The following is a 144,179-nucleotide window of genomic DNA, read 5'->3' as shown; positions in this document are numbered from 1 at the left end:
TTAGGCAATATCTATAAGGTTTGATTAAAGGACACCTTGTGAAAATTCTGGTTGTTTTTGTTTATTGTAGAATATATTTCCCTTTTGAAATCATTCTAAGTGTGAAGGGTATATTAGTCCATTTTCCATTACCACAACAAAATACTTGAAGCAGATTGCTTATGAGGAAAAAAGGTTTACTTAGCTCACAACTTTAGAGGCTGAAAGTTCATGATCAAGCAGCTCGAGGTTCAGTCTCAGGTGAAGATTTCATGGAAGATGGTGTCACGATGCAGGAGTGCACGTAAGAAGGAGAGATCACACCACAAGACAGGAAGTCGAAGAGCAATCTAGGGGCCAAGCTCAGGGTTTTATTAACAATTCCTGCTTGTGAGATCTAACTCAGTGGTTCCATGAGAGCTATGTTAGTCCCTTCCAAAAGTGCACTCCCAGTGACCCAAGGACCTCCCAGTAATCCCTCCTCAAAGGTCCCACCATCTCTCACATCACCACCGTGGACCCCACATCCAAACTGTAGCAATCAAAGGGTAAATAACACACACCAAGGTGTACACTTCTGTGCTCAAGTATAACTTTAAAAAAGGAAATGTAGCCCTTTTTCTGAATACTAAACTGACAAAAGATAAAATACAATTTAGAGACATACTATGAATAGACACAAATTGGCATGTTTTCTAATCTCAATCATTTAAAATTATTGATCATCTAAAATAGTCTCAGATATAATTTGTAAGCTGGTATACCCTCTTCATAGTTACTACCTTCTGGAATGAGTTTTATTTTAATAGGTCTTCAGAAGTCATTTTATTTCCTTGGCTGCTTGAATTTCCTTTTTTACTTAAATCCTAGTGCGGACCCTATTTCTGTGTGTCACTGTAGCAGAGCTAGTCTGGAGGTCTGCTAAAGAAAAATGAATTTTCCTATTTCTGTGACTCCTGACTGAAATTTCCCTTCCCCAAAACAAAATGGCACCTCACAGAGGCAGAGACTATGGAACATTAGAGCAATACTTTTAGACATGGTATAGCTCGTATCTTTTATATCCAATGATAAATGAGAAAAAAAGAGATTGGGAGATCACCACTGAGAGAGAACTCAAGAGTTCTGAACTCCCAGCTTAATGAATCTTTTCTGTTTTTATCTTTGACTCCACTTGCTAAGCATTTCTGTCTTCTTTCCAACTCAACTCTCAGTAGCTTCTTCCCTCTCACATAAGTGTCACTGAGAGGATTCTGTTAAAGCAGCCATCTTGGCACATTTGGTTTTACCGAGATAGCAGGCATCCAAATAAATGTCTATTGCAATATTTACTGAAATGGCAACTATAATTTAAACAAGTGTTAAAGAATGCAAGAAGGGATATCTATGTTTGTGTCTGTGTTTTACCATAGTCTACTCCTCACTGAAAATTCTGAATGTGGTACCTTTGGATAGTTTAAAAAAATTAAGGTTCCTATTTTGACTAATCTTATACTAACTAATCTTCAGAAGTCTAATATCTTTTTCATGTTACAAAAATGAAAATGTTTCTTATTAAAACCCTCCTTCTCTGACAAACACAAAATTTGGATAATTGATTTTTTTTCTGTCGAATCTCTTTTTGTAAAACCTCCTCCCATTCCAACTTTAGTTATCATTTAGGATGGGTTAAATATAGGGATCATTTAAGGTTTAATGTTACTGACAGATGACTGATGGCCTTTCATTAACTCCACTCTTCTGGAATAGTGCTTCTATGATTGCCTTTCTTGTATTTCAGAGAATTTCTTTTCATTTTGACTTTTAGTCCTGCTAACCTGAGTCATACTCATCCAGGTCAGTCATGTCAACAATTCAATGAATTCCAAATTATAGCTAGAAGTCAGATTGAAGAAGCATTAACTGAAGGAAATGTCCCTTAGAGCAGAGGTAGTATAGGGAAAATGAGACAAAAAGCCACAGTTCTATTCCAGTACAAGCCCCAAGAACCTCCTTGACTGAAATTCTATCCTGTTGTTCTGACCATATTGTAGATCATTTGGTTAGGGAAATAAAAACTTTAAAGTACACATAAAGCTGTATTTTTGAAGGCTTCTCTGATGTCTAATAGCTTAACATGCTGTTTTTCTGTAAGTTTAGGGGTTTCTCTGGGTTAAATTTTTATTGATTATTTTCAGTGTTTCTATGATTCCTAAAGCAATGTATTGTAAATACTCACAGTTTATGCTAAAAAGCATAAAATAAGTCACTTGAATTTCTATCACCCAGAGATAACAACTGGTAATATTTTGCATATTATATAAATGCATACAAGAAAATAATTGTACTATACTGTAATAATGCTATTTTCATCCAAGTATCTTTAAATATCAAAACTATCATGGTGTTCTACTTTATGAACATGGCCCAATATTATTAATTTGTATCCATTTTAGGTAGTTTCCAATATGAAGCTGTTCTAAGTAATATTGCAGTCACTATCTTTATATATCATCACTCAATTGCCTAATGCTTCCTTAGGTTAATTTCTATATGTTGCAATTCTGGATCAAAGGGAATATACATTTTAAGAATTTGGATATATTTTGCCAAATGTGTTGTGCCAATTTAGTCTCCTGTAAAAAGGCACCCTTTTCATCACACTGTACTCCAAACCAATGAGATTTAGCATTTTTAAAACATCTTTTAATGTGAAGAAGGAGAAGGGAATCTTGCTATCTCAGTTTGTTTAAATATTGGTAAGGTTGAACATCTTATGTTGTTTTGGGGTAGCTCTTTATTAGAGAGCAGAAGAAAACTTAAATACAAATTGGGTCTAAAATTGATTTTATTTAACTAAAATAATCAGGACAGTGAATTCAGTCTTTGGGACTAACAAATTAATTAAAATTAGGAAACCATTTACTGCTTAATCTCTTATGGTAATGGGTGATCATTATTGAGTACTTGTTTATGCACTTATTGAAGTCAATCTTCATAACAACATTGTGCAGTAGGTACTATTATTTTACTATTTTTGTCAATGAGAAGATTAGAAACAAAGAAGATAAGTGCATCAGTCCATTTTCTAGTACTATAATAAAATACCCAAGGTTGAGTACTTTATAAGGAAAAGGTTTGTTTGGCTCACAATTCTGAAGGCTCAAAGCCATGACACTGGTATTAGCTTTGCCCTGGTGAAGGCCTCCTGGAGATGACATCACAATGACAAGAGTGCATGTAGAAGAGTCAGGAAACCAGGAGACAGACTGTGAGGCCACAAGAACTAACTACATTAATCTCTTCTGAGCCTCCAATGACTATGGACTTTCTACAAGGTCCCAGTTCTTAAAAATCCCACCACTTCCTAAACATTGCCACATTGGGGACCAAAGTTACAACATATGAACTCTTGTGGGAAAACACATTCAAACCATAGTGAAACCATAGCAATAAATAACCTACCAAGTAGGTGATAGAACTAGAATTTGAATTCAGGTATTATCTCAAGAACTCATGTTCTGTGTTATTCTGATATTTTATATTCACACATACCCAGGATATCTTTGCAGAAGATTGTTAATAGTGTGCTCCTGTATACTACGTGTTATTAATAAATATGATTAGTATAAAAATGAAACTAATAAGCTTCCGAGAAAACTGTTTTAAATTATTTTGATTTAAAATTTTGATGTATGTATAGATAAAACAGATAGTCTACATTTGGGGATGAGCACCACCCAAGTCTTAGAAATAGAAATCTAAATGCCCATAAATTTAGATAGCTTAGAAGAAATGTTTACTTTGTAAGTTTCCCAGAAAACAAAGTTCTTTGTTTTCTTTCACTGACTTCCCTCCTACCCACTAATGAGCTAGTTTTCTTTTTCTAAACATAAATTTTCAAGCTGAATTGCTATTTCTTAATATTTAAAAAGTATACCCCAGGCTACAAGGTTGGATGTGAATATATAAAACAAGTATGTTTTAAAAAATATTTACATGCCTAAGCTAATTTGTGTGTTATCCGTAAGTAATAGAAAAGCTGCTACCATGAGTGACAGGGAAAGCCAGGATGAAAAATTACTTGAGATCAGCTTATGGTAATGAGGATTAAAAACATGAAAATCATGGTGTTGATGTAGAAGACCAATCAACCAACAAATGCCAGGAAATGCTAATTATTTGCCCTCAACTAGAACAAAGTAATAGACTAGAGTTCCATCGGGCAAAGGCCTCCTTATCTTTGACAAGATGAAGCTGTTCACTTCATGTCATTCAGGCCTCACTGAGTGTTTTAAGTGCTTCCTACCCTCACAGAAATCAATCTTTTCTTTAGGTTTAGGAGACTTTGATCTCACCTTCTGCCTGACCTTGTAGGGATTAGAATTTGATGTCAGTACTGTATAAAGAGGCTCTGGTCTATCTGTGCATTTTCTAAGTCTGATTTACAGATTTGTGGAAGGAAGCCAGTGGTATTCTTTGAGTACCGAGCAGTAAGATATTTGACCTACATGTCAGGGCATCTTAATTTACATATGAGGTCACCCAGGACACAGAGAGGAGGTCTGCATTCAATAAGCAACACAGTCTCTTGGAACACTGGCAGGGACTCCAGACATGATAATGCTTTTGTTCCTTTTCCCTCTTCCTTCTAACTTCTTAAACACTTAATGGTAAAACGCTTGGCCACAGTAATGTGATAAAAATAACTATAGCAAAATCCAAAATAAACCAACCAAACAAAATGGCAACAGCACTGATGTTAGGACCCTATCTTCCTGGGCCCAGGCAAGTTGCAAGGACTAACATTTAAAAAATTTGTTTCCTACAAGATGTACATTTCAATTAAAAGATAGGCACTTTATACAAATTCACTTCCAAGCTCTTAATTACTTTTCAATTTTTCTACTATATGACTAGTTACAGTAAAATTTAGTCATTTATTCCTCTTATTGTACAGTTCAAGAATTTCTTTTTCAGTCTTATTATGAAGTAGTTTATTTGTTTTTCTTTTACTGTTGTGATGAGATGGACACATAGAAGCTGTATTATATTCAACATTGTCATCTTTCCAGAGGACCAATAGCAGCAATAACCAACAATTTTACACACACACAGATACACACACACACAGAGTGTACTGAGTGCTTTATGTATATTTCAGACGCCCTCTTTAATGCAATTAATGGGGTGCAAATAATTCAAAATGATAGAAAAGCATCACTGAATGGTTAGGTTAGCCAGTTAGGAATTTCTTGAGACAAATCTTTTTTTTTCTGGATATTTATTGATTCCTGTAATGATTCTGAGTTCTGAAAGCCTGGCCATGACTTCTAAAACAGTATGCCTAATTCTAGGCATCTCCTACTTCAGTGGGACCCATTTCTTCCACACAGTCCTAGAATATAAGGTTAGTAGAATTCTGGGATGTGGGTTGGGCAGAGAATGGGAGTAACTCAGGTTACACACGAATGTGCATTATCATGGAGAGCTTTACTGCAGGAATAATTTCTAGCATTAATTCAGTATAATCCTAGGGTAAACAATATTATTTCCATCATCATTTTTAGATCAGGCAACTGAGTCTTTGGAAGTGAAACAATTTGTCCATATAGCTAATGAGTAGAGGAAGTGGTATTCGAATGTAGGCAGCCTGACTCCCATGGACAAAACACATTATAGTTAGCCCTTGTATCCAGGGGTTCTGTATCTGTGGGTTCAACCAATTGCAGATGAAGAATTACTGCGAAAAAAACCAATCACTTCTGTTCTAAGCATGTACAAATGTTTCCCTCATCATTTCCCCTAATTAAACATAGTATAACAAGTTTTACATAGCATTTGTGTAGTATTAAGTAATGTAGACGTGATTTAAAATATACAAGAGTATGTACACAGGCTAAACGCAAATAGTATGAAATTCTACATAAGGGACTTGAACATTAGCAGATTTCTGGCATCCCCGGGGGTCTTGGAACCCATCTCCATGGATTCTGAGGGATGACTGCTTACTTCATTGTGGATTATTAGTCAGGACCAACTAACTCATGCTCTTCAAGTGTTTGATGATAGTGGAAGTATTTATTTTTGATGTAGGCAGCCACGACAACAAAAACGATTGGATCTCTGAGAGCAGAAGGAACAGAGAAAGAAGTGGCCACCTACCTAATATTCATACTGGAATGCAACTTCAGAAGGTCTATCTTCGTGGGGACTGACTCGGGGAGTCTGTAAAAGCCAATCTGCAATTGGAAAAGAGTCATGGACCTGTCATCTGTTAGACTGAAGTTCTGCAGAGTCAAATCCATCAATATCCCTGCAGTGTGACAGACCCAGCAAGGTTCCAGAATGCTAACCAGGTAATTACTGCTGTGCTATGGCTATTCTTGTTTCTTTTCTTTGCCTAAGAAACATAAATGAAATTAGCTTGCCATTCCCTTTATTTCTCATGTCCTCTCACTCTTAGGTTCTTTCTTTCTATTCGTTCCCTGCTGTTACAAGGATGAATAAAGCTATGTATCCCAAGACTTTCTGTTGACCTTTGGGACTTAAAAGTCTCCCACAAAGGAAAGAAAGCATCCCTGAAATAAATGCGGATTCATGAAATACCTCAGGCTTGTGAAGGAAACAAATGACTCTGGGTTCTTTTCAATTCACAGGACTCAGCAGGCAGAAAAGCAGCAATTTGAGATTTCGATGAGTCTGGGAGTCTCACAAGATAATGCAGAGGGTTGGCAGTCAAAGATACTAGTGAAGTATTAGTGTTGCAAGTTCAAAGTGTTCATGCTTCTCGGGGTTTGAGAAAATAGGGCAGCCACTAGCTTATTAACTTCAGGCTGTCAATGGAATTTCTTTTTAGTTTATCAATTTGGGGAGATTTTCCTTGTTTTGATTTGGCGAAGAGATATCACTGATTGTACACATTCATAAGGCATCCTAGAGATGAAAATGTCAAGCTATAAAGAAGAAGCAACACATCACAGAGCAAAGATCATCAGCCCAGAAGGAAGACAGACTTGCGTGGGAACTGCAGATAGAACAATTAATTCTATTTTCTTGGGAGAGTCATTTAATACCACTGTTGTACTCAAACCAGTATGGTACATTCCTTATTTGCTTTCCTCATCCACATGTGATGTCTTTTACCTGCCACACTTACAATTAAACCAGAGATAAATACAAAGTCCTCATTATTGCCCACAAGAATTTACCAGTCTCACTTTATTCTTGATTGATTCCCTTCTACCTTACTCTACTCCAGTTACACTGACTTCCTTGTTCTTTGCACAGGCCAAGCAGAGGTCCACCTCCAGGCTGTGGACTTGCCATTTCCACTGCTTGGAATTATTCCCTTGGCTTGCTTCACTGCATTCAGTTCTTAAGAGCAGACTTCCCTAAACTGGGTATCAAAACAGCAGCCTCTGTCATCCTCAATTCCCTTACTTTTCTTTATTTTTCTTCTCAGCTCTTATCTGCATTTTGATGCCATGTTGGTTTCCATGGTTGCCAGTCTCTCCCCACTACAGTGCAGATCCCATATAGGCACATGTCTCATCTAATTAGTTCACCATTCTATCCCCTATGCCTAGCACAGTGCCTGGTACACAACAAGCATATAATGGTTACTTACCAAATGTGTCTTATTTTCTCTCTTCAATGGGAGAAAAACCTCCTCATACTTTTTTGGGCATGTGTGGTTTGAGACAGGGGTTCACTATGTATAGGGCAGGCTTTAAAATCTATATATTCTAGGCTGGCCTCAAACTTGTGGCAATCTTCCTGCCTCAGCCTCCCTAGTGCTGGGATTGCAGGCATGTCCCACTGTGCCTGGCTTCCCTTGTGGTATTTTAACAAGTATAAATCATGCATTATGTAGAATCTCAAAAATCCCCTAGCACATTGTAGTAGAATCTGTCTCTGCTTCATCCTTTACCAATTCTATGTACTTTGGTGGACTTCCAGCTGCTAATGTGTTCTGCTTTGTGTTTGAAGGCTATCTCTGAATACTTGGGCAAAACACCCCATCCCAGAAACCTTCAGACAGTGATTCCAGGTGTTGGTGCTGGAGAGGCTTGTGTTTTGTGCACTTCCCAGAGCTCCCCTGTAGGATCACCCTCCAGCCCATTGCTGTGGTGGCCAGCTGCATACCCCTCTTTATTAGCTGCCTTGTTTTGTGTCTCTGACTAAACCGCATGGATTCATTGTCCCAGGATTTGCTTCTGGTGGATCCCAAATAAATGTTTAAAGAATGTCAATTATTAATTCCTAATGACTTTTTCCAGCCTAAAATTAGAAGCTTAACATGAAATTTAACATTTTAATATGAAAGTTCTGTATCTGCACAAACGTATTCTCTGTTAGCTTTTCATCACTGGGACAAAATACCCGAGAAAAACAACTTAAATGAGGAAAGGTTTATTTTGCCTCACAGTTTCAGAGGTTCCAGTCCATGGCCAGCTAGTTGCATTGCTTTCAGACTTGTGGCAAAGCTGAAAAGTCATGGTAGAAGGCATGGCAGAGGAAAGCTGCTCACCTCCTGGAAGCAGCAAAGCAGAGACAACAGAAACATGTGTTGGTTGGCTTCTTCCCTTTTCTGCTTCTGTTCCGTCTGGGCTTCCTCTTGCTTTGCTGTCCCACACGCCAGTCTTCTCTGGAAACAGCCTCACAGACACACTGGAAATATTCTTTTCTAATTCCCAGGTGTCTCAGTACAGTAAAGCTCATGATCAAGATTAACTGTCACATATCCCATTCTCTACATTTTAATAATTATTAAAAATAATAATGACGGTTTTTGACATTTAGTTTATTTTATAATATCTTACACTGCAGTCTTCACTGCTGTATGGCATATTTATTTTCTTATTCTCTTTCCCCAAAGATTAAGCCTGTTGATCATTTATATCTGAAACATCAGTTTGGTAAATGATTCTTAAACCTAGCCCTGTTTCAAAGCAGTCTACATATTTGAAGATGGGAATTTGTCATTGATATTTTGAAAAGATGTCCTCAAAAATCTGCCATAAAACTAACATGACAAACTCTGGTAAATCTTCCATAATTTCTCCAATTTTCTCAATTCAGTAAATTTCTTCAGAGTTATTTACATTTCTATATCATTATAGAATTTTATGTTGATCTTTAAAGTCTCCTCCTGTTTCATTAGCATTTCTTCATGGGTTCTCAGAGTTTCAAATTTAACAACTTTAAAAATACTTCTTTAGTCATTTAAACCCTAAGCCTTTGTAAATCAATAAATTACTGATTTCCAAGTATGTGAAGTGCATTTTAAAGTTAATTTATAATCATGTTAGCCCTCATTTAAAATATTAAGCATTAATATAATGTGGTATTGGAATGAGCAATCAACAGAGCAGATAGAACCCAGAAAGAAATCCATGGGATATTGAAAAAAGGTGCCCAGACAATGAAGCAGAGTGTTTTCAACCAATAATACAAGAACAATTGAATATCTGTGCTAAAAATTCTATGAACATTGATTCATAACTTCCACTAAATTAAAAAAACATAAAAATTGAGCCATAGAAGTAAATGTAATAGCTAAAACTAAGATTTCTAGAACAAAACATTGGAGAAATTTTTTTTTTTAAGAAAAATGTTTAAATTAGGTAAAAGTGTCATAGATACAGTACAAGTTAAAAGTATGACCCATAAACATGATAGGTAAATTGTACCTTGTTGAAATTTAAAATTTCTGCTTTTCAAAGGACATCATCAGGACAATCAAAATATAAGGTAGAGGGCTGGAGAGGTAACTCAGTGGTTGGGTTCATGTTTTGCATACATGAGGCCCTGGGTTCAATTCCCAGCATTACAAATTAACAAACCAACCAAAACCAAAACCAAAACCAAAAACCATGTTACATGCCAGCAAAAGATATTTACAGAATATTTGCAAAGGGTTTATCCAAAATATGTAATGAATTTTTATAACTTATCAAGACAAACTAATATAAAACTTGATCAAAGAACTATTCAGAAATAATTTCTTATGAATGGCTACTCTCTTTATTTACCTATCAGTATCAATATGGACATTTCTAAGTTAATCACTGTGATTTCAAGCAGCCTCCAGATATTTTCATACTCATCAATTAGCAGGATCACATCAAAAAATCAGGCTTAACTGGATAGTGGGCAAATATACTTAAGCAATTTGCATAAAAAGCTGTTTGTTAAAAGTGAAGGAAATAAATGTACAAATGAAGGTAGATCCTATGGAGATTCTCACTTGTAGCAGTTGATGATAGTTCATGGCAGGAAATGTAGTAAGTGATGTTTCTGCAGACAACATCTAGAAAAATTCAGAAAAGTAATAAACATCCTCTCTTTAAAAACATCAGAGAAATGTGGAGAGTACTTGGAGAAAAATAGGAGAGAAGAGACTCATTTAGAAGTGAGTGGAAAATGAGCTGTCAGTTTTCTCCTGGGGCACTTGACAATTTTAGGTGTAAGCTAATAAATGAGGCTTCATCCAAGTATAAGGCTGATTCTGGGAATAGAGAAGCTGATAAATCTTTTAAAGTTGGAGATTTTAGAAGCCTCAAATACTTGGTCACTCAGAAGTTGGGTGGAAAGTTTAAAAACTACAACAAACAAGCAAAAAACAACCTGACAGGCAGATTGAAATTTCTTGCAGTGCTTAAGAAACAAAGATCAACCAGGGGGATCCTGGAATTAAAGTAGACAAGGGAAGAACATCATTGTCACTAAGTATTTTTAAAAAATAATATTAAAACAATTTTCTAGTAGAAGGAAAGTGAACACAGACAAAAACATAGAAATATAAGAAGTTTGAGAATATCAAAAAAGAATAACACCTACTGAATGTAATAAAAATAATTATAATATTTATGTTGTTTAAAGTATGTTTAAAATCAAAAATACTTGAGAATAATAATAAAATATATAATAGTAATAAAAGGAGTACATTTTTTCTAAAGTACTATCGGGGTAAGTTGATTACAATAAATCAAAAAATACATACTGTAATCCTTACAGTAATCATTAAGAGAATAACAAGGCAACTTTTAAAATGTATTGATTAAAAGAAAAGAGAGATATTGAAAAGTGATTTATCTAAATGAAGGATAGGAAAAGAAAAATGTGATATAAAACATTTAAGAAACAGAAACAAACAGAAAAGTTATAGCCATAAAATCAGTTATCTTAATAATTACATTAAACTATGAATGATTCATACTTTAAGAAAATAATGAAGTTTATCAGAATAGGTTAAAAACCACAAAAACCTGATTATATGCCATTTACAGTTGGAATATTTTAATTTTAAATTTAAATTTTAAATCACAGAAGTGTCAAAAGAGAAAGAATGGGCTCAGGGATGTAAAGAGATGGAGTGTGTTAGTTTCATACTCACAATGAGTGAAAAAAACCCTATACAATCTGCAAGCTTACACCTTGCTTTGAAACTCTCAGGATGCTGAGATGGTAAGGTAAACAACTAACCTGAAATCTGGAGAGAAAGGACTTGGGAGCCTGCTTATTTGGTTAAATGCAGTGCTACAATAGTAAGGATTTAGCTAGTGTAGTTGATACATTGGCAAAGGCCAGCTGTACGCTGGTGAAAGTGCTGAAGGCACCTTGGAGCTTCATATATTGGGGGGAGGGGTCCTCAAACTCATTTGGAAGCCTTTGTGTACAAATCAAGCAGGCATTCACAGGGGAAGACCTAAGAGAATCTTGAGAATGCTGCCTTTCTGGTGTAGGGTTGGGACAAGAGCACCTACCACAGAAGGGGCTCAAAACTCTACCTAGCACCTTCTGCTCTATCTCCCCTATGGAACAACACCCTATAGGCCTATATTTGGGAGAAGAGGAGGATGTAAGGGTAATTTTTGTCACCATTAAGGTAAATGTAAAAATTTATTGGAAAGGGCAAAAAATATACCATTTATCCAGAGGGAAGAGTAAGAATATATACTGTCTCTAGCACTACCACTATAGGATGTGTAGCACATTTTAATGGCCATATTCTCCTAATTCAGTGCCTATATTAGACTAAAATTTAATCAGAAATTCATCAAATTCCATCCCTGTCCCCAGCCTTCCATTATGCTAACAACATTGAGTGAAGGCATCTGTGGATCACTGCTGGGAAAGCTGAAATATGCAGAATCTGTGGTACTGTGTACAGAGATCTAAAGCAGATATTGACACAAACTTACTGGCTAGATAGCTCCCAATGTAAACACAAGTTATCACTAGAGAAATTTGAAGCCTAGGGCACACTGAGAGTAAATAAAGCAACAATATACCTCAAACCCAATCCAATTTCTGGATTGATATAAGACTGCATACAAAAGGCCTAACAGAAAGAAAGTTGTGGCCATTTCCAAGGTTAAAACTGACTTCACTTGGTCTCTATTGTTCCATTCAAGATATCTGGATTTGAACAAAAAAGTTTGAATCATATTAAAAGATACACACACACACACACACACACACACACACACACTCCCAAGAGGCAAATCAGTCAATAGAATGAGATGTAGCTATAATAGAGAGGTTGAAATTATTTTACAGAGAATTTAAAATAACTATAATTAATAAGATAAAGGCTCAATGAAAAAGTTGGATAATGTATAAGAACACATTGGTAATTTTGGCCAACAGAAAGACACAATAAGGATCAACATGGAAGCTAGTCATGGTGAGGAATGCCTGTAATCCCAGTGCTCTTGTGAGCTGAGGCAGGAGGATTGCAAGTTAGAGCCCAGCCTGGGCAACTTAGTGACTTTTTAAGACCCCGTCTCAAACTGAAAAATAAAAAAGAACTGGTAATGTAGTTCAGTACCAAGGCCCTGGGTTCAATCTCCAGCACTACCAAAAACCAACCAACCAACCAACCAACAAGCAAAATCGACATGAAAATGATAGAAATGGAAACATAGTAACAGAAATGAAGATTGTCTTGTATAAACTTATCAGTAACTACAACAACGGAAAAAAAATCAGTAAACTTGAAACATAAATCAGTAGAAGTTACCCAAATTGACAAAAAGTAATATATGAAACACATACACACACACACACACACACACACACGCATGCACACAACAGCATTTAATGTCTGTGAGATAATATCAAATAATCTATATATTCATTATTAAATGCCAGAAGGAGAAAAGAGAAAGAATAAAAGGGAGAAACATTTGAAGAAATAATAGCTGAAATTTTCCAAATTTAATCACAAGCACTAAGAAAGATTCTTACAAAGGACATTTTCTAATTCAAAGGAGTCAACAGGGAAATCTCACAATTTTAAATCTGCATGTACCTAGCACATTGAATCTAGACCCATATCTTTCACCATGTACTAAACTAAAATCAAATTTGATCAAATAACTAAATGCTAAAACAGAGATACTTAACCTGCTGGAATATAAAATAAGTAAAACTCTTGAAGTCATAGATACAGGAAAGGGCTTTCTGAACAGAACCCCAGTTGAATAGGGAAAAGTACCAAAAATCAACAAATCAGATCATATCACATTTAAAAGCTTCTGCACAGCAAAAGAAAAATCCAACAAGGAAAAGAATGGGAAAAATTTGTAAGTTCTTCCTCAGACAGAGGACTAATATCTAAACTATATAAAGAACTCAAAAAATTAAAATAAAAGACTCAATCAAAAAGTGGGCAACTGAGGGCCAGGGATTTAGTTCAGTGGTTCTGGCGCCTGCCTCGCAAGTGCAGGGACCTGAGTTTGATCCCCAGTACCAAAAAAAAAAAAGTGGACAACTGAAATGAATAGATACTGTACAGAAGAAGAAATACAAATGGCCAATAAATACATGAAGAAACGGTCAACATCATCGGCCATTAGAGAAATGCAAATTGGGATAACACTGAGATTGCATCTTACTCAGAAAGAATGGCTACCATCAAGAAATCAAATAGTAACAAATGCTGGTAAGGCTGCTGGAGAAAAAGGAACCTTTTACATTGTTGGTGGGAATGTAAAATAGTACAGCTATGGGAATTAGTGTGGAGAGTCACCACAAAACTAAAACTAGAAATTTCATTTGACCCAGCTATTCTCCTTCTAGATATCTTCCCTAAAGAGTTAAATACATCATATTATGGTGATACATGCATTCTCATATTTATAACAGCACAATTCATAATAGCTAAATCTTGAAAGTGGCCTATCAATCGATGAATGGATAAAGAAAATGTGCTATTTACATGCAATGGAGTATTACTCAGCCATAAAGAAAGATAAACTTGAGTCATTTGTAGGAAAATGGATGCACCTTGAGACCATAATGCTTTTTGGTTTTTTGGGTTTTTTTGGTACCAGGGATCGAACTCGGGCCCTTGTGCTTGCGAGGCAAGCTGTGGAACCACTGAGCTAAATCCCCAGCCTGAGACCATAATAGTAAGTGAAATAGATAAGACACTCAAGATTAAAATCTCTTAAATAAGAAACCCAAAGTATAAATAAAGAGCAAAATAAAGGATAATAGGATAATAAGAATAGAATAGCGAGATATTTCTCAAATGATAAGAAGAATCAAGAGATGGAGAGAGAATCAACAATGGTAGAAAGGGCTCAAAAGGGGAGGGAAAGGGATTGGAAAAAAAGAATTAAGATTTATTATGTACGTGTACAAACTCACAAGAAATGTAAACATTGTGTACTGCAAGCATTTACTAAAAAGCATAAATTTAAAAAATCAACATATACCTAAACATGTACTATATTCCCATATATATCTTTTTCTATATATACATATATACAAATATAGAGAATATATGTATTTTCTGAGGAAAAATATATATATATTTAGTCCTGTTGGATGGCTAACAGCAATGGTTTGTCATATACTTAGAGATGACAGCTATAACATTTAGAATCATAAAAAATGTCTGAAAATTCAAAAGTTAACATTAAAAAAATAAAATATTTATATCCCTTTTACTATTGTTTATATGCCTTTTACTATTTTATATATATATATGCCTTTTAATATTTATTGCCTTTATAGGCAGTGCTTCAAAATCAACAATAATAAGATATACCTTTAAAATTATTTGTTCAGTGATTACGGTTTGAGTGCGTGATAAGCTTTTATTTTCGAAGCTTTTGCTATATTTAGGTATTACTTTAGTATTTTTGAACTGTAGCTCTCTGCACTCTTTCACTAATGTTGGGTTGAGGCTTGGAAATGAGAGTTTTTAAAAATATTGATTGATTGATTGATTGTGAAAGCCCTCTATGTAACTTCAACAGACACCACATTTGGAAACTTTTCTCCACTGTCATCCTCTCTGTGTTAGTCACCTTTCTCTCATTGCAGAGACAAAATATCCAACACCCAAAGTTAAAGGGGAAGGGTTTATTTGGCTTATAGTTTGTAGAGGTTTCAGTCCATAATTGGCTGGTTCCGAGGCACGGTGGCACATGACAAAGGGGAATCGCAAAGGAGAAACAGTTCATGGCGCCCACATGGTACCAAAGGCAGCAAGAGGACTTGACAGCATCTTTCAGCCCCTTTTATCTTATTTCAGACTACTTAGGGCAGGTAGCACTCACACCCTTAATCCTAGTGCCCTCAGGGCTAGCCGCATCGTGAATCAATCACACTCTAGATCCAGGCACCTCCGAAATAGAATGAGGCTTTGGGACGTCATCTAAACACAAGCTATTACATTCTCTCTCAACTCTGATAAACTCTCCTGTCTTAGGTTGGCATTGGCTATGAAAAAAAAAAAAAGCTAAACCCAGGCTCACTCATGTTCCTTTGAATTCGTCTGAGTGGCACCCAGGATGGTACTTTACTTCTGCCTATGCTATTCTTTTTTTTGGCATCAATAAATTTAGATGTGGCTTTCCACTGAAGGCAGGCACATGTCTTGAAAGGGTAAATACAGTATGTAAAACATCTGACATTTAATTTAAAAGATCATTAAATGAAGCTTCATTTCACCATGTCTTTGTGATTTCCACAATAATGAGGTCAAATACACCTTTGAGCACCTCTAGAGAAAGACCTTGGGAAGCCTCTTCCATTCAGGGGAAACCTTTATGTGAATCCACTCACAGCAGATGAGTTGAGAGTAAAGCAATTCTTTCAGTATTGATTTTTACAATCTGCTCATCAGTTTGTGTCTAAGGAAAATTTTCATTTAAATATTTAGAACAGTGATATTCAGATTATAGTGGGCATAAAAAGCACATAGGTAATAAGTGTTTCAAAAATGGAGATTCCTGACATCCCATCCTCAGAGATTTTGTATAAATAACATTGCATTGAGTCTCTAAAAATCCATATTTTTAAATAAATGTTTTCTATGCTCCTAACATGGCTGGGACTCTAGAATAACTCTTAAAAACCCTAGGTAAAAAGATCATTTTATGTGTTTATGGGTGCCCTGTAGCTGAAGACCTGTACAGACAATGAACATCAGTGTAGATACTAACAGAATATAGAGCTTGCTAAAATGTAAGAGGAAAAAACATCTAGTTTTGAAAATGAGCCTTCCTTTCACTGACTTTTTTTTTGTGTGTGTGGCAAATGACAACTTTTGAGAAATGACACATTGGAGGATAATCTGGGGCCAAGTATGATAGTAGTCATTAATATTCTGGCCACAAATGCAATTCATTTAGTAAATGCCAGGCTCTTTGAATTGAGAAGTGCCGAATGTAATTGCATTCTGTGCTAGGATGTGGCAATGGGCCCTGGGTGGTCATAAGCATCTCTCCCTTCAAGCGTTGGACAGAAACCCCGATGTGTGGCTCTGAAGTAGAGCAGCTTCGGTTTCCATCCTTCCATCCCATTTTCTTTAAAATTGCTCAGTAATATTCAGAATCAAGGAGGAAAGAATATTGTTTTCATCTTGTGGTTCTGGCTGAATGCAAAAATATTATTCGGCTGTTTAGAGGGCTAGTGTAAAAATGTAATCTCTCATATATATGCAACAACTGTTATGAAACAAGAAAGGGAAAGCGTGAAAGCAATTTGGTTATCACTATAGTGTTGTATTGCCTTTTGATTTTTTTCTCAGATTTAACTTTTTCTTTAATGATGAATCTTGGGACACATTGTTCATTGTATCTACCCAAGAAACACTTTTCCCATCAAATACATTTTCTTTTTTTACTTCATTTGTCAGTTAGCATTTGCTAAGTACAACGGGGAGTAGCATTATAGTCTTGGATAATAGAAGAAAAATTAAATGTGTTGAAACACTGTCTCATGATTTTTCTAGAAGAGTGAGACCTCATTGTCATGCATGAGCCGAATGGTTGACTTCTGATGGAGAACACAGGAGTGAGATTTTAGAAGATCCTATTGTGGGTTGTGGGAGCTGAAGCGAGCTACATAGGCCTCACTGTGCAGGCATTCTGCCTTTTGAATTTTGTTAAATTGTATTTCTCATTAGAGGCTCGGTGATAACACTTCCAACAAGCCAGAGGAAAAGTAGGTCTTGCTGCTGCTTAATTTGAGGAAATTGATTAAGATAAATTTAAGATTGTGCCCATCTTAGAGAAAAATGAAATAACTCATTATGAAAAGAATGGACTGCTTGCTATTATTCTCATAGGGAGCAAGTTAATGAACAAATTTATGAGCTGTTGAAATGCCAACTTCTTGGCATTTGCATTTTGCTCAGTGGTTCTAAAAGAAAAAAAATAACTCATGTTAAGAGGGGTGCGGATGTTGACAAAGAAAAGCAAGATCTTATTCATCTTGTTCATTGTTGTAATACTTAGTTGAGGACTAGTACATAATCAGTATGCAATACATATTTTTTTAAAAATATAAGCCTTGAGATGGGATCCTAGAGGGTTGAAATGGTATGAAAAAGTAGAGAATATGCAATTGCACAGAGATGGTTTCTGAGGCTGTATACGGCACATTCTGAGGCTGGCTTTCAGGAATCCACCTTGTGGGAATAATCAGCATGTATAAGCAGCAGGAGGCTGGAAATGTGTGAGGCCAGATTGCAGAGGTCTATGAAGGACAAACTTAAATGTGGACAATTTGTTCCTTAGGATTTAAAGTTGTTGATTGTTCCTAAGTTAAAGTGACCATAGTGGTATTTTAAGAAGAAAGCCCTAGGAGATGTACATAGTGACCAGGAGAGGGTTCACAAAGGAGTGGTGTCGGCTGGTCCAGGCATGATGTGTTTGTGGCAAATGGAAGAAATATGAAAATATGGGTCATATATTTAATCAATCAACCACAATTACTGGACAACTTCTGTGTTTTCTGCCTTATGTGGACTTAGAGACTGTGAAGAGGTTTTATTTTAATTGAGTCCTGCAACTGTCTTATAGCTACAGAGTGGATCTATTCAGGCCTGGCCTGCTAACTTTCGCCCCAAACCCATGTGCTCTGCCCCAGAGGTCTCATTCCTATTCTGGCTCATATCAAGGAAGCCATTTACTAGGAGCACTTTGATCCCAGTCTTGAGTCACCCCACAGGAGGGCCCTGAATTTCCCTATTGCCCACACCCCGCAGCCACTAGCCTCCATCCTTGGCTCCTAGAAGGCCCACCCAGCTTCAGTGTCTGGGGCCACTTTCTTCCAGTTGCCTTGAAGGGAGCTGTCATATAGAACAAGCTCCATTCAGAATTTCAAATTGGTTCTCTTTAACAATAACAATATTTAAACAACAATAAGAGCCAAAATTTTTTTTATAGAGAGAGTACTATGTGCCAGATTTTGCTCTAATGACGTCACATATATTTTTAAAATTAATTCTTATAACCACCTTATAAATTATCACTGTTTTAAGTTGGGGAAACTAAGTCACAGAGAGGTTATTCAGATGGCAGGTGGAACAAATGGGTTAACAGTAGCCAGCCATTCTGACTCCAGTTCAAAAGCCACATGAGTTACACTGATAGGTCAAAAAATTAAAGGAGTGGATTAAGAAAGATATCCTGGAGAAGGTGTTAAAATTTTCAGAAGGTGGAGGAAAGGACGAAAGAGGGCATTCTACATCAGGAAAAACTGTATACCCATGTTTCCAGAATCTAATGGGATTTCTCTCATTTTACTATCTTTTCATATGCTAGTTTCTATACCTGGAATGCATTCTCCCTCTCATTCTTTTGACTAAGTCCTTCTCATCGTGTAAAAGTTAGCTCAGACACCACTTGGCCTTGAAGGCTTCTTGGATGTAATACTCTTGTTTTATTGCTTTCTATTCACTCTGCTCTGACTTCTTAACATGGGGTAGATTGGTTGTAAAAAAATAAAGCCACCAATTTTCCATCAATATTTGATTCCAAGCACTTTCCCATGTGACCCTGTAGTCTCGTGAGGACTCTATTCCTTGAGCGTGGGCTGGCTTGTGACTTTCTCTGGTCAATAAAAAGTGGTGGGAATGATGTGTGCCAGACTTCAGCCTGGACCTCCAGGGATCTTGTGATGTTTTGTTCTCTATGATCCCTGCTTTTCCCTGGAGAACAATGCTGAGTTGTCTTGACAGAGGGGTAAGGAAACATGTGGCAGAGGGCTGATCCAGCTCCTAGAGATAGAGGCCCTGGCTGACCCACCTCCTGATCGCAGATGCATGAGCAAGCCCAGAAGAGAAATGTCAACCCTGGTCCAGATCAGCAAAATTGCAGTCAGCTGCAGATTCATAAGAAGCAAATGACTGTTGTTTTAAATTGCTGTTTTGAGATGTTGTATCAAACAGTATTCACTAACTGATACCAAAATTGATGCCCATATCCAATTCCTAAAATAATGTGCCATTAGCTTTTTGGATGAGTGGTAAGGAGAAACCATACAAATGATGGGTAAACTGTAAGCTAAGCCTAGAAAAAGGTTGAGGAAATTTTACAGGGGGCTAGAAAAGTGGCAACCCATGTGATACAGTAATGAAATGACTAACGAACTATTATATGTGATACTTTGGAGGGTGGAACAAGTCCCCATTGAACTTTTAAATCTGGCTCAGAGAGTCCCTAGGCACAATGTTAGAAGTTAAATTAGGTGCTGCTTGATGAATATGATAAGGTACAAAGTGGAAGATGAATTAAAAAAAAGAATAGGTTAGTTTGCAAAACATGACATTCAGAAAGTAAAAATACCTCTCATCTCTAGCTTCAAATACAAATCACATACAGGGTGTGCCAGAAAGACATGGCCTTGAGATAAAGTTGAATGTGTTGCCAGGTAAGCAATTTGTAGAATCTAAGCAAATGTATATATTGATCAATTAAAGTAAAAATGTATTTGATCAGTAGTAAGAAATTAATATGTAAGGAACATAGAAATCTTTGAGATATCTCTAAAATTTTAAACACATTCTTATTTTAGAAACTTATCTTCCATTTTTCCCCAGAATTGTCATCCTTTTTTCCTTTTTCCTCATTTACCATCCCTATTTCTTTTTGCTTACTCCTTACCTCTCAGTGACAGAAGCAAAATAACAATTTAAACATAATGACACTTATAACAGTTTCTAAACTATCTATTTAATGTAATAAATTCTATAGCATGAATTTTAAATGCAAATTATAATACTATAATATCTGGTAATTTTATTATTGAATAAATTTATAGAAGAAACTATAAATTAATTCCTAGACATTATTGTGATGCCAAACACTTTTTAAATTGGAAACTAAAGGCAAACCAATTTATCAGGTCTTCAGTGTCTCTTAATATCATGGGAGATTTTTCTTCCTTTTTTGAGGGGGGTAAGCAAAAGAATTTCTGAGTACTTGTGATTGTTTTCTTTTAACCAGTTGTGGAAGTGGGTATCATTTGAAGTCTTACTTTTTAGGGCCAGGGATTTAGTTCAGTGGTTCTGCTGCCTGCCTCACAAGCACAAGATCCTGAGTTTGATCCTTGATACCAAAAAAAAAAAGTTACTTGAAATCTTACCTTTTATACTTCTGCTCTCTACAAGTCAAAGGGTGGTGATATTTGTGTTAGCAAAATGAAAAGAGAAAAAATATTGCAACATTCTGTCTCCATTGTGAGCTCAACTCTTTATGAGTCAAATAAGGTCAAATTAAGACCTTTTTCTGTGTTATTTTAGAAACAGCTATTTACAGTCTCTACATTTTTTCATTGAGTAGTAACAATAACAACAACTTTAGACTTTTCTGAAAAATTCTTAAAACTTGGTTTCCTGCTGCAAAAAACAGAGGAAGGATATGACTCAGACTAGTTTACCAGGGTGGTATGGTGGTGAACAAGGCTGAAATCGTTGTGGAAAACATCAGTAAAAGAAGGAGCAGTGAAATATGAGCAGCAAAGCTCTCCTTTTGCTCTTTCATGTCTGAAAGTTCAGCAAAACTAGCCTCTAGTTCTGAGTCTCTGTGCTCTGGAAATTGTGAATGCTTTGTTTTGTTTTTCTGAGACAGGATCTCACTATATAGTTTAAACTGGACTTGAACTCACTATGTCACCTAGGCTGGGCTTGAACTCGAAGTGATCTTCCTGCCTCAGCCTCCCAAGTGCTGGGATTACAGGAGTGCACCACCACACCCAGAAAAGTGTCTGTTTTAGAAAAACATATTTCAGGAAGAAAAGAGGACCAAACAAAACCTACATGAAAAGAAGGAAATAAGAAGGATAAGACTAGAAATCAGTTAATACTAACCAAATAAAAAATTGAAAATATCTGCCTTGCAAGTTCAATGTCCTGCATTTGATCACTGGTAGCAGAGGAAAAAAAAAAAAAAGAGAGAGAGAGAGAAAAGTCAAGAAAGTTAAACATTAGTTTTTTGGAAGGATTAATAGATAAGCACCTACCAATATAGATCAAGAGAAATCTGAAATTATCCATATCAGGAAGAAAAATAGGATATAAGTAATATTCCTCCCAACATTTAAAAATAAAAAATAATATTATGACAATTTTATGTTGATAAAACTTATAACAGATGAAATGTGCAAATTTCTTGAAAAATTCTGAGATTAAAAAAAACTGTGTATTCTTCTAACCAATAAAGAAAATTCTGAAGCATTTTTATAGGTAAATTCTACCAAACAATGAAGAAAAGGAGCATCATTTTTACCTAAACTCTTGTATTAATTCTCAGTGTTGCCTTAAATGCTAAGAATACAAAGAGCAAGGCGAGTTAATTTGAATAGGGCGACAAACCTGCACATATAAGTACCATGAGATGTGCAGGGCACTGCTGCAGAAAGATAATGGTGATGTTTGGGCTGCATGTAGTTGGTTTGGTCTGGAGGAATCTAGACAGCTTTATTAGGAAGGCACTTTTGAACTGGGTCTCTGATGCTAGGTGGAAAAAACAAAAGACAGAAAACAAAGAGCAGGGCATTCTAGGAGGGGTGAGGGAGGAAATCCGGAGCAAAGGTTCATGTTGAGTGGGTACACATGGGAAGGTCAGGATGGGCAACCTGGGTTAACAGGCACAAGTGCATGAGGTGGGGCAGTGAGAAAAGGTGATCAGTGAGCCAGCTCCTGTCTTATTCCTCTCTTGGATTTTCTAGTTTCCTGCACTTGAGTCCATTGTTTTCTTTGCTCTATGCTGATTTGAGGTGAGGCACTTGGGTGGAGACATGGATGTAGTGAGCAGTAGAAGGAAGAGTATGGAATGAAGGTGGAGGAATTCTAAGAAGTAAGGAGAGAAAAGACAGGTTGGCCCTAGACCAATGTATGTTATCCTGCTGCCCCAGCGATGAGAATTACACTCTGGTGTTGATCTGAATCCCACTCCTCTATGCTCCAGTTCTTGTCACTGGGGTTTTGGTTTATTCTTCCTACTGACCTTATTTTTATGTCCAGTTTCCTGAGAACTAGAATAAAATCTGCTAAGATTAGGGCTCAAATGGATGGTTACTGGATGAATTTTGGGGATGATAACATCCAGGCCCCCAAATTGGAATAGAATACTTGTTCTTAATCCTGAAAGCACTGCAGGACAATAAGATGTGCTAGAGGAAACCAGGATAAAAGACATTAAAAGACAAAACTAGGTAATATATAATTATGCTGTTCTATTGCCAATATAAGCTTCAAAGCATGTGAAAATCATAGAGAACAACAAAGCCTTCTGAAGTCAGGGAGAGTTTCAAATGGGTGATTTTTATAAAAATCATGACCATCCAGGAAAGAACAAAGCATAAACAATTTCAATCTATAAAAAACACAGTTAAAAAACCCTAGGGAAAATACTGAGAGAAGAAAATATTGATTATTCATGTCACTTAGGCTTTATTGACAGGAAACCAAAACAACCAATCAATGGAGCTAGACAACCAGTTGACGCAATGTTAAAAGAAAGCATCAGCTTGGCTGCTTAACCAATTTTGTTGTTTGAGTTTAACAAAGCATTGAAAAATTGCTTATCTTCAGAAAATTGGGACAGGTTCGATAGTTATTGAAAGGGGTTGTTTTCATATAGTTTCAAAGTCTCAGAAGTAAGTCTAGAAGTAGGGCCAAAGACTTGGAATGCTCTCTGGGATTTTTTCCTTGATTAACCAGGCCAGACTTTTGTTGTGTTTTTGTCTGGGGCTATTTGGATGACATTCCTCTTATCACATATCAAGATTGTCTAATAGGTTACTACTGGGTGCTTACCAGATCTTTCAAATGCCTTCTATTTGAAATAATTTTCTCTTCCTCCCCAAGACAGAAACAAAAAGCCAACTGAAAATGTCAAAAATATTGAATATATCTGACGTTAGGAAATGCTTGTCCTCTTCCATTAGTTGGTGCTAAGCTCTGGTTCAAAATACTTTATTTATTGCCTGCAAACATTTTGTTGACTTAAGAAAACTTTGTTGATCTGAGAAAAAAACGTTCTTGGAATTCATTTGCATTTTCTGATAGAGAAACACTGTGGTAAAGGATTATGATTGGTTATTTTGAAAAATTGGACTTAATTTACCACCAAGTGTTCATCCAAAGACTACTATATATGAAGATATGATGTGGTTTATGGGAACGTTTAGGGATATTCCAACCTGAACATCAAGATATTAATAGAATTAATAGATGCTCCTTTCACAACATTGTTTCTGGCCAAATGAATTTGGAACATAAACTCTTACCTCTGCATCTTAGTGCATATTAGAATTTAAAAGTTTCTGGTAAGTCTCACAACAAAGAAATTTGCTTAATTTTGTTTTGCTTTACTGAGTATTAATTTTCTTATTTTTTTCTGACATGGAACCTCTTATTCTGGAGCATTCATCAAATCTCATGAGATAGTGGGGAATTTGGAGAAAAGGAACCGAATTAGCCTCATGGCCCTCTCTGTAACTATTAGGAAGTAGGAATGGAAGAAATGTCAGGACACATCATATATTAGACAAGTGCTGAACTGAAAATGGATATTATGTAAAATCTGGGAATAGAACAAGGATAACTGGCAGAAACAGATTCATGTAAATACTGAGCCAAAGTATTTTCACTCTCCTTTTCATCTCTGTTTCCTTGTTTTAATCTCTGTTACTACTCTTGAGCCTTAGGCACAGAGACACAATAGTCCCTTTTTCTCAAACTTATTAGTCGTTCTGCTCCTTGTTTTTTACCAGGTTCTTTGATGATTTGGGGTACTGTTTTTTACAACCTATGCTAAAAAGAAGGTTGGTTTACATTCCTATTCATCGTGTGTGATCAAGCAGCAATGAGTCAAAAGCTGACTAACAAATATAGAGGAGATAAGTTTGGGGATAGATTTCCTGTGCCTTTGGTGGATATTCAGCCAGAAATCTGTCCAAATTTGAAGACTGTCCTCATCGTGGATAAAAGGCCAGAGAATTGGCTCCATTACAAGATTAGGTTAGTTATTGCAAAAGTCAATCAGATTATTAAATTCTAAGGGGGTGTTAGTCAAAGAAATGGTCTGGTGGGTATAACACCACTCCTGGACCCTGGGACATATTGAATAGAGCAAAGAATCTGAAGTGCACAGTAAGGTATTGGCATCTCTCAGAATTAACAGAGTGAAGAAGTTTCTCCAGGAGCAGTAGTAGCTAAGATTAATTCTTTTCCAATTTTGGACTTCACAGTTAACTTTAGGGAAAAATTTGATTGCAAGGATGTTTTCCTGCTGTGCAGGTACTTGCAGGCATGGAGGAGAGTGGTATCTCAACTCCTAATGGAATTCAAAGCTAAGTAGGGTTATACTGCACAAATATTTTGAAAATGTAAAAAATGCTGGGTGTGGTAGCAAATGCCTGTAATTCTACTACTCAGGAGACTGAAGCAGAAAGATCATGAATTTGAGGCCAGCCTAGGCTATGCAGCAAGACCTTGTTTTAAAAAGAAAAGAGTAAAAAACATATGAACACACTCTGAATGCCACTAATATAGTATTCATAGAAAATCAGGAGTGTTTCATACCTGTAATCCTACTTAGTTTAAGAATATAATAAAAGACATGGGTTTCCCCCAAAGCTTGGTTCTCATATTTTTTCTTTTCTTCAAAGGCCCTTCTGGTAGGCATCTCAGCAGGATCCCAGTTCTTGAAATTCACTCATTCTAAGAGGGAAGACAGTTTTAAACAGACACCTGCCGTATAGGGCTCTAGTAGACACCTGCACTTTGCATGATGGTGACAGAGTCTGTCCTAGTTTGGGGAAGAGCAAGATAGATTTGGGGTATTTAGAAAAAGTTCTCAAGAGGAAGGGATGCTTGAGCTAGGCTTTGTAGAAGAGCAGTTTCATGTTGCATGGGGGACAGGAGTGAACAGAAGAGACAGAGGAAGACATTCTGGGTAGAGAACACAATGTGAACAGAAACACAGAAGTAGGAAACCCAGTTGTCTATAAGGCCATGGCACAGAAAGTGAATGGAACTGAGGGTCAGGCAGTGCATTAATTTCCTAATTCTCACAAAACTAAGTACTATGGGGCTTAAATGCCACAAATTTATTATCCTATATTTCAGTGGCTCTAAAGTTGGACACTGGTCTCACTGGACTAAACATCAAGGCGTGGCAGGATTGCATACTTTTCCAAAGTTTCTGAGGGAGAATGTGTTTCGTTGTGTTTTCCAGCTTCTGGGGGATGTTCACATTCCTTGAATAGCACCTCTCTTCTGTCTTCAAAGTCAGCAGCATAGCTTCTCTGTGACCCTATTTCTGTTGTACATTTCTTTCTCCGACTAAAGCTGAGAATGGTTCCCCACTTTTAATGAATCATGTGGTCAGCTTGGGTTTATCTGGATAATCTAACATCATCTTCTGTTTCCATGTCTCTATGCTTAATCATATTTGAAAAATCCTTTTGCTATGAAAGGTGACACATTCTTGGCTCTTGGGACTAGGTTGGGGGCTCTTTGGGGAGTCATTATCTGGCCTATCTTAGGCAGGAATTGCCTTGGTGAGGTAGGCACAGACTTGTGACCTGCCATTCCCAGAAGGAAGCTCCTGACTTCTCTTTTCTAGTTTGGATGGACTTCCTGGCCTTGCTCTTCTTTTTTAGGGCTGGTGCCAGTCTCTGGTCTCTGTATCTTTGAGAGAGACAGAGGGAGAGTGAGGCGAGAACAGAGAGAGAGAGAGAGAGGGAGAGAGAGAGAGATTGAGGACTATTTGCTTTTCATGTCTCTGGGTGGCATCCTTGACCCCGCACAGTTTAACCCCGTTTCAACAGTAATTTAAAAGCTATTTGCCTCCTCCTCACTAGGTACCAGAGGAACACACTAACATAAAGGGCTGTGACTCCCTGCATTCTGCCAAAGTGTTTCTGGCAGCTAGCACCATCCTTTCTTTTACATTTATGTACACGTTAAAAAAGACACGGCAGACTTTACCTACAGTCCATTCGACTGGTCTAATCATCTGAGTTTATATAAATCAAATTGTCCCAAATCAGCTCTTCAAATTATCTTATTCTGTATCTTACAGAGGAAATCATTGAGAAAGTCCAATATTTCTCAAGCTTTTTGTCTGCTTTCCAGTCTACTCTATATTTGATCTTCTCGGTAACAGCTCCCATTAAAATAAGCAATTCTTAAAGAAACATAACCCATAGGGCCAGGAATTTAGCTCAGTGGTTCTGCCACCTGCCTTGCAAGCGCAAGGACCCGAGTTTGATCCCCGGTACCAAAAAAAAAAAAAAAAGAAGAAACATAACCCACCATTTGAAAGTAGGTAATTTCCATAATTTTATGAATTAGAAAACTAACACCATGGGTGACACATGACTTACTAACCCACATAGCTACTTAGCTACTTAGCCAAAAATCCGGGATTTGACACCAATAGCACTTCTGTCTATACTTTTAAGCTTTAGATTTTATGGTACTTACCTTCAAATCTCTCAGGTTTCCTAATTATTCTTTTGTTAAAAGCAAAAAAAAAATTTTTTGAATTTCAGTCTCTTGGCTTATTGGGCTTAATCTTGTGTTGTAGAATCCTTATGATTGTTGCCAGAAAAGTAACATTCAAGGACTGAACATTGACACGAAGTCTTTGTGCTCCACACCACTCTTTCCTGACAAGCAGAAATTGTCTTTGTTGGTTTATATTTCATTTTAAAAATCTGGCTCTTTTTTATTTTTCTTATGTGCCTCACACTCCCCTCATTTCCTCTCTACTTCATGCTGTCTTTCCTTTACTAGTATCCCACACTGCACATGCCTCCTCTTTTCCTCCTGGGTCTAATCCTAACAAAGGGCAGATACAAATAGCAGCAGCAGTGGATGCTGATTTAGTTGCTTGGCTACGTTTGTGCTTGGGTCTTCTCTGAGTCTTCCCTCCAGATGCTTAATTTCCCTCCTCCTTGCACAAATTTTTTCTGCTCTGCAGAAAATGTACTCAATTCTATCCATATCACAGTTTTCTGTCAGCCCAGGCAGGGACCTAAAAGGGATGGCTATATTGAGCATTTATGTAGCACCTTTTCCCTTCGCAACTGAAAACCTTCCATGGGGTGAGACTTGGTATCTTTATTACACTGCTAATGAGAAATGGAGGTGGGGAGTAGGAGGAGAATGATACTAGAATGTGGTCAGAAGATACATTATTGGTTATACTTTACAGATGGGGCAACCAGAGTATAGATTAGGTCTGTGCAACTATTTCCCTTTATCATTTGGAGCCTTAGGGGGAAGTCATAATGTTGTAGAATTGATCAGTAGATTGGCTTGCCAAAAAAATCAATCTAAACCTCTAGCAAAGACACTGGAAGCAGCGATTTTTCTTAGCCTACTGATGAGAAAGTCTTAGTATTTAGGCAGGTCCAGCTGTTACAGAACATACCGTGATTTCTTAGTGAAAGGCACTGTGTGTGACTACAATCTCCTGGCTTCACACCCATTCTTCCTCCTGAGTCTCCATAAGCCTCAATTTTCTCATCTGTGGAATAGAAATAGGAACACATGACTTTCAAGGTGGTTTTCAGGTTTAAGTGATGAAAAAGGGTTTAACATTTCTCAAAGATAATGGGAAAGATCCAAGAAGTGTAAGAAATTTAAAACAGAAGAGAGAAGGGATAATTTAGAAAGCAAGATCCTTTCCTGATAAAGCTTGTCAGAAGACAGGTAGTGGGAAACCTCTGTTAGCAAGAAGGGAGCCTCTTCCATAGCAGCAGGAGCCAAGATGGAAGAATGGCTACATATGTGTAAAAAATGCGGTGGCAGGAAGTTGTCAGGTGGTCCTCTCAAATAATCCCTATTTTCTTTGGGAAGTGGGAGTTGATATCATCTTCCTTGAGAATCAGGGACTGTGATGAAGTTCAAGGACTGAGGATAGGAGAGAAAGTACAAGGAATATTCACCCCAGAGAACAGGAGAGAGAGCTGATGAAAACACGCAGAACTTCTTGGCAGTGTTTTGTGTTCTGTTAAGGATGCTGGCCATGAACACATAGTGTGGACACTTTTCCCTTTTGCACCATTTGTTGCAGTGATGCTTGGGAATATTTGTTGACAGTTGTATTCACTGAGAGAGGTACATAGATGAGATGAAAGGATAATGGGGCAAAGCAACTGAGGAAATTGATAAGTGGGTGAAGAAACAGAACATTGAACATAAGTGAGTTAGAGAAGGAGGTGAAGGAAGGAAGATAGATATTGTGAGACAGTGGAACAAATGAGAAATTATAAGGGCAATCAAATGAATTCCAAGAGCTGATTTAGTAGCAATGGTTGAATGAGCCACCTAGAAGAATAACAATTGTGGGTGTCTGAATTCTTGATTTTGAAGGTAGAACAAATGTTATGTGGAACAACGATGTCCACAGAAAAGCAATGAAAACACAAGACCAAAGTTTGGAGTGGAGGAGAAAATCATTGCAGATGATGGAGAGTTCAAGGAAGTAAGCAGCCAGGAAGTTGGATATTAAAATAGGTAGTGAAATCACATAGGATGCTGATGTTAAGAACTGGGTATAAAGACCAGGATTTGGTAGATAATAATACCAAAGAGGAGTTGAGGAATGTAGAGCCAAAAGTCTAAGGGTCAATGGGGCAAGGTGAGTGAGCAATAGTCTGGAAATGCTGTGAAACAAGAAGGACATTACCTCTGCCTCCAGACTTGTGGGTGGTATGTGATGGAGCAGATTCTCCTTGAGAATGCTGCATAAGAAGTCATGTCTTCAGGACAGCCAGCATACTACAAATTGAGGGCAATAATACCCATACTTTAGAGTCATGAAAATTCAGTGAGATAGCGTACATTGAAATGCCTGCCATATATAAAATATTGAAATGCAATATATAAAACTTTGTTTTGTTTTTGAGACAGGGTCTCACTGTATAGTTTAGGCTGGCCTTGAACTCGCAGTGATCCTCCTGCCTCAGCCACCTGAGTGCTGGGATTACAGGTGTGCGCCACCACACTCTGCTCAATATATAAAATATTGAAATGCCTGCCATCTATAAAGTGAGGGTTTAGAAGTTTAAAAAGAATATAATAATATGCAGTGTACTAGATATTATGCTAAGTGAAATCTGTGTATTATAACATTTAATCTTAATAGTCAGAAAGGGTAAGGTTCTATTATTATCTCCAATTTTAAGCAAAGAAGTTAGGCTTTGGAGGGGTCAACTACTTCACACAGGTCTTTCAACTCAAAAGTGCCAAATGTGAGCCCATACAGACTGGTGATCAGAGCTCCTAATTTTAAACACTATTATGTATTATTTTTGCTCATTTTGTTTACAAAATAACATAACAGATTACTCATATGAATGAACTCAAGGTATGAGTTTATTTTGAAATAATTTAAACCTAAATTGAGTATGGCTCTGAGTAAGGCAAAATTTTGTGGTAAATGTGAAAATTCTCAAAGGTATAGTATTGAAGCTATTTTTAGCATGAAAATCCCATCACTTTCATACTCTGCTTGTAGGATCAGGAAGGGAGATTAAGGCTAGTCAATAACTTTATTGAATTTGGTGTGTCAAGTCATGTATACTAGGCTAATTTGGTCTGTTTTATCTTAATTGATGATGACTATGAAATAATAATATGAGTCAGAGAAAAGATGGAAATAAATTTGGAGTAAATGCAGTTAATAGTAGGAGTAGGTGGAAATAGAAGGAAGTAGGTTGGGTAGATGTGAAATGTCAGGAAGGAGGGCCAGTGTGTGAAAACTGGGGCCCCGGCCACCTGCATCTCTTTGATGTAGATGGAAAGAGAGAAGGTGGAGGGGCCAGATGTTGTTACATTCCTCCCAGATCTTGCAATAGGAGAACTGTCCCTTGAACTAAGCAGTGCATTTAGTCTTTGGGGGAACACATGTCCAGAACATAATTTAGAGTCCAGAATTTCCAAAAACTCTGGATTCTTTTATAAGAGGAAAATGGGGGCAGTAGAAATGACCAAATCTCAAGAACCTTCAACTGTCCTCGAGAGCTTCATTCAGACTTCCTAATCCTCATCTACAGCACATGTGACATTCTGAGTAACCCTGAACATTCTCATATTTTCCTTCTTTGAGAAACAAACATCTCTGGTACCTCAAAGTATCCTTCTGTAATTCTGACATCTGAATAGCACTATTGCCCATGGCCATGGGCACTATGTGAATATGTAAAGGGAACACAAAGATTCGGGTTTAAAACAATACCATTCCTGGTCATTTATGAGGCTGAAGTGATGGTGAACATTACTCTCCATTTTAATTAGACAAGAGGTGAGGTGACCATGAGATGAGACTGAGTGAATATTAATATCCTTTCCCTTAGCTATGTCTTAGTTTTTGAAGAATACTTTGTATTAACACTGAAGGGAATAAAGCAGAACCTTAGTTGACTCCCAACCCTCAGGACCCTACACTGTTTTCCTTGCCAAGTTTGATAAAATAACAAGGGTATTATGTAAAGGTGCTATTTTTCCAAATTATGGGAACAAATGACAAGTCTAGATTTGTTCAGTAGCTGGTGGGAGTGTTTTGAGTAAGGATTTTTAATATGACATTTGGAGCCAGAGTTTCAGGGAAATTGCTCTGAAGTACGCTGTGAAAACTTCTAGGCAGCCACATCTTTCCTTTCCAGTACTTCAGTCTCCAAAGTGCTTGGTTCTGAGAATCCTTAGCAAAAGACGCTTCCTGGCAGGCACTCAGATGTTTGGTTTGTTTTGATTCTACAGTGATCCCAGGAATGATAATAGGCATGTTTCCATGCAGACCACACGATAAAAAGTTGACTATGGTAAATCCAGTCTCATGAGGTAGCTAAAAAATAAAATATATACCTACTGGAAAATTCAATGTTTCTATAGCCAACTCTGCTAGGTTCGCAGAGGAGACCTTTCTGGAAAGCTTTACAACAACCCTGCCTATTTTGATTAGGGTGGCAATTTCTGGCTCTTTCTGGTATGGTTGTCAGTTTTTCCATGAAAGATTTTGGCTTTCTGAAACACAAACATCTGTTGTGTTTCAAATCCCTTCGAGTCTTGCTGATGGCGTGCATGCTCTGTACTGCATCTTTGCCTAACTATTTGGTGTGAAATTCCAAGTTTTGTAAGTCTAGTCTTTCCCGCATGATCTTGTACATCTGTTTCCAGATCCAGGAAATCCTTGGACAGAAAGCAGATCTACTTTCTGGGATGTGGGGAGCCTTATAGGACAGAGTAAGAGATTCCTGGCGTGTAAACTGGAACAAGTATCAATTGTTCCATTTCCTTTTGAAAAATGTTAATCTCAGCACTACTGACCAGATGTACTTTTGTTAGTACCCAGCATTATGATTAGGAATCCAAAAGAAGAGCTTGTTTTTGTCAGGAGGCTTAGAGTTTGGTCCATTCTGCCAATTAGTATATGACCTTGTGTAAACATTTACTCTCCATGAGAAATGGTTTCCCCTTGAGTAAAATGAAATAGTTGGATGTATTGGAATCTAAGTGCCTCCTAGCTTTAACAATTCAGAAAATTCCAGAGAAAATAAAAATGTTTTGTTGTAGCTTTCACTGTAGTACCCCAGGAAACCAGTAGATGGCAAACTCGCATTACAGTCGAAATTGATACCAAGCAGGATAGTGGTAATCTCAGTGGTGATGAAGATTGTCCAAGTTGGTACACAGTCGTAGTCATTTTAAAAATACTGTCTTAACCGGCAGTTCCATCCACTCCTAGGAAAAGATTCCCTACTTCAACTGGCTGGGGACTCAACACTGTTGAGGATCTTATGAACTGTGCTTTGAAAGGCAATATACCCATTGGAGCAAACCATCCATTTCTTCCCTCACTCACACATTGATTAATTTATCCAATAACTATTTGTCATACATCATACCTGGTCCTGGGCTCAGCAGTACGGATACTGAGATAAAAAGTCCCTGTACTTCTCAGGAAGCCCATGCTCCCTGGGCACAAGCTAAGCCTTTGGATGAGAAGGTGTCTTGTGGTGACGATCTACAGAGAAGTGCGTATTAGACTGCAGCACAGGTTCTGAACGCAGGAATAATGGGAATACATTAACTGGTGCAATACTAGATGGGTGAGAATGAGTGAGAATTTTCTTAGCAAGCAGGAAATTAACAGGCAGAAGAAATACCTTATGCAAAGCTGTATAGGCAGGAGATGGCAAAGGGCAATCTGGGAGCTGACAGTAGCCAGGATGACTGTGGCACTGAAACAGGCAGAGTGTGATGTGAGCTGGGGAGGAGACTACATCTATGATCCCTCTAGGTCAAGGAAAGGAGGACATTTTCCCACAGAACTCTGGTTTCTCCCTATGATGCTGTTAACAAGGGTGATTTTATCAGTTGAGTTAGCTGACATCTTGTTGAGTAATAAGGCCTGGTCTAAAAATAAAAGAGAGAACAAGCTCACCGGGAAGCTGATGTGATGCTTCTCCTCACCTACCGGGAAGATTGTGGTCAACACTCCTTTAACAAAAGACAGGTTAACCCTTTCTGGAATCAGGATTTTCAAGGGAGAAGGTAGGGAGTATGTTTTTTTAGGTTTTATGGCTTATTTTGGGGAGAAGGGTTCAAGCTTCTGACCTGCCTAAGAGAGAAGAAATTCTAATTTATATGACTCATTTTGTGGGAGAAAGAGAGGTAGGAGACAAGAGGGCAGTAAAAGGTCAGAGAGACTCTGCTCTTAAGGACCTTCCAGGGTCCTTCAGTTCAGAGTACTCAGCATGCCAAGGTGCCATACTTTGGAATATTATGTTCTGAACCTCATCAAAATGGAAGAAAAGAGCATAGAACTCTGATAATCAATACGAGCTTGGATTAATTTGCATCAGGAATATTCATTGTGTTTCTGGGATAAATCAATCTATTCTTTGATGACCAACACTCAACTTGTTATGGTGGCATTTCAACCTCTCTCTTGTCTGTGTATCGTTTGATTTATTCTCCTTAACATTAATCATGTACCATTTGAGTTGCTACCTCCAGTGCAAGAATTTGCAACACTGCTCATTGCTCACCAAATCAACCGTGGAGCTTGGCTTGAGAGATCTGTGCTGCCCCTTTTCCTACAAGTCCCTCACCATCTTGACTCCACACCAATTATTTGGTTTTCCCTGAAAAGTTCAACTCCTCAATAATATGGTCACTTAGTAAATGACACTGTGAATTAGCTCCCTGAGTGTTTCTACATAGTAGGGGGAACAAATAACACACCAATATGGATTTTTTTGGCCATAAAACCAAGACAGGTATTAGATTTTAAAGATTTATAGGCTGAAGACAGGCAAATTAGGTCTGTGATATGCTGTATATCTTGGTGAGCCCACAATGATGAGGATGGTCAAAGTTATATGTATGAACTCACATGACCAGTCCAAACACACTGTCCCTTCTCCAGTTTTGTTTTGAATGTCCAGAATAGCAAATACTGTGTACCTAGGCATTTTCTCTAAAGCTTGCAAAATCCAAAATCAATGACTCTTTCTCACTGCCTTTATGGGGAGCTAAGCACCTTTACATAGTGCAGTTCTGTGTGTGAGAAACCAGAGATGCTTCAGGGCTACTGGAGATTTTTCGTTTAGCATGTAGCAATGCACACCATGATGGGGAGAGAAAGACTAAGAAAAAAAATCAAGAACTATTTATTTTCAGGCCCTTGCTGTAGTTTCGCAGAATACAGTGGTCAGCCGTTTATTTTTATCCACCTCTTTCTTTGACTTAACTATATATCTCACTGTAGGTTATTATAAATATAATGAGGATCTATTTGGGAAGCAGAGCCCAGAGTCCTAGACAGTTTTATTAGTATTCATAAATATTTATGTTTCAGATATAATTGTATTATATTTTATATTCTCCACATAAAATTCATGAGACTACTTATTTCATCATCTCAGCCATGGCCTCACCTTGAGGCAGCAAAAACAAATCAGAGATGATAAAAATAAGGACCTGTCAGTAGATTGGAAGGATTGCTTCAAATAGAGCCCGTTTTGACTAAAACAACGGTGCTTGGAGCCAGCCTGACCCTTTAGTGATTCCTTCCCTACCACACTTCACACTTTCCCTTCCTGAAATGGTTACCCAGAGACAAGTAAGGATGGTACCGACAGTTAAGAAAATGCCTGTTTTGGGGAAGAGACGTGACAGATGACCTTTCCATGCATGATACATAACAAACATGGCCCAAAGTTAAGTACAATTCACAGTGCATTCTCTTTCTTCTCTACTCCAAAACCAAAATTATATATACTGTAAATGATAGAAAAATGAGCTATTAGCAAACCAACACATAAAGTAGTAGGAAAAAAAATCTCTGATACAGCTCATATTGTTGAAATCAGGTCATAGTCTCCATAGGCCCAAGGGAAGATTCCAGAAAAGGAGCTTACACAGCTACTCTGACTGTCTGAAGAATAGTGAACTCCATAGCTTGTATTGCTACTGGAATGCTGATGGGAAAGAGAAGTAGTTACACAGGGCAGCTTCTTAAAATGTAGAAATGAAGATGAAGGCACTTTCCCCAGAGAACTGTGATCATCAAGATAATGGAATTTCCTCTGCCTATATCAAGGTGCCCATGGCTAGACAAAATGAGGGCACGTGTAGCAACTTGATGACTTTGGAGGGGGATATTTGAGGAATGAAATATTTCTACATTTTATTCCACCGAGGCTAACAGAAAGACATTAAGTCTGACAGAGCTAGGAAAGACATTTTAAGAAGTCTCCCTCAGTTTCCAAGTAAGTGAACCAAACTCAGAGAGGTTGAAGGTTATAGGACAATTGTTACACAACTTTGCTGGGCCAATGGCTTGAATCCATTTCTAATTGCCTTTGAGGTCCAATTTCTTCTAGCTTGCATATTAAAGTGAGAAAGAAAAGCAAGATGAATAAAGAAACAACAATGTAGTTGCACACCCAGGAATGCCTTAGCTTACCGAAATGGATACTTTCAGGAAAGTTCATTCCCCTGAGAAGAAACAGTAAATGATAGCCTCAGATTACCCTTGGCTAAAAGATGAAATGGAGGGGCTGGGGATTTAGCTCAGTGGTGCCGCCACCTGCCTCGCAAGCGCAAGTTCCTGAGTTTGATTCCCGGTACCAAAAAAAAAAAAGATGAAATGGATACTGAGTCTTTGGTGTGACTTGTTGAATGCAGTCCTTTCTCTAAGAGAGTCCACAGTGTGGAATCTGTTCCCTTTGTTTATCTGCTTTTCACACACACACACACACACACACACACACACACATTCACACACATTTCTGGATCCTGCTAGAATTCTCTACCCTTACCTGATCTGATCTTTTGGGTAAAATGAAAAATTATTTTCACAGGAAATAGATATCCTTATCCTTTGTCCTTAAAGGCCAGGTGTCTTTTGGGCCAGCAAATTTGTAGCAAAATCTAGTCTGTTAAACCTATCTAAGTCATGATGCTGAGGGGCCTAAAAGGCATTCCCAGAGCCAATCTTCCCTACTTAGCCATCCTACCCTCCAAGTATGTCTGACAGCAAAACGGAAAGAGCACTTGAAAAGCAGAACTTGAGTCTCAGTTGTATGATCTTGGGCTTTCAGTTTTAAGAGCCTCATTGTAAAGTAGGTTTAAATCCCTATTCTGTGTCTCGCAGAGTAGTGTGATCCAGATGTGGAAAAGCATATGAAAGTGCTTGATAAACTTAAAGATCATTGGAAATTCAGTGCTTTGTCAACAGCTTCTAAGAGTGACACTGTAGTGGAACTGAAAGCCACACAGAGAATTCTTAAATATTCTCTTAACTCATCACACAGATAGCCTCTTCCTATTGCTGTTACTAACCCAAAAACAGGATGTAGTTTAGAAAGGAACCAAATTTTTTCTCATTATTGGGAAACTATACAAGTTTGTTCTTATAGTATTTTTCCAGAAGTTATTGGTCTGGCATCCCAGAACTTTACTGTAGTCTCATTAATTTTCTTGGTGATTCCTTGAAACTTCATTTGACATCTTTACTTTTTTTTTTACCTCCTATGTATAACAGAAAATTGTTTTTTCTACGGCCTTTTGCGTCAAGAGTACCACAATGCAGTGGCTGAATGTTCTGAATGCATTTCCTGTCTTGCACCTAGCATTTCCTTTCTTTTCACACATTTACCCTAGAAATTCACATCTTTGCTTTCTCACCCTTTTGACATCCTGACAGATGGTATAATTTACATAGTAAATTAAAGCTTTTCTGCTGTTTCCCTCCACTGGATGACATCCAAGCAAAGCCAGGCGCCTGCCCTTTCTCACCTGTGACATTTATGTCAGGAGCCCCACCAACAATCCTCTGCCTCCTTCCAGACCCAGTTTAGGCTTGGCTATATTGAAATACAAATCAGATCAGGTCATCATCATTGGGGAAACATTTGAGCTGCCAATTCAGTCTGTGCAAAAAGACTCGGGAAACAAGTATTTTGAGACAATTGAAAATATCAAAAAACATTAAAATTTTAGATAAATGGGAGCAATGTGTTTGTCCAATAAATGTTAGATGAGATGTGGTTAAATGTAACTAGTAACCAAGTAAAAGTTGTTGCAAGTTGTCTCCTATCTTTTGTTATTTTGACCAGTGTTCTTGAGATTATAATTTAATTTTTGGGGGGTCAAAAGTATGAACTGAATAGCTAAACATATTGCATAATAAAAACTTTATAGAGGAACTAAAAATTCTTATATATTACAAACTAGGAAGAATATGCAGTGGTATTTATTTCCGTTTCCCATTCTTATTGAGGAAATGATAGCTAAGGAAATAATTTTTCATTATTTCTCTCCTCAACTTTTTGTTTCAAAACATTTCAGATCTAAAGAAATATTTTGAAAGATACAATAAACTACTTTCTATCTTTCACCTAGATCTATCGATTGTTAAGCACTGATTTATGTCCTTTATCTCTTTAAATCTACCCTTTTCCTAGCAAAATAAGTTATAAACATCATACTTTGCTCAATATACCTTAAATTTTTAAGAATATATTCCTTCCACCATATTATTATATTCAAGAAACTTAAGTGATAAAATTTTGAAATACTCAGACTGTAAATATACAGTACAATCAGTTTTGACAAATACATATAATGTAATCCATGCATCTATCAAAACAAAGGACATTTACCTCACCCAGAAGACATACCCTTTCCCACTCAGTCCTATTCACTCCCAGAACAACTTCTGATCTGATTTCTATCAATTTATATAAGTTGGAGTCAGAGAGTATGTACATTTCAGTTTAAATATTTTCTCTTATATTTTTAGATTCTTCCATGTTATGGACTATACCAGTAGTTCACTCCTTTTTGTTGCTGATTAGTATACTAACTAAATATAGGTCAATTTGTGTTTCATCTCATCTAGGACATCTTGAGTTTTGTTTATTCTGAAAATTCTTGAAAAAAGATTTTTGAACATGTTGATACAATAATATTGCCTAGTATACAATTCATATTCAAATTATCCCAAATGATCTCCAAGTGTCTTTTCTTCAATTCGAGAATCAAATCAAGGACCACACATTACATTCAGCTATGCTTGCTCCTTGAACCCCTTTCACTGAAAACAACCCTTTTTAAAAATTTTCTATTATAACTTTTAAATGATGAGAATATTATTTTATAGAATGTCACCTATCCTGGACTAGTTCATTATTTCTTCACAATTAGGGTGAATGTAAACCATCGTGTCAAAAACACAAAATGGATGATAGTGAAAGTCAGCCTCTAAAGTGTCCTTATGATCTTAGTCTTCCAGGTGCTGTGCCATGTGTAATCTTTTCACATGTTAAATCAGGGCCAGCCAAAGTGACCAATAGAATACTGTGGATGTAATGATGTGTTCTTTCTAAACCTAAGTTACAAAGGTATTGTGATTTCTGCTTCAGTTCTTGTTTAAATAGTGTCAGGGGAGGCCAGCTATTATTTATAAAGATACTTAGCCAGCCTTGGGTAGAGGCTCAGATAGGGAAGAATCAACTTTCCAGCATTAAATAGCCAGTCATGTAGCATTGTGGAAGTGGATAATCTTTTCCCAGTCAAGCTTTCAGATTATTCTCCCAGCTGACATCTGATAGTAACTGTATGAGAGACCTCAGGTAGAACTTCCTAGCCAAAACCTTTCTTTTCTGAATACCTTGCCAACAAAAAATGTGAGAAGTAATACATGATAACTGTTTTAAAATACTTGGTTCTTGAGAGTGTCTATTATATAGCATTATATAACTAATAAAAATAACATATTTCCCACTGAATGACACCAGGCATCATATTCCATTACTGCTAGTGCTTAGTTTTCTTATTTGGTTAGGCTAGAATCTGCCATTTCTCTACAGTCTAGAGGTACATTCAGTGACTACACTGATGCTTCAAAGCAGAGATTTTTCTAATTCAATCATAAATTTTACATTTGCTATCTGGCATTCTTCTATAAAGGAAAAAATATTCTCCACACTTTGCCCTTCTTTTTCCCCCCAGTATCACTATGGATTCATGGACTAATTTCATTCCATTACTATAATCTCATCTCCTATTTTTTTTCAATTTGTTTAAATTTGGCCATTGGGAGCCTTTCAAGTTATGTCCTGAGATATCTAAACATGCATAGTTACACTGGTCTTTAAGCATTTGGGGGGAATAATCTTAGGTCTAGTACAGGCTAGATTTTGACAGCACTGAGGTTTCTGTTTCCTACTTCAGGTCCCTTGTTAATAATTAGAGAACTCATTTGATAAATACTGATTGAGTACTTTTCAACACAGGGGATTTTTCTAGAACTAGAGATATAGGGCTAGACACACATGCAAATAAAAGAGAAGACAAAAATAGAGTTTACATTTTAAAGAAAAGAGTCTCAAATTTTGCTAATGTAATTTTTCAAATTGTTCCAAAGACCAAGCTTTCATTTCCCACTTCTCTAGAATTTTATTTTCTACTTTTAATAATATAGCCTGCTTGTTTTTCTCGTAATGATGGCTACTCGTTGCCTATTTCACCCTGTCATTCTGTCTTTCTCATTTCCAGAATTCTTAGACTACATTTTGGTAGTTATGTCTTCTTTCTGTGATCAGGAGAGGAGATGAGTTCTTTCTGTGGCAAGGAGAGGAGTATTTTGAAACTCTTGTGCACAGAAAGTCATTTCAACCTTAGAATCCTGCTGACAATAACTTCTATATTCTGCAGTTCCATGACTGTCTCCTGTCTGCCTCCAGTAAAGGCCTCCTAGAGGCAGTCTTTTGGGATTATTGTCTAATCAAATTATTCTGATAGTATGTGGCCTGCATAAATACCTACAATTATACAAAGCACATGGTAAAACCACAGACAATGCCTATTGAATGAGATTTAATAAACTGTTGGGTTGATTTGACTGAATTGACTAGCTATATTTGTGGCTTGCTTGTTTAGTGTTATACAGAACTTTGTATTTTATGTTGAAGCTGAACAATACTGCCCATGGTCATTGGAGACTTGTTTCCTGTATGGAAACTTCTAATTGTAAGCAACAAAGACTATCAATTCATCTTTTTTTTTTAAACTTTTTTTTTGTGTGTGTGTGGTACCGGGATCAAACTCAGGTCCTTGTGCTTGCACAACAGGCAGTGAAACCACTGAGCTAAATCCCCAGCCCAATTCATCTTTTGTTATTTTCAAGAGTTTCATATAATACCGTCTTTCAACATTATACTAGTGTTTATCAATTAAAGGTAATTTTGCCCCTAAGGTACAGTGGCAATATCTGGAGATATTTTCAGCAACATGAGTGGCAGGGGTGCTATTGGTATCTACGGATTAGAGGCCAAGGATACTGCATAATACAGTGCACAAGACATTCCCCCAACAAAGATATGAGTAGTCCTAAAAGTCAGGGCTGACATTAGGTAATTGTTTTTGGCACATACAATCTAAGTCATTCTGTAATAGTAATAATACACTGTAATCCATAGTGCAATGGAGGATTGGTAAGTGATACCTATACATAGCCCTTGTGCAACATAAGCAACCCTATCTGCAACCCTGTGGTAGCAGAATCAAATTTCAGGAGCAAATTAACAAGTCACTGACAGAACTTGGTTTTACAAAAATTATCTAGAAATACTGTGATATTTGCTGATTTCTAAATGGCTTTTAAGGGAATTCTTCTTGTGACTAATGTTCATTTTTCACTCTTTTTTGAGTAGAGAAGGAGAGAAATGGCCCAGAAAACCCAGCAAAAACAAACAAACAAACAAAACAAAAAACTGCTTTTATTTTCTCCTTTCTTTACAAAGCCTTTGTTTTCTTTGCCTGGCTGTGACTAACAGTCCTCACCTGTGGGTTATAGTGCACTAACTCCATTCCTCATGAGCTGCCACCCCCACTCTGTTTAGACCCCTGCTTCAGCTGGCTGCCCTTGTCAGCTGCCTCCACAGCCAGCAAGCCGGTGAGGTCACACAAGCTGTGGTGGCAGAGATTACACCAGCCTTTTGCATTCGGCCTGGAGTCCCATGGGGCATTCAATCCTCTCTCCTGTGGTGCCTTTGTGGGCCTTCCCCTAACAAATGCCTACTTATTCTTTCTCAAAGCCCATGGAGTGTCAGAGGCTAAGACTGAGCCCTCCTTTGCATTCCTGGGGCCCACTGGCATGGCCTCAGGAATCCTGCAGCTGTGGCATGAATGGGACCATTAGATGGTTTAGCTGAAGGCTTAAGTGGTGTTGGATGGCACAGAATCCTCCCATTTAACAGCACCGTCAAATTTTCAGCCAGACTCAAACTAATGCTCCTTGGAAAAATCAGTTCTTGTCTGAGCTCCCCACTTTGTGACTCTTTGGTAAGAGAGCAGTGGGGAACTCAATTCTGCTCCACAGCCCTGGGTGTAGGACGTTGTGCTCGGTAAATATGAGTTAAACTGAACAATGGAAGTCAAAGTACCAAAATGAAGCCATATAGATGGATTGATTTTGGATGAGAGCAAAAAAATCTTTTCCCTCTATCCCTCTTAAGGCCTCCTGCTGCGGCTCTGTAAATCAGATTGACAAAAGACAGATTCACAGGAGCAAAATAAACAGAGGTTTATCAACAAGAGCATTGCACATATCCATGGAGTGCTATAATGAGTAACTCAAAGGGGCGGTTAGAATTTGGGCTTATATCACATCTTAACAAGAGAACATGGCACTTTTGAAGTGACAAGACAGAGGAAAAGGACTTTGAGCTTCTAGGGGCAGTAAACTGTGGCACAGACAAATAAATGGGGGAACACAGGTTGATAAGGACTATTTTTAGCAAGGTTTATTATGCAAATCCCTCTGGTGCCATCTGTTTCTGAACTGATAGGGGTCTAGAGTTGTCTCCAGTGATTAACTTCTGTCTTTTCTGGTTGAGAAAGGGAAGGGGGACATTGTTACAAATTTATGTTCTGCATTTTGGCAGACAGCTTCTTTTATATCTTTTTTTTTTTTTTTTTTTTTTTTTTTACTTGAATTCAGCTCAAAAAAATCCTTAGGTCAAGTGGAATATTTTGGGGGATTAACGTATACCACTACCCTTCAGCACTATGTTTGTCTTGGTCCCTATCCCAACCTTTAGGCCTCATCTTCAGAGAGCAGTGTTTCCTGAAAAAACAATTTTTCAGTAAGGGAAATATGTGTTTCTTTACAGTCAAAGAAATCCCAGTCTTAACACCAGGCACTCTGTTTCCACATCCCCAAGCTTATTTCCACAGGGCCCATGAACTTTTCAATGTAAAAAAATAGTGTGCTTAGACATCAGAGGAAGCCCAAAAGCCTTAGGTTCTGGAGTCTTCTACCACTGGCCTCTAACCTCTAATCTGCAAACTGATCACTTCTGACTAGAACTGTACTCAGACTCCTTGAACCCTTTCCCTTCAACTCACCATATCTTTTGCCACTGGGTCTTATCACATCCTATTCCCTCTAATGTTCCTTTTGCTTTCTTTGTGAAGCTGACTCCTACTTAGGATGCATTTAGCTTAACCCAGTAAATCTCAAAGTTTTCTGCACATTAGAATCACCTACAAGATATTTTCATACACTGTTCCAGTTAAACCAGTCTCTTTTTTTCTCACAAAATTATTAAAAGCTTTATTTATGATCAGAATCATTCAGCAAAAAGCAAAAGCCATTGAGCCTGAAAAAGGAACTAAGCTGCTATCTAAATGCACTCAGAACCTCTGACACCTCGTCACTGAGCTGCCCTGCCTTGGCCAGCGCTGCAACAGTGGCTCCACACACAGCAATTACACTAACAGCAGCACGAAGTCACCCTTCACACTTGCCCCGAGGGAAGCAAGGACACTGGGGAAGGGGTAGACTCTGCCAGGAAGTGTATTTCAATACTGCATGGGTCATGAGCAGCCTGAACCTTTCCCCTCAATTTTCATAGTTGCAGATTGACGTAGTAACTGTCACTGAGCAAATCCAGAATGCATGACGAAGAGATCAGGTGGTTGTAAAGTCCTGATCAATGCTCTTGATTTGTCCTTAAGGAGCTCTCATGATTTTTCTTTGTCTAAGGGTAGCTCCAGCATTCCTGAGCACCTGAAGCAAAGGTAAAGCAGCTAGCAGTGTTCCAAATACTCAATCACCGTGGAGATGGACTTCTGGTCCGTCGTCCCAACAGCACAAGTAAGATTCATGAAGCTGAGGAATTTCTTGAGCATCTCTGTCATTATGGAGAAGCCTCCTTCTGTCAGGTATTCCCGCACAGTGGTGACCTTGATTGGGCTTTCCTGGCAGAGAGAGCTGAGAAGCAGCACTGTGTAGGAGGCCATGATGCAGTCCTCCATGTGCTTGCCAGCATGCTGCAGGACTTTATTGAGGCCAAGTTCTTCATCGTCCTCCTCCTATTTGTGTTTCTCTTCTGCACTGTCTTCTCAGTTGACACCCACTGTATCTCCTCACTGGTCTCTTGCCACTCTCTGCTCTTATCATGCTGAGTGGTGGGTGCATCTTTGATCAACTCATCTGTTTTCTGCCAACTGGGCTGTTCGCTCTCATTCAAGGAATAGCTGCACTAAAGCCTGCATGTCATGAACTTGCTAGCTACCCTTAAGCTATTGTTTCCCTCTCCACTGCAGAAGGAAGAATCAAAGGAACAGGATGTTTCCATGTTGATGAGTCAGTGCCGGTTTGGAGAGCTGTACTCCACTAGATTTATCAGTAGACCCAAGCCCAGAACCTGAAGGTCAAATCTCTGCTCCTGTGGTAGGTGCTTCTGGACCTGCAGCACACAGTTCATGGCTGTGCCAATGAGGCCATCCAGCTCCCTTGTTTTGGTGCTGCTCCACTCATTGTTGTTAGTGGGGTTGAGCAACACCCCATTGATGGCCCACGTGCAGTCCTCCACTGCCTTGCCCACAATGATTTTAATGTGAAGTAAGTTTGAGAAACAGTAGTTTAGGAATGTGGTTCTCAAATTTTAATGCTTATAGATATCGCCTGCTGATCTTGATATAGATTCTGACTTAGTATATCTGGGATGAGACTCACAATTCTCTATTTCTAACAAACTCTCAGGTGAGACCCATGTTGGGATTCTGCTGGCCTGCAGACCCTACTTGTAGTAGCAAAGTCTGAGACTACAAATTCCTTTGAGGCACAATAGAAGAAATAAAGATAGGTAGAAAGGAGGCAAAGAAAATCTTACTTTTAAAATTGCACGTTAAAGACCAATTTGAGCTTCAGGATATAATCAAAGTTACCCAGAGTTACAACTGTCTCTCCCTTCCAGGCTACTCCTAAATTCCTGTCTTAAAAATTACAACAAACTAGGCCTGTGCCTTTCTTCTCTATAAAGGGACTTTCACTTGCAAATTGAGCCCTGACCTTTTCTCCCTTCACTATAGAGTCACAAATCTTACAGACTTCCACACCCTAAAACACATAAATATCCCCAGTCCCAGACCATAACATACCTCTCTTGACAATAAGCACTCTATTTTCTCTGAATGTGTACTTCTTTAACCTTGACTAATAAACATTTCTATGTCTTTCACTGACCAATTCTGAAAATACTTTTTCTGTGATAAAAGTCAGGGAACTTCCAACATATTCCATGAGGTGAGTTGAGATCCACATATCCTCTTTGGGAAAGCCCCCCTATCTGGTGTCTCTCAGACAGCGATTCTGTCAGCATGGTCCCCTGACTGGCATCAGTATTACCTGGGAACTTATAAGAAATGAAATCCCAGGCCTCAACCAAGTCAGAATCTCTAGGGCGAGGGCATAGAGAAGTGGTGGCCAACCTATGGCACATGTGCTACAGCAGGCTGTTTGTGTCATTGAAAGCTCTAAAAGGTTCACTATCACTGGCCTAGAGTTTGTGTTTTAATCCATTTATGCTGGAGATTGAAACTTTGGGTTTTTACATGAAATTCATATTACCTGGAAAAATTCAAGGAACAAGAATTCGAAGAGAACACATTTCATTATATTCCACTGCTACCTGTGGTCCAAAAATAGACCACTAGGCACTGAACGGTTAGCAAGTCCTCGAGCTGATTCCATGTACACTTGAGGCAGGAGATTGGGGCATGGCTAATCGGCTTAGCAAGTGGATGTCACCTGTTAATTGCCAAGATCCAGGACACACACACAGAACACAGTTTCTGAGCCCTGCACCTGGGACCCATCAGAAAGTACTACCTTCAATTCTTCTGATGTGAAATCAAGCAGGCTTTTGACAGGATGACCTAGATCTGACATCAGCCTGAAGAATGAGGCATACAAACGACCCCCACCATTGTCCTCGTGGCCTCGGTGAACTCTCTCAGTGGCCCACTCTCTGGAGTGCATACTTCTTTTCCTACCTTTTGTAAATATAAAACCTCACTATCTTTTCACATGTTTTGTCCAATTCTTTCCAGGTCTGAGGACCTAGAAAGAGTCTACCGAATCCCAGAATCTGGTAACACACTTGCAATTGAGAACTGCTACTCTAGAAAGTGTTCCTGCAGAGAACACCAACAGGATCTTTAAAATGGCAAGCTTCCTCCAATGATTAGGAAGACTACAAGATGGAAATAAAGATTTTGTTCCTTACAGATCCTGTAGGGTACAGTACATCTGGAGGCCACACGAAGAGGTGAGAGAGAGAGACAAGGCCACGGGCCAGCATCTTGATTGGACTCAGGGCATTATCCAAGCAGGTTTCTTTCTGGGAGTTTTAATTGGTGGCTTCAAAGCAAGCAGACAAGAGTTCCAGGGGCTTTTGTTGTGACTGAGTAGTTGTCACTGCAGTGTCTCTGTGCAGTCCATGCAGGGTGTGGGTTAGTGCAGCCAGTCAGGTAGGACTGTGTACAGGTAGCTGTCCTGAAGGGATGTGGTTACCAAGAGGCAGTTGCTTAAGGGAGATATATATGGATCAACTTCTTTGAGGAACTGGAGGGAGGTAGGGAACTGGAAACTGTCTTAAGGTTGACTGGGCCCTGCTTCTGGTATGAGAAAGCCCACTGGATATTTGAAGTCAATGCTGAGGCAACAAAAATTTATAATTCACCACATTCTGAGAACCCAAGGCTCAGTTGATTTCTCTCCAGTCTCCTCTGTGTCTCCAAAGCATCTGATGTTTCCTTCTGCTGCAGCACATTTTATACATCCTCTTTAGCTCTCTGCTCACACCTATATCCCAAACCCGAGGGAAAAGCCTGTGATGGCTGGGTCCATGGGTTTCCCACCACCTACCAAAGCAATTGGCACCAGATACGTACTCAGTAAGCACTTGCTGAAGGTATTAAAGAAAGGAAGAGATTTCAGCTACATCTTGTTGTGTCATTGAGCAGGTAGTTTTCTCTGTAGCCAGCATAAAGATTGGAGAAGAAAGAGGGAATAAGGATATAAAATGCCATTGAAGTCACCTAGTGTCTGGACTCTGTCCTACAGTGTGGCCTTTAGAAGACCAGGTCTTCTAAAGATTGAAGACTGATTCTAAAGATTGAAGGTTGATTGATTGAAGATTGAAGATTGATTTCTCTCTCCAGCAAAACTACAAATAGCAGTGTAATACCTTTCTGTGAACAGGGCCTAGCACAAGTCAAATAGGAGAAGGGGAGAACAATTGTTTTCTGCAGAATTACCAGGCAGAAGTTTCTTTGTTTCGTGCTGCAACACACTGAAAACAGAGTAATTCAGTTCCCATCATACTCAACTCTCCCAGGTTTTCTCCCTTACCTGACATTCTCCCAGATTACCCCTCAACAGCAGTATCTCCATCCCTTCCAAGGAAGAGAGGTAAAGGTGTGCCAATGGGGAGGTCCTTGCTTTAGTTTTGTGTTTTAGTTTTTTTTTTTCAGTAAGATAAATGGAGAGTGACTCTTGCCATTTCAGAGCTAACAGCATGTATCAGGCATTATCCTAGAAAATTCATTGGTTGGTATAAACCTGCTCCTAATCTACCAGAAAAGGCAAAGTGGGCAACTGCAATTCTCCCTGAATTATAAAATCCAAAGATTGGGTAATTCTCAATCCCAACCGCATATTAAAGCCACCCCCTGAGAATTCTAACAAAAGCAATGCTCAGCCCAACCCTAGGCAGGTGAAATCATACTCTGAGACTAGTGCCTGGGTATCTGTATGGTTAAAATGTCCCACATGATTCTAATGCACAGCTTACCGAACCATTGATATAGTGTTAAGACTGAGTAGGGGCTTGGAAACATTCAGACCCAAAATCCAGACAATGGTTACAATGAGTGAATTAGATCTCTATAGAGAGTAACACCAAATCACCAAACATTACAATATACAGTGGCCAAAAAGTTGCAAAAAAGAAGCAAAGAATGACACAAATTATGAAGTGCAACTCCCAAGTTATATATTAAATATTGTTTATGCATAGGTAGCAGTCTAAAGTGGATTAGGAGACGTGGATTCATTTTTATAGGCTGTTGCTTCTGAGGTAGGGGAAGGACTATGAAGGGAGATAAACAGGCTAAAGATGAATCCCTCTTAATGTGTCATGCAGTATTTCTTGATGGTCAAAACAAACACTCCACAATGTTACTAGCAGTGGTCTCTTCTGACTAGGGGATATGTACATATTTATATTCTTTGGTGCTTTTCTATTTTTAGACACTTTTTCAAACAAAAATTATCATTTCAAAAGTAACAACCTAATGCCTAGGTTTTTCTAAATGAGAATTATGAGACCTGAAAGCATAAATGACATGATGACCACATCAAGGGCACAGCCCTGTCATTAAACTCTGCTGAGTCACTAACTACCCGTTGCCTTCCCAGCACTTCTTTAATCCCCTCTGTCTGAGGTTCACAGTTTAGCTACTCAGCAGCCCTCAGCTCCGTGGCTGCAAGATGCTTTCTCTGCCTTGGCTTCATGGCAGTGTGGGAGTGACACAGCACAGCATGCTCCTGCAGGCAGGCGCAGGCTCCTGTGCATCTGGCATGACCCTGGCTGGCTCCTGAGCTTCTCTCTGTAGAGCGGGTGCTGGGGTGGGTGTTCCAGTGCAGGCACCTTGCAGGGGAGGCAATTTGTCTGCTTGTATCCAAGCTGAAAAGCCCCCCTGAAGGCAGCAACTCAGACACAAAATGGGATGAGTGTACTTCTCTGCAGAGCCTGCAGCTGGATTATTGACTGGGACAAGAAAGGCGTTGAAATGAAATAGGGAAACCAAAGAGATCTGCTCTTTTGATTCATTCTCTTCCAGGATTTTGTAGGCTCCAGATGGCTGTGGTCCAAAGCAAAAAATATCTCCCTGTGATCCTGTCTAAAATTTTAGGGAGTCAGCCACATAAATCATTTTTTAAAAAAATGAAATATGAGAACATAGCAGCATGTGCTGGTTTCTTCCCTTTCCGTGTTCTGATGTGGCTGGCTCACCCGTCAGTGAACTGTTTGAATGAGCTGCGTTTTTCCTCCTTTCTACCAAGCTTTGGTGGAAAAGTAAGCCAGTGCATGAGAGCAGTTGAGGAGCCATATTTAGGAAGTAGGAGCAGAGTACCCAATTAGGCCAGGCAATCAGAACCTTTAATGGATGAATCACTGTCAAAGCATAGCAGGGGTGTTTGATAACCTCTGCTTATTGTGAGTAGAAACCACAAGGTGAAAAGAGACAGGGATGGATGAGCTATGTTTCTTATCCCTCTTTGCCTTTGAAGAGTTTGACAATACTCAGTACACCTAGGGGAGGGTGCCTTTGAGGGCCTAGCAGCATTCTGGTTTAAGGAAAGAGGAGAGCTGCATAATTATGAAAGAAAAATCAGAAATTGGAGGCTGGGCTGCATATTTCATGCAGGAAATGAAAGCACGGAAGTCCCATGAAGGGAAAAAGGGAAGACACCCCATTATCCAATATCTCTAGAGGAGGAGCTGAAGGCAACAAAATGGGATAAGATCTCTACACAAGATCTTTCAACAGAAAATAAGGAGAAAGGGGAATCTGTGGGCTGTTAAATCAGTCTCTTTCACGGTGTTGCCAGCTCAAGAAATCAACGTGACATCACTGTATTCGTGGTATGTTGCTATGGAGGGATTTTTTTTTTTTTTTTTAATGCCTGGAAACAGAAGGCCACTGACTTTTTCTTTTTTCTTTTTCATTAAATTCTTTTATTGGTACATTGTAGGTATACAACACAATTACATTTCTCATTGGGAATTGTACCTTTACATAATCCACCTTGGTTCTTATTTTTTCTCCATTCCTAGCCCTCCCTTCATGCCCTCCACCATCCCTATTTACAAAGACTTTATTTCCATTTTTTCCATCTCTCATCATTTTTCCTTTCCCTTCTTTCCTTTCCCCTGCTTTTCCCACTAACCCTAGCCCTTTGGACCTTTTCTTCCTATTTTGCATTATCGATTACTCATTCTAATCATTGGTACATTTTAGGTATACAATATAATGACATTCATCATTGGAAATTTGCACCTTTACATAGTCTCTCTTGGTTCTTATTTTTCACCCTTGCCCAGCACTCCCTTCAACCCCTCCATTCCTCCCTATTTACAAAGATTTTGTTCCTATTTTTCCATTTTCTCATATTAATCCCATTCCCTTCTATCCTTTCCCCAGCCCTCCCATTTCCTTCCCCTTTGCCCCTTTTCTTCCCATTTCACATTACCTATTACACATTTAGTCTTTATTTACGCTTTCAGTTTCTCACACCAGAGAAACGATTTGGTATTTATACATGTGTGTCCTATTTATTTCACTTAAGAGTATGGCCTCAATGTGCATCCACTTAGCTATAAATGTCTCTAGTTTCTCATTTTTTATGGCTGAGTAGTACTCCATTTTATAAAAAAACCACATTTTCTTTATCCAGTCTCCAGTGGATGGGCATTTGGGTTGTTTCCAAGTTTTAGCTTTTACAAACTGTGCTGCTATGAACATGGGCGCACATATATCACTGTGGTATGATTCTTTGAATTCTTTGGGGAAGATCCCCAGCAGTGGAATAGCAGGGTCAAATGGGACTTGCAGTCCTAGTTCTTTGAGGTATCTCCATACTGATTTCCACAGTGGTTGCACCAGTCTACACTCCCACCAGCAGTGGAGCAGGGTTCCTCTTTCCCCACAGCCCCGCCAGCATTTGTTATTGGTTGATTTCATGATAGCAGCCATTCTTTCTGGAGTGAAGTGGAATCTCAGTGTTGTTTTCATCTGCATCTCTCAAATGACCAGTGATGTTGAACATTTTTTCATGTATTTATTTGCTATTTCTACTTCTTTGTGTGAGAAATGTCTGTTCATTTCAGATGCCCATTTTCAGATTGGGTCTTTAAATTTGGGAGGTCTGATCTTTTGAAGTTCTTTATAGATTCGAGATAGTAGACCTTTGTCTGAGGAAGAGCAGGTGAAGATTTTTTCCCACATTGTGGGTTGTCTCTTCACACTGCTGGTGGTTTCTTTTGCTGTGCAGAAGCGTTTTAATAAGAAGAGATCCCACTAGTTGATTGTTTGTGCTAGTTCATGGGCAACTGAGGTTTTGTTCATAAAATCTTTTCCTACACCCATGTCTTCAAGGGTTCTACCTAACCTCTGTTCCAACTGGTTAGGAGTTTCTATTTTAATATTTAGATCTTTAATCCATTTTGATTTTAGTGTAGTTCATGGTGAGAGATATAGGTCTAGTTTTAATCTTTGGCAAGTTGAAGCCCAATTTTTCCAGCACCATTTATTAAAGAGGCTATCTTTCCTCCAGTGAGGGTGTTTGGCTCCTTTATCGAAGATGAGTTGGCTGAGTGTGTCTGGTGTTGTTTCTGCATCTTCTAATCTGTTCCACTGGTCCTCAGGTCTGTTTCTTTGCTGTTACCATGCTGTTTTTATCACAGAAGCTTTGTAGTATAGTTACAGGTTGGGGATTGTGATACCTCTTGCCTTGTCTCTGTTACCTAGAATTGCTTTTGCTATTCTGGGTCTCTTCTTGTTCCAAATGAATTTTTGGATTGTTTGCTCAAGGTCCATGAAGTATGATGCTGGGATCTCAATTGGAATTGCATTGAATCTATATAGCAGTTTTGGAAGTATGGCCATTTTCACTATAGTAATCCTTCCTACCTAGGAGCATGGGATGTCTGTCCATTTTCTGATATCATCTTCAATCTCTCTTTTCAGAGTGCCATAGTTTTCAGAGAAGAGGTCTTTGATTTCTTTGTTAGGTTGATTCCTAGGTATTTCAGTTTTTTGGATGCTATTGTGAAAGGAATTATTTGCCCTATTTCCCTCTCAGTGAGTCTGTCATTTGTGTAGAGGAAAGCTATTGATTTTTGTGTGTTGACCTTGTAACCAGCTACTTGACTGAATTTGGTTATTAAGTCTAGAAGACTTTTGGTGGAGTTCTTGGGGTCTTCTATATAGAGTATCATATCATCTGCAAATAATGACAATTTGACTTCTTCATTTCCTATCTTTATTCCTTTTATTTCTTTCTCTTGTCTAATTGCCATGGCTAATGTTTCCAGAACTATATTGAACAAGAGTGGTGTTAGTGGACATCCTTGTCTTGTTCCTGATTTTAGTGGGAAGGATTTCAGTTTTTGACCATTTAGTATGATATTGGCTGTTGGATTTTCATAGATGGCTTCTATCAGTTTGAGGTAGAGACCATCTATTCCAATTTTTTGTAGGGTTTTTATCATAAATGCATGTTGGATTTTGTCAAATGCTTTTTCTGTGTCTATGGAGATAATCATATGGTTTTTGTCCTTGGCTCTATTGATATAGTGTATGACATTGATTGATTTTCATATATTGAACCATCCCTGCATCCCTGGGATGAATCCCACTTGATCAGGGTGTATGATCTTCTTGATGATCTTCTGCATTCTGTTTGCCAGTATCTTATTAAGGATTTTTACATCTATGTTCATTAGTGGTATTGGCGTATAGTTCTCCTTTTTGGTTGGGTCTTTCTCTGCTTTGGGGATCAAGGTGATGCTTGCTTCCAGGAATGAATTTGGGAGTATTGCTTCCCTTTCAATTTCATTGAAGAGTTTAAACAGTAGTGGCAGTAGTTCCTCTGTAAATGTCTTGTAGAATTCAGCAGTGAAGCCATCAGGGCCCGGGCTTTTCTTAGTTGATAAGAATTTAATTACATTTTCAATTTCATTGGTTGACATTGGGTTGTTCAGAATTTCTGGGTCTTCTTCATTCAACTTTGGTAATTCATATATATCTAGGAATCTGTCCATTTCTTCTGTGTTGTCCATCTTATTGGCATATAGGTTCTGGAAGTAGGAATTGATGATCTTCTGTATTTCTGCTGGGTCTGTTGTAATTTCACCCTTTTCCTTCCTAATTGCATGGATTTGGACCTTTTCTTTCCTTTTTCTGACAAGGTTGGATAAGGGTTTATCAATTTTGTTGATTCTTTTGAAGAACCAACTCTTGGCTTCATTGATTTTTTGTATCGTTCTCTTCGTGTCCACTGCATTGATTTCTCCTCTGATCTTTATAATTTCCTCCCTTGTATGAGCTCTGGGGTTATCTTGTTCTTCTTTTTCTTGAAGGTTGAGGATCAGCATCAGGTTGTTTAATTGGGCTCATTATGTTTTCCTAATATGTGTATTCACCGCTATGAATTTCCCTCATAAGACTGCTTTCATTGTGTCCCATAGATTCCGATATGTTTTATTGTCATTGTCATTTAATTGAAGGAACTGTCTGATTTCTTCTTTAATTTCCTCTGTGACCTATTGTTTATTCCGAAGTGTGTTGTTCAATTTCCATGTGTTTATGAAATTTTTTGAGTTTCTTTTGCTATGGATCTCCAATTTCATCACACTATGGTCTGATAATATACAGGGCAAAACTTCAATTCCTTTGCACTTACTTTAACATGTTCTATGTGTGAGTACATGGTCTATTTTGGAGAATGACCCATGTGCAGCTGAGAAGAATGTGTATTCTGATTTTGTGGGGTGGAAGACTCTGTAAACATCTGTTAAATTCATTTGTTCAAGAGTTTGATTGAGTTCTAGTATTTCATTACTTATTTTTAGTCTAGTTGCTCTATCTATTTGTGACAATGGGGTGTTGAGGTCCCCCACTACTATTGTATTAGTGCATGTATGACTTTTCATGTCCATTAGTATTTGTTTTATATAGTTGGGTGCACTAGTGTTTGGTGCATAGATATTTATGATTGTCATCTCTTCCTCTTGGATTCTTCCCTTTACAAGGATATAGTGTCCTTCTTCATCTCTCTTAATCAGTATTGGTCGGAAATCTACTTGGTCTGCCAAGAGGATAGCTACTCCTGCTTTTTTTTGGGTTCCTGTCTCATGGAGTATTGTTTTCCACCCTTTAACTTTCAGTCTATGAGTTTCCTTTTGAATGAAGTGTGTTTCCTGTATGCAGCATATTGTTGGATTTTGCTTCTTGACCCATTCTGCCAGTCTATTTCTTTTGATTGTTGAATTGAGACCATTAACATTGATGGTTATAACTGAAATGTATTGACTTGTCATTGCCATGACTTTTTGTTTTTGTTGGGTTCTCCCCCTTTACATTTAATTTCTTGTCATGCCAGATGGGTTCATTCTGCTTTGCTTCCTGGGGTTGTGATCCTCAATGTCTGTTCCTAGGATATTATGTAAAATTCTTTGGAGTGCTGGTTTGGTATTCATGAAGTTCCTAAGGTGCTCTTTGTCATGAAAGTATCTTATTTCTCTGTCCATTTTGAAAGATAGTTTTGTAGGGTACATCAATCTGGGTTGGAGGCTGTTTTCTTTTAGGGTTTGGAATATGTCACTCCAAGCTGTTCTTGCCTTGATGGTTTGTGTTGAGAAGTCTGCTGTGATTCTGTTGGGCTTTCCTTTGTATGTGATTTGTTTCTTTTCTCTGACTGCTTGGAGAACTTTGTTCTTCTTTTGAGTTTCTGGAATCTTAAAAATTATATGCCTATGTGTAGATTTTTTTTGATCCAGGCTATTTGGAGTCCTATATGCCTCACTTATCTGTATGTCAAGCTCTTTTCCCCTGCTTGGGAAGTTTTCTGCCATTATTTCTGTGAAGAGATTTTTTTTGTCGTCTGCACTCTGTCCTGTTTCTTCTTTGACTCGAATCAGTCTTATGTTATTCTTCTTTGCATCGTCTAGCAGCTGCTGGATTGATTTCTCATGTTCCCTTATAATTTTGAAGCAATTTTTCTCTTCCTAGTCACTAATTCCAATCTTATCTTCTATATCTGAAATTCTGTCCTCACATTGGCTCATTCTGCTGTGTAGACTTTCAGTGGAGTTTTTCATGTCCTGGAAATCTATTTGCATCTGTTTTATGGATTCCCTTTGTTTCTTATGTTGGGATTCCATCATGTTCCTGAGCTCCTCTCTAGATTTATTAATCATGTCTTGCACTAGGGTCACAGTTTCTCCTGTTATCTGAGAAATTATTTCTGATTTCATTTTTCCCAGATCCTGTTTTGTTGCCAGTTGAGTGGGTCCAGGTGGTTGAGTATCAGAGTGTTCCATCTCATTTCCCTTTGGGGTTGCTGTAGGTGATCTGGAAGTCTGGTTTTGAGACTTATTTACGTGTTTTCTCATTTCAACTGGGGGGGGAGGGGCGGCTGTTGGCACCTGCATGGATTACCTCCTCTGAGCTGGGAGAGGTGGGACTGGCTGGGAGCAGTGGTAGGGATGGTTTTCCAAAAGCCCTTTCCTGTGGGTTGGGAGCAGTGGGAAGGATGGTTGCTGGGAAGCCCCTTCCTCTGGTCCAGGAGCAGTGGGATGGTGGCTCAGAAGCCCCTACCTCTGTGCCAGGAGTGGTGGGAGGGATGGTGGCTGGGAAGCCCCTTCCTCTGGATCAGGAGTAGTGGGATGGTGGCTCAGAAGCCCCTACCTCTGGGACGGGAGCAGTGGGACTCAGTACCGTGGTCTGGTGGTCTGGTGTCCTCTGCATCTTTGTAGTGTGGAAGCAGGTGGCTTTACAGAGGAGCGGGGGTGGGGTTCCAGTGGATTGTTGCTGGGGTGCCACCACTGACTTTTTGTACTGTGGGAACATTAAATAGAGCTCAGTTTGCTAGTTACCTCTAGTGGATTGGTAGTGTCTACTGGATCACTCAGGAAGGGTTTTAAGGTCAGGCTTTAGGAACTGTGCTTGATGGATTAGTGATGGCTGTCTTGGATGTGGAAGGGTAAATGCAGTCTGTGTTTATCCTATTTTTCATATCTGCTTTGGGATGCTTTTCTTTTTGTAGTTACATCATCACTACTGTTATCACTGTAATAACCTATCCATTAGATGCTCAGTATTTTAGACTTTGCTGCTAAAAAGTCTTCAACCTAAAAGAGAAGGCAAGACAGATCAGCAATAATTTTCTTCCAGGTCCTATGGAATTGGCCAAGTTTATGATTCAAGAGGCATTGAAATACTTTTCCAACATCTTGCTTCAGTTAACACAATGCCTACAAAATTTATGCCAGTGAGAACAGACTTTTATTTTTAGGCTCATCTTCCCAAAATTAAGCAATCAGAAATTTGCAGTTATATGGCTAAAATAAATGTTCAGTGACTAAGACTCCTTTCAAGGGCCTGACGTAAGTAGCTTTGAGCATAAATCCAGTTATTCAATAGGTCCTTGGGCATTTCAGATGGTGGTGACAGTTAGGGTAAAATGAATAAAGAAGAGTAGCTGGGAGGAGAATTCTTCTGCCTGTGGGAAGAAGGATATGCCCAGAAAGGATGACTCATGCCTTGAATCCAGATAAAGAACTGAGTGAAAGGATGGGAAAGGGATAGTGGAGAGAGTAAGAAATAATGGAGGAAGGACTCTTATTCTTCTTTTAGGGAGTCCCAACTCAACATCAGTGTGAAATATTCAATTTTCTGTACTGGTGGGCTAAATAATATCCTCCCAAAGAAATCCAGGTCCTAATCCATGGTCCCTGTACATGGTAAAAAAGGGACGTTGAAAATGTGACTAAGTTTCTTCAGCTGGTGAAAATATCCTGGATTACCTGAGTGGAACCAAAGTGATCACAGGGGTCCTTACATGGGAGAGGGAGGAAGGGCAGACAGCATGTGTTGTTTAGAATGAGCTTTACACTTGGAATTCAATCACTTCAGCAGTGTTTGACTTGTGGAAAATTTTATCCATGTTAAAAGAAGTCCAAGCAAGGGTCCAGCCTTAATCTTTCTATATATAGTGGTGCCAGTTTCCCAACAGAGGAATGTCAAATGTCCTAAATTGGAAAAATCTTAAAAGTAGGAAATTCCAAAAATGTAATCCTTGTGAGATATGTTTGGCATGATAAGGTATCCTAAGACCTGAAGTTTTATTTATTTATTTTTTATTATTTAAGGGGCTAAGATCAAAACCAAGGCCTTATGCATGGTAGGCAAATACTTTATGACTGAGCCATACCCTCAGCCACTTACAGTTTTAAATACTTCCCCCCACCCCTCTGTGTCAGTTATCATGAAAACTATCAGCCCTCTATTGCATTGAAGGAATGAATTATTTAGTTGGATATATAGATTCAAAACATCTATATTTTTTGAAACTAGTAAAAATAAAATAAATTGAAAACTCTTTTTAGAGAACTAATCTGTAGATTCCATGAGGCCAAGACCAGAGCCCATTTGTAATCGCTCATATGTCCTACTAACTACAACTGTCCACCAGGTACAGAATGGACCTTTGAGCAAGGGAGCTCCAGTGAATAAATGAATGAGCTGAAGACTAAATCTTTGATGATGGTTATTCACTACATGAATGTCCCAAAGGAAAACAACACATGCAGAAAATTCTAGAGGCTATTGTTAATTTATCTTGCAAGTATACATAATAGTCATTGAGATGAAAAAAACAAAAGATTTTCTTGCATGTAGAGCCTTGGTGTAATTATAGAAGAATTTAGTTCTCTCCTTTATCCTTGTTTAAGTTGAAAAAAAATTGTATAAGGAATACAATTTACATTTATTATCAGAAAGAAATATTTTTTTTTCAAAAGAGTATCCCAGAGAATATGGTTAGATGGCTAAAGTTAGATGACTTTTAGGGGAGGGGCTGGCTTTGGCAGCCAGAAGTAGGCATTAACCTCATGAGTTTAGTAGATCACTGATCCTTGGCTTTCTCACAGGAAAGTGGGTCCTGGAAAGAGCCGGAAGACATGGTTCAGTGTTATAATAAGAAACAATATCTTGCAATCAGACCTTGAGTCTGCTCATTACTAGTTGTTTAATCATAAACAAGTTACTTAATTTTCCTCATTGTCAATGTTCTATTAGTAAAATGGGTTACTCTTTTAGGAAATCCTTAGAGGACTGTTTGGGGGTTAAGTGAGATACAATTGTAAAGAATTTAGCACGTTGCTTAACACACTGAAAGTACTCAATATGTGCCAGTCCTTAACGTCTTTTATTATGAATAAAATGAACATTCTCAGCCTCCATGCTGACATTTCCTGCTGATCTGCAAACTGATTTTTCAGTGCACACAAATGGAGGGCACTGGGAATTCCTGGATTTCTTCCTAGCAATAATTAGAAATGACAGAGTGATTAGGGGATAGAGGACATAATTAACCTCTCTGGCTCTCCATACTCTTCTATAACATGAGAGGCTAGAATTAGAAGGCTTTTCAGATACTCTCCTGCTCTTATGTGTTAAGTTTATAAGACATATTTCTGCACTGGAAACCTTTATTTGATTAAACTTCATTTAAATTTCTTAAAATTCATTCTTTGCTAAACTACAATCTATTCCCTCCTACAATCTACAATCTATTGGGCCCTGATGAATATCTGGAAACATAGTAAGAAAGATTCTGATAGCTGGCTAATTGTCCTTGTATTCTGTATTCCAGGCTGGATTATATTTTGTGTTGTTGTTGTTACTTAGAAAAATGAAATTTCAGGGGAATGGGGAAAAAGTAAGAACCAAGATACATCATGTAAAGGTACAAGATCCTAATGATTGTAACTGTATTATATACCTAAAATATACCAATAAACTTAATGGAAAAAAAATCTATGGCTAAAAAAAGAAAAATGAAATTATGTATGTCTTAGAAATGGACTAGAGCATGAAAAGGGCCAAGAATTAAAAAGCCCATGCATTGTTAAAGAGAGTCAACCATTTGGTGGTGAGCAATGACTAACTTTGTGATGGAGAAAATGAAGATTGTACCTGACTAAAATAAAAAGTGACTTTTTGTTTAATAAATGTCTGCCCCATGGCTGCCTAGGGCTACCAATTATGGTGCCACCTTGTCTAACCTCTCACTCTGTCCCTATTTCTTTCCTCATGAAAATGTACCTGCCCAATGTTTCATCCCCCCAGGGCCTTTCTTCTGGTTGCTATGGTAACAGCTGGCTAATCCAAGCTAAACGTGGCCTTTCTGCCTTTGAAAGCAAGGGGGACTTCAGGAGACAATCTTGTCCTCGAATTGAAATGACACTAATGGGGGGATCTCAAACTATGATTTAAGATAGATATTTGAAACAAGCAATTTTTGATGCTGCTCAAATTACAGCTCAGAAGCAGTCCTCCTGCCTACCTATGTATAGAGCCAAACTGGTTCCTTTTTATCCTAGTTCTTTCTTTACTAAACATCTATGTCTATCTGCTGTGATCATAGTGACCTGCTGGCTGTGGTTTGTCCTATGGAGAACTGCTGAGTGCTGTAACTGTACAGGTGATATTCAAAATCAATCAAGCAGCAACTTTTCCTAGATTTTCACGAATATAGGAAGAAATGACACTGGATAAACAACAAAACAACCATTAGAAATCTCTTATCATGTGTTCTGTTAATTTTCTTACACCCAAGTTAGGTATTGTCAAACCACCAATGCCCTAGAGCTGTGTTATGCTGGAGATGCTAAATTGAAAAAGGAAAACATTTCCACATTAAGGAGGAAAAGAGCTCTGGGTGTGGAATTATTACAAGACAAAGTAGCCTTTGGCAAAATGCTGCAATATCTCATCAGTCTTATATGCTGCTTATCCTGGTTCTGAGATTTTCCATCTTAAGTATCCAGAACTCCAAACTCTGTCTCCCTCTCCTCAGCCCTATTTACAAGTTGGAATGCAACAAAAAAGGTATATTATTAACAAGTGTTTAAAATATTAACCAACCCCACAAGTGTTTAAATTCTGGCATGAAATAAAGAATAGAATGTTAAGAGTAGAAGCAAGAGTGAGTGTGAGGGAACTGAAGAAGCAGATGATTCTATGGCCCAGTAATCTAGGATGACTCCCATCTGCACTTCTGCTTTTGGATAATTTACTTAAACCTTCTAAACCACAGTTTTCTCCTCTATTAGAGGATCATAAGGGATCATAAAAGAAAAGACAAAGCTGGTGAAATAAGGTGGTAAAAGCAGATTTTAATCAAGAACTATTGCAGTAGGGATAAAGAGACCTCAGTATAGAATTGGGCTGAATTTTAAAAGCATTTAAATGAGAATTTATAGCCAAGAAGCAGAGTGAATGGAAAACTAATAAGAGGAAACATCAGATGCAAGAGAGTACTCTAGCTAAATGATCAAGAGCATTCTTGCTTATGGAAGGCAGGTCAGCAGGATCAGATATCACTGTGGGATGCTGGGGATAAAGAATTTGATTGGATGCTGAATATGCTGAGCTGTTGAGAGTGAGGGATTCTCTCTAAACTGATTTAGCAGGATTCTTGCTAAGACTGGGTTACACAAATATGGACAGTGAAAGTTGAAGCCTAAAGGAAACCAGATTATCATTACGTCAAGAAGAGAAATTTGGTCAGAGAGTTCAGGGAATTGATTATTAATGTAAAGTGTCCAGAGATCAAGTAGGTGCGTAGTAAACAATAGGTCTTATCATTAAACAAAAGTTTAAGAAAAGGAAATTAGAATTAACAACATTATTTATTTGGAAAAATGTCTATTCAATTCATTTGCCCATTTTTTCATGGATTTTTTTTTATCATTGAGTTGAATATGTTGCTTCTATTTTGGGATATTAAGCCTTAATCAAAAATATGCTTTGTAAATAGTCTTTGCATTGGTTGCTGTTTCACTTGCTTCTTTTGCTGTGAAGATTTTTTTTAACTTGTTGCAGCAAATTATTTTTGCTTTTGTTTGTTTTGTCTTTTACTTTTGTTATCTGTGCTTTACGTGTCATACAAAAATCATTACAAAAACTATTGTCAGGAAGCTTATCTTTATGTTTTCATCTAGGAATTTTATGGTTTCATTTCTTCATCAGTAGGTATATATATGAAAACATGACTACTGTTTTTATAAAAGAAATGAAAATAAAAACCATAATGAGCTATCACTTCACACTTTTTGGATAGCTATTATCAAAAAGTTGAAAGACAGCAAGTGATGGTGAGGATGTAGAGAAAAGGGGTCCCCTTTAAACTATTGGTGGGAATATAAATTGGTACAATCATTATGGAAAATAGTATGAAGATTTTTCAAAAAATTTAAAGTAGGGCTATCATACAATCCAACAATCCCATGGCTGGTTATATATGATGGAAATAAAATCACTGTGTCAAAGAGATATCTACACATCCATGTTCATTGCATGACTGTTTACCATAGTCAAGGTATGGATGCAATCTAAGCGTCTATTAATAGTGGAATGGATAAAGAAACTGTTGCATGTACACCACACACACACACACACACACACACACACACACACACAGACAAATGTTCACCTCAAAAAAGGAAGAAATCCTGTCAACAGAAATGAATCTGGAGAAAATTATGCTATATGAAATAAGCCTGACAAAAATTAAAATACTGCATAATATCACATATGTGTAGTATCTAAAAAAAGTCAACAAAACAAAAGATTTTAAAAGCTCAATTTCATAGAAGCAGAAAGTAGAATGGAAGTTTGGAGGAAATGGTGAGTTGCTGATCAAGGGATACAAAGCTGTAGTTGTGTAGGATGCATAAATTCTAGCTTTAATATACATTATGGAGGCTCTAGTTACTGAGTTGTATATATGAAATTTGCTGAGAGAGTGCATCTTACCTCTAAGAAAGATAATTATGAAAAGAAATATAAATTAATTAGTTTGACTATAGTAATTTGTTTACTATGTATGTTTAGTAAAGCATTACACTGTACATCTTTAATGTACACAATTTCAATACAAAATTTTAACAACATTTATTCAATGAATATTTACTGAATATCTGCCATTTTAAGTGCTGTACTAAGACAACAGTAATGAACAGATGGACAAAGGTTTTCCCATCAGTAACCTCATATTGGTGGGGGAAGGAAAGAAATTTTTAAAATACACATGTATAATTTTGGGTAATGGTAAATACTTTGGAGAAAAATGATCAGGGTAAGGAGACACAGACTGGTAAGGACTGAAATTATTGCAGTTTAAGCAGTCAGAGAAGATATCTCTAGGGAGCAGACATGTAGAGCATTCAAACAAATCCCATCTACCACTGACAAGCTCTAGAGGTAGGACCACAACACAACAGGACCTGAATGTTTTGGAAAAGTCTTCTGGGTCGCACCCTCTCAGTCTTTAAAGACGTTTACCCTTATATAGCCATTGAGAATGTATCCCCAAACGCTAAGCCTAAAGTTTTCACTTTGCAGCTCATGAGTTATACCAACCTGACCTTGAGAGGTGTGCTTCTTACTTGAAAGCAGAGAACTGCCCACAGCAAGATGCAACCAGGGAACAGCTAGGATGTAGGCATAATGTTCTACTCTTAGCATCCAGTCCTGATATTCAGTAACTCAAGGAGTTGCAGTTGTTCTGCTCTGTGGGAGCTTTCAGTTTAGTTAATTTTTCAGATGTGCAGTTAAGTGGCAAATTGCCAACGTGTGGGTCTTTAGACATCTGTAGAGGGTATTACTACATATGAGTTTTTAGAAACTATTTAAACAAACCTATGAGAACTAGAGTTGAGTCTTGGGAGACTTTATACATATTTAAGATGCTATCTTGCTTAAAATACTGTATCGGGGAGAAAAAGGACATTAACTAAGAAGCTTCTATTTGCCATTCAATCTTATATATTTAATCTATGAGTTAGGTAATTTTATCCCCTTCATGCAAGTGAGGAATCTGAAGCTTAGAAATATTTTCTAAGTCATCTAGTACTTACCATCTGGCAGACTTAGATTTGAGCTCGTGTCTGTCTAGATGTGCCAAAACTCGCACTGTTTCTACTAAAGCAACTATCTCTTTCAGAATATACTTTCAGAATTATCAGCATATTCTTTAAACAACTCCACTGGCAGTTGACCATTATCTTTTCAGGGTAGATTTAATTTTAGAGTATTAAATGACTTGAAGTCAAAATTGATTGGATGATCACATTGCATGATGTAATTTTTGTTATTTCAGCTAGAAAAAAATGAGAGGGCAAGATTATGATTTGTCTTTACTATCCTTTAGCCACAAGCATGGTATTTTACATAGTGAATCAGTGGATTTTTTTTACCTTAAAAATTTGTTGAAAGTAACACATTGATGTAGGTATCAACCACCTACACCTCGTATTAATTTATTGACTAGGATTTCTGTTAGAGATGAGAACCTTGAAAGATAGGATATCCAAAGACGAGTTTTTTTTTTTTTCTTATGTTACTGGGGATTGAACCAAGGCCTATGACATTCTAGGAAAGTGCTTTACCACCATACTACATCCCAAGCCCTTTTAAATTTAATTTTATTTTGAGACAGTGTCTCTTTAGCTTGCAATCTTCTTGCCTGAGCTTCTCTAGCAGCTGGGATTACTGGCATGCACCACTGCAGATGAGTTTTTTAAAAAATTGATATATTAATTGGTACATTTTAGGTATACAATACATTTACATTTATCACTGGGTGTTTGTACCTGCACATGATGTATCTTAGTTCTTATTTTTTCCCCCATTACCTAGGAGCCCTTCACCCCCACCACCCTTCCCTATTTACATAGACTTTGTTTCCATTTTTTTTTTCTTTCTCATAATTTTTCCTTTCCCTTCTTTCCTTTCCCCTTCCCCTCATGCCACCCCTACACCTTTGGGCCTTTTCTACTTCAAATTATCAATTATTCATTTTAATCATTTTAATCCTTATTTACACTTTCAGTTTCTCACACTAGAGAAACTATTCGGTTTTTACACCTGTGTGTCCTACTTATTTCACTTAAGAGTATGGCCTCAATATGCATCCATTTAGCTATAAATGACTCTATTTCCTCATTCTTTATGGCTGAGTAGTACTCTATTTTATAAAAAACCCCACATCTTCTTTATCCAGTTTCCAGTTGATAGGCACTGGGGCTGTTTCCAAGCTTTAGCTATTACAAACTGTGCTGCTATAAATGTGGGTGCACATATATCACTGTGGTATGATTCTTTTAATTCATTTAGGAAGATACCCAGGGGAATAGCTGGGTCAAATGGGACCTCTAGTCCTAGTCCTTCGAGGTATCTCCATACGGATTTCCACAGTGGTTGCACCAGTCTGCACTCCCACCAACAATGGAGAAGGGTTCCTTTCTCTCCACACCCCCATCAGCATTTGTTATTGGTTGATTTCTTGATAGCAGCCATTCTTTGTAGGGTGAGGTGGAATCTCAGTGTTGTTTTCATCTTCATCTCTGGAATGACCAGTGATGTTGAACATTTTTTCATCTATTTATTTGCTGTTTTTATTTCTTTGTCTGAGAAATGTCTGTTCATTTCAGATGCCCATTTTTGAATTGGGTCTTTGAATTTGGAGGGGTCTGATTTTTTTCAATTCTTTATATATTCCTGATAGACCTTTGTCTGAGGTACAGCTGCTAAAAATTTCTTCCCATACTGTAGGTTGTCTCTTAGCTCTGTTGGTAGTTTCTCTTGCAGTGCATAAGTTTTTAATACGATGAGATCCCAGTTGTTGATTCTTTGTGTTAGCTCCTGTGCTACTGAAGATTTGTTCATAAAGTCTTTTCCTATGCCAATATCATTGAGAGTTCTAACTTATCTTCCAGCAAGTTTAGTGTTTCTGTCTTGATATTTAGCTCTTTAATCCACTTCAATCTTAGTTTAGTGCATGGTGATAGGTATGGGTCTAGTTTTAATCTTTGGTAGGTTGAAATCCAGTTTTTCCAACACTATTTGTTGAACAGGCTATCTTTCCTTCAATGAGGGTGGTTGGCTCCTTTGTCAAAGATGAGGTGACTGAGTATGTCTGGAGTTGTTTCTGCATCTTCTAATATATTCCACTGATCTTTGGGTCTGTTTTTTTGCCAGTACCATGCTGTTTTTATCACAGTAGCTTTGTAGTATAGTTTCAAGTTGGGGATTGTGATACTCCCAGCCATGTCTCTGTTGCCTAGAATTGCTTTTGGTATTCTAGGTCTCTTCTGCTTCAAATGAATTTTTGGATTGTTTTCTCTAGTTCTGTGAAGTATATTGTTGGAATTTCAATTGGTATTGCATTAAATCTATGTAGTAGTTTTGGAAGTATGGCCTTTTTCACTATTTTGAGTCTTCCTAACCAGGAACATGGGATATCTTTCCATTTTCTTATATCCTCTTCAATCTCCTTCTTCAGAGTGCTGTAGTTTTCATTGTAGAGGTCTTTTGCTTCCTTTGTTAGGTTGATTCCTAGATATTTCATTTTTTTTGGATGCTATTGTAAAAGGAATTATTTCCCAAATTTCTCTCTCAATGGGTCTGCTATTTGCATATAAGAAGGTGATTGCTTTTTGAGTGTTGACCTTGTATCCAGCTACTCTACTGAATCTGTCAATTAGGTCTAGAAGACTTTTGACTGAGTTTTTTGGGTCTTCTATGTAAAGTATCATGTCATCAGCAAATAATGACAGTTTCACTTCTTCCTTTCCTATCTTTATTCCTTTTATTTCTTTCTCTTTTCTAATTGCTATGGCTAATGTTTCCAGAACAATATTGAACAGGAGTGGTGATAGTGGGCATCCTTGTCTTGTTCCTGATTTTAGTGTGAAAGTTTTCATTTTTGACCATTTAGTGTGATGTTGGCTGTTGGTTTTTCATAGATAGCCTTAATCAGGTTGAGATACAGACCTTCTATTCTAATTTTCTGTAGCATTTTTATCACGAATGGGTGCTGGATTTTGTCAAATGCCTTTTCTGCATCTATTGAGATGATCATCTGTTTTTTGTCCTTGGTTCTGTTAATATAGTGTATTACATTTATTGATTTATGGATGTTGAACCATCCTTGCATCCCTGGGATAAATCCGTCTTGGTCAGGGTGTATTATCTTCTTGATGACATGCCATATTCTGTTTGCCAGTATCTTGTTAAGGATTTTTGCATCTATGTTCATTAGGGAGATTGGCCTGTAGTTCTCTTTTTGGGTTGGGTCTTTCCCTGGTTTTGAAATCAAAGCAACACTTGCTTCTAGGAAAGAATTTGGAAGCCTTGCTTCCCTTTCAATTTCCTTGATGAGTTTAAAGAAAAATGGCAATAGTTCTTCTTTAAATGTCTTGTAGAATTCAGCAGTGAAGCCATCAGGACCTGGGCTTTTCTTTGTTGGTAAATATTTTATTACATTTTCAATTTCACTCATTGTTATTGGGGTGTTTAGAATTTCTATATCTTCTTCATTTAACTTTGGCAATTCGTATGTATCTAGGAATGTGTCCATTTCTTCTGTGTTTTCCATTTTATTAGAGTACAGGTTCTCAAAGTAGGTACTGATGATCCTCTGGATTTCTGCTGGATCTGTTGTGGCTTCACCTTTTTCATTCTTAATTGCATGGATTTGAGCCTTTTCTTTCCTTTTTTTGATAAGATTGGCTAAAGGACTATTGATTTTATTTATTCTTTCAAAAAACCAGCTCTTCGATTCATTAATTTTTTGTATTGTTCTCTTAGTCTCCATTGCATTGATTTCTGCTCGGATCTTTATAATTTCCTTTCTTCTATGAGCTTTGGGTTTGTTATGCTCTTCTTTTTCTAGGAGCTTGAGGTTCTGCATTAGGTTATTTAACTGAATTCTCTCTGTTGTCCTAATATGGGCATTCACTGCTATGAATTTCCTGCATAGAACTGCTTTCATTGTGTTCCAAAGATTCCTGTATGTTGTACTGGCATTATCATTTACTTGTAGAAACTGTGTAGTTTCTTCTTTAATTTCTTCTGTGACCCATTGTTTGTTCAGGAGGGTGTAATTCAATTTCCATGTGTTTGTGGGTGTTTTGCGGTTTTTTACATTACTAATCTCCAATTTTATTGCACTATGGCCTGATAAAATACAGGGGATAACTTCAACTCTTTTACATTTACTTAGATATGCCCTATGAGCTAGCATGTGATCTATATTGGAGAATGACCCTTGTGCAGCTGAAAAGAATGTGTGTTCTGATTTTGTGGGGTGGAACACGCTGTAAACATCTATTAAGTCCATTTGTTCAATAGCTTGGTTCAGTTCTAGAATTTCATTGTTAATTTTTTTTCTAGATGATCTATTTGTGATAGGGGGTGTTGAGATCCCCCACTACAATTATGTTATTGCTTATTTGGTTTTTCATGTCCATTAATATTTGTTTTGTATAGTTGGGGGCATTCATATTTGGTGCATAAATATTTAGGATTGTCATCTCTTCCTCTTGGATTGTTCCCTTCACAAGGGTGTAGTGACCATCTTTGTCTCTCTTAATTAGTTTTAGTTTGAAATCTACTTTGTCTGCAAATAAGATTGCTACCCCTGCTTTTTTCCTGGGTTCCTGTTGGTGGAGAATTGTTTTCCTTCCTTTTACTTTCAGTCTATGAATTTCCTTTTGAGTTAGGTGTGTTTCTTGTATACAGCATATTGCTGGGTTTTGCTTCTTAATCCATTTTGTCAGTCTATTTCTTTTGATTGGTGAATTGAGGCCATTAACATTGATAGTTATAATTGAGAGATATTGACTCATTCTTGCCATGATGTTTTATTGTTGTTAGCTCTTTTCTTATTTTTCCCCCTTCCCCTTACCTTGCATGGTGTCTTCTCTCTGTTGGCCCTCATGAAGTTGTGACCTTCAATGTCTTTTTCTAGGATATTGCATAAAATTGTTTGGAGTGCTGGTTTGGTGTTCATGAAATTTCTCAGGTGTTCTTTGTCGTGAAAGTATCTAATTTCCCCATCGATTTTGAAAGATAATTTTGCCAGATACAACAGTCTAGATTGGAAGTTATTTTCTTTTAGGGCTTGAAATACTTCACTCCAGGCTCTCCTTGATTTGAGGGTTTGTGTTGAGAAATCTGCCATGATTCTGATGGGCTTTCCTTTGTAGGTGATTTGTTTCTTTTCTCTAACTGCCTGTAGAATTTTGTTCTTCTGTTGGGTTTCTGGGATCTAACTATTATATGTCTAGATGTAGATTTTTTTTTGGTCATGGCTATTTGGAGTTATATATGACTCACTTATCTGCATGTCCAATTCTGTACCTCTGCCTGGGAAGTTTTCTACTATTACTTCTGTGAACAGTTTTTTTATGTCTATTGTACTTTCTCCTGTTTTTTGGTGGACTCCTATCAGTCTTATGTTATTCTTCTTTGCATCATCTAGCAGCGGTTGGATTGATTTCTCATGGTCCCTTACGATCTCTGAGAAATCTCTGTTTTCATGGTCCTTAACCATAATCCTGTCTTCTATATCTGATAGTCTGTCTTCAGATTCTCTTAGTCTGCTATGCATGCTTTCAATGGAGTTTTTAATCTCCTGAATATCTGTTTGAATCTGTTTCATGGATTCCATTTCTTTCTTATGTTGGGCGATCATGGTTTCCATTTCTTTCTTATGCTGGGCATTCATGGCTTCCAGCATGTTTCTGATCTCATCTATTTTCTTATCTGTTTCTGCTCTAGAGCCTCTAATCATGTCTTTCACTCTACTCACCATCTCTGTATTTATCTGGGAGATTATTTTTGCTTCGCTTTTGTCTAGCGCCTCATGCATCTGCTTTGTTACTTCCTGTGCTATCAGTTCAGGGTGTCCAGGTGATTGATTATCCGACTTTTCCACCTCATTTCCCCCAGAATTTCCTTCTTGTGGTGTGGAAGCCTGTGTTTGTGCCTTGCTTAAATGTCTTCTCATTTTTGTTTTTGGTACTGTCCTTGGTTTAATTCCTGGGTTGATATTTCAAAATTGCTTAATGTAGGTATCTTTGTTGCTTGTGTTTAAAACCCTTGTGCAATGCTTGCTTTTCAGAGGCATCTCCCAGATATGGCTTGTGTTTAGGTTTTGAGGCTCTAATGACTCTGAGGATATTTTATTTTCATTATACCAGGAAGGAAAACTGATTAGATCAATCACATGTTAGATTAAATGATGCAATCAGCAATACCACAGCATCAAGCGCAGCTTAGAAAATGACAATTTGTGGTAGTTATTAATCTATCACATTTAACTATGTGTAGTATAATCCCCTGTGCCTCTGTAGTGTGGTACCAGGTAGCAGAAGAGCCAGAGGGCAGCAGGGGGTAGTGGAACTGGGTCTTGGAGGTGCCCGAGTGGCTAAGCAGAGAGCCGGATGGGGGTGGGGCTCCAAGCTGCGCCTGAGACCTCACTATGGCTTGGGCAGGAACCGGGATGCCGCTGAGGAGCTTCACGCTGCTTGCCTGACCCACAGAGCGGAGCGCAGGTGCAGATGAGTTTTGATGATGGTGCCATACTAAACCTCAGTGGATCTCTCATAGGAAGAAAAGCGGGGAGGTTGGGGATTAGAGAGTAGAGCCTGGGAAGGCTGGTGGGGGAATAGAATTGGGTAATATGAGAGCAAAAGATTTGAGCTACAGGTTTAGATCCCAGAAATGGGGCTGGAGTTATGAGACTAGAAGTAGGGAAATCTGTCTTAGGAGCAAATAATACTCAGAGTGAAATATAATAAACTGTGGACATAAAATTGTACTTCCAGGAGCCACTTATAGCCTTGGAAGAGGTCATGGTAACTGCAATTGCCTCAGGGAGAGCTAAGTATTTTTCTTACTTGATTCTCTGTGGAATTAACTCCAGCTAACATAAATTCCGGTGTTTTGAGAGCTTTAATAACATCTTTGCCTTAAATGTAGTTGTGGTCGTTGTGGAATGATGACTTATCTTTGACCTCATCCATCACCAATAACCAACAAAGGGAAAGTAATTATTTAATAAATGTCTGAATATGCCTTAATTTATTCAGGCTACTTAGCTTCATAAGGCAGAGACATTCATGATTCTTTTGCCAGTTAATGGTTTACTGATAGCAAGTAGGTGAGTGTTAAATCATGAAATCTTTATACATATATATATATATATATATATATGCAAACAGGTACAGTCTATCTTTAGTAGGGGGTAATTCTCAGAAATGGAACTTCAATAACATTGTCATCCTTTTTTGTGCATCTATAAAAAGCAGCACCAATTTTAGTGAGGCACCTAGAATATGTTCTAAAATGTTGGCATATAATTAATTCAAAATGCTCTGTCATTAAATCATGAAATGATGCTTTGTGAGCATACATAGGCTTAATTGGGAGTAATATAATAAGGAGATTGAGATCTAGAGTGCTGTAAGTAGAGTAAGAGCCAGCAGCTCTTGTGGTGTAAATTTAGAGCAGCAGGTAATTTTGCAAAGATCCTAAGGCTTGTTCTGGTTTAACAGTCTCTCACTTCAATGTGAGGACTACAGAAAGATTGTCAGGTCCCCTGTACAGCTGTGGTGTGCTATAGGAAGGCTCACTCTTAGCAGGGAGAGGACTTGTACCTCAGTAGACTCAAAGTCAGTAAGCTCCGATCAGTTGGTAGTGGAGGAAAGGCTATAGCATAGCGCAGGCTCTTTGAGGATGGGACAGTAGACTGTAGTTGAAAGAGCTTTGTATTTTCAGGGGCAACATACTGGACTTCCATAATTTATTCCCTCATCTGTAAAATGGACAGAATAATACCTGCTTTGCAGTTTCTAAGGGTGAAATTAAAACAAAACAAAACTCATAGAGTGCTTGGTACAGTGCCTGGGATGTGGGAGGTATTCAATAGATGCTATTGCTTTTCCCGTGCCCCCAGCAAAATGGTCCTGTGCATTGTAAGAACATACAATTATACAGATAATTGCTGATGTGACTAACATGTGCCCATTGAGATGAGTTCCTCCAGAGGGTGGCCTATATTTCCAGTCAGGCACCAAGGGAACAAATGGAACTCAAATCAGTTTTAAGGCATGGTTGGGCTAACAGCAACAGAGAAAATTGGGGAAAAAAATCACAAGGTCAGTAGTGGCCACTTTTCCATGCTGGGATCCCAAAGCTGAGAGCAGAAAAGCAGACATGTGGCATTTGTTCTGCCATTTCTCTTTCTTGTATTCTTGCAGCCATTACTAACTGACTGAGGGCAGCCATCTGCCCTCGCTGCCCAGATGGGTCTGCATATGTGAACTTGGTGCTCAGGGAGGCATTCATAATTCCCTTGTGTTGACACTTGTGATAAGAACTACTTGCTATTCTTGGAGAAACGATGCAGCCCACTGCCTGCTTGACCCCATCTTGGGAATAACAAAAGGAGAACAATTCCTCTTCTCCATTGTTCCCTTTCTGAGTGGCCCCAAAGCAAGAGGGAGAGAGCTCTGTTCCTTTCTCTTTATAGAGTGACTCTTTAGTCTGTAGGTAATTCCTAAAAATTTGTATTTGGATACCACTTTATTGTTTATACAATACTTGTAAGTACAACTGAATCCTGACAATAATGATGGATGAGAGGTGGGTTGCATATTATTATGCTCATAGTACCTAGGAGAAAACCAAGGCTCTAAAGAGTTAATGAACTTAACTAAGATGACAGAGTCAGTAAGTAGCTGAAACTTGAAGGTTGAGATGGCCAACTCCAAAATTTGGTAATTATTTAGAGAAAAATGCTAAATTAGAAAATAAAGTCAGGGAAGAGACTATAGACAGCAATGGTACACAAATGTTCATCAAGGAGACTCTGGTCTTCAAACAGAAGTAAAGATTTGGAATTGGTAAGACACCACAGGACTGTGCCGAGGCACCAGGACTAAGGCAAGGCACCAGGAGCAATGGTGTAGAAGTGTGGTTTGGTGGGCACAATGTAGGTGGGGATCAGGCACAGGAGGGAGATCACCAAGACTGGTATGAGTAGTCATGTAGTTTTGCTAAGCAGTATCAGAAGATGAGCAGACCAAGAAGCTGGGCCCTCCAAAGGAAAGCTTTGAGTGGTAGGCTAAGCACATTGACTTACTTTTTTGATTATTGAGCTATATGATTATATAACTATGATTTTATCTTTTGGGATCAATTTAAATTTTTAGCCTGTCAAATATGGTCACTGCCTAAATTTCCTTGTATTGGTCCTAAAAGATCTGATATTCTTGAGTAAGCAAATGTGTCCATATCCTTTTCTTTCTGTTCCCCTGGTAGCTTTTTATAATGCTATGTTTGGGGGCCATTGGTCTTTCCTGGAAAATAAGAATACTGAATACATATTTAATATGTAAAAATAAATTAGATTCATATACAAAAATCCCAAGAATTAAATTTTATAAGGGAAGAAAGGATCACTTCAAAATATCAAAGAAAGAAAAGATTAAATAAATTAAAAAGTAGGCTTGAACAATGAATGTGCAAGATTTGTGTGAACATTTTTAGACGTTAGCGAAGAATATAATATGCAAATTGAATAATTAAAATGCTTATCCTCCTTCTGGAAATGTCATAAATTTATGTTTTTCTTAATTTAATGTATACAACTAATACAATCAAAATAGTTTTAGGATTTTTTTTGTGTGTGTGTGGTGATGTTACGTATTGAACCCATGGTCTTCATACTGAGCTACAACCATAGCCTTTTAAATTTTGAGACAGGCTCTTGCTAAGTCACTAAGTTGTCCCTGCTGGGCTTGAACTTGGATTCCTCCTGCCTCAGGCTATGTTATAGGGCTTGGCTGCCCTAGGATTTTTTTTTTAAGAGATAGATAAGAATGTGCTAGCTCATATGGAATAACTAGGAAGCAACAAAGGTCAGAAAAAAATAAGAGCAATGAGTTAGGCTTAGTCCTAGTAAATTATAAAAAGATAGAAATTTTAAAAATGTATTCACATATTAATACACAGGCAAATTAACAAACTAAAATACAAGAATAGTCCAGAAATAGGTCCAACTACACACATATATATTTAGTATATGATAAAATGTTATTTCTTTCTCAGTGGGGTAAAATGCATTGTTCAATAAGCATTATATATATGAAAAGAAAAGAAAGAAATTAGAGAAGTTCTAGAAGTAAAAATAGATATAGATATATGCTTTCTAGGTGAGACAAAAAAATCTAGAAATCATTAAGCATCATAACAATATATTCACTGAAATAAATATTTTAATCCACAAAAACCCAAATAATGTTTTTTTGATAGGAATCTAAGAAAAAGTATTTTCTCGATATATCATAGATAATTTTCTTAATTTACTAAAAATAACAAAATGTAAGAAAAACCTGTAAATTCAGTAGAAAAAATGAAAAATATATTAAAAATAGCTTATAGCAAAATACAGAATTCTTAAGCATATAAAAAGATATGAGACTTCTTTCTGTTTTCTTTTTATCAAAAGCATATGATCACATATATGGTGAGAGAAATGCAAATGAAAGCAACAGTGCCAGTCTATTTTCACACATCAAATGGCAAAGATAAAATATATATTGAGGAGTATTCCACTTCAGAAAATTGGAGTGAGTGACCAGAAGTCTATGGATGGTAATTGATAATATTTTTCAAAATTATTAATGTCTTTACTCATTTCGTTTATCTCAAAAATTCCATTTCTAGGATGTGTCCTGTAAATATTTAGCACATCTGTATGTAGAACATATGGCAGCACATTCAGTCTATGATTGGTTAAAATGGTAAAAATTGAAACTGGATAATTAAATTTACACATGCATGTAATAAAATACTGTGAAGCTAATAAAAATGAAAAGGAACAGATTTTACATATTAGCTCTGTTTGAACCACAGCACAGCTGTACCTTCTTGTTTCTTTTTGGCAAGATCTCAAAAAGTTATCAGGAGGATGGGAGGGCCTATGAATGATGACTTCTCTCTCCAGTGAAATTCATAATAATAAGGAACAATTCATTAGAAGGATAACCTATTAAATATCAGGCAGGCAGAGTGAATAGACTGTGGAGACCCTTTAATGAACATCCCTGGGAGCAAAAGAAGAGGACAAAAAGGACAGTGTACCAGAAATGTATCCCTTGTCCCTGGAAAACCCCTAAGGAGACAGTGGAAAGTCCTTCAATTCAATTTGTGTAAGAGGTTGTTGGACCTGAGGCAAAGACACAGAGTAACAGAGATCACCTTTACATGGTATGGTATAGCGAAATGTGGACCAGAATCCCAGAAGTTAGGCCTAAGGACCATGACTTGCTAAGTAGCATAATACTTTCCTCACCTGGAAGCTTCTCAAGCCTCAAGATTTTAATATGGGTGGAAAGAGGGTTAGGGAGTAAAGGCCAAGGGCCCTTTCAGAGAACTTCTCAACTTTACTGGGTTTCTCACCTGTCATCAGCTGGGAGCATCCCTAGGAAAAAAGAGGGGGATACTGTGGAGCCACATTTTTACAGATGGATCCTTTGACTACACTTAAGATTCTCAATCTTGTTTGCCTGTCACCGGGCGATTCATTGGGTTATTAATAAAATTTACCAGTGCTAGTCTCTTCCACTTAGTAATTCTCACCTAAGTGTCCTGGGATGCACACAGACATTGGTATTTGTTAAATGTTCCCCCAGGTGAGTCAGCTGTGCAACCGGGTATGAGAGTCAAGGGGCTCTGTTCTCATATTTTTTCTTTTTTTCTTCTTTTTTTAATGCTCAGTAATGCTTGCAAGCAGAAATGCTTGGTGTTTGTAAGTTTTATTTCTGCTATTTCCAAAACTCCTTTGGATCCTTCACTAGGCTTAAGATAGAGAAAAAAAAATCTTCACTGTGAACTCCCTTTGGAGTCTTTAAGGATGGGACCTAAAATTCTGCAGTTTGCACCCTTTTGAGTTGGTTTTCATGCATATTTGAAGTTAGAAAGCTCTGATGTACTTGGAGATCCATTTCTAGTACAATTAATGGTGGAGCACAGAGAAATGTGTGCCAGTTGGTGAAAGGCAATGGGCATAGGGCTCCTTGTCAGGGAGACTTGGCCTAAGCAGAGGATCTTGTGCAGGCTGCTTAGACTTCACATAAACAATCCCACAAGATGGGAAACTTATAGGAAAATTAAATCCAACCATATCCACTTTTAAATAGTAAACTAGCTGATCTGGGCACTCAGAATGAAGCTCCTCCATGACACCAGCCCCTGGACTTAAGGGTCCATCCTAGTGACTTCATCCTCACTTGATTGGACCTGAAAAGTCCCTATTTTTAAATAAGATCACATTTGCAAGTGCCAGGAATGAGGTGTTAACACATGTTTTTGGAGGATGTAATTTAACCCACTACAGATACTTTGTGCAAAGCTACCCACATTTTACCTATGCTGTTTTACCCAGAGACCAGCAGTGGCCACACACTCCAGGTCCATTTTCCCCACTTCTGTGCTTGCAGACCTATAAGTTATTCTTTCACAAGTTGTACTCCAACTCAGGTTAAAGTATAGCTGAACAGGAAGGGCTGGTAACACCTCATCACTTTCTCTTTCTCCAGACTGATAGGCATTAAATCCCACTGACAGGTCCTGGGGGCAAATGGTCAGTTTGTAGGGAAAAAAAGTAGCAGTCAAAGTATATAAGACAACTCTTCATTTTAGAGCTCTTTTTCATACTCCACTATTAGAATTCTTATTTGGCTATAGAAGTGGCTTGGCCTCACACAGCCAGCATTTTTTGTCCTCAGTACCTGAATGACACTGTGAGAAAGCACTGAATTCCAGGGGTGCAGGCAAAGTGGCCTTTTGGGATTCCCTGGAAACATTTTCATTGGCCTTTTATTTTCTGTTAAAAAGAGATGGCAAGAAAACATCCCAAATCAAATTCAAAGCCAACTGTTTTGAAGTCCTTATAAACACTTGAGACAAAGAAACATCTTTGCTATTTGGTCATTGACTGGAAATAGACCAAGTTCTTAACACAGTGAACTTTTTTCCCTTGGGAATTATAAGCACAAGTCATTTTTAAGTAGACAATTCTAAGTCTAAGTTGTCAATGAAAACACCCCTTAGGATGGGGTTCCCAGGATCCAAGTCATTGGTCTAAATCTTACCACTGTACAGAGGTAAGGTTAGAGATAGCAGAGGAAAAGCAGAGATAATAAGTAGAGAGTGAGGTCAGAAGCAACATATACCAAAGTCAGAAGGGCTGGGGAGGTGAAACTTCTATCCTTATCAGTACTGAAGAGAATTCCTGGTGCCTCCCAAACCTGGCTCCACTTCCATCTCCTTGCCTCGAATGGCACTCAGAGGTTGCTCCTGTAGCATCTTGAAGGTTTTTCTGAAGCTGTTTATGTTAAAGGACCTCTCATATACACACAATGGATTTGATTTTCATATTTCAGGAAGATGCAGAAGATGCAAGAAAAGAGCATTCAAGGCTTCAGTCGCTCTGCTGTTTGCAATGTGAATACATTAGTTGTTACAGCATGTAAACTTCTTCTGTTTCTGAATGAATTCATGTCATCTTATCACCTTCCAGGTCCATCTTGTGGGTATGAGTTCAGAATTATCTTCTTTCTTCGTTAATAAATGTTGTAAAGGAAGTTCCTGGGAGATGGGAGAATATCAAATTTTACTGACTTGCTAGAGATTCAGGGCAATACAAATAGATTTTGACTCTGGCCACTGAGCCAATGTTATAAAGAAAAGAAGCTATTTTGCATGGAGCTTTCCCCTCCCCAGGACAGGCCATAGCAACTGCTAGCTAAGAAGTAGGCAAGGCTGTTGCCTGTCTTGGGACCTCTATGCTGAGTGTGGTACACAGAGATGTTAGATATTAGTTATGGAACTGCAGAAGCTGCATGAGAAGAAGCTGCATCTTGGGAAAGAGGGAGGGCCTGGGGACCGAGTACACTGCTACTACGACCACTGCATTCTGAGCCTATGTCAAATAAATTCCTATCCCTGAAATACATCTCTGAAAGGCCACAGTAGAAAGTGTGAAGTACATGTAGTGTGTAGTGTGTGTGTGTGTGTGTGTGTGTGTGTGTGTGTGAAGGCTCAGGCTCATGAACACAGATAGCTTAGGGGCAGCTGACTTCTGAAATAGATGATAGATGATAGAGAGATAGATAGATAGATAGATAGATAGATAGATATAGATTTAGAGATATAGACCATTTAGTTTATGAACCCAGGGTGGCAAGGATATTGAGGACAGAAATAGAACTAGAATCCAAATCTAACTTCTCAGTAGTAGAACTGGTGTTTCTTAATAGTTTAAATCCAAAGGAAATATTTGTCTACTTAATGACTTTGTACCTAAATGTGTAAGATCAAAATGGTCAGAGGGAGGTGGGTGGTGGATGGGCTTGCCTTTTGAATAAAATATTCAGCTATCTCCTTTTATTTGGTAAATTCATTTGCTCTCCGGTATTGGTCTATATCTCACCACTGTATAATTGGGGGAGCCCATTTCAGAACCTTAACAGACAAAAGTTTCTGCACATAAATACCAAGAGCCCATCTGAAGAATCTTGGGAGTACAACTTGAAGTCCACGCTGCCAGGCCCCCCTGGGGCAGTTAACACAATGAATGATTTACTCATTGCCAGTTCATCTATATCAAATTACAGGTTTTCTTGAGTCTCAACATTGACTCATTTTTTTCCTGCAGTTAATGTGCTTGTGGAGTTGTTCTTTTGAAGGGATGCCGGTTCTCCTTCTCAATGCAGGAATGGTACAGTTACCTGTCTCTAACTTGAATGCTTGTCTTTGCTAGAAAAGGTTATTCTCTCCCAATGCCAGGGTGAGCAGCCAGGAATAATGTTAGTCTGGTTGGGTATCTGGGTGAGTGAAAGAGTGCTTCTAATTTTAGATTATAAGAATTTATATGAGTTTGTGTGAGTATGTATGCATAAACTAACGTGTCTATAGGCTATAGCTTTTGGAATACTTAGCTAATTGAAATTAAAGATTTATCAGGTAATCTTATCATGTCACCTCAGAAAACACATATCATAAGTTTCTGAAGAGATTTTTATTTTAAAGGTCATCTAGCAAAATATTTCAGCATAAACTTTTGTTTTTTTGAAATGGCTCTAAATAGTGCTGAAAGTGTTTAACTTACTTCAAAGATGCTAATTTGAGCCTCAGACAGCTGCAGTGGTTATTAATATGAGCACAATGGCTGACGATTTGACAACAGCCTCTGGTTTTCATTTGCTGCTTTCATACTAAATGTCCCTTTTGTGCATGGGCATAAAAACCATGGTCAGATGACTCACTTGGGAGACATTGTTGTAGACTGCTCAGCATCTGAGCACTTTTTTTCAGGAGAGTGATATACCCTTTAATAGGGAAATTGGTAGACCTCATACCAGATTATAAATCCTCAACACATTACTAGTCTTTTTACAGTGCAGTGAAAACTCAAGGAGAAGAAACTTTTAAATATAAAATTGGTAATAACTGATGTGATTTTAATACATTCTACTCTAGACAAATTGACATAAAGAAGCATCATGGGACACTGTTAGAGTTAGAACAAATAAGCAATTCTTTATCATTCAGCTGAAACATGATTTAGAGGTGAATAATTTCAATGACATTATTTTTACCTGCTTATTTTTGTACTTTTCCAGAAAATAATTCTACCTAAGTGGAAAAACAATCACAGAAAGTATCCAATGGAGTGTTCTTTTTTTATTCTCAGCTGGATTCATGGATATTTATATTTATTTGTATTCATGTATTTGCATTTTTTTCTTACTGAGCACCATTTTACCTGGTTGAACTTTGTTTTATAAATGCACAAGGGCTTACATCATCCTGTGGGCATCTCTGAAGGTATCACATTCACCAGACAACTTGTCTAACTCTGTGCATGTGTTTTTAAAGGGCTTAGCTTATTTGTTGTTTGAATAAGAGTAAATAACTGAATACATACTGAAAAATGTACAACTTAATATTTCTGACACAGACTAAGTCAAAGGCAAAATTTAAAGCATAGGCATTTCTCTTTGCTGTAGTTTTTCAAAATTAAAATCAGATATTTGACAAATTGATAATAATGAGATTGATGAGTTAGGACACACACCTTGCTCAAGAAGCTTGTCTTCCCTGCCAGAAGATGAGCTACATTAAGTCCAGAGACTGCATCTGTTGCTGCTGTCACTCTGAGTGTTCTGTATCTGTTCTGCTGTCAGTTATGTGAATGAATGAATGAATGCATGCATGAATGGATGTATTCTTATTGGACTTAAATACTTTCACAGGGGTTGAATATAAGTTGTTTAGTCCTCACTACTAATAATTAATGTAACTATTCTTAGCATCTTCTTTATACAGATAATGAAATTTACAGTGATTTGTCCAGTGTTAGCCAGGTGGGAAGGGCATGTCTAATCCTTATCTTTTCACTCCAAAATCTAGGTTCCTTTTCAATCCTATCTCTGTTACACAGCTCCTCAGTTCTGCCATTGTGGAAAATGAGCATATATATGACAAATGAGCATATATATAAACAAATGAGCATATATATGTTCAAATAAAGCTTGGTTTATAAAATTCATACTGAGTTGGATTTGACACATGGACTGAAATTTGTGGTTCTGTATTATGATACAGTCAAAGATTTGAGTTCTAGTCCGGGCTGTACTATTATCTATGGCAACAAATGATAATAAAAACACCACTAGCTAACATTTATAATATGCTTTGAGAAATCCAATATGTGCTTCATCCAATTGATCTCATTTAATAAATGTAGATGGAGTAAATGTTTGTAACTCTTATCTTTGAGCTATGGTCAGAGAACTGAGTTGAAATCCAGGCATCCCCTCAAGCCTTTGATACCGTGATAGGAAGCCTCTGCTTTCACCAAAATCAGACAACAAAGTTGCAGGACCTGAAGGAAGTGACTTTGGAGGATGGACACTTGCTATAGTTAGTTGTGTCATCATCTTTGGGGATGTGAAATCCAGGAAGAAAAGACTCTTTGTGTTCTGACAGGCTGGAGCAGGGGACGCTGGCTAACACGAGCCTGTCTGGGGCTGGCATTTACAACTGCTTCCTCTAGGTCCTGACTGCTTTCTAATACTTCAATATAAATATTTTTATGCCTTTGAATATCTAATAAGAAGTCTTTTAAATAGAATTATGCAAATATTATTTAAGACAGTAAAATAATATCACAGAGCCAAAGGTGTGCAAACCTACAAGTCAGTCCACGGGTCCTTCTCATTCTGTTCCATCTTCAGGGAATGCATATCTGGTGCCAGGAAGAAACAATATTACTGAGTGGGCAAGGTTATTAGGCAGAGAGTTTCTAGACTGGGCATATATATGCTACCCTCCTGGGTCTTTGTGAAAATGCTATCGCTGAGCTGCACTGCTGAAATCCTGGCCTCAAAAATGTGACTTGGTGACATCAAGTGAGAATTTTGGGCAGGAACAACTGCTTTTTCAATGAAAGAATGGTGTATACCCAGAGCTTCCCTAAAGCCAGGTAAAATGTATGGATTAATTTTCAACATTATAATTTAATTCTCTGGACTAATATGGAATGTGGGCAGCCTTTTAATATTCGTTGTAGATATAAAGAAATTCAAGATCAGAAATAATATTTTCCATTGGCAAACCATTCCTTGTTGCTTATTCCCCAGACTCCATAGGGAATATAATGTCCTGAGACCTTAGAGTCTTGTTACTTTTGTTGGGTTAGAACAGAGCAGTGTGAAGTGTATTACCATGAACAACTCAGGGAATATGGGATGAAATGAAGTAGATCTAAATTTCTTAATATGCCCAAAGGAAGAATATGAGTTGTTGAGTTCAGTAATCAAAAGTACTGAATCTCTAGGCATACCAGGATTAAGGAAAGGTTAAATATAGAACAGGAATAAGGAAATCTGCTCCTAATGGATTGCCATGTGTCCCTTCAAGGACAGAGGTGCAAGTGGAGGGCAAGTTTGGGGAGAGCTATGAGTATATTTACAAAAAATTCATCTTTTACTTGATTCTTACTAGAGGCAAGGTAATTCATCTTTATCTCCTTCCCAATAGCCTCAGACTTAATTTGACCTTGGCTATTTATTCTGTTACAGAGACATGGGTATGATACAATTTTATAAACCTGGTTCTTTTTGAGTGGTTTTTAGCTCTTTGCATAAATTTGTACCAAGGACCTACTCTGTGTATACCTAGTGCTGGGTGTTGAAGGGAATCCCAAAAGAGCAGCTGTGTGGCCTTCTAGGTGAGAAGGCAAGATTGAGAGTGTGTGAGCATATGCAAATTCACCATATCAAGTAAACAGTGCCAAGGAGGCACATTAATAATTACCTAACCCAGAGCTTTGGACAGTCAACTCTCCAGATGTTTACAGAAGTGAAAAATCAGTATAAGCTGGATTAGTGCATCTCAAACTCTAATATATAATCAGATCCCTTAGGGGATCTTTGTTGAATGCAGATTCTGATTGTTATATTTGAAGTAGGAGCCAAGAGTCTACATTTCTAATAGGCTTTGGATCTGTTTGGCTCATTCATGGTAGGAATCTATCATATGCCAGGCATTTTGCAACACAACAGGGATAAAACAATGAATACCATACAGCCTTTCCTTCCAAAGGAAAACAGGCAGCTAAAGCAAAGGTTATAAAGCAGAGTAATAATTGGTAGAAATACTCTCAGGGTTCTATCTTATCCCAGAGGGGTTAAGATTGATTTATGAAGAAAGGATAAGAGTTTCTGTGACTTTCTATTTAAGTTGTCATGGAAAGTGAAAGGATGGGGCAGAGAGGAGGAAGACATGTGTGAAGGTCTGGGATGTTTAATAGCACCTTTAAGGTGGCTGGGAGTCTTGTGGTATAACCAAAGCAAAGACTCTCGGCAGAGGAGAGGAGGAGGAAAGAGATGGATGGTGGCCCAGGCCAGGTTGTGGGGGATCTTGTGTGCTAAGCCTAGATTTTGATGCCACACCCTGAAAGTTAAGGTCACTGGTGGAAGAAAATCCAGAGGCAACTTAGAAGGCCCTGGATCAGAATGGTGTGCCCTCAGCCTTTATGCTTCACTCTATAAATGACTACACCAACTCCTTTCTGGGATTTAAACTATTGACTATGTTTTGCCTGATTTGGTACCTACCACTTTCCTCTACCCCAACATGTAATTTATGTTTCATCTCTTTCATTCCTTTTTTTTCTTCTTTTTACAAGATCATTTATAGGTAAGGAGTAAAAATGTGAAGACTTCTGCAAATATGAGGCTGGGTCAAACTGGTACCCCACCACCACCATTCTCCCTACCTACCCATCCAGATCTAGGAACTTTAGAGGTTCTCTTTTCCTGCTGGAATATTGGAAACACATCTACAAAGTACTACATGAGTAGAATGTTGGAATTCTTAAAGAAAAGCGCTCACCACCTGAAAGGGATATAAGGTGACCAAGGGTCAAACTTCAGTGACCTTCAGAGGCCACCCTGCCAATGAAGGAACCCGCTGTGTTACTGCAACCTAATGCCAGTATGGACTCATGCAGCAAAATGACAAAAATCACTGAAGGGGAAACGGGCATCTCAGCAAGTGAAAGATATATTGGCTGGTCCTCTATTATCACCCCTCATTTGTTTTTTGCTTAGTAGAAGATTTCCTGATTTGAAGAGACAGGTTTATTTTGGAGACTGTGAAACACAAATGCACAAAACAAAAGGCATATCTGGCAGCCTAAGAAGCAGTTTGCAGTTAAAAACACAATGATATAGACCAAATTTATCTCTCATTCCCTGAACCAGCAGCAGAAGCAGCCAGTGCACATGTCTGGCAAGGTACACACTACATGCCTATCTATCTCTGTGGTGCATTTGCTGGTCCTGAACATTGCATATCTTTGTAGGAATAATTATAGTGCTTTCATGATTTTTTAAGGGGGAAAAAAACCAAAATCAAGATCTGGATTCATATAGAGTCTCATGAGAGAGCTTACTGGAGAAAGCTGTATTATTGTGAGTTGTAAAGATCAAAAGGACATCCAACAATGGAAAAAAAATAAACTATTACTTAGTTACTTTGATAAATGACAATTGCCCAACCTGGCAAAGTCTTGACCGACCAGATTTAATTTCGGAATAAAATTATATGGTAATGCCCTTTAAAAAAGCCATGTGAATCAGCAAGCATAAAGCTGACAGGACCTTGCAGGCTTCAGCAAGAACACTGTCCCTTTCGTTTATTGAAGAGAATGCTGGCCTTGCACCAGTATGTTTTGGCTCAAATAGTGAGTGCTCACAGTCTTGTTGGAGGTTGGGGATAGCCCAGACAGCATTCAAACAAAAAAGTGTTCTGCTGTATAGAGATGAGGGCGCCACAAAGCTGCAGATACTGGATCTGAGTGATGCACTATTTACTGCCCTTTTGAATGTTGCAAACAGCTCTCTGACATGGCTGAGAAAAACAAACTTCCAAGAATTCCAAACTCTTGTTTTTGGAGTATTGCTTTCAGGGTCTGTCAAAACTGTAAAGATTAAAGTAGGTTAAATCAATCACTTTGATCATGTACAATTAATACTGTAGTATTCAGGATGTAGAGAGAGGTATTGGCCCAAGGGAGGAGATGAAGAGTAGTTGAAGTGAGAGGAATAAAGAGGTCTACAGACCATGCAGATGTTGGAGCAGGAGATTTAGAGCTAATCTGGCTGGGTACCTCATTTATACAGATGATGCAATGGGAAGAGACCCTGAGTGCTTTGCTTAGGATCACACAGCTATGTGTTGTTGATATATACTGAGTAGAAGTTTTGATTAATGTGAATATGGACAGTTTATAGCTCATATTCCTTCCCTCTTTGTATCCAGGCACCTTAGAATGTGAACTGTAGTTCTTGCCATCAAGAAAGCTATTCAAAATTTCCCATTAAGGCCTATTCCTTGCATTCCCAAATTTGGGCTGGCTTTATGATTTGGTTTGGATAGTGGAGTACAGCAGTGATGCTATGTGGGTCCGAGGCCTATACCTCAAAAGCCTTGCTTCCTTCTGCTTCTAAACTTACTGCCTACTTCTGTAAGCTAGGACCAGCCCATTGGAGAGACAAAGACCATGGGAAGAGAACTGAAATATGCCAGCTGAGGCCATCTGTTAAATGAGAGAGAAAGAGAGAGAGAGAGAGAGAGAGAGAGAGAGAGAGAGAGAGACTGAGACTCAGCTGAGACCAGAGAAATGCTCAGCCAGGCCTAAGATTAGCAGAATCAGCCAGCCACCATGGACTTGTGAACTTGTGAAGTGATTCTGCTTTAAACCTCTTAGTTTGGGGGTAGTTTTATTTGCAGCATTCTTGTGGCAGTAGGTGGCTAGTCAGGGGGTCTATAATGAGAAATTGGTCATGAGAGAAGTAAAAGGGAGCCAGATAATCCCTAGCATGACAGGTCCTGCAGTTTCTATCATTAGGGCATAGTGGACAATTTAAGGATGAAAATAGATATTGGAAATGAAATCCTGGAAAAAGCTGCTCACAGCTGCGGCATTGTGCTCCTTAAATCCTAAAGCATTTGTCTCATCACATCCTTGAGCTAAAAGGCTGCTGGGGATATTCCAGTGATGATTTTACAGATAGAGAAGCAGAGGCCTGGCACTGTCAGGGCATCATCATCTATGTAAGTTCTACAGGATGGGTACAAAATAAGAATGTGCAATCTCTTGGTAAAAAATTAGCAAGAATTTTAAGATGGTGATAGGAGAGCATTAAACCAACCACAAGGCCCTTCGAAGTGAAGGGCCTGTGCAACTACATGGGTTGTATGCTTGTGAGACTGGCCCAGAGTTAGGCAATTGGTCTAAGAGCATCACTTCTGAGGGTTAAACTTTTCCCCAAAGTTGCAATGTGATACGTGATATGTTTGTAGCTAGTTTGTAGCAGGGCAAGAATCTAAGGCTTCCAGGTCTCCTTACAATGATTCTTTCTTTTTTCTTTTTTTCCATTTTCTATAGATCTAAGGGAAGAAAATCTGAACCAGAAAGAATGTGGCTGGCTTGAGGTCTGACGCAAAAGAAAAAACTTATAAATTTCCTCATAGAACTCATATTAAAATGGGAGTTTGGATTCAAGCAACTAAACACTGAAATTAAAATTCTTATATGGGGTATTTGTAGTTTCCAATTATATCTTTATGATATTTTCTCTGTGGAAGTTGATTGCTGTTCATTATAATAAATTACTTGAATTGTCTGTATCTTTACTTAACCATTTCTTTTCATGTCTTTGCTTTCTTTTGTTCTTTTTAAAAGTAGAAAATGCTCAGTTGCTAAATAATGAAGACTTAATTTTTTGTTTCTCCCAAATTTTACCTTACTCATGATCATTAATAATTTTCAGAAGGGTTCTGAACCCTTCTCTTTTCTTGTGAACTCTAGAAAAATGCTAGCTCAGTATGCATAGTACTCCATCCTTAACCAGCTATGTTATTGCTTTGAACCCTGTTCTCCAACTTACTCAAGAAACTGCAGTTAAATATTATTGGGATCCTTTTTTTTTCTATAACAAACACGTTTCTATGTATTTTATGGATAATTAAATAAAACTTGAACTCTGGGCTTAAGGTTTTTCTCACTGACTTGTCATAGGAAATACAAAAGTAACAGAAATGAATTTGTGGCTTAAAAGCATCTTTTAGAGGGCCAGGGATTTAGCTCAGTGGTGCTGTCCACTGCCTCACAAGCGAAAGGTCCCGAGTTTGATCCGGTACCAAAAAAAAGGCTTCTGTGACCTACATTTTTTGAGACAATGAAAGTAAGGAGTCAAGATCTTACATGATAAAGTGAAAGACATCACTACCAGGAAAGCCAGTTATGTGAAACAACCGTGTGAACCATGTAAAAGCTGGAGAGGGGTGTCTTGAGAACCAGGGCTCAGTTTTGTCACAAGGGTTAGGTCAATAGAATACCAGTGCCACATGCCTGGCAGAGTTCTTGCCACATAGATGTTAGTTGCTCCCTGGATTAACCCCAGCTCTTGCTTTATGGATTCCTTGCTGACATACCATCATATTTATCAGTGCTCTTACCTGTTTCTTTCCTTTGTCAAGGTTGTCATCCACCTGGCCCTGCCTACGCAGCTGCAGCTAAAGGGCAGGTTCTCAGATCATATGCCTCTCCCCTACTTTATTTCCTTTTTTAAAAAATCACCATTTGGGACTTAGAGTTGGCTACTCAGATTAAAAAAGTGTCTAATTTAATTTGGATCATTGAACCTTCATTTCACTTTGGCTCGTTCAACTTATTGAATCAGACCAAATTCTCATAGTCCCTCAGGAAATACCATCTTTTACCCACAAGTTGGCAAAGGACTCCCATTTTCAAAGAGATATTCAACCCAATAACCAGAGGAGGTCCTGTGGCAGTCAAGATTGGTCAAGGAAACATAGGTCACTATAATCATGACTCAGCCCTGGTTATTATCATTGGGACATAATTTCACCTCTCTGCTATTTCTAGCCAATCTATTTCTTATCTCTCTTCTGCTTTTTCCTTTATATTTCAGCAAAAATTCTAAGGTCTGTGATCCATTTTCATGTTCGCCAAGATCACATTGGCACAGAAATTTTTCTGCAGCCTTCCCTTGAGGACAACATCACACTGAAACTTTCTGACCTTAAGCTAAAGGCTGTGCAAGCCTCTTAGCTACTTGTCTTCTGATCAGCTTCTACTCCCACCTCCTCTTTTACTCATTCATTTCTTTCTTCCTTTCCTTAACACAGGTACTCCATAGTTCTTTCCCCATCTCTCTCCAGCTTTCTTTCATCTGACCCTGAAAGACAAAATGCTGATAAGCTCCCTTCCCTGCTTCATTAAAAAATTGCCATTAAAATTTATAGCTGGTTTAGGCTGGCCATCACTGATCTTCTTGATTTAGTTACCGCCAAGAAATGCTTTATGATTATCCACTGACTTATTTATAACAAACATAACAAAGTCCTTGGTGTTAGCAGCCTGTAGAGAAATTATTTGTTTTGAAAATAGAGTGGATACTTAAAGTTCTCTGTGAAGAATGGGAGTGTTTGGGTTTGTTGTACTTGCATATTTTATATAGAAAGGTAAAGTCTCCAAGCCTCAATATGTAATAACATCAAATCATTTTGTTGCTGTGTAGAAAATGTGTGTTCTAAGGTTGCACAGAAAATTTCCTAATACTTCTTAAGCACTGGTTTCAGTAGGCCACTGGTGAGGCTGGTAAGTGAAAACAAAGTGTACTGGTGAGGATTAAATGATTCATTGGCGGAAACTGTTTGAACATCTAAATGTGATGAAGTTAGTTGATTGTAGAAGAGTAATTTAGAAGCTAATGTAATAACCACCTGTCTTGAGTCTGCTATTTGAAGGATGGTCAGAGAAGGAATGAATGCAGTGTTTGAAATGTCTCAATAGTGTTGAGTGTTCTGATATGTGTGAAAGTGATCTGTTCTCCTTGGCACTCTGTCAATCACTACATGAGTTTAAGGTGTTCTGCAGTATCCAAAGTCTTTTAACAGATGCCTTTTGTCCTGAGAAAAACAGTGCAATCACATAGAACAGGCCAATAAGAACAGTTGTAATGCTTGTTTCCAAGGAGAAATTGTGGCTGTATCTTCTGGAAGTAAACACCAACATTATGGTGCCAGTGATTGCTTTAGCACTTCACTGTCACAGAAGAAATCTGATGTCCACAGAATGGTCATAATATTCTGCCTTCTGTGCTTAGGATCTGGCAGTAAAGACCAAGTGTCCATACCTGTACTACTATTGATTACTGTATATTCCTTTGCTGAAGGCAGTGCTATCTTATGGGGTGTTGCAGATATAGAAGAGCTTGGTGGTGAAGGTGGAAGAATAAAGACTGGTTTCTGCTGGTTCAAGTGGACTTTACCTAATAAATATGGGAGCCAAGAGTAGAAGAACCAATCACATCAGGGAAAGCCTTCAATAGCAGTTTTAATGAGGTGCCTGGATAATTCAGGAAGTGTGGCTAGATAAACCAAGTTCAAGTGAGGGTCCCACGTGACCCAATCAATTTCCACATGATAATCCACAGAAAGCACTGTGTCAAAATCACAACAATGACAACTGAAACCTAATCTTTATCTCTTAAAAATCAGCAAGGTAGATTCGGTTTATAATCCACCATAAAACACCTCTCAAACTCCTTTTGGTTCCTTTCCAACTTCTCCGACTCCAAAGCTGCTCCAGAAACATTCACATCCCAAATATCAAAATGCTTTTTCACATACCATGTGGCACATGTGAGCTTTCATCACTTATGCACACCTTCAGCTCTTAGTTTGCAGGCTCTACTCAGCCTCTCTTGTTTTGCTTTGCTTTCTCTTGTCCTTTGTTGTTTAATGTGGTTCTAGCATTTAAAAAAAGATTAGGAACTAGTTTGGTAAAATTCTCTTAGAAGCTAAGACAAGGGCAAGTGAAGAGTCTGAGGTAAATACAAAGTTCTCTCATTAGCTGGGGTGGAAACAGCAATCTCAAACCATTGCTGTGTTAAAATATCTGGTCCTATCCCAACCTACAGTAAGAGCTAACATTTATTAGGAGTCAACAAAGTTCACGCATTTTGTTGAGTATTTTTATATAATTATGACATGATAATTCTAATTTATCTTACAAATTTGTAACATCACTGTAAAAATAAGGAGACAGTAGTTCAGAACGACTGAATAACTTGCCAAGGCCACATCGCAGGTTAATAACAGAATTAGGATTTCCGAACCTCAGAAACCCTGCAAACACAGTGTACCTCAGTTCATGAACACTAGTTTGCAAACAATTTGGTTTACAAACAGAAACTTTTGGAAAAATTTTGTTTTTGTTTGCAAACTCTACATTGGGTGGCAAACATGCCCGCAGTCGTATTTCCCACACAAACACCATCATGGCCATCATTTCCAAAATCATAGAAAAAAAATTAAGTTCGTGAATCAAGATACCACTGTATCATATTCTTAATCATTATAAACTCTATGAATTAGCATCTCTCAATGGCTGAGATTGTACTGAGATTAAAGCAATTACTGAAACATTGATGCTGTTTGAATATAAGAAATATAATTTAAGAAATATAATTTAATTCCATCCTTTTTTTGAGGTAAGTGTATTATTTTGGACCCAACTCTGTATTAACAAGATCTGTATTAGCAAAGGTTAGACACTTGTCTACAAATTAGTACTGAAATGTCCCAATATAAATGCTTGTGATTTGGAAGAGAAATTCAAAATTTAAAACTTCTCTTAAAATTTTTTTTAACTGTTTCCTATCCTCTGCCCAAATGATCAGCAGGAATTCTATAGCCCAGGGTTAAAATTCTGAATTTGTTACCCCTGAGTGGTTCACACCTCTCCACTCTGCCTCTTCTTGGAAACTGGAGGAAGGTTTTAGGAAGGAGGGGGATTAAAGAGCTCATGAGCACGTGGCAGTGATGGAGCATGGACCAAACCAGTCCACCAGTTTCTCTGGACAATATGCCACATCCAACAGGAATTATTCATTACATTTCTACTTTTTAAAATAAATTTTCCCTTTGGTATAAATGTTTTCTTGCTGTTTTTGTACCCTGATCAAAAGTGAAGTGCTATTTCTCTAATGACATTCATCATTACTCCTGGGAAGTTAAGCCTTAAGTTGACACTTTCCACTTTTCTCTTTTTGGCAGATGCCTTCAACCAGTACATGCTTGAGTCAGGAACTTTCCTCTTTTAGCTGTGCTATGTCACTACATTGGTAGTGAGTCTCAAGCCAACTCCTTTGGCTGCTGTTTGGTGATCTTTCTATTGAGATTAGAGTTTGAGTTGTTTTTATAAAGGACATGAAACAGAGAGGGGAAGGTGAGGCTGAACATAGAGCTCTGACCTTATATTTGGAGGCCTTGGCCTTCTAGGTTCTAACAAACATCACAGCTTACAAAAAATCATTCTAAGGCTCCCAAACAATTTCTTGACTCTGTTATAGATGGAGTTTATGGAATTATTGTAAGAGATCTGCACATCCCTATGTAAAGGGAATAAATAATATATCTTACACATATATGTGCCATTCATTTCACACATGAAAATAGGTAATGTTGTAATCAATACGATACCAATTGTTTTCCTTACACTAATACAATTAAATTTATTTGATAGTATGTATTTACTTAGAGATTCTACTACTGTCACAAGAAATTTATAAACTCTCACATAAGAAAGGAATCCCCCCCCCAACCCGGTACCAGGGATTGAACTCAGGACCTTGCACTTGCAAGGTAGGCTCAGTACCACTGAGCTACATCCCTGGCCCCAGGAATTCTCCTTTTTAAAGAGTTTGGAATCACTAATCTAAATAATGGCGGCCCCCGCTGGGACTAGCAAAATAGAAAGAAATATAAAAGAAGTCAAAAATACAAAGGCACTGCTAAAAAAAAGCAAGAAGTCTCTGCCCAAAGCTATCAATTTCTGTAGGGAAATTAGCTGACACATCCTTGCTTTACCTTGGAGCTCCCAAAGGCTGCAGCTAGATTTAGCATGGGTGTTAGAGCACCGTGTGTCAGCAAACTCACAGGAAGAACCCATCATTTCTACTGATATTCTGTCTAAGCTTCAGAATAGCATAGCATTCAGGTGCCTGCTTGTATCTTAATGTTTCTGACATTTTCCTGAGGAGAAATAATAGATTATGAGTCAATGTGCAAAGGGATAAATGAAGAGCTCTCTCCAATTGTGAAAATCCTGCTTCAAGTTGTTGATCAAAAGGTTCATCCAGAGAGCACAGCAGGTAAGTGATTTTGCTGGTTTTTACCTGCCCCAAGTCCATCTCCCCTTCTTCTGGTAACAGAATCTTAATTTTCCTTCAGAAAATTGTCCGTCTCCACTGCTGAGCACATAGTCCAGAAATAGTCCCAAGATTGCCCCTGGAATTAATCAGGAGGCAAATTTCTTCAGATGAGATTTTGAAACTAGTTAGAAGTTAGTGCTACTTCAGGCCACTTTTGCTATCATTGAGGAGAGCTTGTGTAAGAATAAAGCAACACAGAATAGCTGGTCAGCAAATGGGCAGAGGGAGAGGGAGAGGAAGAAGGAGAAGGAGAGAGAATATCTCCAAAAACATTAGACTATCTGATCTGAATATTGGTGATTTAGATTTTTAGACAAGTCTCCTCTGTTGCTTACATGTTTGACTTAGGGTATTGTCACTGGCATGTAATGAAACCCAAGTAATACAGAGTTGCCTTTTTTTAACCTTTGGTGAAATTTGCCATCTTCTTTGTGCATTCCAGTTGCAAGGAAACTCCACTCTGCCATGTCAGTACTCTTCGTTAGTCCACTATGCTCCCTCTCTGTGGGGAGCAGGACTTTTTTATGCAGGTCCAAGGAAAGGTGGGGGGAATAAGAGACTTTGTAGTCTTCCTGGGGAACTTGGCTCTCTGATGGCGCTGAAAAGACATCTCAGGCCAGAATGTTCCAAAATGCAAACTGCAGCTTTCTTTCCAAATGGCAACAGTGAATGATGGATTGCAGTACACAAAAGGTTGCCAATTTTTGATAGAGCAGCCCAGTTGCTCAGCTGGGGACCCTGCTAAGAAGGAGGACTATAATAGTGTTGTTTTATGGAGATGGGATATTTTGATGCTGACCCTTTGATTTTGCTGCTATTACTTTTTTACTAGTTCTTTTGTCATTCTTGATTCCCCTGCTGTGTTCCTTTCCATTATCTCTTTTCTTTGTCTGAAATTGAACCCACAGAATGAGCCTGTAATCAGAGGACATGAGAATCCCTAAATTGCTTTCATTTTGATTTTCTACTTTATTAATATTCAGAATATGGAACATAAAGGAGGCATTTTGAATCACTGTCTCTTCAACTTGGTCATGCTACTATGTAATCCATTGCATGGAAAATTTGAATATGCATCATAGCATTTGAACCTGACATTTCTAGATCTATTTGTAGTACATTATGTAGGAAATTACTTCAGTCTTACTAGTACTGGGGAAAACTTCATCATGCATTATTCCACCATCCTGAAAAAAGAAGCAAGTGGGAAGATTTGTATATAAGGACAATACAAGAACAGCAATATTCCAACCTATTTATAAAGATTAAACTAACTCCCTCAGCATAATTAGACTTGACAGATCCTCAATTTTTGTGTTTTCTTGTGCTGTTAACAAATAACCAAATAAGGTCATTGTTCTTCAGTGATCTTTGCATAGGAGTAAGAAAAATTCAGAAATTAAGTATTTTATAACAAAATTAAATTTTCCCTGGCTTATGTAGGAGCTTCCGGAAAAGTTTTAAAATAACATTTCGAGTGTACTGAGCACTTTCTGTGAGCCAAACATTTTGCATATGTTACCTTATTTGATCTGAGTACCTGGGACTAGAACAATTAGTCTCCTTATTTTATAAGTGAAGAAACTGAGGGCTAGAGGGGCCAAGCAACCTGTTCAGAGCCAAGTGAAAGTTTCTATGTCAATCCCGAGGCCAAGCTTTCAGCAATTACAGAAAGGATAGGAAGAAGGGAGGTTGAATTCTTGTTCTGTTAGCTCATGGATTCTTAAGGACTCCTAAAGTGAGGGGTTGGTGTGGGAGAGAACAAGGCAAAGCCATTTCCTGTGTTGTTGGTTTCAGGCCTTTCAGGGGCAACAGATCAGGAGAAGATAAATAAAGATGGATGGGGCAGGGGTGGTGGTGGTGGTAGTGGTGGCTGCTAGAAATATCTGTAGCAATTTGCAAAGTTAATTGTGGCATCTTTTCTTACCGATAGCTTGACAATAGCTAGTGCCTAAGCCATTTTGGCTTCCTATCCAACTCCCTCATGTCCCACACTCCTTTATGGAGCTTATTCTTTCTCCCATTTCCAGACCTTTTTACATTTTCTCCTACCCAGCATACTTTTCTATCCTTTTGCTTAGCCTTCAAGTCTAATTTTGAATGGTTTTTCATCATGAAGCTTTTGTTTGGTTGTTTGTTTTTGAGGGAGGGCCTCCTCACTATGTAGTTCAGGCTGACCTTGAGTTCACTACATAATCCAGGCTGCCATCCAACTCACAGTGATCCTCCTGCCTCAGCCTCCCAAGTGCTGGGATTACAGGTGTGTGCTATGCCCAGCTTCATCATGAAGCTTTTTATGCTCTCTGTGAACTAATTCAACTTAGTTTCTCCTTTGGGTTGTAAGCTCTTTAAAGTAAGAACTGTGTCTCTCATTCACCATTTTATCCCTTGTGCCTATTTTAAGACCTGACATATAGTAAGCACTTAATAAATAATTATTAAAATAAATGAATGAAGTTGTTAGAGTCACTATCACAAAACATTAGACTAGTATTCTAATACTAAATATTAGAATGATCAAGAAATGGTAATCAAACTAAATGTGACCAAGTGAAACTAAGAGGAAAAACAGTATTATTAGTCTTGCCCTTAAGGATATACCAGTATGAAATAATGCTTAGAAAGGGAAAAGAACAATCCATTTTGGAGAATCTATTGTCTATATAACACAGAGTATGTGAATTTTTTCATAATTTGTGCCAAGAAATATATTATATTATGATCTAGTACACACATACACCTAAAACAAAATGTTCACATTACATTTACCATTACTGTGTAAAGCTCACTGATATTTTCTACTTTAATCTATTCTGAACTGTTTTCTTCCATTTCATTAAAAAGGCAGATAGTGAACCTCTGAAATGATCCCATGTTTCTTTTCTGGGCCTAAAGACTTCCTTGTAGTGGTAAGGAGTATAAGTTGGATTCAGACTGTTTGACTAGATCTTCCCCTTGCAGGTGGTATGACTTCAGTCCAATCAACCACCACCATGAAGGTCTGTCTCACCCTGAAATCCATGAATGTTCCAGGAGATAACATAGAAATGACTCCTCTTTGAAAAGATGAGTGGCTGGTATAGAACCATATACTCAAACGCTGTTTCATGTGTTTGGAAGAAGGCAGGGCTTGTGATCAGCAATGCCTAGGTTGACTACTTGCCAGCTTAGAAACTGTTTGGAATTTTATTTAGTCTTCTTGAGCCCCACTTTCCTCACTTTGCTCAAGCTATTAGTAAAATAAACCATGCAGAGTTCAGTGGAGAATAATGAACTACAAATAAATATATTTTTTTGTCTGACAAAAAAGTGCTCAATAAATGGAAACTATTTTATTAGATAGACTTTCCTTGTAGGGTATGTGAGTCAAAACTTAATTTCTTATCCAGGGCTTAATTAAAATTTGGAATTTGTAGCTTTTAATAGATGCAATTTGCAGCCACATTGACAGCATGGATAGAAATGTACTGTAGAAATGGATCTGATAGGTTTTATTATTAATCATCTTGAGTAGCTTCAAATAGAGTGACTATGAGTGACATTAAGTTTGCAGGTATTGATAGCTAATAGGGTTTGTCCAGTATAATCTATTCCAGGTTACTGGAAATGTAGTTTGGTTTCTCCAGGTTAATGAAAAGTACATTTGCTTCACCTAGGATCCTTGAGAACTTTCTGTGGGACTTTTGACAAGTATTACAGAGTATCAAATGTCAGTGGGTCCAATCCAGCAGCATTGGTCATTACTATCTCATCTTGATTACCAACTCTGCTGCCTTTGCATCAAGTCTTGGGGCTAGAGATGAATGGAATACTAAAAATATCAAGTTGGATTCTGTTTGTGTCCCTTCTTGTTTCTGTCACTGTGAATTTGAAGACACAGAGAACCAAGTTTCTTGCTCCCTAGAAAACCACTCAAGGAGTTTTATGATTTAACTGGGCATGTTCTTTCAACAGCTCTGGTTACTTTGAAATCACTTGGTTTAATATTCCCCCTAGGGACTCATGGTGTGTTAGGTGGTTACTAAACCCCTGAACATCAGAGGTGGAGATAACTGAGATGCCAAAGGGCTACTCACAGGTGAAGAATGGCGATGGCAGAGTTTATGAAGTTAGAATGTGCTGCAAAGACTGTTAGCTGCCCAATCAGCCCTGGACAAACTCTATCCTGTAAGTGAATTATAAAGATGCAGAGAGAACAAACATTTTAGTCTCTTGGGGGATTAAAATACTTCTCAGACAGAAATACCAGAAGAATGGAAATTGTCAGAAAAGCAATTTTATACAGACATTTTCTTACATAGGAATATGATTCCACATATCAAAGAAACTCCTGAAAAGTTTTAGTTTTGGTATTTTCCAGTTATACAGTGAAAAATGCTTTAGTAAAACATATCCTTTCAAATAGTTTGTTTATTAATCAGTAGAAGCAACAAGCACTAATACAGGAGTCAAAGCTGAACTTGAATCCTCTTGAAATCATTTGTGTTGAGTTGGTTAAATCACCTACAACTTTTGGTCTATTTCCCTTTCATAATATTGAAATATAAGTCAGTAATAGAGTCCAGTTCATAGAAATATAAGTCAGTAATAGAGTCCAGATTATAGCCTTATTCTCAGATTATCTGGATGAGATTCTGAAAGTCTAATAGGACTGAGTTGATCTTTTTGGATTGGAGTTGCACTCCATTAGCCTTTCCTGATAACAGAAGGAGTTTTTGCACTATTGTAAAAGATCCTAATCACATCAATTAGCATGTAACTTGCCAGATAAAAGAACGAAAAATAGAATATTTTGTAAAATATATCTCTTCAAATACTGTATTCATTAATAAGCGTCTGCAAGAATTAAAGTGGAACTTTCAAGTTTCTTCTATGTTCTCTCTCTTGAAAACTCTCTTATCATTCCAAATTAAAGAAACATCTAGAATTTAGAAAGGGTTAATTGCCCATGTTTACCCAATTCATTAAAGACTTTTACCGCACTGTGATGTCTTTATGTCAATGGTCACAATGTTATTAGGAATCTTTTCTTACTTTGCCATATGCCTTCCAACTTTCACCCACATGTTTATGTTTGTGCAGACACACTATAAGATAGCAAAACCCAGTAAACGTGAGACACAGAACCTCGGCAAAATATTTGGAGGGTTTATTTCATTTCTCTCTCTCTTTCTTCCTTCCTTCCTTCCTTTCTTCCTTTCATCAGTACTGGGAATTGAACTTAGGGCCTTGCACTTACTAGGCAAGTTCTCTACCACTAAACTACAACTCTAGTCCTTGGGGGATTCCAAGGCATTTGAATCTTTATGGACACTAAGCATTATCTATTCACCAGATAAGTAATATTTCAAACATATGAGAACAGTTCTTTTTTCAAATATTTCAATACAATTATAACTATGAAAGCAAGCACACTAAATATGTAAAATATTACTGAATTAGAAGTAGCTTTCTGTCAGAATGTGCAAGTATGATTGAAAAAATATTTTGTTCATATCTTATATTTTCTTAATCAATGCATGTTGAAAGTATAAATAATATTGCTTGGAGACTGTAAAACTTGGGGTATTAAAATAAGCCTTTATGAACTTCCTGGGGTTATGGAAATGTTGTGGATCTGATTTGGGTATTGGATACCCAACTACAATTGTTTAACTGTAGTGAATTATACACTTAAGATCTGTTATGTTGTTAGGCTCTTATGAATTTTACCCTTAATTTTAAAAACTATGATCTCAGGTACTTGGAAAGTTGACAGCTGGAATATACAGCAACTTCTCAAGTCCTAGTTAGCCTGCTTCTTATGCTTAATATTTATCCTCCAGGAGCGAAACTACTAAAAATCAGCAACAATAGGTGAGATTGGCTACCTGTGAGTGTAAACCAAGACATTTTCTAAAAATGTGTTTCAGGAAATTAAAACAGCTGTAAAGTCAACTATAGTGATCAAGTCGTAGATTATGAAGGCAGAAAGAGAAGGTGATTGCAATTTAGGAAATGGAATCTGAATGAAAAGAAAGAATAAAAAATTGATTAGGTTCTGTGAAGAGAAGAGGATTAAGCAATCTGAGGCCTAAAGAGGAAGTCTGATGATTATGTAACATTGTCCAGAGAAGAAGTGTGCTGAATTAGTAGATTCAAATTCATTTGTGTTCTCTGGGGCAGCAATGTGGGTCATAAGACTTGATCCAGAGAAAATAACTCCAATCCTTTCTCTGTTCTAACTTCCAACTTGAAGTAACTTTTGGTTTGCTGATTTGGATTTTCCGGTCATCTTACTCTGAACAGTAGATACGGTAGGTGCAAGATGCTAATAGTATTTTAGAAAAATGACTATCAAATTAGTATTCTTTTATACATCAGTATCTTTTTAATTGGGTTAGTGAAGTTTAGTTCTTTAAGTCTGGTTATTTCCAAGACCTCAGTTTTAAGTTAATGGCCCTGCAAGACTGTGAAGACTTCTAATTAGTCAACAATTTTTGGTTTTCACATAACAGAAATACAATTCAAATTTACTTAAGCTAAAGTAGGAGTTTATTTGCTTGTTTATTTTAAATGTTCAGAGTGGCACAGCCTTCAGGTGAGTATGAGCCAGGGAAATTGAGTAATTCAATTAAGATTATTTCATTCTCTATCATTATAGACAGCTAAGTTAAACAGAAATTAATATATAGTCAGAGAGGGTTTGGGCCCTCAAGAAAGTCAGCACAAAAAATAAAGACTTCAGAATTGTGGCGGGAGGCAAATATGAAGAGCACCAGGCCTCAGGACAGAGAAGCAGTATCAAGGCCTCCATGTCTGCTTAGAGATAAACAGTAACTTGAAACTATACTGTCATGATCTGACTTCTACTTGTTTTGTTAAACAAATTTCTATCTATGTTCATACTTTTTTCTTCTATTATCTTTATCCAGCTTTAGGATTAGCACAATGTTGATTTCCTAAAGTGGGGGGAGAAGTGTTCCTTCTCTTTTGCTTTAAATGTTTGATATAATTTATCAGTTACAATGTATATGAGCCTGTTGTTGTCATATAGGTAGGTTTTCAAGCTAGGAATATACTTTCTTTAATAGGTGCTATTCAAATGTTATATTTCCTCCAGAGTTAGCTTCATTAATTTTTCTTCCAAGGTACTTCTTAGAAATTGTCAAATTCATTTCAAAAAAGATTTTTGTAATATGCTTTCTATATCCTTTTAAATTCTGTAAAATTTGTGGTAATGTCTTCTAGATCTTGATATTGTAATTTTAAAAATGTATAATTGATATTGTGTAATAGAAACAAAAGGTCTAAAGGAGCAGGGGAAGTGGGAGGGGTAGGGGAAAGTAAAGAAGGGAAAGAAAAAAATATGAGAAAAGGAAAAAAATGGAGACAAAGTCTTTGCAAATAGGGAAGGGTGGAGGGGGTGAAGGGAGGGCAGGGGAAGGGGGAACAAAATAAGAACTAAAATACTCACGTAATGGTGCAAGATCCCAATGATGAATGTAACTGTGTTTTATACCTAAAATGTACCAATAAACTTAATGGGACAAAAAAAGAAACTATACTGTCATTAGCAGCACCTGGTCCAGTGGGCCCAGATCGATATCAGACACATACAGATAGGTAGGTGACCAAAATATCTGGACCCATACTTCCCTCCCTTTCCAAAAATGCTTTTGTTCTTTCCATATACCCTTGCCATGTTATTTATTTCTCTATTGGATCAATATTAGCTAAGTGGCTACACTTGTAATCCTATAGGATGATTATAGTTTGACCCATGTTATACCCATGTTGTGATTTTGCTGTATAAATTACCCCTGACAAAGGGCCTCACTTGTCACCCACTCAGGATCCTTCCCAGAAATCCAGGAAGTATTCTCCTTTTTTTATTTCCAACAAAACTCTCCTAACTTCCTCCTTTGGTTCCTGACTTCATTCTTTGATGTCGTGAAACCATGAACTCTTCACATCTAATATCTAACAAACAAGAGCGCATGCGAGCAGGAAAATATATTGAAATCCAAGTAATAATTTTTGGAAGCATGATCTTTTATTTTGGATATTCTAACTCCTTTCTCTAGCTCATTGAGATTAACTGAAGGCTTTTCTGGCGGGGGGGGTGGTCATGGTAAACAAGCAAACCAACAAAGACTGCTTCGAGACAATGGATCATCTACCTGTTCTTTCCTTCTGCAACTATATAGTAATCATCCACTGTGCATTCAAAACTGGTCCTAAAAGTAGATAATACTAAAAATTTATGTGAACCAGAAATAAGTAGAGACAGGAGTGATTTTGGAGATCATTTTGTCAATATCCAACATGATATATTCATGGTTAGAGGTCAGGAATAGAGCAGGCTGGAAAAACCCAGCAAATATTTAATAAGCACCTGGTACATGAGCTATTGAGTAAAGGGACAGAAATACGCTGTGGTTATTGGAAATACAAGTTGCTCGACATATATGATGAGTATCTGTATTGATTTTGTATTGCTTCTATAACAAATTGCCACAGATTTAGTGGTTTAAAACACCATAAATTAATTTTCTTATAGTTCTGGAGGCAAAAAGTGTGAAATGAATCTCACAGGGCTCAAAATTGGGGTGTCAGCAAGGATTAATTTCTTTTTGGAGGATTTAGGAAAGAATCTATTCTCTTGCCTTTTCTAGTTTCTGGAGACTGTCCACATTTCTTGGTTGATAAAGCCCATGTTGTCAAAGCCAGCAATAGAGCTCTCTCTCCTTCCTCCTTCATCCATTTCTAAGGACCCTTTTGATTAAACTGGGCCCACCTATGTAATCCATGATAATTTCCCCCCCTATGAAAGTCAGATGATTAATGTGATAGTTAATTGTGGTGTCAACTTGAATAAAAAATACCTAGTGGATTAGTTTAGCACAATTCTGGGTGTGTCTGAATAAACTGATTTACTGAAGAGGGAAGACCCACTCTGGATGTGAGTGGTACCTACCAATAGGCTTATAGTTTGGATGGAATAAAAAGAAGAAGTCTTGCTTTTGCTATTCTGGAGGAGACCCAGTCTTTGCCATTGCCTTGGGATGTTAGTCTCAGGCTTCCAGCGCAGACTCTTCAAGCTTACAACACAGACCCTTTGGCTTCATGACATGGACATGCAGAGAATTCTGCTTTCGCAGTCCCTTGACCCTTGGCTCGATTCTCCCTTTCTCCAGATAGCAGATAGCATATATTCTGTTTCTCTAGGCTAACAGTTAACAATCTTAAGGTTGTCTGCAATCTTAACTTCCCTTTGTCATGTAACTTAATGTATTCACAGTGCTCAGTAGTACATGCTCATCTTTAGAGGGCTATTCTGCCTACTGCAGCACATAAGCTGAATTTGGAGAATCATATAAAGCTCATTGGTAGAACTGATGCCTATGACAAGATTTTAGAAATGAAGAGGAGTTGCCCACTTCTGGAGAAAAAAAGACATTTATGGGCAGAGTGCAGCAGCTGTGGGTGTTCCATTTGGATACCTGGATAGCTCTTTGGTGTTTGGGTAAAACTAGTGAGTTAGCTTCGTGTCCACCTGCAGGGCTTGCAGGATCTGCCTCAGATTTTAAGTCAGACTATGATTTTTTTTTTCAGGTAGCCTAATTAATGACTAGGCCCAGCAGAGTACTTGGGTCTGAACATTTATGTTCAACAGGGGACTTTAATAGGCAATCTGCTCTGAAGGCTCCCCATGATGCTGACCAAGACTTTGTCAGACCTAAGGCTCTTTCCTGAATCTTGTGTTCCTTCACAGTTGTCAGATCTGCATCATAGTCTGAGAGCTTCCTCTGTTCTTCCTCCTCCTTTATCATTTACAAGTGTTGCCCTATAAAACCACTTATACTCTTAACTATATCTCGGTTTTGGAAGACCCAACTAAGAAAAAGAGGGGCCAAAGTATCCAAGGCTCAAACATGAGAAAGAGCAAGATAACCTGAAAGTAGCTATAGTAAGAGCACAAGATTCATGGACAGACCTAGGCGTGGTCCACCTATGAATACCTACTGGAGGTTGCCTTAGTCACTACAGCCTGACTGCTGTAATGAAAGCCCTACATTTCAGTGCCTTAAACAGTAAATACTCTTTTATTCTGTCAGTTTGATAGTCTGTATTGGTGTCCATGGTCTGGTGCCTCTCCTAAGGATTCTCCAACAAGCAGCTACTGTAGAACCCAGATTCCTTCAGTCTTATTACTCAGAACCTTCTAGGATCTTGAGTGTTCTCTCTGTCATGAACAGCTGAGAAAACAGACTGGGAGGATCACATATTGGAAAGTTTTGTGGATGAGGCCAGAAAGTGCTGCATTTCATATTTTTGGCAAGTAGCTCTGTCAATCTATATGTCTGGAGTGCATGGAGAAGACTCCAGGGAGAAGGACTCAAGCCAGCTCTGATGAAGGGAGATTGGTATGAGTATTGAACAATATACTTAGCATCTCTTAGGTAGAGAACAAGTATTTGCTGAATGAATGAATTTGGAGGCAGACAGACTTAGGCTTAATTCCAACTCTATTATTGGCCTTGAGTAGCTTACTTAGCTCTAAGCTTACTTTTCATTTGTGAAGTGCGTATAACAATGTTTGTGGCATTAAATTGCTATGAAGTTCCTATAGCCTTAAATATAATAACTATAACTAACATCTGTGAGTGCTATGCATGTATACATGATTTATAGTTATCATTTCATTTGATTTTCTTCAAAACCTTGGGTAGTATTGTTGATTTATGGATAAGGAATTGAAGCATGGAGACATCAAGGGTCCTGCTCTAAATCACACAGTTAATAGTTGGTGGAACTAAATTTACCCTGCCTTCAAAGTCAGTTTTCTTTTCCACAATACTGTACACTTTTTGTAGTAAGTTATGATCCAGTTATGTTGTGTGGCACAGAGTCAATAAATATAGGGCAGTATTAGCAGCAATAGGTTTAGGAACAGGTGATGAGCAATGATCCCGACCAAAAGGACAGGAGCTGTTGTTAGGAAGGTTTGAAACAAAATCTTAGGTGTGGGGTGGCATTCTAGTAGTTCCAGGAGAAAATGATAGAAACAAAAGTGAGCCTCCATCCTGGCAAAACTTTGGTGCTGTACAGATTATAGGCACAAAGATGGCACAGGTGACCAAATAGGAGCTGAAGTCTTGGAATTTGACAAGAGTTGGAAATTAACTCAGCATGGATACAGTCTGGGAGATTCTCAATTCAGACATGTGTCAGGAGACCCAGAGAAGGGGGAGTGATGAAAAAGGGGTGGGGGAGATTGGCCTAGACATCACATCAGGCAAGTCACCCCAGCCATGTTTATTGATATCAGTTCATCGTCATCTTAGCAATTGTGTGTGTGTGCGCACATGCATGCTTGCACATTTGTGGTGTTAATCAGCCTTCTAGTGTATGTGGAACTATTTTTAGAATGTATTCTTCATAGGCCTTTAAATTCCTAAAACATTTTTACAGCTACCTTATCAGAATGATTCTGCAGAAAAATAAGCTAATTTCTTGCAAATAACCAATCAATGATATAAAGTAATAATAAAAGAATAAATTTTAAAAGCCTCTCAAATCAATCACAGTAAAAATAAGGCTTTTTTTTAGAGATTAGATTTTCAAGCATGTGATAGTATAGACATTCCTTTAAAATATGCAGGACTTCCTAACATTTTGCCATTTGAAAAAAATAAATACAGCACCAGATACAGTGACTAACCAAGGAATATTCTTAGGGAAAGATTGTGAAGAAATCAGTCAGTTAATGAAGGAAGGATTCCCTGTCCCAATTTTCTCCTCTCTGTCCCTGTATTTCCTTTAAAAAAATCCAGAATTTGAAAAGAAAAACCTGGCCTAGACTTTAAAAAGGAGCATGGGGTCCTCATTCTTTAGGCCGTTTCTTCTCCTTGTGCCCCCTAAAGGTGAGTGCGGGTCAGGGTGAAAGATGACTTCATTACTTTTTGAGTTGTATCTACTTCAAACTCACAGCATGATTAAATGTGCTTCTTAGATAACTTACTAAAATTGAGGCTCCTTAAATGTTATGTAAGTTTCCTATGGATTCGTTGCTAAGGAAGGACAAAACCCAAATTTTTGTCTGATCCATTTTGGATGCTCAATTTCCTGTGCCTGTTGTTTCCGCTAGAAATTAAATAGTTTTTGACTATATTCAAAGTTTTAAAAATCCTAGCATTTTGGCAACACGGTAAAGGTTTTATATTTGTAGGCTAAATATAGAGAACATGTCTACATATGGCAAATTATAATGAAGCAAGAATTTCGGCAGCTTGAAACTTATGATCCATGAATTTAAAAAATTTGCAGAAATGGTTGGGAGACTCCAAAAACAATAACAAAGTTAATTAAGTACTAAAAATAAGATTGAGGTGGATGTTATAGTATTTTTCTCATTCCTTTTTATGTCATTCCTTTTTCAAGGCACATAGAATTGACAGTTAATTTAACAGTTAATTTTCCACCTCCACGTGGTAATATAAAGCAATCTGGCTCCAACAATGGGGCCAATAGTCATAAGAATAGCAGGCGTTTCATCTGGTGACCATTGGTTTCACTTAATCCTTAGTCCACATCTCCTCCTCAATATACACCACTTTATAGGTGAAGAAACTGAGGCCCAGAGCCTACAGCCCCAGACAAATGAGTAGCAGCCCTGTGAATGGAATCTTTTGTTTGGCTTCAAAGCTCATGTTCCTTTCACTGTGCCATATGGCTCGAAGATCGGGAATATGCCCAGGACCAGAGGGAAGGTAAGCATAATTTGGAAACTGAAAAGGAACATGAAATAGAACAAAAGCCTTTTAATATATAAAAGATTTATTATTTCACAGACACACTGAAAGCTTGTCTTTTTGCAAAAATGTCACAAATCTTTAGTAAGCATTCAAGCAGATATTGAGTACCAGAAAACACTTCTGAAAATCCTTGTCTAGATGATCTTATGTTAAGAACTCTTTCAATGTTAAACTTGTATCTTTCCTTTACCAATCTTTAATTAGTAATATAGAAGAGTTTCTGTCTTTAGAAGGACAGATGCTTTCCTCTTGTTATTTTCTCTTCTAAGGCCTTACTCTTCTCTGAGAGTTATCCAGAGAGAATGATCCCAATGCAAATCAAGGTGAAATTTTGGGTGGGTAAAGATGAAGTGCAGAAATGAGCACTAAGTATAGCTATTGGCCCAGAGGAATGAAAGAAGGTTAGACTAAGCAAATGACCATCTCCAATTTATTTAATCTCCCTTTGGACAAGATAATTCCCATGGGAGGCACTAGTTGGTCTATCCATACATAGGATGGGGCTAGACTTGTGCCTGAAATGAGACTGAACATCTCCCTACAACTCACAAGGGGATGTGCTTGATGGAGTAACTAAATCCAGGACAAATTTAATGTCAACAAATTCCTTAAGAGGAAATTTGCTCTTTCTTGGTCTTGGGACCTGAAAATCATAACTGATATCTGAGGCCTTTATTTGAAAGATTAAGTCCAAAAAATTGCTTCTCAAGGATATCTTCTTGGCTGGCTTCCTAAGTTCCAGTTCTGTCATGGGGTGAGCATGACAGAGGTTTAGATGTTTTGAGATATTTCTGGCATGGAAGTGTTGCAACCTCAAGAAAAAGTGTATGTACATAGTATGCAGATACATGTAATTTTATTCTTTCCATATATATTTATAAACACATTCACATGTATACACATACACATACATCTCTTAATGCTTATGTATAACAAAAGCAGCAAGGAAGGAGGGAGAGGCCCAGAGGTAACATGGAGGAAAGGCTTCCAAATTTGTTCTGCTACTAATTATGAATGGCTTCGTGGGAGCCTCTCTGAAAAAGGACCTCCTTTTAATGTAGGACACTGCTGTTTTATGATCAGAAAGACTGGGTGTCAACTCAGTTTGACAACACTGCTCTTCTATTGACAATCTACTGTGAGCACCAAGTATCTGGAAAGCAGAAAGATTAGAAGCCTAACCCAGGAGAGCTTTGGCTTTTCTAGGGCTCATGACTGGCTCACTATTTCTGTTCATCAGATAATAAAAGTCCAAGAAGACTTTTTGAGCTCAGAATATGCAATTCAATAGAAAATATCATTGTACAAAGCCAATCACTTTTTCTTATCTTTCCTTGTCTTTTTTTTCCTGTACATGTGTATGTGAGTTAGTACATATGTGTGAAAGCTAGTGTTTGAGAGACTATCCTCTGCGTGGCCGAGGCCCATTAGCAGCTTGGGGGTCCCCTACCCACCTCTTGTGGCATTCCACACATAGAGAGCAATTGCTATTTTACTGATAATTTCATCAGATGAGAGAAAAGGGTCGATACAACATCAGAGAACACATAGCATTTTGCTTTAAAATTTCTGTTGTATATTTAGCTTCCAGTTAAATCTTCTTCCCTTTTGGATATTTCCCACATGTAGGCAGTTCTGCTTCTCTTTTCAGTTTAAAATGCCACAATTTAGCAAGACTAAAATCCTATGCATAAATTTAGATTTAGACAGTTGTTTCTAAGTATCCCTGGGGGATTCCTTAGTATCCTTGGGGGATTGGTACCTTTAAGGATACCAACATCCAACCATGCTGAAGTTCTTTAGAAAAAATGGTGTAGTTTTTGCATATGATCTATAAATACACTTGCATAAATGTATAATTTAAATCATCTCTACATTATTTACAAAACCTAATGAAATACAAATGTTATGTAAATAATTGTTATACTATATTATTTAAGGAATTATGATGATAAGAAAAAGAGTCTGTACATGTTCATTATAGACATAATTTTTTTCAATTTTTTAAAATCTTAGATTGGTTGTATCTGCAGATACAATGGATTATGCAGAAACCATGGGTTATGGAAGATCAACTGTTTTATTTTCAGAAAACTGTTCATATTTTCTATTTCCTTTTTCAATAGTATATTCTGCTCATTTACTCATGGCATTAAATATATCTCAATAAAACATGATTTTCAGGGGTCTCCCAACAAGAGTAGGAATTTTAATGTTAGAAAAGCAGTGTGGATGTTATGTTTCCTGTGGCATATGTAAGATGACTTTCCTCCTGGTAGAGCACATGGACCTTTGTCACCTACCTATTACATAGGAAGTTGAACTTTCCCTGGAAGGACAAGAGATCAGGATCCTGATACTGATACTGGTTTTGTGCTTTACATTCATCATTCTTTTTAATTTTCAACTTAAACTTATGAGCTATTAATATCTCAGTTGAGAAAACTGAGGCTAGAGACATCTAGATAGCTAGTATGGAGTAGATCTTAGATTTGTGAATAGAATTTCCCAAGCCTAGGTCCTAGTTCTGTTTTACCATGTTGTACTTCTGTGAAGTAAATAGTCTTAAAAATTAAGTGAGATAACATGTTTCTTACAAGTACATAAAGAAAATTAAAAAACAAAAAAAATGTGAGAATAGGAAATTTGGTTACTCAGAATTAGAAAAATCCAATGTCTATATGCTCCAGAAGCCTAAAAGAAGAATCCTGAAGCCAGATAGGGTAACCCTGTCCTCCTTTATGGGGTCAAGGATTACAGGAAACTGGACAAGGGTTGGGGTAGTTACTGAGATGATGGCAGCTCAGGTTGGGAGAACTGGATCCCACTCATCTCTATATGAACCAAGGATGGGGAGGGACCAAGAAGTTTTGTAAACTCTGCATTACTTCTAATAAGTATATTTGCTGGTCTCGGTAGTAGTCCAACAGTATAAGGTTAAGGACACAAAGAGAGATCTGTGACTCTTTTAACCAAGGTCAGCCTAAGTCTTTGGCAATATCTAATGAACATGGCACTAAAGTTCTATACATTATAAAATAATGTTTTCCTAAAATATTTTATTTGTTTGGTTTGCATTTTCCCCTTTGTCTCTGTGTATCTACCCTTTTTAGCTCGTCTGTATTTCCTGCTGCCAACAAGGAGCAGGACAAAGATCAAGTAAGGGAGCTGCCAAGATGGCCAGGCACCCCAAGCTACCCCAAAGGGCCACTGGGAAAGTCAGCTTCCCATTTCCATTCCAGGGTTTCTGCCATTCAGTGATGCTGGGAGTAGGCAATTACAGATACCACTATGCTTACCCTGCGCCTGTAACAGGTAGAGAAACAATAGACGAGCATGATGCCCAAGGTCCCAAGTTGTCCTCCATGACATCCTCTTTCATTCACAGTCCCAAATAGTCTCAGAAGTGGGTTCCCACCAGAAAAACTACAATTGCTCTTCAAGGCTTCTGTATAATTCCCTCTCCTTTAACAATCCTATATACCCAGCGCAGGCTGGTGGCGATATGTTCTTATTAGGCTTTTTTTTTTTTTTTGGTACCAGGGATCGAACTTGGGTCCTTGCACTTGTGCAGCAGGCGGCGAAACCACTGAGCTAAATCCCTGGCCCTCTAGCTTATTTTTAACTAATTTTACTATCATATTATATTTCATTGTGCTTTCTCAAATCATAAAATATTCCAGATGTGGATATCCACATGAATTATGTCTTTTATGTATAGAACCTATTATGAGGTATATTTCTCTTTTATATTACTTAGAGTAAAATCCTCTTTCTACTAGAATAAAACAAATATCATCATTACCCTCTGCATTCATCCTCCCAAATGGGGAAAGGTCACTCTGAATCAGGGAGTTTAGAGCAGCACCACAGGGTTCAGTGCCAGGTTTAAGATTAAGACAAAATTAGTGGCACTGGAACTGTTTCTGAGGTGAGCTTTAGGTAATGAGGTGGGTGGCAGGATATTTGTGACAAGTATTTTCTTTCAATTTGTGAACATCCTTAGCAACATGCAGCTTCTTTTTCTCACCAACCTAGTCTCAATACCCCTGTGCTTTTCCCTTATTGGGTCTTACCTGATTATAAGGATAGCCTCGGCAGCTGTCAGGATCAAGAGATGTGTACAATTGGATAACCCCTCTTCCCTCCTTTCTGTTCTTACATGACCTCCTACTCTCTTGAGATGAGCAAAACATCCTGTCAAAAGCAAGAGGTATCTGAGAAAAGGAGACATAAAAGGGTTAAGGGTGGTGTCCCTGGTTCCCTTGAGTCTTGACACTGATTTCTGTCATTTTGAAGTGGTCTGAACTTATCCCTTTCCATCCTTCCCTGCCCTGGAGGCTCTCACGTGCCTGTAGCACAGACAGCAATTATAATGAGCTGCAGACACAAGGGTCAAAGGAGTAGTGAAAAGATTAGCCTCATAAAGACAAGGTATGGGGAGATAGCAAAGTCTTCGTTTACTGCAAAGTACCTTTTAATTTCTAACAGGGACTCATACAGATACTGCTGTATCAGTGTTCACTGCAGCATTATTCACAACAGCTTAAAGGTAGAAACAACTTCAATGTCCATGAACAGATGAGAATGAGTACAATACACACAATGGAATATTACTCAACCATAAGAAGGAATGAATTTCTGATGCATACTGTAATATAAACCTTTAAAGCATCATGCTTTGTGAAATAAGCTAGACACAACAAATATTGCAATTTCATTTATATGAAATATTTAGAAGAAGCAAATTCATAGAGACAAAAGTGGATTAGAGGTTATTAGGGGCTGAGGAGAGAGAGAAATGGGAGGTTATAATTTAATCATTGAGTTTCTGTTTGGGATGATGAAAATGTCTTAGAAATAAATGGAGGTAATAGGTCCACATTATTATGAGTATAATTAATGCTGCTGAGTTGTACACTTGAAAAGAGATTAAGCTAACTACTCAATGGGCATAGTTTTTTCTTGTTATTCAAAACAGCCTTTTCAATGGTTTTTGCAGTACCCAAAATTCTTTGATCTCAACAGATCAGCACATGCTTTCTTTTCCTTCTGTATTTTTCTTTTCTCTTTCTGTATCTTTTCCCCATTGTTTGCCCCTATGACTAACTATTAGTAAAAATAATTGCTAACCTTTATCGAGTTCCAAACACTCTTCTGTCGTGGGGGAATCGATAGATTTAATTCTTACAACCACCATGTGAAAAGTACTACTATTACTGTCCCTGTTTTATAGTATAAGTGGTATATCCTTTCCAGTTTTGCTCAGACTGTAAGGTCAGTCCTGGTAAGTCATGCTCCAAAAGTCACTTTCTTAATCATTACTCTCTTTGACATCCCTAGAACTCTAAAATAGATGCTTTTAGGAAACTTTTGAAAAATCGGACTCATGGTCTACCTCATACATATTGAATCAGAATCTCTGGAGGTGGTGAATTGAAATCTGAATTTTTACAAACATCCTCACAAGTTCTAATTTCAAAACTTCAAAACTATAATACAATCAAAATGGCATAGTACTGGCATAGGTTAGATATCTAGATTAATAGGATAGAAGTGAAAATAGAGAAATAAATTTTCACATTTTGGATCAATTGATTATTTTGATATGGATGCTAAAACAATTCAACAGTGAAATAATAATCTTTTCATCAAATGGTGCTAAGACAAATGGATATCCATATGCAAAAGAATGAGGTTTAGCCTCTACCTCAACCTATACACAAAAATTAACAAGGAGGTGAAAGACTTACTGTAAGAACTACAACTATCAAACTTTTAGAAAAAACTTAGATGTAAATCTTCATGACCTTCGATTAGATATGATAGCACACAACCAACAAAACAAAAGATAGATAAATTAGACTTTATCAAAAATAAAAACTTATTTTTCTAAGGACACCATCAAGAAAGTAAAAAGACAACCTACAGAATGGTAGAAAATATTTGCAATTTACTATATATCTGAGAAAGAACTTGTATGTAGAAAAGCCTCAACAATTTAATAATAAAAAAGACAGATAATCCAATTAAAATGGGCATAGAATCTAAAGAGAAATTTCTTCAGAGAAGATATAAAAAATGGACAATAAGCAATTAAAGAGATATCAACATCAGTAGCCAACAGGAAAATGCAAATCAAAACCATTATGAGCTATGACTTCATATCAACTGGAATTCCTATACTAAAAAAGATAGTAACAAATGTTGGTGAGGAGGTAGGGAAATTGGAACTCTCATACACTGCTAAGTCAGAATGTAATATAGTGCTGCCACTTTTGAAAATGTTCTCACAAATCTTAAGAAGGTTATACATATAGTTCTATGACACAGCAGTTCTACTTTAAGATATATCGTCGAGAAAAATGAAAGTAGTAAAGTTGAGGAGTCAAGGAATTGTATTTAAGCACAGAATACAATATGACCAAGGTATGGAGGCTTACTAAATTGAAATTTCCTGTCTTTCTTCATAGATGGGACACTCCGCCAGAGCATTTTCTAGGCCCAAAGCCATGGCTAGCTTACAGAGTTGTATGATATCCTGAATAAATGGGCAGACAGATGGATGATTGAATGAACTAATGTCATAAGTACTTGAAAAATAGCAATTAGACTAGTGTGATTTTTGCACAAAGTAGACTAGGCAAGGAAGGTAAAGAGACATTTTGAAGCCAAATTCTGAAGGGAGTTGTATGTCATAAATAAAGAAGTTTCGCCTTTATGAGAAATATGGATCCATTGACCTTTTTTTGTTTGTTTGTTTTAGCATATGAATGATATTGGCTGGTCTGTGTTTAAGAATAATGATCTGGAGGAGTATAGAAGATGAATCGACAATGGTTATATTATAGGATGGAAATTCTTAGGAAACCACAGTAAATTGTTCAACTGAGAGATGATGAATGAATTATGATATGGGGTCAGAGAGAAACTACTCAAAATAATTATGAAGCATTCACTGAGTGACTGGTAAAATTGTAATGCCATTTCCTAATAGAAAACACAGGGGGCAAGAGATGGTTTTGAGATAAGGAAGAGAAAATTGAATAACTTTAGAGTTGTTTTTTTTTTTTTAGTTTAAGGAGCCTATAAGACTATCAAGAGTGGCTTGGCAATACCAGTTAAGAAGTATGGGCTAGAGGTACAGATTTGGGACTTGGTTGTTTTTAGTATTAATTGACTCCACAGAAGAGGTGAGATTCTCCAGGAAGGGGATGCAGAGATGAATTGAGCACAAAACATGAAAGAATACCCATATTTAAGGTGTAGGCAGGAGAAAAGGAATGAGACAGTGCAGGCAGGAGACAGTGAATGGAGATTGAGAAATAGAAACATGGGAGAAGAACTAAATGAGATTCCAAGGCGGACATTTCAATAAAAATGTAGACCCAACAGACACATCAATAAAATACTTACGCTGATAACTTTTAATTGCAAGTGCATAAGTGTTGAGGTTACTTTAGCAGAAGAGAAGAATTTAACAATAGGATTCATGAATGTTTCACTCATGGTATAGGTAGACCACGAGGCTGAGCCTCACAGGAGGCTGGACCCCTGAACTGGACCTGCTTAGTTCCCTAACAACCACTTCATTCTTTTCTCTGAAGATAATCTCTTTGCCCTTGTCCACCTCACAGTGTCCGACTTACATTGTTAGTAGAATTCAAGTCATTATAGGGAGAATCTGATTGGCCCCAGTTGGGACATGTGTCCCCCATGATCCAATCGACTAGAGCTGGGATGAAGATAGGGAGAACAAATAGAATAAATACGACTGTGAAGCTTCACTTCTGTGAATCATGGGGTATTTCTCAGAAAGGACCACTCTGAATTGAGCAGATGCTCCCAAAGACATCTGCTATAGGGCTAATCAAAATGGCTGCATACAGGCCTTGTTGATCTTTTATGGAGGCATCAACTAAAAGGAAAGTTGTGAGCACCACAATTTTTTTCTTCTCTATTTCTGTTTCCTGTTCGCCCAGACAGAAAGATGAATTAATGTCTCTGTTGATTTCTCCATAAAAGAAACAAAATAAAAGAAATTGCTTGTGAATTGCCTTGACATCTTCAAGTCAAAGGGTCTAAACAAATACAAAGGTTTTTAAAAAATTTTTTAGCCAAAGCAAGAGCTTTCTGGTTACTTTTGTGTTTGCCTGGGTATCACTGATTTCCCAAATTGTACTGGGTGCTTTCTGGCTTTCATTAATCAAGCTGCCACCTGTGCTAGACTGCTGGTCCTTCATTTTATTTTGATTAATTCCATGCTCACATTCATCTTTGGCACAGTTTTCAGTAGATGATTTGTAAGGGGCAGAGAGGAATGGAGGGTGAGTAGGGAATTGGGGTAGTAAAGTCATCTCCTGAATCTGACTGAGTCTGTCTGTTAACAGAATTTGTTTTCTCCTGATTCCTCCTAGCTCTAAGTATAGCAGTACCAGATGTACTTGCCTGAGCCGTATCTAAATTAATAAAATAAAGTGGGATTATTGACATTTTCTTGCTTCAACTAGCAAATGTGCATCTTTGAAATTTATCAACTAAAATGCTGTTATAATGAAACATTCACAGAAACAGGCTTGACATAAAAATAATAAATGCACATTTTACTCATGCTAATTATGTATTTATATTCTGCTTACTTATGTTGTCCTTTTATGTATTTTGCATTTCAGAAATTGGTATTAAGCTGAAGCTTAATGTCAGGAAAGGGGTTTTGTGATCAGACTTTTGTTCTGTTCCCAGCTCTATTACCTAAGACCTGAGGAAAATTATTTAATCTTTCTGAGCCTTTATTTTCATACCTATGCAATTATACTGTTTTGAGTTTTAAATTGTATGTATAGAGAGAGACAGACTAATTAATGTTGGTTCATAAAACGATGTTTTGGTAGGGAAAGGATGATTTTTTTAGGCACTGTATTTCGAATCACTGTCTTCGGGCATGGAGACAGAAGAGATTTATGTATGGATAAACCAAGAGAGATCTGTGGGCCTGGGTTAGCTGATGAAAACAGTGAATGACTTGCTAGTAGAAATGTTTTTACAGCACCTCCAAATCACATAGGGGAGTATAACAAAATTAGCCTTTAAGCATTTTTCACAGTTGGGACTGGTCGCATGTATAGGTCTCTGGGATTGGCCTCCAGCAGTCTATTAACATGAAGATCTACAAAAGCTCTAGGGCAAGAACTGTTCTGGGTTCAGTTGAATGCCACAGCCCAGGTTCTGTAAGAAGGCTGATAATGAACCCTACACCACATCTTTTGTTCAAATGTCCTATGGCCTATCTTCCCACACTCAGGCTGAGGTTTAGGGAAGAGCTTGAAATGAGATTAAAAGAAGTAGAAATGACCTTCACTCATACTTCGGAAGGGTGTTCTGAGCACAACTTCACTTAAAACAAACAAACAAACTGGCTTACTATTACAAATCGGGGTGAAGTAAACATTTCCCCTGGAGATAACTTCTTGAGCCTAAAAAGGTCAAAGACATAGCCTAGGGCTCTTGCCAGTTGGAAGAACTAGTAAGACCCCAGGATGAGAGTTACTGTGGTGAGGATATGGGGAAAGTGGGGGAAAAAAGTTATTCATGGCTGTTCGTGCAACACAGATTTTACTCTTTACAATGTAGCCTGGTAAATCTGGTAAATAATTCGACACCTAGCAAATGTTGTGGAGTAAACTACTACTAATTAAATAATTTATGTGCATTGTATTTTTTATTTTGCTTTAAGGGATTAATATCGAAATTAAAAATTCAAATGAACCTGTGTGGTAGGAACACAGGCCTTGGCATTTGAGGGAGACTTGGGCAAGTAACTTCATGTCCCCATGCTTTTTTCATTTCATCTACAAAATAGATTGGGAAATCTAACTGGACTATGTGTATAAAGTGAATCAATATATAGCTGACCCCAACTGTGGAGCGCACTACATAGCAATAATCAATCATAAAGTGCTCAGCAAGAATTCATGTATACCATTGGATTTCCTTATTCTCATAGTTGAAGATAGAAATATTAAAAAGGAACAGTCAGAATTAGCATAAAATCAATGAGGAAAGAAGTCTGCAATGAGAGGAGGGATTTTATTTATTTCTATTATAAATTTTAATTATTTAATTATAGTTTCATATTTCCTTTATATTTTCCTAAGTCAGCACAGCTCTATGGACATTTAATAGTGCTCAATAAGTATTTGTTGGCATGCTGATTTGGAATGTCCCTCACAATATGGGATAATAATAATGTAAATGATCAGTCATTGGATTGGGAGATGGGAAAATTGGCGCAAATCCTATTTTTGTCACTAATTAGCCATGAGATCTTCGATAAGTCTTTGTGTTTAAGTGCATTTATCCTTAAAATCAAAAGTGTCCCCAAAATAATTTCTGGCTCTAGAGTCTACATTTTTACAGAGACTGTAAGGGGCTAGAAAATGTTCATTATGAGCAACAAGAGGAACATAGAAATGGCACATGGGAGAACCCTATGAGGAAAATTGAGGTTCATGCACACTAAAAACAATTTGAGTGCCTACCAAGTTTTAAGCACTGTGATTTTCATATACTATTTCATTTTTTCCTTAACATAATCCTGTAAAATAAGTGTTTATATTTCCAATTGTAGCCAACAAAACTGATATGTAGATGAAGTTATTTTATTATTAAATAAGCTAGCATTTCTGCAACCAGTTGCCTCAAATATTAACCTGGGGATTTGATTTGCCTTGTTGTTAACAAAGAACTAGAATTCAACACTTATTTTATGCCCATAGGGATTTGTTTATTGTGGATTAATTTTTATTATTATTAATTAATGTATTTATCATATTGGAGATTGAACCCAGCAGCTGTGCTTTGTGCTAAATCTACACATATACAGATCCTTTTTATTTTTCATTTCAAGATGGTGAGGGGTCTCGGTTTCATTAAGTCACTAAATTGCTAGGCTCAAACTTTTAGCTCTCTGTCTAAGCCTCCCAGAGTGCTGGGTTACAGGTGTGTATCACCACATTTGACCTTTATTGAATTATAAGTGCCATAGGGAATTTGCAGAACATAGTGTGGATGCTGTCCAAAGTAACAGACTCTTTGAAATACACTTTTTGTTTTGAATACCTCTGGGGTAAAGTGTCACATTTGACTCACAATATGTAATGGCAGCCTAATTGGATCTAAGAACATCTTGAATAACTGTCCAGAAAGTGCTTCATAGGTTTAGCAATGCAATTATTATCTTTAATGCCATTATCTTTGTAGGAGATCATGTTTTCTCATTTCTTAAGTCTTTACCTATCTACGTATCTACTTCACTGAAGCTAGTGTGCCTGCCTTGAAGCAATAACATGTAAATTATTTGGTCTAGATTTTTGAATTGGCTTTGATCCACTACTCCATGGGCCCCCATGCTAGATGTTCAGAACATCAACCCACCTCCAGCCCCTATTTGGGGATTTGGTGAGACGAGGTAATGTCTAAATATTTATGGGTTATTTTTCATAAAATTGGTGATGCCAGTTCAGCCTGCTTATTACTGCAATCTGTCTAGACTGCATTTGATTGTGAGGGGTTGCCATACTGCCATTTTGAGACTCTTCAAATCTGAATTAATTACCAAGGAAAGCCAGTGGGTTGCGGTGTGGGGTGGTGATGTGAAGGGGATGGGGTGGGTAAGTGTGGCCCAATTTGTTTTGATTTTCGAGAACGGTGCTGTGACTACAGTGATGTTAGGCTTGAAGAAGATGAAGAACCGACAATAAAGCTAAGTAGGTGGTTCAAGTCCCTCTCAGTTTCCCTTTGAGCTCCCGGAAGGCAGAGATCTTGTTAATCATGGTCATGGTGTTGTCCTCAGCACCTAACACAGAGACTGAGACATGGAGCTTGGTCAGTGAAAACTTGAACTAATCAGTGAATGATGAAGGACCAAAAGCTCCCTGAGGATAAAAAGAGTTTGTCTGTGATTAATTCAGGAATCGCTGCTGTTTACTAAGAGTTTTCTTGGCACAAAGCACAAAATGGTCAAGTGTATTTTGTAGGAAATTATATGCAGCTACAACTATTTGCATCTCTGTGCATCCTTTCTTCTACCACCTAGCATAGCTATTTTTTCATAACAGGCCATTAGTAAATATTTACTGGATGAAAAATTATATTTGTAGACTAATGGATTTATTTTTAAAGAAAACTGTTGAAACATCATTTTCAATACCTTTTCTGCACTTACCAGTGCTTCTAAGTGGGGCTGATTTGAGAGTTGTAACCATGAACAACAGAAGGAAAAAGAAGCAAAGAATGTCAGTCCTGGAGAAGGTTTTAGAGGTCATTTGGTCCAACTCTGTACCTGATGTGTGTAGCAGTAGAACTGCTGTGGGTATTGCTTTCTATTTTGGTCTCATGTCTGACCCCTGCCTGACTTCTCCGAGTTCTGTCCTCATTTCTTTCCAGCCCTGGATATACACATTTGCATGACTGTGCTAAATCCATTTGAAAATATAAAAATAGGACTCCCTTCCTGGTATGATCCAATGAGCGTCATTCATCCTGACTCAGATCATTTGGTTTAACTTTTCTTACAGGGAGGCCTTCTGCGACAGGAAAAGCAGGGAGTTCTGAAAGTAAGAATGCATGACTGACATGTTTGGGGCATTTTAGTGGGATTTTCTAGTGTGGTTGCCCCTCTCAAATGTCTTAACGAGCAAAGTAAAGTTATTTAGGGTGGACAGTAGTGTTATATAAAGTCACTATTCAGTCATTTTATCACTGATGTAATATTCCTGAGGTTCTACTAAAATTCTTATATCTCTCTTCTGATTATAAAATGCATTCATAAATCTTATTTGTGTCAGTAATCAATTTTATGTTTCAATCCTTAAATATCACCCATGACCACTGACTTTGTGCTGAGTACTATGCTTTGGGTGGTAGGCCATACAAAGAAGTAGATTTGCCCTGGTACTAGCCTGCTTTGGCTGCCAGCAATAGACAGTGAGGCTCGCTCATTCCAAGGCTATCCGGTATTTCAAAGAAAAGACTGGAAGAGCAAGCTTCCAGAGCAGGATGTGATAAACAGAGGATAGACAACTTCTGGTCACTCTCACTAAAATAAATCAACTGTTATCACTATATTTGTGATACTTTGTTCATTTTCAAAGCCCTGAGGAGACATTTCAACTAGCCTAGCTTGAGTCAGTCACATATCCATCCTTAGGAAAAGAAGGGCAGAGAACCTCAGCTGACTGACTGTCTCATCAAGACTGCACACAATGGAAGAAAAATTACTTCTCAAAGTAAAAATAATTGCTGTTACCAATGTAGGAAAATGGGTACCGACCAGCCTATGAAGCCAATTTTATGACTACTATACTTAGTTCCCTGAAGATTTTACACACAGGTTTGGAAAATATGGTATATATCTATGAGGTAGTGAACAAAGGGATAAATGTTAGATAGCCAACCAACACAACAGCATAAATATATCAATGTAACCATCTAATTAAGTTTATGAATGGTATGGAGGATAACTGCTGTGCACTGAGAAAAAAGAAACAACTAGAGAAAGTCAGACTGCACCACAGAGCAGGAGCAATTTGGGCTCAGCATGGAAGGATAAGCAGAATTTGATGAGTGAGGTATTCTTTATCATGCATTCACTCCTGGGCAGATCTAAAATAAAAGGTCCAAATCATGCCAGGATTAGAATAGTTCTTGTAATTAAGTGCAGATATTAATTATTGAAATAGCACAAGATAAGACATGTAGCATATTTAAAATGGTCTTTCACATTGTAACACTTAAATATTATTATTGTTAACATTTCTGTCATCATTATAAATGTAAGGGCTGAGAGTTTAGCTCAGTGGTTCTGTCGCCTGCCTTGCAAGTGCAAGGTCTGGAGTTCGATCCCCAGTACCAAAACAAAACAAAACAAAACAAAGAAACAAAACCCAAAAATGAATAATCATTATAAATATGACTATTCTTCTGATTAGATTTCACATTAATTTTTATAAATATGTCTTCAAGAGGTTGGATTTATATCTCTGGCTAAAAACTGTGGGCCTAAACTGATTGAAAACTGATATCTGGGATTCAAATTTAAAAGATCAGCCAGGGAAGCCCCAGCCAGATCATCACCTCAATCAGCCAGGATATTTTTAGATGCACCTGGTTGAAGTATCCATACCTTTTCCGGCATGCCATTCACCAGTTGTCATTCTCTTTGACAAGACATTCTTATTTGTGTCAAATCAAGTTATTTTGCTTTAATATTTATGTATGCTAACCTCTGTAGAAATAGAAAACAACCTGTCGGCATTGTCCTCAGACTAATTCCTACACTTGAATGCTATTGTCACTATTTGGATTCCTCTTTGCCGAGCTAAGCACACCCAGTTTCTTTCATCTTTCTTCATAGCTTCAGCTTTTAAGAATGCCTTTGTTGTTGCTTTTTTAAAAAAAAGAATCACTTGCAGCTTTTTCACATCTCCTTTGATATTTTCTAGAAAAAAAGTTATATAGATTGGGTGATCATAGAGAGTTCCAGTCCAAGAGACATCTGAAGAAATGATAAGAATGAACAACTGTGGAGTACTTATCATGCATTATTATGCATTGTGATAAGCAATTCAATACATTCTTTAATAATCAAAATAAGATAAATTAACTATCATTACCCTTATTTCATATTATGTAAGGTTTTAAGGCTATTAAATGGGAGAATGTGGATAAAAATCTGGGCTCTTAACTTCCACACTTACTACACCTCATTAAGTCTGCGCTCATGTTAACATACAGATGATTGAATAATTAAGCCCCCAGTGGACTTTACCTTAGAGCAGTGATTCTCTAATTTTGTACCCTAGTATTCAGGAAACATGAGGGAATTACATTATGATTACTAGAAATGGAAAAGATTCTTGAGGAACTCATCATTTATTTTAAAAATTCACTTACATTTTCATTCCATTTAATGATGTATTTATGCTTATTCAAACATTACAAAAGCTAAAATGATAAACACCAAAAAATCAAATCTCTAAAAAGATAGATCATGTTTATCCTCCAGGGGTATGGGAAGCCTAAATTGAGACCTAGATCTATAGCAATGGGTACACTAACTTTAGCATGGGGCGTATTTCAAAGGAGTTTTGATTATTTGCCACCTGCCCCCTAAAACTCCTTTCACCAAATCTTCTTGGTAAAGCACTATAAGAGATCAATCATCACTTAGAATCACATCTGGATGTGCTCTTTCATATACATTGTAGAAAGACTGTTACTATAACTCAATGCTTTGTGGTATGAGTTATTTAGAATTATCCAGGTAAAATTTTGAGAATGTAAACCTACAATAATGATTTTTATTTTTAAATCATTGATCTGTTGTCTTTAATTCTGGTAATGATTGCATATCATAGAGAAGCTATTGTTTGCTAAACACATTCTGAGTTTGTACCAATAGGGCATACCACTTACATTTAAGAGAAGATTTTCTTTTTAGTCTTTTATGGACATGAAGCCTGGAGGAGAGGGACAGTGCATCAAAGAAATGCACTCGAATAATTATTAGATGAAGTTTAAAAAAGAGGAAAAATGTTTTTGCTTCATGAACTTAACTTTCATGGTAATAGCAATATTAGTAGTCTTAGATGAGCACTAGATACTGGGAGTGGAGAGAGAAGTCTATACCAGTGCCTGAAGTTTAGCCCAAAACAAGAGCGATCATATAATTATCTTGCAAACTAGGGCACTCTGGAGAAAGAAAGGGGGCATCATTAATAATTAGGGATAGACAAAGTTCACAGCTTAAACTGCCCTGAGCCACGTTGGACACGTGGTCACCCTACACGTAAACAATTCCTCACATAGAGTCAAAGGCGAAATGTATTGGTTAAGGGTGGAACATAAATAATTTCTCTCTCTCTCTCTCTTTCTCTCTCTATCTCTGTGTCTCTTTCTGTCTGTCTTTTTACTAATAATAGCATCTAAACTGGTAACATTGTTGATTCTATTTTGATCATGAGGGTTTTTTTTTTTTTTTTTTTTTTTGCAGTAACAAAACAGTCAATTTCCTCAGCATATATTTAGTATGTTTCTGTTATATCCTACTTGGATTCTTTATAATCACTAGATTTCCATTTTACTTTTGATGCCTGTCTGAAAGATATTGTCAGTTCTCACCACTTGATCCAGCTGGATCTTAATTAATGGTTGTTGAGATCAGTCATAGGATTGCTTAGTATGATATCAATGAAGAGGGCCTTCAGGGTAACTCTGATTACTGTAACAGATAAATGCACTGCTATGATTCAGATATATTTTGAGTGTGTCCCCTAAAGTTTCATATGCTGGAAGGTTGGAAGATTGGTCCTCACTGTGTTGGTGTTGGGAGGTGGGGGAACCTTTAAGAGGTGAGGCCTAATGTAAGATCATTAGGTCCTGGAGGTGCTGCCCTTGGATGAGATTAACACAGCTCTCTCCAGACCCCTGGTTCATTCCTGTGAGAATGGTTTGTTATAAAAAGAGTCTCTTTGGCTTCCCATCTTGCCATGTGATCTCTTCTGCATAGGTTCCTATCACTGTGATACCATCTGCCACGAGGCCCTCACCAGAGGTTGAACCATAGGGACTGCCAGGTCTTTCTGGACTTGTATTATTTAAAGCTTAATAAACCTTTAAAAAGTAAAATCCTAACACAACCTTAAGTCTCAATACTTTATCAAAATAGAAGTTTTTTCTTTTGTTTTATTCAAGTGAAAATCAAAATGAGTATTCCTAACCACCAGGATGACTTTTCACTGAGCAATGATTGAGAGACCTAATTTCCCTTGACCTGGAGGTGTGCCACATATCACATGTACGGATCTTTGGCTAGAATTTAATCATATGATCCATGGTCACTGTGAAGATCTTGGGAAATGTAGTTTAGTTGCCTTCTGGAAGTCAGAGGAAATAAGTTAGGTGAATGCCTTGTCAGTCAGTGCCACAAAGGTGATCCTTTCATAAATTTGTTTGTAACATTAAGCTAATACTGTTCCTAGTACAGTAAGTTCAGAACCTGGTCTAAACTTTTTCTCCTTAGGGTGAGAATAGCATGGACTGATAGCTTGGTACTTGCAGAGGCATTACATTAAATAGACTCCAATATGACCTTGAGTGACTCATTTAATCTTTATGAGCCTTAATTTCCTCATCCCTAATTTTAGTTAAAAGCACCTGTGCCATTTCTGGACCATAGAAACTCTGGAAGTTATCATTAAGATTATTTATTACCACTTCATAGTGAAATGTTATGAACCAACATTTGATTTATTGCAGTTTTGATTTGTACTGTCTTTCCTACTAAGGAAGCTAAATCAGGTGGTCTTTCATGGACATATCCACTTTAAGGCACAATATCACCTTTCATAGTGTCCAGGGCTTTCTTTGGTCCTCCTATAATTACTATGCAGTAATTATTATGCAGTAACCCTTAATGCCACCTTGATGACTGCAAGGTCCTATTGTAATACATTCAGTTTCTTACTGCATGACTCAATTGTTCTTTTTTTAATTCTACTCAGGCTTCCCATTTTATCTATGTCTCTTCATCAGATATGTTTGCAGGATATAGTAAATATTGGTTCAAGAATTACTAGCATTAACATTTGTAAGCTATGCAAAATCAAGAGCTATCTTCAGCTCACATACCTACTAGACACCATTTTCTGGGGCTGCCTTTTTTTATTTTTGCATTTGCCTTCAGGAAAAAGAATGCAATGAGCTTACATATATATATCAGGACAGGAAGGGAAAACACACAGTAACAGACACTTACATATGTTAACTTATTTTACTCTCACACATGTAATCCTAATAAACAGATATTGATATCCTCGTCTAACAAAACGAATGAACTGAAATTCAGAGCTCAATTGACTTGTGGAATTTTGAAGGAAGCTTTAGTCTTCACAGAAGACACATAGTATATTCTTTTTAAAGTTTTTATTTTTATTAGTACATGTTTGTGGTACATAATCATTACATTCATCATGGGGAGTTGGTACATAAATATAACACATTTTAATTCTTTTTAGAATCTTACCAGTAGCCAGTTGTCTTCCTGTTCCCCTTTTTCTCTCATTATTCTTTTTACCCTAAAAATAATCTTGACAATCTTGAGGTCTAATAGATTCACTATGTTTGTTTTAAAACTAATGAAATCATACACTAAGTTCCCTTTGTGCTTGGCTTCTTTAGCATAATGTATCGATGAGAATAATCTATAATGCTTTATGTAGCTATAACATGTTCATTCTCATAAATATGTGATACTCTGTTTAATAAACTGCTATTTATTTTTCCTTTTTGTTACTGATGGATTTCTGGCTATTTTAAATATGAAGCTATTGTATATAATGAAGCTATATAACTGTTGTACCTGTACATGTTTTTTGGCAAATGTAAGTACATATTTCTGTTAACTATCTAGAAGTGACATTGCCATCTCAAGGTTACACATAAGTTTACCTTGGTAGGTATTTACACTTTTCCAAGGAGTTGTCCCAATTTACACTCTAATTTTTTTTCCATTTAGTTTATTGGTACATTTTAGGTGTACAATACAGTTACATTCCTCATTGGGATCTTGTACCTGTACATGATGTACCTTGGTTCTTATTTTTTTCCCGTTCCCCTGCCTTCCCTTCACCCCCTCTACCCTTCCCTATTTACAAAGACTTTGTTTCTGTTTTTCCTTTTCTCAAATTTTTTGTTTCCCTTCTTTCTTTTCCCCTTCCCCCCCACTTCCCCTACTCCTTTAGACATTTTCTTCCTATTTCACAATATCAATTATATATTTTGATCCTTATTTATGCTTTTAGTTTCTCACACCAGAGAAACTATTTGGTATTTATACATATGTGCCCTATTTATTTTACTTAAGGGTATGGCCTCAATGTGCATCCACTTATCAATAAATGTCTCCAATTTCTCATTCTTTTTTTAAAAATTCTTTTATTGGTACATTTTACGTATACAATATGTTTACATTTATCATTGGGTGCTTGTAACCATACATGATGTATCTTGGTTCTTATTTTTTTCCCCATTACCTGTGCGTCCTTCACTCCCTCCACCCGTTCCTATTTATATAGATTTCATTTCCATTTTTTTCTTTTCTCATAATTTTTCCTTTCCTTTCTTACCTTTTCCCTTCCCCTCCCACCACCCCTACACCTTTAGACCTTTTCCATTACAAATTATCAATTATTCATTTTTATCATTTTAATCCTTATTTATACTTTCAGTTTCTCACACTACAGATAGTTTCTCATTCTTCATGGCTGAGTAGTACTCTATTTTATAAAAAAATGGCATCTTCTTTATCTAGTCTCCAGATGATGGGGAATTGGGCTGTTTCCAAGTTTTAGCTATTAAAAACTGTGCCAGTATAAACAGGGGTGAGCATATATCGCTGTGGTATGATTCTTTTAATTCTTTTGGGAAGATACCCTGTAGAGGAATAGCTGGGTCAAATGGGACTTCCAATCCTAGTTGTTTGAGGTATCTCCATATTGATTTCCACAGTGTTTGGACCAGTCTGAACTCCCACCAACAATGAAGAAGGGTTCCTTTCTCCCCACAACGCTGCCAGCATTTGTTATTGGTTGATTTCATGACAGCAGTCATTCTTTCTGAGGTGAGGTAGAACCTCAGTGTTGCTTTCATCTTCTTCTCTCAAATGACCAATGATGTTGAACACTTTTTCATATATTTATTTGCTGCTTTTATTTCTTTGTCTGAGAAATGTTTGTTCATTTCAGATGCCCATTTTGGAATTGGGCCTTTATATTTGGGGAGTCTGATTTTTTTTAGTTCTTTATCTATTCTAGATAGTAGACCTTTGTCTGAGGAACGGTTGGGAAAAATGATTTCCCACATTGTAGGTTGTCACTTAGCTCTGTTGGTGATTTCTCTTGCAGTGCAGAAGCTTTTTAATAAGATGAAATCCCAGTTGTTGATTCTTCGTGCTAGTTTCCATGCTACTGAGGATTTGTTCATAAAGTCTTTTCCTATGCCAATGTCTTCAAGAGTTCTACCTAACATCTCTTCCAGAAAGTTTAGTGTTTCAGTTTTAATATTTGGATCTTTAATCCACTTGGATTTTAATTTAGTGCATGGTGAAAGATAAGTGTCTAGTTTTAATCTTTGGCAAGTTGAAATCCTGTATTTCCAACAGCGTTTATTAAAGAGGCTATCTTTCCTTCAGTGAGGATGGTTGGCTGCTTTGTCAAAGATGAGGTAGCTGAGTATGTCTGGAGTTGTTTCTGCATCTTCTAATCTGTTCCACTGATCCCTGGGTCTGTTTCTTTGCCAGTACCGTGCTGTTTTTATCACAGTGGCTTTGTAGTACAGTTTCAAGTTGGGGATTGTGATATCCCCTGCCATGATTCTGTTGCCTACAGTTGCTTTTGCTATTCTAGGTCTCTTCTGGTTCCAGATGAACTTTTGGATTGTTTTCTCTAGTTTTGTGTTGGGATTTCAATTGGGATTGCATTGAATCTGTGCACCAGTTTTGGAAGTATGGCCATTTTCATTATATTGGATCTTCCTACCCAGGAACAGCGGATGTCTTTCCATTTTTTTATATCCTCTTTGATCTCTTTTTTCAGAGTGCTGTAGTTCTCAATGTAGAGTTCTTTTGCTTCCTTAGTTAGATTGATTCCTAGATATTTCATTTTTTTGGATGCTATTGTGAAAGGGATTGTTTAGAAGTCTTTTGGCAGAGTTTTTCGGGTCTTCTACGTAGAGTATCATATCATCAGCAAATAATGACAGTTTCACTTCTTATTTTCCTATCTTTATTCCTTTTATTTCTTTCTCTTGTCTAATTGCTGTGGCTAATGTTTCCAGAACTATATTGAACAGGAGTGGTGATAGTGAATATCCTTGTCTTGTTCCTGATTTTAATGTGAAGGTTTTCAGTTTTTGACCATTTAGTATGATGTTGGCTGTTTGTTTTTCATAGGTTGCCTTTATCAAGTTGAGATAAAGACCATCTATTCCAATTTTCTGCAGGGTTTTTATCATGAATGGGTGTTGAATTTTGTCAAATGCTTTTTCTGCATCTATTGAGATGATCGTATGGATTTTGTCCTTGACTCTGTTAATATATTACATTTATTGATTTACATATGCTGAACCATCCTTGCATCCCTGGGATAAATCTATCTTGGTCAGGGTGTATGATCTTCTTGATGACCCTCTGTATTCTGTTTGCCAGTATCTTATTGAGGATTTTTGCATCTATGTTCATTAGGGAGATTGGCCTGTAGTTCTCTTTCTTCGTTGGGTCTTTCCCTGGTTTAGGAATCAAAGTAATACTTGCTTCCAGGAATGAATTTGCAAGTATTGCTTCCCTTCCAATTTCCTTGAAAAGTTTAAAGAGTAGTGGAAATAGTTCTTCTCTAAATGTTTTGTAGAATTCAGCAGTGAAGCCACAGGACCTGGGATTTTCTTTGTTGGTAAATTTTTAAAAATTTTTATTTTATTGGTGCATTTTAGGTATACAATATAATGACATTCATCATTGGAAATTTGCACCTTTACATAATCTCTCTTGGTTCTTATTTTTTCCTCATTCCCCTGCCCTCCTTTCAACCCCTCCATCCCTCCCTAATTACAAAGACTTTGTTTCCATTTTTTCATTTTCTCATATTAGTTCCATTCCCTTCTTTCCTTTCCCCTACCCCTCCCACTTCCCCTTCCCCTTTGCCCCTTTTCTTCCTATTTCACATTACCTATTATACATTTAGTCCTTATTTACACTTTCAGTTTCTCACACCAGAGAAACTATTCAGTATTTACACATGTGCATCCTATTTATTTCACTTAAGAGTATTGCTTCAATGTGCATCCATTTAGCTATAAATGTCTCTAATTTTTCATTTTTTATGGCTGAGTAGTGCTCCATTTTATTAAAAAAATCAAATTTTCTTTATCCATCTCCAGTCGTTGGGCATTTGGGCTGTTTCCACGTTTTAGCTATTACAAACTGTGCTGCTATGAACATGGTGTTGGTCAATTTTTAATTACATTTTCAATTTCACTAATTGTAATTGGGGTGTTTAGAATTTTTATATCTTCTTCATTCAACTTTGGTAATTCATATGTATCTAGAAGTCTGTCCATTTCTTCTGTGTTTTCCATTTTATTAGAGTACAGGTTCACTAAGCAGCTATTGATGATCCTCTGGATTTCTGCTGGATCTGTTGTGACCACCATTTTCATTCCTAACTGCATGGATTTGAGCCTTTTCTTTCCTTTTTTTGATAAGGTTGGTTAAGAATTTATCAATTTTATTTATTTCTTTTGAAAAACCAACTCTTTAATTCATTGATTTTTTTTTTATCGTTGTCTTAGTGTTCATTGCTTTGATTTCTGCTCTGATCTTTGTAATTTCCTCCCTTGTACGAACTTTGGGTTGTCTTGCTTTTCTTTTTCTAGGCACTTAAGATTCAGGATTAGGTTGTTTATTTGAGCTCACTCTGTTTTCATTGTGTGGGCGTTCACTGTTATGAATTTCCCTTGAAGAATTGCTTTCATTGTGTCCCATAGATTCCTGTATGCTGTATTTGCATTATCATTTATTTGTAAAAACTGTCTAATTTCTTTTTAAATTTGCTCTGTGACCCATTGGTTATTCAGGAGAGTGTTATTTAACTTTCATGTGTTTGTGAAGTTCTTGCGGTTTCTTATGCTATTTATCTCCAGTTTAATTGCACTGTGGTCAGATAATATACACAGGATAACTTCAGTTCCTTTGCACGTACTTAAATATGTTCTATGAGCTAGTAAGTGGTCTATTATGGAGAATGACCCATGTGCAGCCAAAAAGAATGTAGATTGGGATTTGGTAGACTCTGTAAACATCTATTAAGTCCATTTGTTCAAAAGCTTGGTTCAGTTCTAGTATTTGTTGTTCATTTTTTTGTCTACAATTGTCCCCCACTACAATTGTGTTAGTGCTTATTTGGTTTTTCATATCCATTAATATTTGTTTTGTATAGTTGGGGGCATTACTATTTGGTGCATATATATTTAGGATTGTCATTTCTTCCTCTTGGATTGTTCCCTTTACAAGGATGTAGTGACCATCTTTGTCTCTCAGTTAGTTTTGGTTTGAAATTTACTGTGTCTGCAAATAAGATAGCTACCCTTGCTTTGTTCCAGATTCCTGTCACATGGAGAACTGTTTTCCATCCTTTTTCTTTCAGCCTATGAGTTTCTTTTTGAATTAGGTGAATTTCTTGTATACAGAATATTGTTGAATTTTGCTTCTTAATCCATTCTGCCAGTCTATTTCTTTTAATTGGTGAATTGAGGCCATTAACAATGATGGTTGCAACTGATATGTATTGACTTATCATTATCTTGTTATTTTCCTGTTCTTGGTTCTTTTTTATTTTTCTCCCTGTCCCTTTAATTGCTTGCCTTGCCTGAAGTATTTGCTCTGTTGGGCCTCATGGAGTTGTGGCCTATATTATCTCTTCCTAGGATATTGTTTAGAATTGTTTGGAGTGCTGGTTTGTTATTCATGAAGTTTCTCAGGTGTTCTTTGTCATAGAAGTATCTTATTTCCCCATCAATTTAGAAATAATGTTTTGCAGGATACATCAGTCTAGGTTGGAGGTTGTTTTCTTTTAGGGTTTGAAATACCTCAGTCCAGGCTCTCCTTGACTTGAGGGTTTGTGTTGAAAAGCCTGCTATGATTATGATGGGCTTTCCTTTGCATGTGATTTGTTTCTTTTCTCTAACTGCTTGTAGTATTTTGTTCTTCTGTTGGGTTTCTGGGATCTTGATTATTATATATCTAGGTGTCGATTTTTTTTGATCATGGCTAGTTGGAGTCCTATATGCCTCACTTATCTGCATGCCAAATTCTTTTGCTCTCTTTGGGAAGTTTTCTGTCATTAATTCTGTGAACTTTTTTTTTAATGTCATTTGTACTTTCTCCTCTTGTTTTGTGGACTCCTATCAGTCTTATATTCTTGTTCTTTTTATCATCTAGGAGCTGTTGGATTGATTTCTCATGGTCCCTTACTATTTTTAAGAGATCTCTCTTTTCCTGGTCACTGACCACCATTCTGTCTTCTATATCTGATAATCTGTCTTCAGATTGGCTCAGTCTGCTGTATATACTTGCAATAGAGTTTTTAATTTTCATTTTTAATATCTGTTCGAATCTGTTTCATGGATTCCATTTCTTTCGTATGTTGGGCATTCATGGTTTCCATCACGGACAGAGCTCCGCTCCATGTGGCCAAGGTCCTCACTGTCTGCTTGCTGGTTCCTAGGGGGTGGGGGGAACCACTGGGCTGAGGTGGTGCTGCAGGCGCCCGCTTGGAGGTGGGATGGGGGCAGGGCGGCAGCCCCCGCTCGTGGTGGCTGAGGTCCTCACCTGTATGCTCCTTGCTCCTACACTCTTATTAATAGCATATGAGAATTCCAGTTTCCCTGGCCTCCCCAGAGTTGTGCCCATTTATACACCCATCACCAGCACATGAGAGTTCTAGTTTCCCCAGCTTCCCCAACAGTTTAGTATTATTATTCTTTTCTTAAAAAATTCTAGTCATTATTAAATTTGTGCAGAAATTAAATTTTCATTTTCCTAGGAAATAATCACTAGGTTTTATGGATGCTCCATTTCCTTAGGTTAGTGCCACTAGTCACAAGCTAGGAATATGGCCATTAATCTTTCCCTTCTCTTTCTTTACCCTCACATACTAATTTACCACCTAAATATTTCTCAAATCTCTTAGCCACTGCCATCAATAACTCTCAAAACCTTTATTCAGAAGCATATTGCTATTTCTTAATTTGTCCCCATGGTTTCTTTTTCTCTTTGCTCCCAAGTAAATTATCCACAAAGACATCAGTGTGATCTACCCTAAAACCAAATCTGCCATGTTTCTGCCATGCTTAACCATTCGTATGGCTCCCTGTGCCTTACACAGATAAAGTCTAAGCCTTTTGAAATAGCATATGTATAAGTAAGACCTGCCAGCATCTGACTGCTGCCAGCATTTGATGTCATCACTCATCATTTTCTGCCACTAACTTCACACTCTAGAAATGCCGAATTCTCATCTCCATGTTTCTTTTCCCCAGGAAATGCTATATTGTCCACTTTGTTACCCTCAAATCCATCCCGAAAATCCTTCATTGCTCATGAAAAGTCTTAGGTTACAAAAAGTCAAAGAAATGACTGCCAAACCTGAAAGTATTCCCTTCCCACAGGATATTTTTATTTTAATGGAGAGTGAAAAGCCAGTCTCTGAAGTGTGAATTTCTAGCATTAGTGTGCTTGTGAAAAAAAGAATACAAAATTGCACCACGAAATTTGTAGCCAAGGCATAAAAACAGCCCTTTAAAATTATAATTCCTGAGTATATTTCAGAAAGAATAAATCTGTGTGCTTATGCAAATCTTAACTAAATTAAATTCCAGATGAAACAAAGATTTCTATATATATTACAAAAATATTAGAAAAAAGTAGCTTCAAAATAATTAAATGATAGGAAAAGCCTTTCTATGCATCATAAAAAGGAAACTGAAAGAAAAGATGGATAAATTTGATTCCATAGAAAAATGGCAAATATGAATATAAAAAGAATTCAGTATGAATATAGTTGAGAAGCAATGGTAGACTGGATGTGGAGCCCTAGATTTCATACATTGTTATATCCTACTCAAAGTGATATGGTCTTTGAGGAGAGCAGTGTAGCACTTGTGCCAAAATGTAAAATGTGTATTTGTGAGCGATTTCATTTGGGAGCCATTAACATGGTGGTATATATTGACAAAATGTTTAGGATTTGCTCTTGAAAGGAGAAGTAAGTAGATTATGTGCTTATTTTAAAGTAATTCTACTTGTGTGAAATTACAGATGTCTGGAATACATTTTAAAAATTATATATGCATATAATTATTTATATACAGAGAGGTGGAGATCTCAAAGCACACAGATTATAAGGCATGTGGACAGAGCCATTTTCCTCTTTCACACACATGTGAATCTGTTGTACCTGTCATTTGGTGAATAAGTGTTTGGGGGAGGAAAGGATTCAGCAAAAAAAATGATGAAGGTAGGAATGGAAAGATTTTTTGCCAAAATATTTATAGTAGATGATGGACTTTTGGGTTATTTTTACTTTTTTTTTGTTTTTGAGACAAGGCCTTGCTATGTAACTCAAGCTGGCCTTGAACTCACTCTGTAGCCCAGGCTGGCCTCAAACTTGCAGTGATCCTCTAGGCTCAGCCTCTTCAGTGCTGGGACTATAGGTATGCGCCACCACACCCAGCTGGGTTATTTTTACTTTTAATATTGCACTTTTCTGTGTTCCCCTGAGTTTTTTTTCTCCGCAAGGAGCATATACAATCATAAAAACAATAGCAAAGCTATTTTTAAATAAATACAAGCTCTGTAGCTAGGTATGTATTGGACAGATTTTGGCATCTGAGTGAACCCAGAGTCTGAGACTGAGAAAGGGCTTTCACGTGTTTGAAGAGCAAGACCAGGTTTTTATTTCATTTGCAATTTTAGTACTTTCTTGCCACCAGTAAACATAGCCATTACATCTTCAGATAAAAATAGGAAACTTTCACCCTAAACAGGACAGATGGTGTCAACAGTTCCCAAAGCCAGCTTTCCTTTGCCAAAGGAAGTCCCTGAAGCAAGCTCAGCCTCCTCTTGAAGACCTCTGTCCATTGGAGTCTGACCATGGCATTTGCACTGTTGACCTAAATTAGCACTTTTGTTGCCTTCCTTCCTCTCTTCTTGGCCTCCCCAAACACCTTTGCAGTTTTTCCCTCAGTCACAGATTTCCATCTTGTAGGTGCCCCAGGCACATAATCCAGTTCTAGTTTCTGCCATAGACAAAAAGAAAAAATGTCTGTCTGCCAGGAGAGGAAACAGGATGCTGAAGTGCCTGGTTTGTCCCACATAAAATGCTTCAGTCTGGATCTTCTCCCAGAATCCTTAGGAGATACGGCTGCCGCCAATTGGGTGTGCTTTTGCAGATGGGGTTTGGGAAGTCAGAGATAGTCCCATTTACCTCCGTGATGTGGGAAAGAACACTCAGGGCATATTACAGGAATGCAGTCACTCTGGTGTTTGCCCTCAAAATGCCTCTAGAAGCCTAGGCTGGTGCTGTACTGTGTTATCTGTCCAGGTGGAGACAGCCAGGCTCCAACCAGCTCAGCCAGACGACTCAGAACTTTGCTTACAAAGGCCTGCCAACCTGGCTCCTAATCTTTACACAGACCCTATTTCTTCCTAAATGAATAGAAATTGGATTTAGTTTGGGAGCACTTTTTGAAGCACTTGGTCTCAGGTCTAGTGAATTTATGTATTTGCCCTTTATTTGATACTTTAATATATAATCTTTTGTGTTTCTTAAAAATAAGCTTGGTTTCTAATTCTAACCATACATTGGGTAGAATCACTTTACATTCACTTAAAAATTTATAGTACACAAACTTTCCAAGCAGAAAACTAGAAAAATCTTATTAAAATGCAAATTTCAAAAGTCCTTAGAGGATGGGCGTGATGGCACTCACCTGCAATCCCGGCACTCTGGGAAGCAGAGGCAGGAAGATCCTAAGTTTGAGCTCAGATTGGACAAGTTGGCACGAATCTGTCTCCAAATTTTAAAATATACAAAAGGACTAAGGATGAAGATCAGTGTGAAGGGGATGGGGTCAGTCCTCTAGTAACAAAACAAACAACAAAATCAAACAAATAAAAACAAACTGGCAAAAGACTTCAGTGGCTCTTCATTCTGTAGGATGCTCCTCAGAAGCTCATTGATGACCTGGATCTACTTTTTTTTTTTTTTTAACTTTCACACGGCTCTGAATTTTGGATCCTTAGTTAAGCTGTTTGTTCCCTTCTGCATCTCCGTGTCCCATCCACATAGCAAACTTCTGCTTAGCTTTCAAGATTCCATTCCAATATCACCTCCTTGGATAAACATCCCCTCAGCCTTCTCCAGGCAATTTCTTCTGCCTGTTCAACTTGTTCAAATTACTGTAGTTCTTAGCTCCCAGCTATGCACGACTAACATGACTGTAATAATTTGTTTTAATGTCCATCCTCCTTCAGATCTTGAGACAGATTGGGCTCTTTTCATTTTTGTATTCAGGGCCTAACAGAATCCCTGGCACTTCACAGATTTTTGTAAAATGAACAGGTGAATAAATGAGTGAAAGGAAATGGAAGGGGCCAAGGAAACCATTTAAATCTGACCAGGTTTACATGGACTTTAGAAAAGAGTTTATATAGCATCTAGAATTTCAAAGTCTGCACCATCAAGCCCCTTGCATGTGCAACATGGCTGTAAATCAGAGGGCAGTAGTTGCAGAGCAAGTCTCAACATTGTATTTAAATTAATTAAGCTGGTGTGCCAGGAGAGAGGGGGGTCTTAGAACAGCTGAGAGATAATTAAGGATAAGAAAATCACAGGAATTCAGAGAGCATGTGTTTTGCATTTTTTTATAGGCAGTTCGGATTTTAAACATTCTGGCTCATTGTTTCCTTAAACATATTAGTTTTTGTTAGATTGTTGTTCTGATATCTGGGTAGAGAAATATGGTAACAATATGTTAAATTAATCTGTCTAAATGCTAGTAGATGAGGCAGGCAGGAAAAGGAAGGCACAATGGGGCTGAATAAAATGATAAAGATTTCTCCTAATGTGAACTTTCAGCCTACTAGCATAGCCTGGTGACACAAGTTACAGAGAAGCAAGTTTATAGAAATTATTAAATTAAACATCCAATATTATAATTTTAGGATTAAACACTAGGGTGTCACATTTTTATTGAGGTACTTGATGTCATAAATGAATGTTCATTTTCACAAAGAAAAGCCTATTGCTTCCTTCTCATTTTTTTGACTTATAGGAAACTAGTAAAGGCTTTTAAAGAACAACTTCCCAGGCAGTTGATGTTTAGAAACTGAGCTTGTAAACAGTGTTCATTGGGATATGGTCCTGGTCTAACCCAATCAGAGGCACATTTCTTAAGTAAAAGATGATTCTCGTGTCCACCTGAGGCCTATTGAATTAGAAGCTCTGGATAGAAAGGTCAAGCATCTCCACTTTAAATATGTTTTCCCAGATGATTCTCAGTATTTGAGATCCATAATTAATCAGTTTCTGAGTTAGAATAAATCAATATTGATGACTGCTAATCAATATCTTTATTAATTAGGATGCTCAGAGAATTAGGAATTTTTGCTAATTTAAATTTTTAGAAAATTCATCCTTGGGGGCCAGAGATGTAGCTCAGTGGCACCGTGCCTGCCTGCCAAGCACAAGGCCCTGAGTTCGATTGCCAGTACTGGAAAAAAAAATTCATCCTTGATAGAATCAGGAGAACTGTCATCTTCAGAGCCTAATCACAAATTCTGATGTTTTCAAGAAAGTGATGTTAAAAATTCATCTTGGGAAGGAAGACTGCGAAAGAGAAGTTGAAAATCCCGTACTTCTACAAAGCAATGAATGGGCCAATGCCAGGAGGGATAACAACCAGGGAGAGGGGGATAGTAAAACTAGGAAAGGAAAACCAGTAAACCAATCAAATTTATAGAAAACTCCTGGTTTATATCACAGACCAAACATGGAGGGGTTGAGAGATTATTTCCACTGTTGAAATGCACACAATGTCTGGAAGAAAATGGTTTCTTCTGCTCAGTATCAAGGTGAGCAGTGGGAGGGAAGCCACACATAAACCCTGAGAAAGTCAGAAGAAAGTCCACTGTGGCTGGAGCTTGAGGGGAAGAGCACAGTGAGCCCTGTGTGAGGCTGGAAAGGTAACAATCTCCCTACCACATCAGACACAAATGGTGGGACTGTTTGAAATCATTCTGGAGTACTGTATCTGGTTTTCTTGCAGGTTGTAGATGTATGTGCAACTAGAGAAATAATCCTTTACTACTATTTTCATGAAATTTATAATGCTTAAGAAAACAAGGATAGTTAATGGTTCCTTTGTTGGAAATCATTCTAAAATGTCATATTCCTGCCATAGTAATTGTGGTAGAGAAAGTAAACCCGCAGTGATAAAGAAGGAGCATTAGACTAGATATTCAAAGCCAGTTTTCAGGGCTGGGGCTCTTCCTCCACTGTGTGACTTTGAGCAAGCTTTAGTTCCCTTTCCCATCTACTGCCTGAGATTCTGCAGTGCTTCAATTTGATAATAAATGAAAGGGCTGTATAAATGTAAGGTGGGCTGATTGTAATTGAATTTGTTGTTGGTTGTGGAGCCATGGTGATTAGCAATCTGTTCTCAAGCAATTTTTCCAGGGGTTGTTCTCAAGCAAGCAGTTGTTCCAGGGTTGTGCTTAAGAGCCTGCAGAACATTAAAAAATTTAAAGTATAGTATACTTGGCCCCTGACTCTGGATGATCTGATGTGGGGGAGAGAGGATATTTACTAAAATATTTAAAATTCTTTTGATGATTCTTAGGAAATCACCAGAGTCTGAAAGGTTGGTGGTGGGTGCACAGAGTCCTGGCAGACGGAGTCTTGGCTCTGACTCTAATAAACATTTATGCTGTGGGAGGAAGCCCAGCAGAGGCTTCTAAAAGCCACTAAATTCTCCATTCTTCCTTTTCTCCATTTTTAAAGTGCAGAGCTGGACTCCCTAGTGAAAATGTACTCTCTTAAAGCCACAGACTCCTTTATTCAACAACCTTTTTTGCTTGGAAATGTTAATATGTAAAACAGAAAAAAAGAGCTGCTCATCAGCTCTCCCAGGGAATTTCAAAAACCATTGGCCACGATACTTGATAACATCCTTTCTAGCACTGAAATTCTATTCAAGACACAAAATGTTTACATAAATTTATACTGACTGTGTTTGGGGGGCTGGAATTAAGACTAGGAGGCAGAATACCTGGACTTTTACCTGTTCACTTGCTCACCTCTTTCCTGATTTTGTCCTGACCTGTTCTGTTTTCCTGATGCCCTTGCCAAATGGCCCCCAGATAGGTTTTGTTAAAAGAATGCACTTGCAGGAGATTGGAGAACAAGAAATAAAAGGGAACTGGTGTATTTAAGTGCTTATATCTCTGCATTGGTTGATAATCTCATTTTACCCACCCTGTGATGGTTTGTTTCAGGGAGAATTTTTTCTACCACCTTAGAGGAATTCTACTCCAAAATATCGCATGGGTACCTGATTCATTATTTTTTTCACCTTGTCTTTTCATCAGGAAATTCAAATGGCACATAGAGTGAGCTGGGTCACCATGTTAATTGAATTCCATGGTAAAGAAATGGAAAATAATTTAAAAGCAAATATATCTATCTATATATTGATATATATACATATATATATCAAGTGAAAACATATATCCACACAAACAATTGCAAACCAATATCCTTAGACATTTTATTCATAATAGCCCCAAATGGAAACTACCTAAAGGTCCATCAGTGGGTGAATGGGTTGACAAAAGCTATATAGATCTATATAACAGAGTCCTACTGAATAATAAAAAAGAAAAAATAACTGTGGATATATGCTACAACATTGGCAAACTCCAAAAACATTATGCTAGATGAAAGGTGCCAGACATGAGATCATATATTATATGGTTTCATTTATTTGACATATCTTCAATAGCAAATGTCTAGATATGTGAAGATACCAAAAGTCTAGATTAGTGGTTGCTTGCAGTATGGTAGGAGTAGGGTAGGGGAATGAGAAATAACCCATAAAATAGGCATGAGGAATTTTATTGGTGTGATGGAAATGTTCTAAAGTTCATTTGTGGTGATGGTTGCCTAACTTGGAAAATGCACTAAGAAATCATTGAATTGTAATATTTGATGTGAATGAATTATATGACACATAAAATATACCTCCATAAAGTCATTTTTAGAAAGAAAAGGAATAATAGGCAGCAACACTGTTATTAATTTCGGTGTTTTTTAGAAACCTGTCAGTTGCTGTATCACTTTGACCTATGGCACCCACATATCTACAGTCTGTTGTTGTCATAGACTTTTATGACAAAAGTGTTGAGAGGGTTGCTGAAGTTTAAATAGGCTATTATACTCTGGTACTCCAATGCAAAAGTACCTCTATCACAAGGAACAATACTAAGGCAGATACACAGACTTGAATACCATATGGTATCTCTCATCTGAGTAAGGCAAAGTACAAACTAACAGAAAAATAAAGGAAGGCTAGAATAAGACAGGGGGAGGCATCTCTTGCAGATGGGAAGGGGTCCAGGGGACCAAGGGTAAGGGGTAAGGTGTAGAGGGTGGGAAAATAGGTAGAGTGAAGATATGCTATGTACAAGGCCCTAATAACCTCAATGAATGTGGACATTATATGCCATAAACATGAACTAAGATTAATAATCCCAACAAGAATGAAAAGGGGGAATTGGGAACTAGAGGAGGAGCAAGGGGGAAGGGAGGGAGGGGATTAAAAAGAAACAAGCTGTATTATGTACGTGTACCTCTCCCCAAGATGATTGTAAAATGCATGTACTGCAAGTGGGTACTAATAAATAATTTTTAAAAGAGGCAGTATGATCTGATGTGGTTCAAGCTCTTAAAAATGTGCACTGATTCTTTAAAAATATAATTTGCTTGAAAGTTCAGGATCTTAAACTTTGACAATTATCTACACTGTAAATGATCCAGGAGCTGGTAGTCTAACAACAATTCTTACCAGAGTATTGGAGTTATATTAACTGGTGCCAGATAGTCTGCACCAGAGGTTTAGAAGAGAATGCTTGCTTTTGTTCTTGGCACCCTGTAGCTGGGAGTCAGGCGATAAACAAATGCTTTCAAAAATAATTTCTGCCCAATATAGGAAGAGTTTTAATACCAAGATCTGAAGAACAAGAGGCCTTGTTTATCTTGCTGTGTTGTGGCAGTAAGGTGCTTGCTGTGAAGGGCTGCTGCTCATAACAATGCTCAATGACTCACATAATAATCTATTGATTTTTCCTACACTGGGTTTGTCATTACCTCCAGTTCAAAGTCCCCTTTGCTGATTTCAGTGTTCACAGATCTCCCATCAAGGGCCAATTGAGTAGCAGACCATGATCTTTGAAATGGCAGAGCTGGGTATTTAGCTTCTTCGTTTTCTTATTCTTTCATGCTTTCTGTCTGGGAGGGAAAAATAATAGGTGTCCACCTTTCTACACCAAAACATGTATCTCAACATGGCTGAAAGAGGGAAGATAACTCTTTCAGCTATAGCTGTCATTAATTGTGGTACCTCAGGAAAATTACTGAAGCTTAGATTTTTCCATTTATAAAACTGAGACTGCTTACAATGCCTATTTCCTGCACAGCAATGTTGTGAAGACAAAATGTAGTAAATGCAATCACTTTCTAAAAATTGTAACTGGTGGAGAGATGCTGAGACATTTTGATTCTTGGCAGAAATCAAGCTGAATTTCACAAGTTTTAGGGGATGGAGGGAGCAAAAAGACTACAGAATTAACCTGAAAAAATTTCAAGAGCTGCATCACTTTCAGATGCTGAAAGCTCTCTACATGGTGCTCCACCCTCTGGCATCTATGCAGCTGATTGGGATAAAGGAGAGACACGGGGAGGTCTCTTGGTAATTGAATCTTAAAACAATAGATGCCACTACATCCCCCTCTAGCCACAAGTTACTCTCTCTAGCAAGAAGATGTCCATCTACAATCAAAATCCTGTCCTCTGTACTCTTCTCCACTGCCTCTCCTCTGCCCTGCCACATCTAATATTCTTTTCATCTCCCCTTAATAGATGCCTAAATGCCTGATGTGTGACAGCAATGCCTGTTCCCATGGTGCTGCTGCTTCTGAGAAAGCGCCAAACAGACAAAGAACAAGGCAGAAACGGCCTCCTCGCTGGGGATGAAAAGAAGCTGCTCTGATGAGGGAATCAGTTTACCGCTTCTGCCGCTAAAATTCTCTTCGTCTGTCTCTGGTTTTCTTTATTATGCACCCCAGAAAAAATCGCTCCCTCCCAAGACAACACACATAATAAAGAAAATATTGACTCTGTAGCCCAATTTTGATAAATGTAACCAAAGTGGAAAGAATGAGCTACACAAGGATTTGGCCTCCTGATTAAGATACTGAGATTTCACCTCCAGTTTTATATTTATGTTGTCTAAATTATACCTTAGAATATTTGCAAAAATATCACTTTCTGTGTATCAGCTGGGGCTTATGTATCACATGCCTAGAGCTGTGTCTGTGTTGGTTTGTCAGAATCGGTGTATTTTTACACAGTGCATGTGTGTGTCTAACACATGTTGTATACTATGGTGGGCACTAAGGAAACAAAGATGACAGCCCCCTCGCCCCCCGCCTTCAAGGAGCTCACACTTTAGAAAGTCAAGCACAGGAATAACTGTGTATCATTCTGTTAAATTATTTAGGAAATACAATAAGAACACATAAAGTAGCAAAGAAGTGTGGAGAACAGAGTTTGAGAGAATGGTAAAGGAGAAAGGACATTTATTCTGGGTTTCAAGGATGAATTGAATTTCAGTTCCTCTCCTTGGATAAGGAGGGGATGAGCATTTTAGCAGAGGTGAACTTAATAAGGACTTCTAGATGTGGAGCTGTGTGGTATGTCCATGAACATGTAAACCTTAAGAGTATTTTACCAAGTGCGGTCACCAGCAACACAATCACAGTGGCTGCTTTTACACAAACCCTTACAGAGACACAGTTAAACTTGAGGATGGAAGAACTATTGTGAACAACTCTGAGATGTCTCTTTTGAGACTCATCAAGACATCAGGAAATTTTGTTTCACACTGGGAGATTTTAATCAAGACCTTCAGTGTAATAGGAGAAGATTCTCTTTGGAGCTGAGAACAGTCTGGAAAACATTTTCCCATTTTCAAATCAGCTCTTTCAACCGACAATAAGAAGACTTACAAAAGTCTTAGTATTTACAGTAAATTTACAATTTGCAGTGAGTTCTGTTTATTCAATAAAGCACATTTGGATCCCAACTGACCAGTCTATCTGGTGGTATATGAGTATATAACCATAGCACAAGCTGAAGTCATAGCTTTATTTCTGTCCTTCTCTGTAGTCAGAGGGTATGCCAGAAAGTGGATGCACACTTGTCTGAGGCACATCTAGACAGGGACTCAATGCTTTAGATGGAGATGGACTCACCTCAGTGGAGAGGAGAAGCCAATGAAAATTGATGCTTCCAGCTAAGAAGGTGGTAACACAAAGCAGAGTCCACAAGAAAGCTAGAATAAGTCAAACTATTGGTAACCACTCAGAACTATGCACTTTCCCATCCTGCCCTCAGAGTAATTTTTCTCTGATTTCAGAGCCATGTTGTAGTCCTAGCTTCCTGTCATCCAAATAATTGCACAAACACCTGCAATTAAATTACTGGTTTATAAAACAATTCACTCACAGTGTTGAATTAATGTTTTTCAACAAAATCCTTTTCTCTCCCTCTGAGGCAACATTTCTCATTTAGTGGCCAATGGAATTCTTCATCAGATTTAGCTAAGCTTGTTAAAATGCAGAGGCCTGAGTGCTCCACAGGTCTTCTAAATCAGACCCTCTGATGTTAAACCCAAGAATTCAGTTCTCCACCTTGCATAAAGCTGCTGCCATCAGTGAACAGGGTAGCATCTGGTTGAAGCATTGGCTCTTCGGTGAGGTCAGGTTGGCTGGAGAATAGCTTCTCAGTGACTTCTTCACAGTCATGGTCCGGTTGGCCCTCTTCAACAGGCAGAAAAGTGGGTGGGTTTAAAGTCTGCACAGTTTTCAGGGTGACTCTGGGATTTTCACAGAGTAGCCCCTGATATTGGGCCATTTGAAAGCCCTTTATGTCCTCGATTGTTCATTAGAGTCCTAACCAAATGGGGGACTTTTGCTTGAAGGTTTTGTCCCAAGGTCAATTTGTTTACCTCCTTGATGAAAGTAATAGCTGCCACCAAAGCATGGAGGCAGGGGGGCCATCTGGCCACCACAGTGTCCAATTGTTTGGACAAGTAGGTCACTGGCTTCTGCCAGGGCCCTGCAGTTTGAGTCAAGACTCCCAGGGCTACATGATTTTTTTCATGAACAGAGATTGAATTCTCATCTTACATCTGGTAACCCCCAGGCAGGGATGCTGATGAGTAGCCGTTTAATCTTCTTAAAAGCAGATTCCTATCGAGCATCCCACTTTAGGGGCTGGTTTTTTGGTCCAATGAGGACAGTACATAGGGGTTTGGCTTTCTCAGCAAACCCAGGTATCCAAATCCTGCAGAATCCAGCCATTCCCAGAAACCCATGAAGTTTCTTTCGGTTGGTTGGCCTGAGGAGGGAGCAGATGATGTGTTTTCTCTTAGGCTCCAGGGATCGTGTCTTTTGGTGATGATGAATCCCAGGTACCAAGCAGATGGTCAACATATCTGGGCCTTTTTCTATGAATTTGTATCCAGCATCTAGAAGCAATTGGAGGAGGGCTGAAGTTCCTTGCCGGAAGTCTTCCTTGGTTTTACTTGCCAACAGGAGGTCACCTGCATATTGTAGCAGAGTGCAGTTCAGTCTTTCCCCAGGGAAAGTAGCCAGGTCAACAGCTAGAGCATCCCTGAATAGTGTGGGGGAATTTTTTAATCCTTGAGGAAGTCTTATTCAGGTCTTTTGCTCTGTATCGGGGTCTTCCCATTCAAAAGTGAAGAGCAGCTGGGTTGGGTGGGTAGCCAAAAGCAGATAAAGGCATCTTTAAGATCCAGGGAGGTGAACCAGGCCACTTGAGGTGGGAGCAGATTCAGCAGGGTGTAGGGGTTTGGAACTACTGGATGCAGAGTAACTGTGGCATTGTTGATTACCTGGAGATTCTGTACCAGTTGATATCCATTTCTGCCTGGCTTTTTAACTGCAGTGGTGCCATGTTCCAAGGGGACTGGCATTTTTTTCAGGATTCCTGCACCCCTCAGGCAGCTGATGTGTTCCTGGATCCTGAGTAATGCCTCTCTGGGTATGGCATATGGTCTCAGCCTGACAGGCTTTGTCCCTGGTTTAAGATCTACCAGGACTGGGGGTTGGTTCTTGGCTATCCCAGGTGGGAACTTTTCGACCTACCCTTCTGGAAATGTCTCTAATAACTCTGGGGGGTTTATTTCTTCCTAATCTGCAGTGTGCTGTTTCCATCTGTCCTTTCTGGGGACAGTTACACATGATATCAGTCCTTCTCATGCATACTGTGTTAGATTAGCACCTAACGTGAGGAGGGGTGATAAATTTTATGGGTGCCCTGGGTTTAGTCAGCAAGTCTCTTCCCAGGAAAGAGATAGGGCACTGAGGCAGATACAGAAACTCATGGAACACTTCATGCCCCCCTACCCGCCATAGGTCCATGCTCAGCCAAATGGCCCTGCCATCTGAACTACAGTTGCCTCCAAGATGGGAGCATCTCTCTTGGTGAAGAGGGCTACCAGGGTGGTCACTACAGAACGTTTAGCTCCTGTGATGACCATGAAAGTTATAGATTGGCCCCCAACTATCATTTGGACAGTGGATTCTCAGGGGCCCAGAGTGAGGGAGCCTGGTCTTTCCTAATCTAACTCCATCTCTGCAAGTCCAACCAGGCTAGGCATCAGAGGCTCAAGCTGGTAACAAGAACCAGCACAGCTGGTAGTTAGCTGACTGAGTCCCAGGGGCTTGGGTTGCTAGTTGGGGCCAGTGTAGTCAGAAGCTTTTTGGCTTGGGGCACTTTGCTTTTGGTTGGGCATTCATTTTTCCAGTGTCTGATTTCTTTGCAATAGGTGCAATGGTCCAGGCACAAAGGGGGTCTGTAGTTGATTTCCACCCTGCTTCGTGGTCCGAGCTTGTGAGCAGGATCTGGTCTTCTTTTGTTTTATTTCATTTTCTGCTTCTTGTTGAGCTTTGTGGTCTCAGTTAGCAAAGACTTTTGTGACGACCTCAAGCAGGTGGGTAACATTCATGCTGGTGAACCCCTGGAGCTTTTGGAGTTTATGGCAGAGGTCAGGAGTGGACTGGGCCACAAAAGCAGCATTGACCATGCATTGGTTTTTAGGAGCCTTGGGGTCGAAGGGTGTCAAGATGTGGAATACCTTGCAGAGTCATTCACAGAAGTCATTGGGAGACTTGTCTGTCTTCTGTAGCATGGAGGCAGTCTCAGACATGTTTATTGGCTTTTTGGTAGCAGCATGGACCCATTGCAAGATAGCCCCCTGGTATCTTTCGAGGGCCTCTTGTCCTCCTAGTGTTAAAGTCCCTTTGTGGCCTGGTCTCAGGAACCACCTCCTAGGTACAATCTGCTGGATCTTGGCTAGTGTTTGCCTAACTGTGCAGGTACTTTCTGGCCTTAATGATGATTCTATGGCTCTCTTCAGTGTTGAACAGGGTGTAGAGCAACTGGAGCAGTCATTCCAGGTGGATAGGTGGGTCTGGAAAATGGACTCCTAGAGATCAGTGAGAGCCTGGGGCTTCTCAGAGTATGACAGAGTATGTTGTTTCCAGTTCAGAAGATCAGCTGTGGGGAAGGGCTGGTAGTAGAGAGTGGTACGCCCAGACTGTACAGTGCTGTTGTCCAGGATGCAGGGTGAAGGCCGGCTCTCGTGAACCAGCATCTGGATAGCTGGGGCTTGAGCCGACCACTAATGCCTGACAAGAGGTGTCTCAGGAAAAGTGATTGTGTTACCATGTGGGATGGTGGAGGGATTGGAGGCTGGAGCCAGGAGAGCAGGTAAAGAAAAGGGCTGGCTGGAGATGGAGATGGACCTGTCAGGGAATTCAGAAGTAGACTGGCTCTTTGAGCAGATGGTGGGTTGGAAGGTGGACTAGCAGGTGGGGCTGGTGGTAGGAAGTTTGAAAGCAGTGGGCTCTCAAGGAGTAGCCAGCAGGTTATGTTTCTGGGACAGATCATCTTATAGAAAAGAAAAACATGGTGTAAGGCAAAGGCCTGTCCTATTGTGCATTATTGCTTCATCATTTCTTCGTCACGTAGGGCTATTATCCCTTTTTACCTAGATTATAATAACTTACTAAGGCCAACTTTGTTTTTCAGGATAAAGTTCAACCCATTCATTGACCTTTCCTAACTCAGCCCTCCAGCCCTATCTCTTTCTACCTTCCCACTATATTAGTTAGGATTCTCCAGAGAAATAGAATCACTAACATGGGTGGGTAGATAGGAAGGAGATAGGTAGGTAGGTAGATAGATAGACAGATAGATAGATAAATGAGATTTATTATGGGAATTGACTCATGCAGTTATGGAAAACAAGAAATCCCTCAGTCTACCATCTGAAAGCTGGAGAACTAGAAAAGCTGCTGCTATAATTTTGTTCAAATCCTGGGGCCTAACAACTGGGGAAACCACTGTTGTAACTCAGAGTCCAAGGTTGAAGGTTTGACAAGTTGAGTAAAGACTTGAGAACTGAGTGGCAGGAGGAGAGAGGGTACTCCTATTCTAAGGTCCGGAGACTGTAGGCTCAATAAATAGAATTCCAGGAACAGATGGGTGTCTTAGATCAAGAACAGAGAGAGTTTTCCCTTCTTTCATTTTTTTTGGTTTTGTTTGGGTCCACAAGAGATTGCATGTTGACCCCCACTCATGTTGGTGAGGGCAGATCTGCTTTATTCATGTTGCTGATTCAAATCTGATCTCTTCCATAAACATCCTCACAAACATACCCAGAAATATTTGACCTACTGTCTGTGCATTCCTTAACTAAGTCAAGTTGACACATAAAATTAATCATCACTCTCACCTTGAACTTCATCTCCAGTGAGACTGAGCTACTTATATAGTGCATCAGACTCTCTATTGCTTTGGATCTCTGCATGTGCTGGTTGTTCTGCCTGGAGTGCCTTTCCTTCATGATTTCACTTGACTGTCCAGACCTAGTTTTGGAGGACTTTGGTTAGCTATTATCTCCTCTAGGAAATTTCTCTGACATAAATGTTGTTCCTGTGAATTTTCCAAACAGCTTGTGTTACCCCTTTTATGGATTAAATCATGTCCCCTTAAAAGATGTACTGAATTCCTAACTTCAGAGAATGTGAGTTTATTTGGAAACAGGATTTTTTGCACATGTAATCAAGTTAATATGAGGTCATTAGGGTGGGCCTTAATCCAATATGACTGAAGTTTTTATAAGAAGAGAAAGATACCATGTGAAGGCAGAGATACACAGGGTGAATTCTATGTGATTGAACTATACAGGCTCAAGACAAGGAATACTAAGGATTGATGGCTATCACTAGAAGCTAGGAGGAGGTAAGGAAAGTCTATGCAGAGGGAATTTGGCCCCAATGACACCTTCGTTTCAGACTTCTACTTCCAGAACTGTGAGAGAATAACTTTCTATTGCTCCTAGCCACACGAATTTGTGGTACTTTTTTACAGTCACTCCAGGAAACTAATACTCTCATAGTATACTTATTACACTATATTGAGTTGGGTATGTATTTTTGCTTATCTTCTCCCTTCTTCCTTGAGAAGTGGTATTGAATCTTAGATATCTTTCAAATCCAATGCATATATCAGTTTCCAGGAAATAATAGTTGTTCAATAATTGGTGATCATAAACTTAGTGTTACAAAAAATGAACTGAAATATCTTAATACCTCTAGCAAAGTACCTGACATGGAGAAGTACTTGGTGAATGTCAAGTGCCTTCCTTTTCATCACCACTCTAATAGGTTAAATTATTCCCAGGGGAGCCTTTTTCTTCCTTGTGTCCCTTCTCATCAGCTGGCCCAGTGCAACAGTTGGGTTCACCCACTGTATTCTCCAGGCTCTCAGGCATTCATGATTAGGGTCATATACTGGGTTCTGGTCATTGCATTATGCTCAAAAGTAATGTTAACAAAATCAATCCTGCTTAACCCTCTGGGGTCTTCTTCCCATGAAACACTGGAGTCCCCATAACCCAGCCTGAATAGTTAAAAGATGAAGAATGGTGACTGTGTAGAACTCCACATGAGTGGAAAATAAACATTTACTATATTAGCTTCTGAGATATGGAGGGTTATTTATTGCCATGGCAGAGCCTGGGCTATCTTAACTTGTACACAAAGCAATGTGGGCACATGGGAGGTGTAGAGAAGTGCTTGTTGGTTGGCTAATTGAATGATTACAACAAATAAAGATATCAGAGAGTCTTGACTGAATAAAGACTGTTTGAGAAATACAGGCATCTTTTTGTTTTCTCTTGGCACACTTTGCTAGTTTAAAAAAGTGTCTG

General features: G+C 38.0%; 1 long non-coding RNA gene and 1 pseudogene across 1 annotated transcript; one reads left to right on the top strand and one right to left on the bottom strand.

Moving 5' to 3' along the window:
• Positions 1-43,324: 43,324 nt before the first annotated feature.
• Positions 43,325-45,287, bottom strand: LOC101721895 (wings apart-like protein homolog; annotated as a pseudogene).
• Positions 45,288-76,651: 31,364 nt separating this feature from the next.
• On the top strand, positions 76,652-137,033 carry LOC106010548 (uncharacterized). Its single transcript, XR_002387265.2, has 4 exons — positions 76,652-77,030; positions 81,507-82,116; positions 84,273-90,069; positions 136,736-137,033. It is a non-coding gene; the product is annotated as an uncharacterized LOC106010548 (long non-coding RNA).
• The last annotated feature ends 7,146 nt before the right edge of the window (positions 137,034-144,179 follow it).

This window comes from Heterocephalus glaber, unplaced genomic scaffold, assembly GCF_053883595.1.
Source record: "Heterocephalus glaber isolate CG9 unplaced genomic scaffold, H.glaber_assembly_v1.0 deba00001497, whole genome shotgun sequence".
NCBI classification, from domain to species: domain Eukaryota; kingdom Metazoa; phylum Chordata; class Mammalia; order Rodentia; family Bathyergidae; genus Heterocephalus; species Heterocephalus glaber.
This window is presented reverse-complemented; position numbering and strand designations above follow the sequence as displayed.